This window comes from Neovison vison, chromosome 13 (assembly GCF_020171115.1).
Source record: "Neovison vison isolate M4711 chromosome 13, ASM_NN_V1, whole genome shotgun sequence".
NCBI classification, from domain to species: Eukaryota; Metazoa; Chordata; class Mammalia; order Carnivora; family Mustelidae; genus Neogale; species Neogale vison.
This window is the reverse complement of record NC_058103.1, coordinates 77,413,133-77,526,023: the sequence shown is the minus strand read 5'-3', so window position 1 is coordinate 77,526,023 and position 112,891 is coordinate 77,413,133. Positions and strand designations below refer to the sequence as shown.

The following is a 112,891-nucleotide window of genomic DNA, read 5'->3' as shown; positions in this document are numbered from 1 at the left end:
AAAACTATAATTTTCAAAACTCATCAGAGAACTGAGGTCATGGTAGGCAACCAAGAGAACTGAATTCCAAAGAATGACAGGCATCTTCTAGGAAAGACAGGAAAAAGACTTAAAAAAAATATATTTATTTATGGGGTTCGGGAGAGGGAGTATGAGAGGAGGGAGAGTCAGAGGGAGAAACAAACTCCCTGCTGAGCAGGGAGAAATGTTTTTGCCTTGGGAGAGTGTGTGGGGGCTGTAGGGAGCTCGCCACCCCCTCCACCCACCCTTGCCCCAGCTCTTTCCCTGGAAGAAAACTGGAGGCAGCCACTCTGGGATTTTCAGCTCTCAGTCGAGTGTGGCATTCTCAACATCAAAGGGGGTGATATTCCTTACTTTAAGGAAGTGAAAATTGATTCTTGGGTGTGTGTGTGTGTGTGTGTGTGAAAAACACTACTCTTTTTATATACAAAGCACAGATATACGTATAGTACATAAATAAACATTACAATTTCATGAGGGGAGGTACAATTAGGAAAAATATATCTGAAAAGACTGCATAGGGGCGCCTGGGTGGCTCAGTGGGTTAAGCCGCGGCCTTTGGCTCGGGTCATGATCTCAGGGTCCTGGGATCGAGTCCCGCGTCGGGCTCTCTGCTCAGCGGGGAGCCTGCTTCCCTCTCTCTCTGCCTGCCTCTCCATCTACTTGTGATTTCTCTCTGTCAAATAAATAAATAAAATCTTTAAAAAAAAAAAAAGGAAAAGACTGCATAGTGGAGTGATAATCAAAAAAAGAGAAACATCGATCTAGTGGAACAGAGTTAGCTACAAGCCGACCTCATAATGAAGGTAAATGTTATCACTGCTGTGTTAGCCAACCTCCAATAGGGCCCTTCGTGTTCCTCTCTTTCTGGTATTCTCCCCCTTGTGTGATCTCCCACATTGAATAGGGCTGACCTGTCTAATCAGTGGGATATTGTGAACATGACAATGTGTCAGACTTCTAAGGCTTGGTCATGAAAGACGCTTTGGTCCCCACCTTGCTCTTTTAGAATACTCTGGGGGAAGTCAGGTGCCATGCCAGGAGGACACTTAGGCTGTTTATAAAGATGTACAAGTGGCAAGGAGATGAAACCTGCCAACAGCCAGCACCAATTTGCCAGCCGTATGGGTAAGCCCTCCTGAAAGTGTGTCTTTCAACCCCAGATGTCAGATGACTGCAGCCCCAACTGACATCTTGTAACCTCACAAAACACCCAGAGACAGAGTCACTGCTAAGCTACTCCCAAGCTCCTGACTCTTGGGAACTATGAGAAGTGGTGTGTTTATTGTTCCTTCAAGTAATCAGTTATGCAGCAATATCTAACTGATTAAAATGTAGCCTAAATAAGGCACTATGCAGTGGTAGGATCTAACCACCGGTTGGGGAATATCTGAAAAGCTTGAGGGCACCAGAATAGGAATTGAATATTGTGGGAAGAATTGGAAAGGTATATATAGAAGTTCAGTAATGTGTTCTAGATCAAGAGAATACTCAAAGGCAGAGAGACATAATCACGTCATATCAACTCTCTTAAAACAATAAGGTGCTGGGATTCCAGTAATAAAGCTAAACTGTCTCTTTCTCAGAATTCCTTTCGTGAGAGTGATCCTTAGCTCTTTTCTGTACTTTCAACCCTTCAAGGGCTCTTAATGCTCTCATAACAGGTCCAGATACTTTAGTATTTAATCTCATCTTATTTTTCCAGTTTTATCTCTAGTTACTTCTAGCCTACTTCCTGTCCTCTCCAAATGGCCATCATCAGGCCTCAATTTGTAAATTCCTTCTTTCAAGAATTCTTTTATTTCCTCCACAGAGAATGCCCAATCTGGTTTAGGTGCTCACTCTATATACTCCCACTATATACTGTATATCCCCATCACAGCATTTCTCTCCCTGTACTCTAATTACCAGCTTACCAGCTTGCTTACTTACAATCCCCTCATTTCCTGCCACTAAACATTCGAGGATCCTAACCTTACCCATCTTATTCACCAGTATCCTACCTCAATGACACTTACGTAGGAATCATTCAATATTTGTTGAAGGGAAAAAAAAAAAAAAAACACCTCTCTGAGAGGCCAGATTCTAAAGATGTTACTCCAACCTTTGATTCAGGCATGCAGAGTTTTGTCACATTAAGACAAAGTGCTGTTCCTACACAGTAAAGGGTTACAAGAAGTGGAGCAGAATGTGGAAATCAGTGTTCTCATAGTCTACTGCTTAATTAATCAGTCATCCATTTACTCTTCGCGTTTGTTGAACATCTCCTGTGGAGCACACAGTGTGAGCTAGGTCACTTCCCTACCTGGCTCAGTCCTTGTGCTACTGTTTGTACTTCTTTCTTTAAAGGTTTTATTCTAAAACTGATTGACTACATTGGCCTTAGTTTCTAAGTGTCCAGTTCTCCAGTGCACATGGTATGTAGAACAACTATGAGATACCCTCTATGAAGGTGGAAATAAGAAAGACAAAAAGAAGATGAAAGTAAGAGAAATATGAAATAAAATTACTCTTATGAAATCAATTTCTTTTTTTTTTTTTAAGATTTTATTTGTTTATTTGACAGAGATCACAAGTAGACAGAGAGGCAGGCAGAGAGAGAGAGAGAGGGAAGCAGGCTCCCTGCTGAGCAGAGAGCCCGATGCAGGACTCGATCCCAGGACCCTGAGATCATGACCTGAGCCAAAGGCAGCGGCCTAACCCACTGAGCCACCCAGGCGCCCCATGAAATCAATTTCTTAAACATCAATTCCCTTAATACTATCCATATCCCTTGGAATGTCCTCATTTATCACCATGGGCATGTATCTATATCTCAGTGTGAGGACCACTAATTCTGATTACCCCTATGATGGTTAAATTTAGGGACCAACTTAACATCGACATGGAGATTAAACATGATTTCTGGGGGTGTCTGTGAAGGTGTTTCTGCATAAGGTTCGCACTTAAATTGGGTTTCTGAATAAAGCAGATTGTTCTTCAATCTACTGAGGACCCAAATAGAACAAAAAGAGAAAGAGGGAATTTGTTCTCTGCCTGCTGGATGAGCTGGGATACCAGTCTTTCCGTGTTCTTGACTGCAAGTACATCATCAGGCCTCTGGTTCTAAGAACTATACCACTGGCTTTCCTGTCCTGCAGACAGCAAATAGAGGGATTTCTCAAACCCTATAATTGCATGAGCCAATCATTCATATATATATATATATATATATATATATATATATATATATATATCTCAGTTATGCGGAATCATTCTCTGCAGAATCCCAACTAATAGGATCTGTCTTCCATCTTAATGCTTCAATCTAGTGATATAAACACAATTTTGTTGTAGAGAATGACAACAGTGTGGGCAACAAAAGATTTTCAAGGGAAAAAAAATTTTTATCCTGATAAAAGTGTATGAGAAATGAATAATTGAAATTTGAAATTAAAACACAGTACCATTTACATTAGTACCAAAAAAAAGAAACACTTAGGTGTAAATCTAACAAAATATATACAAGATTCATATGAGGAAAACTACAAAACTCTGAGGAAAGAAATCAAAGAAGCTCTAAGTAAATGGAAAGATGTTCTGTCTGTATGAATAGGAAGGAATCAATATTGTCTAGATATCAGTTCTTCTCAACTTGATCTATAAATTCAAGACAGTTTCATTCAAAAACTCAGCAAGTGATTTTGTGGATACCAACAAACTGATTCTAAAGTTTGTATAGAGAGGCAAAATACTGATAAACGCCAACACAATATTAAAGGAGAAGAACAAAGTTGAGGGCTGACATAATACTACTCCAGTTTGTGGCACCTGGATGGCTCAGTGGGTTAGGCCTCTGCCTTCAGCTCAGGTCATGATCTCAGGGTCCTGGGATGGAGAGAGGAGGAAGCAAGCTCCCCGCATTGGACTTTCTGCTCAGGGGGAGCCTGCTTCCTCTCCTCTCTCTCTCTCTCTGACTGCCTCTCTGCCTACTTGTGATCTCTGTCAAATAAATAAATAAAATCTTAAAAAAAAAATACTAACCCCCTTCAAGACTTAACTACGTAGCTATAGTAATAAAGAAAATGTCTTCTTCATTTTTGTAATTTAAATTTTTTAACAAATATATACATACAACACTTGGTGTTGCATTTGCCTTTAGAAACTTTTAGAAGCACATTTGACTGATATAAACTCAAACAGCTGCAATAGGGAAATTTGCAAAACAACCATTTTAAATATTAGTAGATTTTCTGAGGTCTTAGGGTATTTAATAATAAAGAGGCTTAATTTTAACCTAGAAAAAATATTTTTAGAATATTCTGAGTTTACTGTAAGTCGTATTATATGTGAAGTGAGCAGGGGTGCCTGGGTGGCTCAGTCAGATAAGCATCTGACTCCTGATTTCAGCTCCGGTCACGTTCTCAGGACCGGGGGATAGAGCCCTGCCTAAGATTCCCTGCTAGCAGGTAGCCTGCTTCTCTCCCTCTCTCTTTGCCCCTCCCCCTTAAAAATGAAATATTTTCATAAGATGAATTTTTTATTTTATCTTATATAATTTTTCAAATATTTCAAATACTGAAAATAAATATTTTACTTTATTTTTTAATTTTTAAAAAAGATTTTATTTATTTATTTGACAGAGATCACAAGTAGGCAGAGAAAGAGGAGGAAGCAGGCTCCCTGCCAAGCAGAGAGCCCGATTCGGAGCTCCATTCCAGGACCCTGGGATCATGACCTGAGCCGAAGGCAGAGGCTTTAACCCACTGAGCCACCCAGGCGCCCCAAATATTTTACTTTAGAGTAAAATCTTAAAAAGATGAAGCGCCTAGAAGTACCATTCATGTGACATCAGTCAGGTTTTATGACTTCTCACAATTCTTTTTTTTTTTTTTAAAGATTTTATTTATTTATTTGAGAGAGAGAGACAGTGAGAGAGAGCATGAGCGAGGAGAAGGTCAGAGAGCGAAGCAGACTCCCCATGGAGCTGGGAGCCCGATGTGGGACTCGATCCCGGGACTCTAGGATCACGCACTGAGCCGAAGGCAGTCGTCCAACCAACTGAGCCACCCAGGCGTCCCCCCACAATTCTTTAATACGTGTTTCACAAACCTTGACATCCACACAAATATAGAGATTTATATTCAGATGAGTAAAGCACATTTACAGTTAAACAATTTGAAAGCATCGGTGTCCTTACCTCCCTACGTGAATAACTAGCTAGCATTAGTTGAATGGTTTCTACCTGCCTAGTGTTGTTCTTTTTTTTTTTTTTTTTTAAGATTTTATTTATTTATTTGACAGAGAGAATTACAAGTAGGCAGAGAGGCAGGCAGAGAGAGAGAGGAGGAAGCAGGCTCCCTGCTGAGCAGAGAGCCCGATGCGGGACTCGATCCCAGGACCCTGAGATCATGACCTGAGCCGAAGGCAGCAGCTTAACCCACTGAGCCACCCAGGCGCCCCTGCCTAGTGTTGTTCTACTCACTTAACATGTATTAAGTCCTCTCAACTCTATCAGCTAAGTACTATTATTATTATTTTTTTACCATTTTTTAAAAAGATTTTATTTATTTATTTGACAGACAGAGATCACAGTAGGCAGGGAGAGAGAAGGAAGCAGGCTCCCCGCTGAGCAGAGAGCCCGATGTGGGACTCAATTTCAGGACCCTGAGATCATGACCTGAGCCAAAGGCAGAGGCTTTAATCCACTGAGCCACCCAGGTGCCCCGCTAAGTACTATTATTATCATCCTTCCTGTACAGAGGAGGAAACTGACACGTGGGGCACAGTCAGGGTTACAACCAAGACAGCCTAATTCCAGATTCTAATTCCTTAACCCTTATTCTGTATTGCCCCTTATAACAGTAAAAACAAAAACAAAAAACTGAGAAACTGGTCACTAATAGTAGAGAACAACAGATTGTATATGATTCAGTCTTTTTTTTTTTTTTAATTTTTCTTTCTTTATTTATTTGACAGAGAGAGATCACAAGTAGGCAGAGAGGCAGGCAGAGAGAGAGAGAGGAGGAAGCAGGCTCCCTGCTGAGCACAGAGCCCCATGCGGGACTCGATCCCAGGACCCTGAGATCATGACCTGAGCCGAAGGCAGCGGCTCAACCCACTGAGCCACCCAGGCGCCCCTATGATTCAGTCTTTTCACAAAATCTTTCCCTCAAACTATTTAACCAGCTAATTCAGGATCTTTGTTTTCTTTACTAGGCCCAAGTAGCTGGCTTATATGATTGTTTCCACACTAATCATGATTTGACTTCTCCCTGAATGGATTTGCCACCAATAAAAGTCCCCAGGGAACTGAGAAAGAGACGATGTATCTCATAACTGAGGAGGAACAACTTAGAACGTTGGCAACATGTAAATAATTAAAATCGATTAAAGCATCAAAACAACTAAAAAGAAAGTCAATATATGCAATGTTTATTTTATGTAAAATTTCCCTGTCACCTAAATTAGACACTTATAAATGTTTGGAAAAATCCTTTGTTTATATAAGCAAAGAGTGATTAAACCAATTCCAACAAATTTTGCTGTACTTTGGAGAGAGGATTAATGGATTTTCTTCCTGAGTCATTCTTTCAAAAGAATTAACCTGGTTTGCAAGGGGAAAGCTTATAAAATGGCAACCAAAAATACCTAGAATATTTCAAATATTAATTTCTAACCCTGATAGCTTAGTACAGTGCCTGGCATATCATTGGTAGTCAATAAATAGTTCTTGAATTACTGACAGGATGAAAATTGGGCCTCTTCAACCTTATTACATGCAAATATGCAAATTAGTTATGTAATACACAAATAAAAAACATTTTTTGATAACTTTTCTTTGGCCCTAGTTTGTCTTTTTATATATATGTGTGTGTGTATATATATATATATGTATAAAATGTATATATATACACATATATGTATATATATGTATAAAATCTTAAATATGTATGTATATTTATATATAAGATTTTAGATTTAAGATTTTATTCATTTATTCATTTAAGATTTATTTAAGATTTATTCATTTATTTAAGATTTTTAAGATTTAAGATTTTATTCATTTATTTGACAGACAGAGATCACAAGTACGCAGAGAAGCAGGCAGAGAGAGAGGAGGAAGCAGGCTCCTCACTGAGCAGAGAGAGTGTCTGATGCGGGGCTTGATCCCAGGATCCCAGGATCATGACTCGAGCTGAAGGCACAGTCTTTAACCCACTGAGCCATCCAGGCGCCCCGGCCCTAGTTTGTTTTTATTTTTATTTTTTTAAGATTTTATTTATTTATTTGACAGACAGAGATCACAAGTAGGCTGAGGGGCAGGCAGAGAGAGAGGAGGAAGCAGGCTCCCTGCTGAGCAGAGAGCCCGATGTGCCTAGTTTGTTTTTAAAGGAAAAAAAAAATTATTCCTAAGTTTTGAAACTCTGACCAAGTGACTGTATTTGGGCAGAAGCTAGAACCAATTACTAGTAGCCATAGGGAGAAATGCCCCTTTGACTCAGACAAAACCTTTGTGTTGATGAAGAATGTTATTGCTGGGACTACACGAACTTCTCTGAAGTGTATGTGAGTCTACAATGAATGGATGACTTTGGCTGAGGAGAGTTTAGAGGGGTCTGAGACTAAATGTAACCAACTATGATGAACAGTGATAATTTCCTGAAACTAATTTTGATGTTGCAGCTATCCTTAAATCATTTGATTCAACTGCTTCCTGAGAAAGTAAAAACAAACAAACAAAACTTGTGAAGTTTATGTAAAAAACTAATCTCTGAATTTCAGTCTCAGGCAGAGACTTAATCACATAAAACTGAGGGATGAATAATCAGGTTGTAGATGTTGGTGATTTTGGATTTTAGAGATCATGGGACTGTGCTGCATATATAATTTTCAGGGTCAATTTTTAAATTATTAATTGGTGGTTCTAATTATGAATTGTTAAGTTGCATAGACATATCAATGTTTCTGAGCAAGCCCAAGTAGTAAGACATATAAAAAGATAAGTCTTTAGGGGCGCCTGGGTGGCTCAGTGGGTTGAACCTCTGCTTTCAGCTCAGGTCGTGATCTTGGGGTTCTGGGATTGGGCCCCGCATTAGGGTCTCTGCTCAGCAGGGAGCCGGGTTCCCCCTCTCTCTCTGCCTGCCTCTCTGCCTGCTAGTGATCACTCTCTCTCTGTCAAATAAATAAATAAAATCTTTAAAAAAAAAGATAAGTCCATTTAAATTTGATCATCTAATTTGAAACAGCCTTTTGCTTTGATAACCTCGTTCGCTAAAAAAGGTTTTCTTTACATAGGATATTGGCAAAAATTGAAAACAAGGACGGGTGCCTGGGTGACTCGTTCAGTGGAGTGTCTGATACTTGATTTTAGCTCAGGTCAAAATCTCAGGGTCGTGAGATTGAGCCTCATGTTAAGGTTGAGCATGGAGACAGCTTGGAATTCTCTCTCTCCCTCCTCCCCAACCCCCTACCCCTACCCCTGCCTTGCATGTTTTATCTGTCTCTCAAAACTAAACAAACACATATTTTTTAAAAATTGAAAACACGGGATCTCATAAAAAGATCTTTTCTTCTGGTATTGGATATCTTTATTTGTTATATATCAACATCGCTAACACATATCTCCTAACTAATAAAGATTTATTAAGATTTTAACATTATAAGGTTATCTAAGGAAGGTCCTACAATGGAAGTTAAATGGCATTAAAATGGAATTACTGTAAGTATATATGTCCATTTACGTGTGTGAGTACGTGTATGTATATATACCTGCCTCACTATTCTTAGGAGATTTTCATCTTGTTTCATGAAAATCTCAAAGGAATAACATGCCGGTAGCTAACTTAATATACCTCAAGATCATACAAGCCATTACAGTATACATAACACCTTAAGGAAAACTGAAATACATAAAAACATAAAATAACCATAAAACCAGCTATTACTTGGATTGACTCTGTGCTTTGAAAAAGATTTAAATACAATGTATATGCTTAATATTGAACGATTACAAACATATAGCTGAAGGATAAAAATGTAAGGAGGGATACCCATGAAAGGAAATTGTACACACACCTAATTTTGCTCCCTTGCAATGCTACACAAAACAACAGTTCTCAAATGAAAAATGAAAAAAAAATTTTGTTTTAAATTTTTACTTATTTATTTGACACAGAGAGAGAGGGATCACAAGTAGGCAGAAAGGCAGTCAGAGAGAGAGGGGGAAGCAAGCTCCCCGCTGAGTAGAGAGCCCGATGCAGGTCTTGATCCCAGGACCCTGAGACCACGACTGGAGCTGAAGGCAGAGGCTTAACCCATTGAGCCACCCAGGTGCCCGAAAAATGAAAAATTTTAATAAATAATTTCATGCAGGTAGAGGGGATTTCATGTATACACAAGAGTTGAAACAAATATCCATCACCCAAATTCAATGATTAACAAGATTTTACTGCATTTGCTTTATCTTTTTTTTTCTTTTTTCTTATTTTATTAGCTGAAGTTGATTTACTTTAAAGGAAATCATAGACATCGTATCATTTTGCTCTTTATTTTGACATACACCTGTTTTAAAAAGTGGACATCATGCCATTATCACATCTAAAAAAATAAATAGTAATTATTTGGTATTGTCTTTTATCTGGTTCATAACCAAATTTTCCTAGTTGGTTCAATAACATCTTACTTATTTATTTTTAAAGAATTTTATTTATTTATTTGACAGAGAGAGATAGAGAGGGAGCACAAGCAGGGGGTGCGGGAGAGAGAGAAGCAGATTTCCCGCTGAGCAGGGAGCTCAGTGAGGGGCTTGATCCCAGGACCCTTGGGATCATGACTTGAGCTGAAGGCAGAAGCTTAACAACTGGGCTACCCAGGCACCTACCAATGTCTTATTTAGTCGGTTTGTTGAATCAGGATCCAAACAAAGGTCTACAAAAGGGATTTGGATGTCATGTCATAGAAGTTTCTTTTAATTTAGAGCAGCCCTTCCTTCCTCACTTTCCCCCTATGCTATTGATTTATTATGAGAACCAATTCAGTTGTCCTTTAGAATGTTGCATATTCTTTATTTGCAAGTTTGCTCCCTTGAGCTTTCTTTAACTCCTTTCTTCATCCTCCATATTGCCTGTGGGTGGAAGTTCATGCTCTAGATTTGATCAGATTCCAGGTTATCCTTTTTTGCAAGAACAGTTCATGGCGCTTTGTGCTTCCACTGCATCATGTTGAAAGGCCTGCAATGTCTGGTTGTCCCACTTTTAGTAATCTTAAGATTTTCCAATGATTTCAGATGCTGCCAGTTTAAACCTTCCTTCTACCTAATAGTTTCATACACTGATCATCATTGGCTAAACCAGTTATTTCTTTTGGGATGAAAATAACATGGCTATTTTCTAATCCACAAAGAGCCAGATTTCTTCCCCTACTTCATGCAGGTGAGCAAGTGTCCCTTCCTGACTGGCAGAAAAGTGTAGTTTTCATCCTTGGAGAGAGAAAAACAGGTCTCTGGCCTGCAGGATCCAGTCACGGTTGAGGGCATGCATAGGTAATACACTGAAAATGGTATATGAGTGAATGTTTACATACAGAATCATAAGACTGTCGACACTTTCTCCAACTACATGACTCCAAGAGATTGGGAGAGATTTTTTTAAGGAATCATCATCCCACAAGAAAGCACTTAAAGATACTAGCATCAGGCTTTCCCAGCAGCAGAGCCAGATCATCCTATAATGTACCTTTCATGTAAGAATCCACTTGCGGGTACCTGGGTGGCTCAATCACTTAAGCATCTGCTTTTGGCTCAGGTCATGATCCCAGGGTCCTGGGATGGAGTCCCACATTGGACTCCCTGCTTACTTGCTCTATCTTGCTCAAAAAAACAAAAACAAAAACAAAAACCAAATAAAAGTAAAAACATTCTTTAAGCCCCACTTATGTGCTCAGGGTATCCAATTGGGTTTTTAGTTTTTCACTCTTAAACATCGACAGAAAACTGAAAATATCCTATCTTCTGAAGAAAGCTTATAAGATACAACACCTAAGAATGGAACTGGAAAAAAGCACTGGTTATAGATGAGTTTCAATAACAAGCAAACAAAAGCCCTGTCATTACTATTTTCAGAGTTAATAGCATATACCGCATCAATGAAACTGCAATAGGATGCTATAAAAAATAAACTGTCAAAAACAAAACTGTCAGAGAGCATAAAAGTGCTCTTGGAAATTAAAAACATGCTAAGAGAAATGAAAAAAGTGCAATAAAAGATCAGAAGATAATGTTAAGGGTATCTTCTAGATTAACAGGGCAAAAATAAGAGGTGGAATATTTTAGAGGAAAGAGAAGACAAATAGAGGATTAGTACAGGAGGTATAACATCAAAATATCAAGGCTTCCAGAAAGAAAGAACAGAAAAAATGAAAGGGAGGAACGCCTGGGTGGCTCAGTTGGTTAAGCAGCTGCCTTTGGCTCAGGTCATGATCCCAGCGTCCTGGAATCAAGCCCCACATCGGGGCTCCTTGCTCAGCAGGGAGCCTGCTTCTCCCTCTGCCTCTGCCTGCCATTCTGTCTGCCTGTGCTTGCTCTCCCTCTCTCTCTCTGATAAATAAATAAATCTTAAAAAAATCTTAAAAGATTTTTAAAAAATCTTAAAAAAAATGAAAGGGAGATAATAATGAAATAATTTAAAAATATTTTTGAAATTGAAGGATAACGATTACTAGACTGAAAGGACTCATTGGGTGATCAGTATAATGGAAGAAAATAGACCCATACTGGGACTAAGCTATCAAGAAAATATACATATACATAATATGTATGCTCTAAGTATACCTTGGAATACATTTACACTAAAAAATGACCCTTATTTACCTGAAAATCAAATTTAAATTGGCATCCTGTATTTTTTTTTTTTTTGAAGATTTTATTTATTTATTTGACAGGCAGAGATTACAAGCAGGCAGAGAGGCAGGCAAAGAGAGAGAGGAGGAAGCAGGCTCCCTGCGGAGCAGAGAGCACGACGCTGCTAGATCCCAGGACCCTGAGATCATGACCTGAGCCAAAGGCAGAGGCTTTAGCCCACTGAGCCACCCAGGCGCCCTGGCATCCTGTATTTTATCTGAGAAGCCTACAATGACTTTGTCATTACCAGTAATGACAATTCTTCATAATTTTAATTTCTAACAGTCCACTCTGATCACCACTGCTCATCTATCCCAACTTCTGATGTTCTAAACCCAACAGTCACTCAACAATATGGGGACCTAAAATGCATTTATCCCCACACCTTTTCACTATCATTCCATCACCCCTCAAATCTTCATGTCCTTCCTTTCCCAGCTTAAGTTTCATAGTTAGTAAATTATATTCACCTGCTTCAACATACATCCTAAATTCCCTTGTTCGTCTTCAAGTTTCTTGACCTTGCTTGGCTAAATCACAGTCCTCATTACATTCGCTATTGTACCTGTGTAAACCGAACGTGGCTGGACAAACGCAAACACAGAATCATCATTTTCAACTTAAGAAAACAAACCTCATGGTGGGCTCTTGATGCAACTATTATACTCTATTTCCCCCTAGACCAGTAGCTCTCAAGGTGTGGCCCCCAGGCCAGCAGTATCAATGTCACCTGGGAAGTTGTGAGAAATGGAAATTTTTGGTTGGCTTCCACTCCAGACTTGAATTAGAAAATCTGGGACTGGAGCCTAACAATCTGGAGTTCAACCAGGCTTCCAGGTGAGTTTGAGGTACTGGGTCTCACATGTTTGCATGATAAAGAGGAGCTGTAAAGCTTGTTAAAAGGGCAGTACAATGGCAGCAGGGGTCTTAGGAATTTGTGAGAACAGCAGCAAGGCTGCAGATGCCAGGAGTATTCACTGTAACAGGTAACATTTCTTGGTTTAAAAAAAAGTCCATGCATTCAAAAAATATTTAGGAAGCGGTATTATATATCAGTATAAATTTCCAGTAAATGACACTTCTGGAATCTAGGTTTCACGGATAATTTGTCAGACTTAAATTAACTACACAATTTCCTAAAGACTATTACAATTTATAGTCTATGTGAACACGATCTTGTATACTTTTAAGTTCATTTCCAATTGTATTTCACCATTAAAAATAAAACGAATTAAAATTTTATTTTAAAATATAATTTATTGAATACCATAGTGAATTCAATACATTAAAAAACTTTTTCTTATCAGTATTGGCACATAATGAAGTTTTAAAGCACTGCTAAATTAACACTTCAAAAATTTTTCAATTTTAAATCATGTTCCATAAAAAAAAAGCCTAGTAGTTACAAAATTATTAATTTATACCAACTCACATAGCAAAATGTTAAAAAAAAATTCCACACTCAAACCATCTTCTAAGAAGTAAAAATTCAATCATATGTATTTTTAAAAAGGTTCTCATTAGAACAAAATACAACAGGTATAAAATGGGCAAAAACTTGACACAGATTTGTTCTACTATGAAATTCTGCAGGCTAACCAGTTAAACTTTAGATACCATAAAAATCCGTATTCCAAAGGAATAGAAGATTACAATATTTTTTATGTTTAATCAAAAAAACATACGATGACATAAATATTCTGTATTTTTTTTCTCTTAGTTGTCTCAATTGCAATAATGGAGGACTGTTCTAAAAATTTGATTTAAAAATAACTTTCCCGCCAATGAACACTTATAGATGTAAAGTTGTCCTCAAATATGGCAACATTAAACAAGGAAATATATAAACATGGTGTTTATGATCATATGGCCTGTACATTACTCTATGAATCATTTTGTTTACTCTGAAATTTCAGCATCCCAAACCGTGAGTACTACACAATTTCTTTCCAATTCCAAAAGGTTGAGTAATTTGATTCAGGTCACTTGAATTTACAGAGTATCTTTCTTCTAGGAAGCAAAAAGTGATTTATATTCAGTATTTTGATTTTATTTACATTATCCTAACCACCCCCCCTTTAGGATTGTCCTCTGAGGTAAAGAGAGCACTGAAAATAAAAATTTTAAACTGCAGAATTGGTTATTTGGCATCATTTAACTTTTTTCCTTATTAATGGGAAAACATACACCCTTTCATACTAGTGCATTCCACTGGTCTGAAATGCAATTCCTGTTTTTGAAATCTCATTGGCTGAGTGAGATAATCAGATCGAAATTCTAGAAACCAAGCTTACATAAAATTAGTTCAAGTATTTTTTGGTCAAATGTGGAAATGTTTGATTATACCTATGGGAGAAATGGAAAGAGCAAAGTAAAACTGGAAAGCTCATTTTGAGTGTTTACTTTAAATGTACCATTTTACAAAAACCTCTATGGTCATGAAACTAAATCTATAAATGCCAACAGTGCATGGGTTAAAATTCTCTTCCTTCAAAAGTAAATCACAGATTCTACTAAGGTACTGCTAATCTAAAAATCTATAAGCTGGAAGAAAACAGAGTGTATCAGAATACCACGGTCTTTCACCAAAAAGTTCGTATTTACCTCTGCTGACCTAAAGTGAAGTAAAAATCACCTATATTTCTATGTGAGATTATTTAGTTCTTTGTTTGATAAACTACAAAAGATTTATTGACACTTTCTAAAAAGTAATAAATTATTTTTTTTGCAGTAAGTAATAATACTATATCTCTCACTCATTTAAAGACATGTTTAGGAAAAAAACAACTCTCTTCCCCTTCAAGTTATAGGTGGTAGGAGGATGAGAGGGGAAGAAATGACACAGCCTTTTAAAGCCAAACCTCCATCTCCCTCACCTTTTGTTCATTTTGATTTCCAAAACAAAATATTTCTGCACTTTACTGTAATTTCTCAAAATATTTTCAGCTAGGTTGCTAGAAGTATTCTTTGAATACAAATAAAGTTGACACTGAGAATGGAGAAACCTGTGGAATTTCACTTTTTGTTTCTTATTTTCATTTAATCGATAACATCTTAATAGCAAACTAGAATCAAGTTTTACCTCTGATAACTTATGGTTGGATAAAGTAGACTCTATCAAAGAACTAAGATTTTCACATTTCTAGATGTAAGATTTTCTTTAATATTCTACATAAAATGTGGTTGAGGCTTTTAAATATCATTAAGTTGGGATGAGTAGATAATTTTACTAAAAAAACTGTATTTTGGCAAACATTTTATTGATATTATAAATGAAAATATAGTTGGAGCTTTAAAATGGCACTTAATCTGTTCTATCAGAGTCTGCCAAATAAATTAGGTTCTTTGGAAAAAATCCAAACTTGGTATTATGGAGGCAAAATTAACTCTTACTTGACAGATACTTACCGTCATTTTGCCATAAACCAAAGGACCCATAAGTACACTAAGAGGAAAGAGGGGCAGACTCTCAGGGAGCTTCTCTACCTATAGTTTATTTAGCAAAAGTTAATGAAACAAAATTAAACATCTAACTCCCTCAAATATTAAGTTTACTACAAACATCAAAGATCAAATCCATTTTTAAAAGGCATTAGCTTTATCTTTTAATCAGCTGAAATTGCCTTAGAATGGAAGATCACAGACTTATTCACAAACTTGTATATTACTTACAGAGAAATGCAAAATCCTGCTGCTGTTGAAATCACTCATCATTTGGGAATTTCTTAAAACAAAAGACAGTGGAAAGATACTTCAACCTCGACTTCCAGGATAATATTCAAGGTCACACTGAGATTCAGCAAAGAATGAGAAAGATATTTTTCAAGTTGGAAGTTACCAGAGTGATTAGTTGGTCTAACTTACTCATTTTGCAGATATGAAAGTTGAGATACAAGGGTTTTGAGCTAAAATAATTTACTCAGATTCTTGTATTGTCAGCAAATTGGGACTAATCCAGTCTCCTATTTGTCTCCATTTCTTTCCTCTGAAGCACACTTTGCATATTAAACCATCCTTCATCAAAATATTAAAAGATTAACATTGGTTTCTTATAGGGGATGGAGTGGGAATTAGGAAAAAAAAAAGTGGTGGTTGAGGGGGTGAGGAGAGACTGTTAGGGCTGCTGTACTCACACAAAGATCCACACATGTTAACACAGAAGTTGATAAATACTTTTTACAAATTTCAAGCCTGAACATCAACAGAACCAAATTTCAGAGATAAGGAATACCATGACAAAACTAAATGTTAGTGAAGAAATTTAAGCTACCTCTTCAAGAAAAACAGACCACTGAAAACTGCGGATTTCAGTTTCTATATCCTTTTAATGACTAGTTCTATATATTATGTTTCTTTATATCTGAAAAATATTTTAATATAATACATAGGCAGACTAAAGTAATTCAGATTTTCAAGTTTAAAAAAGACTGGGACTTAAAAAAAACTTATGCTACAAAAATACCCATTTATATGTATTCCCCAATTATATTTTTCTAACCTCTGCAGTGAAAAGGTCCAAAATTTCATCACTGAACTGCTTTCTAACATGGTCTTAGGCAGTTATTTCTACAGAGAATAAAATTTGCATAATTCTTGACAGTAAAATCTGTTCAGAAACTCTCTCTGACAGAAGTACTTTTACCTATTACTAGGAGTTGAAAGAAACATTTCAGTAAGAAAGTATAGGGTGGGTCAAGACAGTTCTTTAGAAAAATATACTGTATATAACAGATCTTCAAAATTACACAGACCATATGCTTTTATTTAATGTGAAGGCACAACTTTAACATAGTTAAAAGCAAATGTGTTTCAATTATTTGATGTAATTGTCAGTACCAGCTTTTAAAAATATATATTTGCAAGCATATCACTGAAGATTCATTAAGATTGTCAATTCAAAAGTCAATTTAAAAAGTCAAACTCTATTCGTAGAAAATCAACTGACACATTATTGCAGGTCTACATAGTATTATTGTTGAACAATCTGTTCCCCAGCAGTCACAGGGTTTTCTTCATTTGTTGCATAGTCCAGATGGTCCATCACCTAGGCATAAATAAAAAATGTCAGGAAATGCAAAATTTCAACTTGCCCTCAATATTTACTAATTTGGCCAAAGGATTCCCACTTTTTAGAAAAAACAGGGAGGGGACGCCTGGGTGGTCGAGTGGGTTAGGTGTCTGCCTGTGGCTCAGGTCATGATCCTGGGGTCTTGGGATGGAGCCCCACGTCTGACTCCTTGCTCTGTGGGGAGTCGTCTTCTCCCTCTCCAGTTCCTCCCATTCATGCTGGCTCTCTCTCAAATACATAATATATTTTTTTAAGATTTTATTTATTTATTTGACAGACAGAGATCACAAGTAGGCAGAGAGGCAGGCAGAGAGAGAGGAGGAAGCAGGCTCCCTGTGGAGCAGAGAGTCTGATGCACGGCTCCATCCCAGGACTCTGAGATCATGACCTGAGCCGAAGGCAGAGGCTTTAACCCACTGAGCCACCCAGGCGCCCCAATAAGTAAATAAATCTTAGAGAGACAAGGGAGCATTCCATGGAACTGGGCATTCCTTTTAGAGCAATGCACTGGTTTAATATCCATGTTCCTAAGGATATGGTCAGGGTGACATGAAAAGCCTAATCATTTGACTCAGGGTCAATCTGATAAACGCTTTCTCTGAATCTTCCACTTTTTCCATTTCCCAATATGAACTGCCCTTCATGGCAGTGGAAACTCTATCACCAAAGGAAGATATTCCCGATGCTCATTCTAGGATGTGATTCCAGGCCATGTTCACTGCTCACTGTTAAAAGTGAAAAAATTAAAAATGACTCCACAAGTCATTGTGAGAATACCTGCTAGTTTGGGGACAGTGTAACCTGGCTGACACCTTGAACTGACTGTAAAATAATTTCAGAATGATACATGAAATTTTGGAAATACTGTGTAACAAATATTTCTACCAAAACCAAATAAATGGAAGGAACTTAAGGTCAAATGAATTCTCTGAAAATAAAATCAAGAATACATTTGCTATAGACTACTCTAGAGGAATTAACAGTTAAACTTTTTTCAGTCACTTCAGCTCTGCTCATCCATACGCCTATATAAATTTTTTTACATTTGGGATGAAGGCAGAAGGAAGAAGAAACTGCTTACATGTTTTCATTGTGTTCTTCACATAAAATTACTTAGAAAAAAGTACCTACCTAATGTCTTTGTGAAGACTGTCAAAGATTTTTAGATGAGTGATTTTCAGTACTGTGATGCACATTTTCCCTTCTTTATCAAGAATTAGAAAAAAGACCAGCAAGATAAATGTTCCTATTTTTGTAAAGTGATTCTAAAAGCTTTAGTGTTTTTTGGAAAAGGAAGCAGACAGCAGGATCATACCCAAATGGGGTCTGTGACCTCGCCAGACAAGAATACCACAAGAGCTGAGGCTTTCAGCTGACAACTGTCTTAAGAAACGGAGACAGCTTATAAAGCCCAATCCTACCAGGACTCTATGAGTCATCTCAAGTCCCCCAAAAATCAATTCTGAGGTCCTGTATTTGCCAAACATATCCCCGAGATTAAGATAGTTACATGTTTGTACCACTTTGGTGGGGGGGAGACAAAAGCCCAGTTGAGACAGACAACACATTTATCAAACACTTTCCCTCATAAAACACATGAATGTTGTTGAAGAGTTGATTATAGTCACCATTTAAATGAGGGAGAGCAAGGAGAAGCATGGAAGATATATTTAGGTCCCTTTTCTTCTAGCGGTTTAGAAATTCTGGGTGTGAGAGGTTGGAGCTGTGGGGAAAGAGAACGGAGGCAGCCTCAGCAGAATGCATGGTGGGGAAAGCCTCTTGTCCTGGCACCTGTACCCCTTACTGAATTCACAGCTTCCACCCCCTAAATTATCACATGCCTTTTCTTTCCTAATCCTCAGGGACTTTTCTTTCCTAATCCTCAGGGACCTCAGGCACTATAATCTAATCCTTAACCATGTATGTAAATGTAGTTGTTAAAAAAACTTTCAAAGTCAACTTATTAAGAAGATCTATACTCTGTATTTTCTTTACTGACTTTTCAATAAAAGCAATATAGAAACATGAAGTGAAACCTTGGACTAGGTTTTTAAAAACGTAACAAAATTAATACAGATAATAAAATTGACTGGCAAAATTGGTATAGTTTTTTGCAACATTTGTAAATAAGCAAGCTCAGTTTGGAAAGATGTCCTCTGATACCAGGTTGGCTTGCCTGGCATTTTCTGATAGTTCTGCTTATTTATAATTGGACCAATCTCCAGAAACACTCTATTAAAATTCTCATTAAAGGGGAGTAACTGGAGAGTTGTTGATATTAAAGCAGCGTTGTTCTAAGTATCTCTGTATTCTGACTTGTCAGTTACAGCTTGTGACTTCTAAAAATAATTAGAAGCACTAGTGACATTTAACAGAGACAAACCCACTGTTTACTGGATATCAACAAACTGAACACTTATTTCCTACCCAGAGTAAAATAACCCACTGGTGGTTGTTACATAAATCTAACTCCTCTGATTTAGTATTAGAAACAAACAAAAAAATCCCCTAAAATGATGATGTCTCCTAGTTGTTCTTTATGGCAAAGTAATTAGGCTACTGCTTGACTTTTCTCTCTAGAGAAGAAACATCTTTATTTATTCTACAGTAATCAGAACTTAAGACTTTGGGTAGAATCATATGGAACTGAGTATCATAGTTCTTGAAGCAGTCAAGGAAAAAAGTTCGTAGCAAGTAATAGTGTTAGTAGCTTTAAGTTATAGAATATACAACTAGGATTTCCACATCAGTACTATTTCACTGAAATCCTATAGAAATATTACTTTTTTTGATCAGAAAAATTCATGGAAAGGGCCAAAAGACTAAAAAAAATACCAAAGTTCTTTCACAAAGTCTCTATGTTTTAGCAACAAATGGGGTAAAATTTCCCCTTTGAAAAAAGCATAAAAAGGCTATCAGGGCTAAACCATGACATTTAAAAGGTGTGTAGTGCAAAGGCCTGCTTTTTACTACCACTATTCTTGCATTCACTCCAATACCAGGCATTGGAATGAACCAAATGATTAGCAGCATAAACCAGTGTGCCATCCATCACCTTAGATTCTGGTTTTATTTTGTATTATCTGTTTTATATTTGATATATCAAATAGTAGCAAAAACTTTTGGCACTTGCAAAAAAAATGATTATATATAAAGACTGTAAAGACACAAGTCTGGTTTAATGCTTTAAAAGGGCCTCAATTTTACAAACCTTATAATAATTTTGGTAATTCTATGAGGACTGCTAAAACACAAGCTTATACACACAAAAGTGACTAAAGGTCAGTGGATTAAGGACTAAACATTAAAGTTGCTTTGCATGAAAAATTTCCATAACATTAACTGAGAATTTATAGTACATAAAATACTGTTATCAGCACTGTAGGTTCCTGATACCTAGAAGATAATAACTTACTGAGGGAGGCACACATAAATGTCTACACTACAAGGCAGATGTTAGTAAGTATTAAAAGTACAAGTCCATAAAAAATATGGGGAAAGGTGAAACTAATTTCAACTGAAGAACTCTTGGATATCTGCTTTAAGAAGGAAGATTCTGAGTTGGGAATATAAGGCATATTTTGGAACAGTCTGGCAATACTATGAACATAATGGAGGCAGAGGAGAGGAGGGAAAAGGTTATGACACGTTACCCTGAGAGATGAGATGAACAACGGCCTGAGGCCAGACTCCAGGGCTGATCTTCAGGCTGTCCTTACACTGGGTTGATACCTAGTCTCCCTCTCCTTTACCACGCTTGCTGAGGTTCCAAGTTATACTTTCAAAGCCTCAGCCTAGACTGACTTGCCTGATCTCAACCCCCTGCCCTACCAAGCCCTGTGGTAACCCACCACTATGAATTACAGATTCTCCTAACAGCCTATAGATCCAACCTCATTTTATGGATGAGGAGACAGTCTTTTTTTTTTTTTTTTAAAGATTTTTCTTATTTATTTGACAGAGAGAGATCGCAAGTAGGGAGAGAAAGAGAGAGAGGAGGAAGCAGGCTCCCTGCCAAGCAGAGAACCCAATGTGGGACTCGATCCCAGGACTCTGGAATCATGACCTGAGCCGAAGGCAGAACCTTAACCCACTGAGCCACCCAAGCGCCCAAGGAGACAGAGTCTTAACAGGCCAAGTGACTTGCCAGAATGGATTCCAAAGCCTAAAAGATACTATCTCCCACAAATGGCAACATTAAAGCTAAACTGATTTTTTGACTTTAAAGACTGGACAGAAGCACTGAGATTTTCTTTTTCGCAGTAACACGGGAATAATTTTGTGAAGGCATTCCATTCTATGACTTCTGAAAATGCTAATTTTCTTTAAAAAATTCTCTTCTGGCAGTAGTTTATAATATTCTGCAACTAACTTGCCTTAAATTTCAGCATGTGTCTGTTCTTTATGTTTTAAAAAAATCTAGTGTACAGTGGGAAAATGGCTGCATTTAACAGATTCTTCCCCCCTGAGGCTTGTGATGGCTATCAAATCTTTCTGCAAATAAGTTAAAAGAATCAGATTTAACAAAGACCTGAAGTTTTAATATTCAAACTGGGAAAATGGAAACCTAGTTAATGAACTGAAAAATAAGAAAAGCCTACAAATAAACCAAAAACCTCAATTCCTATAAATAATAATAGCAAATGCACAGTGTTTATGATGTGCCACGCACTATTCTAAGCAATTTGCATATTTTACAACAACCCTCTGAAGTAGGATGATGATTATTCCTTTTTACATTAAAGGAAACTGAGGCACCAAGAAGCTAGTAACTTGTCTAAGGTTATGTGGCTAATAATTAACAAAACAAGACTTAAACTTAGGCAGTCTGGTACCAGACTGCACACTTTTTATTATGAGGTGTTATTTTTATATTTTGAATGTCTTTACCTAATAAAATTATGAGACCACACTACAAAAGTGAGAAGTGTATAACTAACGTTGTCTTAACTTTTCAGATATTTTAAAATATATTTTCTTACCATCAATTGCTTTATTTAGTATCTTTCTCCAGTTTTCATTTCCTGCTGTTACTCAACATTATAGTCATCCTAAACTTCATTTAGTTCTTTTTTTTTTTTTTTTAAGATTTTATTTATTTATTTGTCAGAGAGAGAGGGAGAGAGAGCGAGCACAGGCAGACAGAGAGGCAGGCAGAGGCAGAGGGAGAAGCAGGCTCCCTGCCGAGCAAGGAGCCCGATGTGGGACTCGATCCCAGGACGCTGAGATCATGACCTGAGCCGAAGGCAGCTGCTTAACCAACTGAGCCACCCAGGCGTCCCAAACTTCATTTAGTTCTTAAATGTGCCATGATCTCTTCCCTCTGAACATTTCAAGACATGGTTCCCTCCATATGGAACACATGGTTCAGTCTTAAAGTTTCAACATAAATTTAACATTCTTTATGAAGCTTTGTCTAAGGGGTGCCTGGGTGGCTCAGTTAGTTAAGTGTCTGTTAAGTGTCAGGTCAGGATTCTGGGTCAGTAAGAAGTCTCCTTCTGCTTCCACCTCTGCCCCTCCCCCTCCTCCCATTCATTTCTCTCTCAAATAAATACATTTTTTTTCTAAAGTTTTTTTTTTTAAGATTTTATTTATTTATTTGACAGAGAGAGAGAGAGAGAGAGAGTAGGTAGGCAGAGTAGGCAGAGAGGCAGAGGAAAGCAGGCTCCCCGCAAAGTGGAGAGCCCGATGCGGGGCTTGATCCCAGGACCCTGAGATCATGACCTGAGCCGAAGGCAGAGGCTTAACCCACTGAGCCACCCAGGCGCCCTTCAAATAAATAAAAATCTTAAAAAAAAAAAAAAAAAAAAAAAAAAAAGCAGTCTTCCCTAAATCACCTTTGACTGTCACAAAATGACAAGCACTGGGTGTCCTATTGCTAGCTTTCATGGCACCCTACCATAACTAATACATTTATCACACTTTGTCCATGACTATCTGCATCCTCCACTCGCCTCTAACTTTCAAGAGGCCGTGACAGTAAGCCTTTTATCAACATCTTTTATCAACAGCACCTAAAATAGCACCTGGCTCACAGAACTGCTTAACTAATATTTGCTAAATGAAGAAATATAACACTATTTTAAGAAAATGATTGTGAAGAGTACTTTTTGGGATGTGACTTTCAAAGGTGTGTTGTAGAACACACTTTAATTTTTAAAAATCTAAAATAAATAAAAAATTCTACGTGGGTGTCCTTTTCATGTAAAAGTTATGAGCTATCTTACTCTAGTTAAGAGCCTTGTGGCCATAATTCTTTGTGCACAAATATAAGTTGAGACAATGACACTGTGAGGTAGACAGAGCAGGTATTATTATTTTAACCAAATTTCAAAGGAATGACAAGATTTACCCAAAAGAATTCTAGACAGTGCTTCTTCCAAACATAGGAGTCTAACTTGTTTGTGAATCATCTCTTGTTAAATAAAGATGATGCTACAGACCAACCACAAGATGGATGTGAACTTTGAACTGCTTATCTACTAAAAGAATTGCAGGCATCCACCCAAAGTACTTCTGTTTTTGTTCATGTGACCACTAACACGCATGTATGAGGGCAGATGGAGGAAGGTAGTTTGTTGTAATAGGGCAAAGCAGAGCTAACTGCCTCATGAAGGGATCGATGCCACAGCCCTGACCTTTAACAGGCAGGAGTTTCCCAACGCTCTTTAATTTCAATGGAAACAAATTTAACTGGAATATCAAGAACATTCAGGAAAAGAAAGGGTTTTAACTTCAATGAAGAAAAAGCTCAAACACCACAGATTCTGCTATCAAGATTTTCTCTGTTCCAGGGAAGTTGGTCTTGATCCATTTAAATCTGAAACGGGTACCCTATTTAATTTAGGTAGACCCATTTAGGTGCTGTAGAGAGTGCATGCTTTTTTTTTTTTTTTTAAGATTTTATTTATTTATTTGACAGAGAGATCAGAAGTAGGCAGAGAGACAGGGGAGGGCAAGCAGGCTCCCTGCCGAGCAGAGAGCCTGACATGGGGCTTGACTGATCCCAGGATCCTGGGATCATGACCCAAGCCGAAGGCAGAGGCCTCAACCCACTGAGCCACCCAGGCGCCCGAAGAGTACATGCTTTTTATCTGCAAAACCTCGGGACTCTTACTATAAAGAAATAATGTCAGTCTCTCAGACTTGATAGAGTATTATTTTTCGTGAAATCTATTTGTGTGTGGATTTGAAAACTCATGTTGAAATGCTATTCTGGTTTTCCCTGATGCCCTCCCACTGCTTCTTGGTAGCTTTGGCTTGAGTCACCAGGGTTTTGGCATCAGACCACCGTAGGGATGAGAACTGCTGAGCAGCTGGTGGACAGTGAGGTGGTAATGGTGGAAAAAACCTGGACGTCCTGACAGAGCCAAGTAAACTCTGGGGCACATAAAAGCTGTGATATATATAGGTGGGTCCCAGCTGAAGTTAGCCAGTGAATTATGTCATAGCTTGGTAACTGAGATAGAAGCACATACCTGATAGCTGCTACCTTTCCAGAACTTTTTCATTTCCTTACGTCTCCAGGCAACAACTGAGGCAGTAACAAGTGTGCAAGGAACTAAATAGAGGAGGGCAGGCTGCCCCTTTTTCATCAGCACCAGAACAACAAATGTGAGTATCATGCCAACAGCATAGGCTGTAAGAAGAACACCAATTATTAGTCATTTCTACATGTTATCTGCTGCTTTCCAACGACCACTTGCCACTTCCCAATGGCACATGGAAGAATGAGGCACAAACAAGTCAGCTTCAAGAGAATGGGAGCAGAGGGGTAGCAGGTGACTTTAGACCTACCGCTACCAAAGTGGATTCTGACTCCTTTACTGAAGTGGTGGTTTCAAATATTTCTGAGAACAATTTTGCCCTATGACTTTTCCCCTCATTTTGTTATTTTCCTAGACAGCCTTTAGCAGAGACATACCTCATTGCTTTTGAAAGTTTGGAAACTGGTTAGTGTTTCAATTATAATTACCCGAATCATTAATCGTTGACAAAGACAATAATTTAAGAAATCTCCATTATAACGGTCACCATTAAGGAAGCTGAGTTGTTTGTTGCACATTTTAGATAACTAAAATTTGTACCTGTAGGTACTAAAATTTGCTTTGGAAAATCTTCATTCTGATTATCTACTTCCTGGACTTCTTCAACAAGGGCACACAAAACATCATCTGATCTCTCCTTAATGACTCAGCGTCTCACTATGAACACAGGATCTCAGAATACTGGAGCTAACAGAGCCTTTATAGACAGCTCAGTTTACCTCCTGATTTTAAGGATGGGCAAGGCAATGGAGGACCAGGGAAGTTAAGTGAACTGCCGAAGTTATACAGAGCAATGGACAGAGCCCTCTTACCTGCCTTTGCATTGAGTGTTCTTGTATTCTATCACACTGACTGGTACTGGACTTTAATACATCCATGCCCTCTGATAATACCATTCTCAGTAGCCTTGAACTGCTTTTCTTACTTCCTTATAGTATTTTTTTTTTCTTTTTATCAGCTTTTCATTCACTTAGCTGTTCTTCCTTGCTATCAGGTTCCTATTCCTAGTAATAACCTTCTCTCCTACTAGCATACACTTTTAATTTACTGCATTTTACTCCACTGTGGAATTGAAAACTTTGCCAGAACAGTATCTAAATGGCTCTGAAGCAGGCCACTTACCTAAGAGTAAAGAACTCTGATATGGACTTTGAGATATCTGTTTGATATGTTTAGAAGTATTTTTGGCTTGCTTCCTATTCTCAATAAGAGAAATAGAGGGATAAATGACAATTATTTCTGCTGTCCCAGGTGAGATGTTATTGTGTCATATATTCATTTATATAAATATATTGTCAATCATATAGTATTTTGAGAAAATCTAATATTATATAATTTACTGACTAGTCATGTGCCAGATGCTCTAATAAGCATTTAAGATAGGAAATCTAATCATTTTCTTTCACATATAATTTTTTAAACCTCAAAACCTTATGATATAGGTAGTAAAGTATTATTCCTTTTTGATGGGAAAACGTATTAATTAACGCTGAAGAATCAGAGTCCAGGACTCCATACTTTTAGATCTCAACCTTTTCCTACAGACAGTACAACATAATGGGAAGACAACACAAAAATTTACCGATTGTGGAGGAAATGTAGTATACAGAAGAAGAACCAGTCTGAACATCAAATCTTCTACAATATGCAACCAACAGGCCTAAAAACAAAACAAAACAAACAAACAAAAAAACCCACCAAACACATTATTCTCTTAAGACAGTAACAGCAATGCAAATTCAACTATTAACTATGGCAATAATACATGCTGCCTTGTATTTAACACTCATTTTCATACCGTGAGAACATAAGGTACCTCAAATTCTGGACAAAATATTATGTAATTTTTTTTAACTTAATGCCATTGCTAAACATTTTCCCAAACCATTAAGCAGTGTTTAGAGGCATGATTTTTTTTAGCTGCTTAATATTCCGTGACATGGAGAAAATTTTTTATATTTCTGTGGTTATATCTCCTCTTTCATTTATGATTTGATCAATTTGGGCTCTCTCTCTTTTTTTTCTTGGTTAGTCTAGTTGAAGGTTTGTCATTTTTGTTTATGTCTATTTATTTATTTATTAAAGATTTTATTTATTAATTTACTTGAGAAAGAGAGGGCGCAAAAGCGCCCATGAGCATGAGCAAGGGGAGGGGCAGAAGGAGAGGCAGGCTCTAGCTGAGCAAGGAGCCCCATTCGGGACTCGATCCCGGGACTCTGGGATCATGACCTGAGCCAAAAGCAGACGCTTAACCAACTGAGCCACCTAGGCGTCCCTATTTATTATTATTTTTAAAAGATTTTATTTTTTTGACAGAGAAAGACACAGCGAGAGAGAGAACACAGGCAGGGGAAGTCGGAGAGGGAGAAGCAGGCCTCCCGCTAAGCAGGGAGCCCAATGCGGGGCTAGATCCCAGGATCCCAAGATCTGACCTGAGCCAAAGGCAGACACCTGATGACTGAGCCAACCAGGTGCCCCTTGTTCATCTTTTTAAAAAACAACTCTGGGGCACCTGGGCGGCTCAGTCGGTTAAGCATCTCCCTTCAACTCAGGTCCTGATCCCAGAGTCCTGGGATCAAGCCCCAAGTTAGCTCCCTGCTCAGCAGGGCGTCTCCTCCCTCTCTCTGCTCTTTCCCCCATCTCCTCCTGTGTTCTCTCGCTTACTCTCTCAAATAAATTTTTAAAAATCTATATATAAAATAAAATAACCAACTCTTGGTTTTATTCATCTTTTCTACTCGGTTTTATTCATCTTTTCTACTATTTTCCTGTTCTCTATTTCTGCTGAATCCTATTTCCCTCTTTCTGCTAACTTTGGGCTTAGTTTGTTCTTCCTTTTTCAGTTCCTTACATATAAAGTTAGGGTGCTTCTATGCTTTTCTTTTTTCCTGATGTATGTGCTTATCACTATAAACTCCCTCTTGGAACTCCTTTTATTGCACCCTGTAAGTGTTTGGATATTGTTTCTTTTCATTTTTGTCAAAATATTTTTAAAATTTCTATTTTAATTTTTTCTTTGATGCACTGGTTGTTCAAAACTATTTTATTTAATTTCTATGTATTTGTGAATTTTCCAGTTTTCTTCCTGTTATTGATTTCTAGTTTCATACCATTGTGGTAAGAAAATATACTTGGTATGTAATTTCGATCTTAAATTTGCTAAGATTTGTTCTGTGGCCTAACCCGTGATCTATCCTAGAAAATGAACTAAGAGAGTTGCTACACTGGACTTTGCCATGCCAACTCACAAGGCAAAGCTGTTGGCTTTTCTCTCTCTGCCTGGCTTTACTATGTAAATGAAAGGGCTTTTGCAGATGAGCCCATGCTTTTTACTCCTTCACAGGCAGTTAGTACAGAGAGACTGTAAGAAAAGTAAAGAAGGACAAACTCTCGGCTGAGAGACTTAAGAAAGACTAGTAAATACTTCTAGGCTATATTATTCCTGGGCTGGGATTAAGTTTATCCTATAGGTAGCCCAATGAGAATGATCCAACTGTCAGAGAAGATATGCTATATGCTGTATTTTTTGTATCATAATTTCCTACAAGCTGGCATTCTATTATGTTTTTTCTCTTGATCATGACCTTGCCTGGTAATCATAAACCACTTTTCCTAACATGTAACTATTATTTTAAAATAGAAGTCACAGAAAGTGCAATACATTTGGTATTATTAAATTCAACTTTTTTTTTAAAGATTTTATTTATTTATTTGACAGAGAGAGATCACAAGTAGGCAGAGAGGCAGGCACGGAGAGGAAGGGAAGCAGGCTCCCTGCTGAGCAGAGAGCCAGACGCAGGGCTCCATCCCAGGACCCTGGGATAGTGCATGACCTGAGCCGAAGGCAGAGGCCTTAACCCACTGAGCCACCCAGGCGTCCCACATTTGGCAATTTTAAACCATCAGTATATTCTTACCGAATTGTTACAAACAACTGCTTACCTGGTACAATAATGTCTCCAAAACCCAGTATTGAAACTGGCATGAGGCACACACTCATTACTGAGAAATAGGCCAGCTTTGGTACCCTGATGACTACTGGTAACTGTAATTATGGGGGGAAAAAAAAAGGCACTAATAAACCTCTTACGAATCTTTACCCATATCTCTTAGAAGGGAAGGATTGATACAAGAGTAATTGTTCTAACATTTTAAAATAGACATTTTAGAAGAACTTAAAATCAGAGAACCTAAGCTACACACATATATACTCTGAATGCACAGAAAGCTTGAAAGAAATAGATACAGTTTTGGAAAAATGAAACGCAAAACACCTGAGGGTTAACAGTATTAGTCCAGTATCCCCACATCTAACCTTTTTTTTTTTTCTTTTTTACCAAAAATAGGACTCTGGCCTTGAAACAGATTTTTTTTTTTTTAAAATCTGGATTTTTTTCCCCCAAAGAAGAGTCTTGTCTCAGAGGGTATGATTTAAAGTCCAATGAACATATCTGAAATACAATCCTTACTTTCTCATGGGGAGCTGAGGGTTGAGCAGTGGCTTCCACCAAGTTTCCATCATTCTAGGATGAAACCCAAGTCAATAGGTGTTTAATAATTTAGAATAACTAAGAAAAGGGCTATATTTTGTGAGAAATAAAGTTTTACAATACCTTAACATGCACTACATGACCAATGGATTACACAGGAAGGCAAAATTATTAACTGGACACACATATATACACTCACAGCCATTTCTATATAATTGCCATCCCTACCTTTTCATTGTTTCCAAAAGGTCCAGCTGCAAGTTCAACCATGATACTCTCGCCATTCTAAAATTCAGGAGGAAGATGAAAGAAATTGCCCAATCATTTAAAGAGAACAATCTATCAGTATTTAAGAATGATTTGATCCCCTGGCTAACGGCCTACAGAAAACTGGTGAAAAATGGGCTGTAGACAGTGTTCCTTAAAAAGTCTAATGAAAATTGGAGCCATCTAAAACAAATTTCACCAAGCACTTTGGTCCATTCTATTACAGGTCAACAATGATCACCAACTAGCAGATAAACCAAATGTAGATTATTCAACTGAAGCTTTGGGCACTGATCTATACTGAGAACTAACAGCTAGCATTTTTAATAGACTATAAATTTTAAGTGCTTGTAGTTACATTATGCCATGTACTATGTGTCAGTTTTAGCAATAACAATGAATAGAGACACAATACTAAAATCTTTTGTATTTAGATTTGTAATAAATATTGGTAACTGTATTTAAATGAAGATACCTTTGATCTAGCTACTCACCATCATAAGAATGAAGCCAAACTTGAAAAGACCTAGCTCTAAAGAACCTGAGAAGCTTCTCTACCCTCCTATCCGGTTTCAGCCCTGCCAGCTTTTTATGTCCCAATCGAAACATTAACCTCAGCTGAATTTCATCCATTGTGTCTGACTAAGGTCTTTTTATGTGGGCTGAGGAGCTCCTTAATATAGTTCTTTCCTGATAGCCAAGTCTGTTGTGAAGGGGAAACATTTGGAGGTAGCAAATGAAGACTACGAATGCCATCTATGCTTTATATTAGGATGAACATATCATCAAACAGGTAGTGGGAAGATAAATAAATGCTGAATTTAAGGAGAATTTGATCAAGTAACTATAGTATTTCCCATGTGGGTGGGAAGCATAGTAAAAATCACTTTGGTGTTTTTAAGAGGACTTCACTGATGATCTGAGCTGAGTAGAAAGGAGGAGATAATCTCCAGTTACAGAAATCTTTCCCTCATGTTGCGCTTCGGGTTACAGAAGGGTTAAGTCATAGCAGTTTGGAAAATAGACTAATATTAAATATAATTCCTTACAGCAAACTCCCATAATGTGATTTAATTTCCAGACAGAGTTCATTGTGGTTCATTTTCTAATTGCTATTTCAAACATTTAACTGAAGGCCATCACTGACATCCTCTCCTACATCTGAGTAACTACTATTTGCAATTACTATACCAATTTACAGGGGTGGATGGAAAATAAATGAAGACAGTTTTTTTTGTTTCTGTTTTTTTACAGAGACAGAGAGAGAGAAAGAGAGAGACAAAGAGCAGGAGATGGGTCAGGGAGCAGAGAGAAAGGGAAAGAGACTCCCAAGCAGGCTCCATGTCCAGTGCGGAGCTCGACACAGGGCTCAATCTCATGACCCTGAGATTATGACCCAAGCCAGAAATCAAGGACTGGAAGCTTAATTGATGGAAACACCCAGGTGCCCCTTAGTACCTGTACTCCTGTGGCTACCTCCTCTGCTTATTCATTAAAACTCTGCTAACAGGGACGCCCGGGTGGCTCAGTTGGTTAAGCAGCTGCCTTCAGCTCAGGTCATGATCCCAGCGTCCTGGGATCGAGTCCCACATCGGGCTCCTTGCTCGGCGGGGAGCCTGCTTCTCCCTCTGCCTCTGCCTGCCATTCTGTCTGCCTGTGCTCGCTCTCTCCCCCCCACCTCTGATAAATAAATAAAATCTTAAAACAAACAAACAAAAAACTCTGCTAACACCCGTTGAAAGACACATTTAAAATGTCCAATGTTGGGGCGCCTGGGTGGCTCAGTGGGTTAAGCCGCTGCCTTCAGCTCAGGTCATGATCTCAGGGTCCTCAGATCGAGTCCCGCATTGGGCTCTGTGCTCAGCGGGGAGCCTGCTTCCTCCTCTCTCTCTCTCTGCCTGCCTCTCTGCCTACTTGTGATCTCTCTCTGTCGAATAAATAAATAAAATCTTAAAAAAATAAATAAAATGTCCAATGTTTTTTTTTTTTTTTTTATTTATTTGAGAGAGAGAGACAGTGAGAGAGAGCATGAGCGAGGAGAAGGTCAGAGAGCGAAGCAGACTCCCCATGGAGCTGGGAGCCTGATGTGGGACTCGATCCCGGGACTCCAGGATCACGCCCTGAGCCGGAGGCAGTCGTCCAACCAACTGCGCCACCCAGGCGTCCCTAAAATGTCCAATGTTTAATCCTTAAAATTTTCAGTTAAAGACAAAAACCCAATCAGGTATTACATATTGAGTTACTTACTAAGTAAAGTTTATAGCCTTAATAAAAAACAAACAAACAAACAAACAAACAAAAAAACCCAAACCAGACTGAGAAGAAGGTGTTCAAGAAAATCTTTCTAATCTTTTCCACCAGATCAGTCACTGGGAACAAATACGGAAAAAAAGATGAAAAATTCTCTAGGCAGAGAACAAAGAGCCTCAAAGACATCTTTACTATTATCCTGTATCTTTAAAATTCTGCAACTTTTTATGTTGAGGGATTGTAAATATTTTTTAGCAGACAGTTAACATTTACAAAGTGACACTAGGTTAAAACTGAATGGAGGGGTGCGTGGGTAGCTTAGTCAGTTAACCATTTGACTTGATTTTGGCTCAGGTCATGATCTCTACACTGCGCTGGGCATGAAGCCTGCTTAAGATTCTTGCTCTCCCTCTCCCTTTGTCCTTTTCCTGACCTCTCTCCCACTAAAAAACAAACAACAAATAAAAAAACACTGAATGGAAAAAAATTTTTAAAGGGTTTAAATACGGTTCATACCTTAGCCCCCGTGTACTATATGGGCCATATGCTATGACTATCTGCTGACTTAGAGAATGGTTTTGTACACAGAATGTTTCACTTTCATTATGGGACCCCTCTGGAGTGACTTACAGAAACTCTTTTTTTGAACTAAATAAACGGATACAAACCGGGATGGCTTTAGATAGAAAGCTTTCATTAACTGACATTTTTTGTTATAATCTATAATATTAATTCTATGTTTTAAAAAGGTTACTTTTGCTGAACAAAGTCAGTGACTCAAATAGCTCATCATTAAGGCACAGAAAGATGCTAGTAAAATGGTCTGGTTAGCTGTAATATGGGACAGTTAACTACATTAACTCCTACTTGCATTTTAGCTCCCCAGTGGGGCACATCTTAGTGCCACATGTTTATGCCCTTATAGTAAATATTAGAAGTGCAGTTTTACAGTGATTTCTTTCACACATGGTAGGGGCTAAAGAAGAGATAAAGAACTAATGGGGAAAAAATGCAGTGATTATAACAGCAAACAAGACTCAACATAAAATGGGGAAAGCAGGAGAACTGAGCAATAAAATAAAATAAAATATTCAGGACATAGAAATAGGGACAAGTAGAAAAGCTGGGCAAATAATGAAGGACGACCACACTCACCCAACACCTCTCCCTTACTCTGGGAACAGCATCACTATTTTATGGAAGAGCTAATGGCAGGTGTGGGGGACAGGTGAACAAGGAGCTGTCAGCTGCTATTACTCGAACTTCATTGAAAAAGCCAGTCTGGGACAAAGAACAAAATGGACAGAAGTGGAAAGGGAGAGTATGTGGCCCTGGGTCTAGTTTCTTCTGAGGCCAGCTCCACCTTGGCTTCTATACACAGGTTGGATAGAAGAGCCTTTGTGGTCTAGAAAGGTTAGATCGGGTTCTGTCAGTTCCGACTGGAAGAATTCTACTGAGGGCAGAGGGAGGCTGGAATGCTAGCAATACTCCCTCACACAATGGATTAGGAACCGGAAGCACAAAGTGTGAGTGACTTGCCAGGGTAGCAGTTACAGAGCAACACTTCACGCTGTCAGACTTCCAGTGTGGAGCTCTTTCTTAGTCTCAAACTAGGGGTACAGAAATGATAGCAGCAATGATGCACTTTCCTTCTTTTTGTTGTTCATATTGTCTACAGTAACCATTGTTTTATAACAAGAAAAGTTATTTTAAAATGGATAGGAAGAAAATTTATAGTCTCATGATCAGCCAGGAGACATTTTTCATTTAGCAGAATGAATTAAAAGCTTAAAATCATCTATTAGAAGGCAACTTCATAGGGGGTGAGGAGGTAGGGATAGGGTGGTTGGGTTATGGGCACTGGGGAGGGTATGGGCTATGGGGAGTGCTGTGAAATGTGTAAGCCTGATGAATCACAGACCTATCCCCCGGGGCAAATAATACATTATATGGTACAAAAAATAATTAGGAAAAAAAAAAGGCCAACTCCAATGGTAATTTTCAAAAGAGAATTAGCACATACTCAATGGTAAACATCTGCAAAGTCAGTTATCGAAGAACAGGTTTAAGATTCTCTTCTTATAACGTGTTTCTCATGGATTTCAAAAATATCATACCTTTGTGATGAAGGGTGTTATGAAAACAAAAAACACATCATAGAGGAGGAGAAGACCTAGAAGTATCACACATGACTGTTGAAAAAAAAGAAAAAATTTAAAGGTCAAACTTCCCTGTAAATGAAGAAATTATATGGTTTTGCAAATACAAATAAACATAATGAAATTTCATTTGAACACTTTTTTTAAGGCATTTAACAATTATTACTATTTGTAGTTTTATTCTACAAATCACATTAAAAATTTTATCTTCTTTAACCCATTCTTTAAAAAAATCACTAAATTAATGTTCTCTGATGATATTTTGTAAGGATTTTTATGAATTTGGCATATTATAGAAATAATTAAAAATATTTTAGCTAGCAAACCAATAGTTTGCTACGGCTGGTGATTAGTGTTGACTGCAAAAGGACAGGACAGAGCTTTCAAAGAGATGAGAAATCTTCTATAATTGATTGGGATGGTGGCTACAGTTATTCATTTGTACAGCTTCAATAAACTGTATACTTAAGATGGGTGCATTTTGCCACATGTAAATTATACTTGAATAAAGTTGTTTTAAAAAGAAAGAATTATTGGGGTGCCTGGACGGCTCAGGGGTTAAGTGTCTGCCTTTGGCTCAGGTCATGGTTCTTAGGTCCTGGGATAGAGCCCCACATCAGGGTCCCTGCTTAGCAGGACACCTGCTTCTCCCTCTCCCACTCCCCCTGCTTGTGTTCCCTCTCTTGCTGTGTCTCTCTCTGTCAAATAAATAAATAAAAATCTTAAAAAAAAAAAAAGGGAAAAAAGAAAAAGAAAAATTATTTTAGCTTGCAAAGCAGTATACTTTACCTTGAAGTTGGGTAACTTCAGTGTTTTAATTAAATTCAGACAGAAAGCGATCCCCAAGATATCCTGTAAAATCCAAGCCCACCTAAAATCAAAAGAATACTCTACTGGTTTATGTAGTTATGCTTAGATGGGACCTTTCAAAATAAATAGATCATTAAAGTATCATTCAGTTGTTATGATTTAACTATTTGATTAAGCAGCAATTATAATGACAAAAAAACCTCTCATATACTTCATATTAATTTGCTGTACTAGTAGAATAATGACTACTACTATAACTAAGGAAAAAGTGAAAGCCTACCTCAGAACATTTATCTTTAATCTTTGAACATATACATGTATGTTTCTTTTAGAAAGGCGGCTCATAACAAAAGATATTGGTGTTCACTTATGTCCAGATAGCTGGAATCTAAAGGAAATGAGAACTATGTAACATAATCTACTAGGAACTGATACATATTATTATCAGCTGAAGCCACCTTAAATTGTAAATCCTTGCGGGGCACCTGGGTGGCTCAGTGGGTTAGGGCCTCTGCCTTCGGCTCAGGTCATGATCCCGGGGTCCGGGGATCGAGCCCCGCATTGGGCTCTCTGCTCGGCAGGGAGCCGGCTTCCTTTCCTCTCTCTCTGCCTCTCTGCCTCCCTGTGATTTCTGTCTGTCAAAATAAATAAAATCTTAAAAAAAAAAAATTGTAAATCCTTGCTTCCAAATTTTAGGCTACAAGTAATTTAGGCTTTAGTAATTTTATTAAAAAAACCATTAAAAAGTTAAGATCTTTTTCTGGTCATCCTTCCTACAAATGGACAGATATTTGTATATTATTTTTCCTCTCTTACAGAAAGGTAGCATACTCTATATATTCTTTTTTCACTTAAAAATACATCCTGGAAATCACTGCATATCAGTTTAAAGAGATCTTCTTTATCTTTTATAGCCGCATTGTACTTCATTGTGTGGATATGTCATCGTAAGTATATTTTGAAGCCTATTTCAAAATAGGCTTAGATATTTAAACCATAGTACGTATTTTCTTATCTATATGACCTTGAACCCATTAGCACAAGATCTGCTTATGAGTCTTATTTAGCTTATTTCAAGACTATGGTGTTCTGGGATAAAAGAAAAAAAAAAAAATCCAGAATAATCATAATGCATAACTACCAAGCAAGATACAAAATCATGCATCCTTACTCAAAAAGCAAATACACTGAGTACTCATACCTATCTTCATTTCTAAATACAGCCCAAACAATAGCTACTGCTATGCATAGTCCAGAGAGAAAAATAAGTCGCACTTCAATGCTCTTGCCGCGAAATATAATCCTAAAAAAATAGACAGAAATAGGTTAGTCTACTCTGCAGGTGAAATAAAATGTTCACTTAAACACGAGAAATGACAAATGTTAACCACAGTCACAAGAAAGCTACTAAAATATCGATTTAAAAGCCCTAAATTTAAGTACAACAAATAATACATCAAAAATATTCATTAATTCAACAGAACTGTCCATGATGAAAATGTCTGGTATCTGTGCTGCCCAGTACAGTAGCCAGTAGTAGCTACACGTGGTTAGTTAGCATTGGAAATGTAGCTAATGAGAGTGAGGAACTGAATTTTAAAATTAATTTAAGTTAATTTAAATTTTAATAGCTACATGTATGTTGGCTTACAGAGAGTTAAAATACCACTCCTACTTTTCCCTGTATTGTTTTAAATTACAAATACCAACATTACAGGATTCCTTGTAAGAGATACATACGTGCATCGTCCACACGGTATCTTACAAATGAGTGCAGCTAGACAGTTGTACAGACTCATTGCTGATGCTATGCAGAAGATTGCTATCATAACATACACTAGAAAAAAAGAAGACACTAAATTATATGAGAACAGAAGGAAATGTGATTAGAAAATATTTATACACGCAATAGTAATCTAGCTTTCTTACTGCATCATGATACTTTCAATGCAGTGACCATATTATTATCTGAATTGGTTATTAAGCTGAAAATATTTAGATCTTGAGTTTTATTGAAATGCGAGTGTTTAATGTGTTGTTTCGGTTCCATTACACACTGGTAGGACTGCTTAAGGGCTAAAGCTGGCTCTGCATTCTCTGTCATTCAATGATTCAAACTAACATGTCTATGAAGTAAGATATAGACACTTGTAAGAACTTAAATGTAAGGAACGGACGAATTAAGTAAACAGAAGTGTTTTAAAAAATGCACCTTAGGGGGATGCCTGGGTGGCTCAGTGGGTTAAAGCCTCTGCCTTCGGCACAGGTCATGATCCCAGGGTCCTGGGATCGAGCTCCACATCGGGCTCCCTGCTCAGCAGGAAGCCTGCTCCCCTTCCTCTCTTTCTCTGCCTGCCTCTCTGCCTACTTGTGTTCTCTGTCTGTCAAACAAATAAATAAATAAAAATCTTTAAAAAAAATGCACTTTAGGGATGAGAACTGACATCTACCTTAAACAAGTTATCTATATTTCGTATGGTGGAATTTATCTCCAATTATTTGACCTGTGGTAAAACCAAATCCATTTAAACAAACCACTCTGTTATGATATGAAACTAAAGTAGTTAATGTTCACAAATATTTTTCTATATTAGCTATACTTTTTTGAAAATTATTTAAAATTACATCTAATCTTATTCTTAAGAAGGGAGAGAAATTATTATACTATAAAACAAACTATTCATTTCCTTAACTTTCTCAAAACTTCACAATGGCAATATGAATTTTACCTGGATTTTTCAAATTCCACTAAATTTCAGAAAATTATAACTGTCCTGTAGATGAGAAAGGGAGAGTAATCTAGAGATAGTAAATCAGGGATAGCCACTTTCTTTCTTCTTCTTTTTTAAATCTATACACCTTTTATTCTATCTTTAAAATGTCACAGAAAAGTCTGAAAAATCATCCGGCATCTTGCTCTTTATGTAGGTGGACAACTTAGATCTTATTCATGAGTCTCCAGAAATTTTCCTTTTTCAGAAACACAGATACCATTCAAAAATTTTCTGATATCCTCCTTTTTAACTATTGGCCACTTTGTAATTGGTGAACTTGAACAAATTACTTTTTTAAAATTAATATATATTATTTGTTTCAGGAGTACAGGTCTGCGATTCATCAGTATTACACAATTCACAGTGCTCACCATAGCACATATCCTCTCTAGAATTTACTTTTTTAGTCTGTTGTCATTATTTGTTATTACTAGTTACATATGGTAATGTAAGCAGTAAAACAAAGACAATCAAAGACTGCCAAGTTATGTTCAGTGAGTCATCCACCAAAGGCTGCCAACCCAAGTTTTAAAACTTAGGTAGAAAGCATGTTCTTGAGACCTTAACAGAGTTTTATTTCATTCAATGTCATAGTATACTAGGAAAATGATTAGGTATGAGAAAGCATCTGGTTAATATAACCATCTTTACTTTCTTGAGCATGACTTAACATAAAATGGTAAAGGGAACCTTACCAATTTGATAAATTTCATAAATTAAAAATGGCAGCAACTTTAGCCATTAAGGAACCATTTGGAGGTACATTATGTCTTGCAATACCACATCGATTTTGTAAGAGTCATAATTAACTCCCAGGATAACCTGGGAGGTTTAATGATCTGCCTAGGATAACCTAGGAAGTTTAATGATCTGCCTCCTACATAAAAAATTACATTGAGGGGTGCCTGGGTGGCTCAGTGGGTTAAAGCCTCTGCCTTTGGCCCGGGTCTTGATCTCAGAGTCCTGGATTGAGCCCCACATCCGGGCTCTCTGCTCAGTGGGGAGCCTTCTCCTCCTCCCCCTTCTGCCTGCCTCTCTGCATAGTGATCTGTCAAATAAATAAAATCTTAAAAAAAAAAAAAATTACATTGATAAGCAAGGTCAACTTTTTAAATACCTGAAAGTTTAAGGAAATTTCTCACCACAAATGAAAGCATGCTTTAGGGTAGGGTAGAGGAATCTCTTTTTTCTATCAAAGACCACTAATTAATTGAGGGTCAGACACAAACGAGTGAAGGCTAAGTATTAAATTAGAAAAATCAGCTGCACAATGACAATGTAAATACAAATAACTATCCTAACATCTACTCCCCCAGCATGACATTGAAATATGAGTGACATTCAAATTATTCTTTTTCTAGTTGGAAATATAGGCCAGAGGTCTAGTTTTTAATGCTGCCACAGGACAGGAAATATTGGACAATAAGCTGAAACCAACCTGAGTACCTCAGTTTTCTAGTCCAGAAAATTGTGCTAATGTTCTCCAAATAAGCACTGGAGCCTGTCGTGGTTTTCACAAAGCATTTTTGCTAGTTCTTACCAGACCACTTCCTTTTTCCCTAGTCTCCTCCTCTTTGTGCTGTGCATTGCCCAGAGATGGCAAATTTCCATTCTTTCAGACCACCAACACGACTGCTCAGGGGATGGGCAAGCCCTTACAATTCCTACCCCTACCTTCTTAAAGGAAAAGTACCTGTTATTATTTAGACCACAGGCAAGTACTTGTGTGTCTTTAGATGTAGTACGATCTTGACTGTTAACACAAGTAAAACAAAATTTGAGCAATACATCTTGATTTGGACCCTGACAAAAGAACAAAGCACACTTTAGGGATAAGCAGAGGCAATAAATTAGTAATTTGAATAATCTATTTCGTGTAACTAAATACAGTCACCAAGAAGTCCTTAGTCTGCTGCTTAGATACTGGGCTCTCCAGCTTTATCTGCAGAGATGGAAATTTAGGGGCCGCAGCAGTTCTTTCAAGTCATCCATGAAGAAGTGTTCTTATCTCAAAGACACTGGATATTTTTAATCTGAATATTTTTATAATTTTTATCCTAGAGTGAGGGGGATCTAGCACTTCTGACAGTTTAGAGAGTTAACATTACTTTTCAATCATTTGTTTAAGCTTTCTGGATATAATACCTTCAATCTAATAAAATAAATGAAAAGCTTGTAGGCTGAAAGTAGCAAATACAAAGTATGACTTCTTACCCAGCCATTTGTAGAAGAAATAAAGTAAGACCATCATAACACAGCACACGACCACAAATATTACAACTGTTAGAGGACTAAAAGTTAAATATTCTTCCTTCTTTCTCCTCATTTCTCTGTCTTCAGTGTTTGTCACTGCCTTCATGCTCTCCCTGTATAAACACACACAGGAACTTCAGCAAATCTCTGCCAAGAACGGTTATTTTTAAAATCTATCTCCAATACCAACTTAAATTTGTTTCTGACTACAAAGTAATATACTTTAAAAAAACAGCATACATAACAGAAAATAACTTAATCTATAAAGTAAAAGGTCCCTATAATTCTACCCTCCAGAGATGATCTGTTATTAACCACTAACTTTTGGAAAAGCACTTTTTTCTGGAAGTGAAATTGTTGAAATAGAGAATGTTTATCATATAAATAATGTCTGCAGATGTTTATATGATCTAATTTGAAAACATATTGATGTAACGAATTTCAGATGATAACCAGTTTCTTTTTACACACTTAATACCAACTTACAGAGAGCAAAGTACTCCTAAAATTAGCTTTTCTTACATGTAAACACAAAATTCAGCACTAACTGGATGCCTGTTCTGTGCTTATCAGTGTATTATGAAGGATTCAAAAGAAGTTCAAGACATAGTTTTATCTACCTTGAGTTAAGATAGCAAAATACTGTTTTTAATTCTCTCAACAACCCTTCTTAAGTCACACAGATAATAAAAGGCCGAGACAGATGTTGAAGAGGAAAGAGTCAGTAGTGTTCTTTGTTGAGCAGTCTGTGTTCCATCATCTTACTGTCTCCTCCCAGCTACATGGAGCCTACTACATACTCTTCCACCTCCAGTCCCTTCAACTCTGACCAACTAAATTCTCCTTCCCATGGCATACACCTTGACTTTCTCATCAGGTCTGGACTTAATATAAACTTTAGGTTAAAAAAAGTTTATTTCTATCAAACTGTACATTTGCCAGACTGCTTATTTACCAACATACCACTCTCTTACTAGAAAATTGTTAAATGGGATGGTCACTATATGAAGCATCTCTGACTGTAGGGAGGCTGCCTGGGCAAAGAGCATGGAGAGGGTTTGGGGACAGTCACACTAGCACATTCCAGCAACTGCAAAGCTGGATGATAGAATATTAAACAGAAGTGTCAATGAAAGTAGTATCTGAGTGGAAAAAGGTGCCAACTTTTGGTATCTGTCATTGCAAACAGATCCATTTAAAATTATTTTTAGTATGGGGTGGCTCAGTTGGTTAAGCAACTGCCTTCGGCTCAGGTCAGGATCCTGGAGTCCCAGAATCGAGTCCACATTGGGCTCCCTGCTCGGCCGGCAGTCTGCTTCTCCCTCTGACGTCTCCCTCTCATGCGCTCTTCATTCTCACTCTCAAATAAATAAATAACATTTTTTAAAAAGAAAAACAATAAAACTATTTTTATTATAGTGAAAAATTTATAAATTCATATAGGTCAAAATGATTTATATATTCTTATTTAGTACACCAGTTCTCCAGGTAGATACCTCTAAAGGAAAAGATAAGGGCGCCTGGGTGGCTCAGCTGGTTATGCATCTGCCTTCACTCAGGTCATGATCCCTGCTCAGTGGGGAGCCTTCTTCTCCCTCTGCCTCTGCTGCTCCCCCTGCTTATACTCTCTCATGTAAATAAATAAAAACTTCTAAAAAATAAATAAAGGAAAAGATAAATCTGGCAAAGGAAGACACAGGCAATTTTTGGAAAGGAAATGTACTAGATTTATATCACATAAAAATACTATAATCATCTTTTAAAAACACTGTACCTCTAATCAGCTCAAGAGCCACATATAATGGAAAGCTAAGTTTTCTTTCTTCATTTTTTATTAACATATAATGTATTATTTGCCCCAGGGGTACAGGTCTGTGAATCATCACTCTTACACACTTCACGGCACTCACCATAGCACATACCTTCCCCAGTGTCCATAACCCTCCCACCCTCTCCCTATCCCCCTCCCCGGGGCAACCCTCAGTTTGTTTTGTGAGATTAGGAGTCTCTTATGGTTTGTCTCCCTCCCGATCCCATCTTCTTTCATTTTTTCCTTCCCTACCTCCCCAACCCCCCACTTTGCCTTTCAAATTCCTCATATATCAGGGAGATCATATAATTCTTTCTCTGATTGACTTATTTCACTCAGCATAACACCCTCTAGTTCCATCCACATTGTTGCAAATGGCAAGATTTCATTTCTTTTGATGGCTACATAGTATTCTGTTGTATATATATACCACATCTTCTTTATTCATTTATCTGTTGATGGACATCTAGGTTCTTCCCATAGTTTGGCTATTGTGGACATTGCTGCTATAAACATTCAGGTGCACGAGCCCCTTTGGATCACTACATTTGTATCTTTAGGGTAAATACCCAGTAGTGCGATTGCTGGGCCATAGGGTAGCTCTGGAAAGCTAAGCTTTCTTTCATGCTATCTTGAGTTTATGAAGCTTGAGGACCAATGATTTCATTATAGTAAAACTTTAACTTTCTACTAAGAAGTTTTCTATGGAACTAAGACATCTTTCCCTTTTGCGTAAGGTACATTTTTCATTTGGCAGGGTAATTCTGAGTTATATGAGTTCTGGTTCTGGCAAATTTTCCCTTTCCTAAGCCTTATTCTCTTTCCCTTTCTCTTTTTCTTTCTTTCTTTCTTTCTTTTTTTTTTTAAGATTTTTATTTATTTGACAGAGAAAGAGAGCACAAGCAGGGAGAGCAGTAGGCAGAGGGAGAAGCAGACTCCCCGCTGAGCAAGGAGCCCAATGCAGGACTTGATCCCAAGACCCTGGGATCATGACCTGAGCCAAAGGCAGACGCTTAACCAACTGAGACACTCAGGTGTCCCTCCTATTTACTGGGACACTCAGGTGACTCAGTTGTTAAGCAGCTGCCCTTGGCTCAAGTTGTGATCCCAGAGTCCTGGGATAGAGCCCCAAGTCCAGCTTTAGCAAGCAGTTTGCTTCTCCCTCTTCCTGTTCCCCCATGCCTCCACATGCATGCTCTCTCTCAGCCACCGCGGCACCACTCTTTCTTATATTATATATACATCCCGCCCCAACCATCTCCACACATACACTTAGTTCTATCTTTATCCTATTTTTAGAATCAGTCACTTCAATTTCAAAATCCAAAATCCTGAAAGAGAGAATTTTAAAAGCAACAAGAGGGGCTCCTGAGTGGCTCAGTGGATTATAGCCTCTGCTTTCGGCTCCGGTCATTATCCCAGGGTCCTGGGATCGAGATCCACATCAGGCTCTCTGCTTAGCGGGAAGCCTGCATCCCCCCTCACCTGCCTGCCCCTCTGCCTACTTGTGATCTCTGTCTGTCAAATAAATAAATAAAATCTTAAAAAAAAAAATAAATAAAAGCAGCAAGAGAAAACAGTTACATATAAGGGAAACTCCGTAAGGTTATCAGCTGATTTTTTTTTTTTTTAAGATTTTGTTTATTTATTTGACAGAGAGAGACACAGTGAGAGAGGGAACACAAGCAGGGGGAGTGGGAGAGGGAGAAGCAGGCTTCCTGCTGAGCAGGGAGCCTGACTCGGGGCTCGATTCCAGGACTCTGGAATCATGACCTGAGCCAAAGGCAGATGCTTAACAACTGAGCCACCCAGGCGCCCCTATCAGCTGATTTTTCAACAGAAACTCTGCAGGCCAGAAATGGGTGACATGATATATTCAGAGTACTGAAAGGAAAAACTGTGCATCCAAGAATACTCTGTCCAGCAAGGCCATCATTCAGGATAGGAGGAAAGAGAAAGAAGTTCCCAAACAAAAGCTAAAGGAATTCATCACACTAAACCTGCTCTACAAGAAATGTTAAAGGGCACTCTTTGAGTGGAAAGGAAAGACCATAGTAGAAGAAAAGTAGGAAGCACAAGAGCAATAAAAATAAGTATATATAAAAATATCTGTCAAGGGGTGCCTGGGTGGCTCAGTAGGTTAAAGCCTCTGCCTTCAGTTCAGGTCATGATCTCAGGGTCCTGGGATCGAGCCCCACATCGGGCTCTCTGCTCGGCAGGGAGCCTGCTTCCTCCTCTCTCTCTGCCTGCTTCTCTGCCTACTTCTGATCTCTGTCAAATAAATAAATAAAATCTTAAAAAAAAAATCTGTCAAGACACAAAATAAAAAGATGTAAAGTATGATACCACATACCTAAAACAGGGGAAACAGGGAGAGGAGTAAAGAATGAGTTCAAACTTAAGCAACCATCAACTCAATATAGACTGCTATATGCAGATGTTGTATACAAACCTAATGGTAACCATAAATCAAAAACCAGTGAAATATATGCAAAATATAAAGAGAAAGGAATCCAAGTGTATCTCTAAAGAAAGCCAACTAATTGTGAGAGAAGAGAGCAAGAGGAGAAACAGAGAACTAGAAAAAGAACAACAAAAATAAAACAAGTAACAAAATGACATTAAGTACATGTCTATCGATAATTACTTTGTATGTAAATGGATGAAACGCTCCAATCAAAAGACACAGGGTGAGAGAAAGGGTTAAAAAAAACAAGATCCATCTATATGCTGCCTAACAAGAGACTCATTTCAGACCTAAAGATATACATAGATTGAAAGCAAAGGGAAGAAAAACCATTTATCATGCAAATGGTATGAAAAGAGAGCCAGGGTAGCAATAAAAACGGACTTTAAAATAACAACTGTAACAAGAGACAAAGAAGGACATTCTATAGTAATAAAGGGGATTCAGTAATAAGCTGTAACAATTGTACATATTTATGAGGCCAATATGGAAGCACCCAAATACATAAAATAGTTAAAAACAAATATAAATAAGTGATAGTAATATGGTAATAGCAGGGGACTTTAACATCCCAATTACTCATAGATCATCCAAACACGAAATCAACAAGGAAACAGTGGCTTTGAATGATGCACTGAATCAGATGGATTTAACAGATATATTCAGAACATTCCATCCTAAAAGAGCAGAATACACATTCTTTTCAGGTGCACATGGAACATTCTCCTGAAGAGATCACATATTATGCCACGAGTCTCAATAAATTAAAAAAATCGTAGTCATATCACACACATCTTTTCTGACCACAAAGCTATGAAACCGTAAACCAACCACAAGAAAAAATCTGGAAAGACCACAAATAACATGGAGGTTAAAGAACACGCTACTAAACAACAAATGGGTCATCTAAGAAACCAAAGAAAAAATTAAAAATTATATGGAAACAAATGAAAATGAAAACAGAATGGTCCGAAATCATTGGGATGCATCAAAAGTTGTTCTATGAGGGCAGTTTATGCAATACAAGCTGCTTAAAGAAGCAGGAGAGATCTCAAACAACCTTAAACCTAACGAAGTTAGGAAAAGAAGACACAAACCAAAAACCAGCAGAAGGAAGGAAATAATAAAGATCAAAACAGAAATAAAGGAAACAGAAACTAAAAAACCCCCAATAGAACAGACTAAAGAAACCAGGGGCTGGTTCTTTGGAAAGACCAACAAAATTGGTAAATCTTTAGTCAGACTCATAAAAAAGAGAGCAAGAACTCAAACAAAATCACAAATGAAAGAGTAAAAGTAACAACCAACACCACAGAAATACAAAGGATTGTAAGAGAATACCATAAAAAATTACATGGCAACAAACTGGAAAACCGAGAAGAAATGGGTAAATTCCTAGAAACATAACCTCCCATAACTGAATCAGGAAGAGAAAATCTGAACAGACTGATGACCAGCAATGAAATTGAATCAGTGATCAGAAAATTCTCAACAAACAAATGTCCAGGACAGAAGGCTTCACAGGTGAACTCTACCAAATATTTAAAGAGGAGTAAATATCCATTCTTCTCAAACTATTCCAAAAAACAGAAGAGGAAGGGAAGTTTCCAAATTCAGCCTATGATACCAAAACCAGGTAAAGACTATTAAAAAAAAGAACTACAGGCCAGTATCTTTGATGAACATAAATGCAAAAATCCTCAATGAAAAATTAGGAAACCAAATCCAACAATAAATTTTAAAAAGTCATTCACCATGTGATCAAGTGGGATTTATCTCCAGGATGCAAGGGCAGTTTAATATTTGCAAATCAATCAACATGACACATCACATCAGTAAGAGAAAGGATAAGAACTATATGATCAATAGACACAGAAAAAGCATTTGACAAAGCACAACATCCATTTGTGATAGAAACTCTCAGCAAGGTAGGTTTAGAGGGAATATACCTCAACATAATCAAGGCCATAATCATACTTGATGGTGAAAAACTGAAAGCCTTTCCCCTAAGGTCAGGAACAAGACAAAGATGTCCACTTTCACTATTTTTATTCAACATAGTACTGGAAGTCCTAGCCACAGTAGTCAAGCAAGAAAAAGTAGTAAAATGTATCCATTTGGTAAAGAGGAAGTAAAACTTTCACTATTTGCAGATGACATGATACTATATATAAAAAATCCTGAAGACTCCACTGAAAAACTATTAGTAGTGATAAATGAATTCAGTTAAGGTCGCAGGATACAAAACCAATTTACAGAAATCCACTGCATTTCTATATACTAATAATGAAGTAGCAGAGGGGTGTGCCTGCATGGCTCAGTTGGTTAAGCATCCAACACTTGGTTTTGGCTCAGGTAATGATCTCAGGGTCCTGAGACTGGGCCTCTCATCAAGCTCTATACTCAGCATGGAGTCTGCTTGTCCCTTTCTCTCCCTCTCTGCTTCTCCCTATGCACTCTATCTCTCAAATAAATAAAATCTCTTAAAAAAAAAAAAAGTGAAGTAGTAGAAAGAGAAATTAAGAAAACAGTTCCATTTACAATTATACCAAAAATAATAAAATACCTGGCAATACACTTAACCAAAAGGTCAAAAACCTATACTCTGAAAACTATAAAACAGTGATAAACGAAATTGAGGACAACACAAACAAATGGGAAGATATTCCGTGCTCATGGATTAGAAGAAAAAATATTGCTAAAATGTTCATACCACCCAAAGCAATGTACAGATTCTGTGTAATTCCTATCAAAATATCACCAACATTCTTTACAGAACTAGAAAAAAAAACAATCCTAAAATTTGTATGGAATCACCCAAGACCCTGAATAGGCAAAACAATCTTGAAAAAGAACAAAATTGAAGATATCATAATCTTAGATTTGAAGATATACTATAAAACTATAGTAATCAAAACAGTATGGTGCTGGCACAAAAGAGGGCACATAGATCAAAAGAAGAGAGAGCCTAGAAATAAATCCACAATTACATGGTCAATTAACCTTTGACAAAGGAGGCAAGAATATGCAATGAGAAAAAGTCTCCTTAACAAACGGTGCCTGAAAACCTGAACAGCTCCATGGAAAAGAATGAAACAGGGCCATTTTCTCACACCCTACACAAAAATAAACTCAAAATGTTAACCTTACATCTGTCAGAAGGGTGAGATCAAAGGACAAGAAATATCGTTTGGTGAGGATGTGGAGAAAAATGAATGCTTGTGCAGTGTCGGTGGAAATGCAAATTGTTGCAACCACTGTGGAAAATAACATGAAGTTTTCTTAAAAAATTAAAAAATAGAGGGGTGCTTGGGTGGCTCGGTCGGTTAAGCATCTGCCTTTGGCTCAAGTCATAATCTCAGGGTCCTAGATGGACACAGGACCTTACCCTGCACCCCACCCCCACTCATGCTCGCTCTGTCTCTTGCCTCTGCTCTCAAATAAATAAATAAAATCTTTAAAGAAAATTAAAAACAGAATTACCATATGATCCAGAGATTATCCTTTTTTTAAAATGTTTTACTTATTTATTTGACAGAGATCGTAAGTAGGCAGAGAGGCAGAGACAGAGGAGGAAGCAGGATCCCCACAGAGCAGAGAGCTCGATGTGGGGCTAGATCCCAGGACCCTGGGATCATGACCCATGCCGAAGGCGGAGGCTTTAACCCACTGAGCCACCCAGGCGCCCTGATCCAGAAATTATCCAAAGAAAATTAAAACATTTATTTTAAAAGTGTCTATTATAGCATTATTCACACTAGCCAAGACATGGATGTAATCAACCTCAGTTTCCATGCACAGATGAATGGATAAAGAAAATGTGGTGTGTGTATATATATATACACACACACACACACACATACACACACACATACAAAATGGGATATGATATTACATATACACACACACACTAGGATAGGCTATTACTTAGCCCTAAAAATGAATGATACTGCCATCTGTAACAATATGGGTGGATCCTAGAGAGTATAATGTTAAATGAAATAAGTCAGAAAAAGACAGATACCATATAATTACACTCATACATAAAATTTTAAGAAACAAATGAACAAAGTAAAAAAAAGAAAAAAAAAACAGGCTTGTAAATACTGTGGCAAACTGGTGGTTGCCAGAGGGGAGGAAGGCATAGGGATGAGCAAAACAGATAATGGGGATTAAGAGTACATTTATCTTTTTTTTTTTTTTTTACGATTTTATTTATTTATTTGACAGACAGAGATCACAAGTATGCAGAGAGGCAGGCAGAGAAAGAGGAGGAAACAGGCTCCCTGCTCAGTGGAGAGCCCGATGTGGGGCTCGATCCCAGGACCCTGAGATCATGACCCAAGCCGAAGACAGAGGCTTTAACCCACTGAGTCACCCAGGTACCCCAAGAGTACATTCATCTTGATGAGCACTAAGTAATGCACTGAATTGTATTATACACCTAAAACAATATGTTTTTTATATATATATATATAAAAAACACAATATGTTAACTATACTGGAATTAAAGTAAAAAATCTTAAATTCCGTATTCCTGTAGGTAAAGAACTCCTTCTCTTCCAACTTGGCTATGAAGGTAACAAATTCTCTGTTTTTGTCCATCATCATGTTTTATAAGTAAAAAAGCTTATATGTACTCCTCTCCCATCTCCAGTTTTCTAAAGGAGGAGATTGCCCTGACATGTATACGAAACTTCCCTGGCTAACTCAAAGTGTGGTCTGTGGGCCAGCAAAAACACTTGGGAGCTTCTTTAAAATATGGAATCTTAGCCCCCAGCAGGAGAGTTAGCAGAAGCTAACTCTTCTCAGCGAGAAGTTAAATGACCTACAGGAGGACAAACCTGCAATCTGATCATAACAGCACTATATTCTGAGGTCAGGTATATTTTAATTATTGTTACATGATTAAACTGAGTACCAGACAATAATTTTTTAGCCACTTATCACAGAAACACTGAAGTTTAATTAAACTTACAATTCAATTAGTCCGCTCCAGTATCCTCCTAATGCCACAGTGAACACAGCAATTACAAAAATAACCACCATAGTATAGTCAAAGTTAGGCCATGATGGAGAATACATTTTTACAGTAATGTTATCTCCAAGAGTCTGAAAGGTAAAATAACAAAAAAACCAGAATTAGTTTTCTTTCTCTTCCAGTGTATGGCAGCAATATTACAATTTCATTCTGAAAGGGATAAGACAGAGTCAAGAACACTAGAATCCTTTTTGACTACATGATATATTCTCTTGTCAGAATTATGAGACTATGCTTTGGTTTATTAAATCCTCTAAGTTTGGTGTTTCACCTAGTCATATCCTGTTCAGAGATTTAAGGATAAGATAAATGAAGATAAAGAAGTCAAAACAAATAAATATCCTTTCTAAAGTCAGGGCTCAGAAACACCCTGTGCTGAGAGATGAACGCTTCTCAAACAAAGACTTGATAGGCCTTTATAGCTTCTTGTTAGCAAATGGAACATATATCATTTAAATACCAGTGGTTAAAAGTAAAGAATTGTACTATGTATAAACTTTGTCCAGTATGTAATTACTAATTTACCTGCTTCATATCTATAAAGTCTTTGCGGCTTATAAATGCAATCAGTATTTTCACATCATGAAATTCAGATTTGTTCCCTGAGGGAGGAAACTAAAAGAAAAAAAAAAACATATTATGAAAACTTATGAGCTACTAATATATTTACAGAATAAAAAACAAATTATTCCTTTAAATATAAGTATTGTATCTTGGGACGCCTGTGTGGCTCCCAAGTGGGTTAAAATGGGTTAAAGCTCCCAGTGGGTTAAAGCCTCTGCCTTCAGCTCAGGTCATGATCCCAGGGTCCTGGGATCGAGTCCCACATCGGGCTCTCTGCTCAGTGGGGAGCCTGCTTCCCTCTCTCTCTCTGCTGGCCTCTCTGCCTGTCAAATAAATAAATGAAATCTTAAATAAATAAATAAATATAAGTACTGTATCTTTTTTAAAATTCCAAAACAAAGTTTCCTATCTTCTGCCTTGATATTATATAGTAAGAGTTCTCAAATGGGAATCCTTTGAGCATAAACTTAAACTGATTTATATACTGGGATATCAAACATGTGTTTGTGCATGATTACACTGAAGTTTAATTAAACTTGCACACACTTATTCCTAACAAAGTCTTGTCCATTTTAGGAACAGAAAAGACATTACAAAGTTTTCCAACTAAATGCCTATCAAAGCCAGAATGTTTATTTTATTTATTTTTAAATTTCTATTACAATTATTTTTTTAAGTGGTCTCCACACCCAGCACGGAGCCAACACGCAGCTTGAACTCACAACCCTGAGATCAACACCTGAGCTGAGATCTAGAGTCAACTGCTTAACTGACTGAGCCACCCAGGTGCCCCAGACTATTTATTTTAAAAGAATCCTACCATCAGATTATTCAAAACTCAGCCCCTAAACTACACACCAAAAAGACAGTTCAATATTTATGAAATTTGATACTTTTCATGAGCTCAAAAGTTAGTAAAGTTTTAAAACTTACTAGGACACTGTTATTGGCAACCAACAATGCTTCAGCACCTCCTGTTTGTGCAATTCTGGCTTTTTCAAGAATATGGCAGGTTCCCCACTGTACTACAACTGCTTTGCTCTTTATTCCATCAGGTGGAATATCAGAAAGGTTGCATAGTGGTGTGGTAGTCAGATTCATCAAACTGATGGAAGTCTGGGAAGAAGAAATGTCTTTAACATAAAAAACATATTTCACAAAAATGCATTCAGTGACAAAGTATCAATATTGGTTTAATACCAAGGTTCTTTTAAATTATAAGTACTTTATGACAACCAGGCTTTGAGGTATTTTAAAATTCCCTAATTTGTTTTTCCCATAGAAAGAAAAATGCTTAAGCCAAAACAATAAAAGTTACTGTTTATTGATCATTTTATATTACAACTAGTTCACACACTAAAACATAATCACTCATTCTCACCTTTCAATGATTTTATGTTTACAAATAAATAATAACTGTGATTTACTTACTGCATTTTCTAGGGTATTTGGAAGAGCCGTCCAATGAGGGTTATATAGCATGCAGTAGTCCTTAGATGGTAAAGGTCTGCCATTTCCAGACGCATGCAGGATTGCTTCCTGAGCAGCTGTCTAGGACACGAACAATAATTTTCACACTGGTAATAATTTGCTTTGTCAATAACTAAGGATTTTAATAATGCTACTTATATATAGGTTTGACCACACTTCCTTAAGAGGGAAGGTCTTCCAATGAATTTATTTCTTCTTGTTTGAGGAAATACTGAAATCATATACATTCACCCAGAACACATTCTTTTATATGTTAAGTATTATTAACACATGAACACATTCTTTTATATGTTAAGTATTATTAACACATGTGTTAAGTAACATGTGTTAATAATGTGTTAAGTAACACGTGTTAAGTATTTTATGTGTTAAGTATTATTTTATGTGTTAAGTGTTAAGTGACTTATGTATTAAGTCACTTTCTTTTTTTTTTTTTTTAAAGATTTTATTTATTTATTTGACAGAGAGAAATCACAAGTAGATGGAGAGGCAGGCAGAGAGAGAGAGGGAAGCAGGCTCCCTGCTGAGCAGAGAGCCCAATGTGGGACTCGATCCCAGGACCCTGAGATCATGACCTGAGCCGAAGGCAGTGGCTTAACCCACTGAGCCACCCAGGCGCCCTTAAGTCACTTTCTTATGGGGACACAATTATGGTCCTTGTTGAAAGGGCCATATCCCACAAGGACTGTTGCTATGCGATAACTTCAACATTCTCTTCACACCCTGAAACTTTCCTTCCAATCTCTTTTGAGTTATTACTTCATTGTTTACGTAGCATAAAAGAAAATGCACTTGAAATCCCTCAATTTGCCTTGCATGTCCACTCTCACCACTGTTATTTAAAATAGCACTGGAAGTCCTAGCCTCAGCAATCAGACAACAAAAAAGAAATAAAAGGTATCCAAATCATCAGAGAAATCAAATCTCCACTATTCCCAGACAACATGATACTCTATGTAGAAAACCCAAAAGACTCCACCAAAAAGTTGCCAGAACGATAGAGTCACAGGATACAAAATTAATGTACAGAAATCTGTTGCCTTTTTTTTTTTTTTTAAAGATTTTATTTAGAGAAAGAGCACAAGCAGGGGGAGTAGCAGGCAGATGGAGATGGAGAGAGAGAAGCAGGCTCTCTGGTGAGCAAGGAGTCGGATGCAGGACTTCATCCAAGGACACTGGGATCATGACCTAAGCCAAAGGCAGATGCCTAACCAACTGAGCCACCCAGGTGCCCCATCTGTTGTCTTTCTATACACCAGTCATAAAGGAGCAGAAAGAGAAATCAAGGAATTGATCCAACTTAAAACTGCACCAAAATTCATAAGGTACCTAGGAATAAACCTAACCAAAGAGGTCAAAAAACTACATTCTGCAAACTATAAAACACGAATGAAAGAAATTGGAAGGCAGCTATGCTCACCACTATACCACCAACGCAAAACACGAAAGAAAGAAATTGAAGAGGACACAAGGATATGGAAAAACATTCCATGCTCATGGGTTGGAAGAATAAATATTGTTAAAATGTCCATAGCACCCAAAGCAATCTACAGAATCAGCAGTAATCCCTATCAAAATACACCATTTTTCATAGAGCTAGAACAATCCTAAAATTTGTATGGAACCACAAAAGATCCTGAATAGCCAAAGCAATCTTGAAAAAGAAAAGCAAAGCTGAATGCATTACAATTCTGGATTTTAAGCTCTATTACAAATCTACAGTCATCAATACAGTATGGTACTGGCCCAAAAATACACACAAAGATCAATGGAACAAAACAGAAAACCCAGAAATGGGCCCACAGCTATATGGTCAACTAATCTTCAACAAAGCATGGAAGACGGGCACTTAGGTAGCTCAGTGGGTTAACCATCTGCCTTTGGCTCAGGTCATGACCTCAGGGTCTTAGAATGAGCCCCATGTTGCATAGGGCTCTCTGTTCAGCAGGGAGTCTGCTTCTTCCTCTTTCTCTGCCTCTCCTCCTACTTGTGCTGTCTCTCAAATATATAAATAAAATCTTCAAAAAACAAAAACAAAAAACAAAACAGGAAAGAATATCCAATGGAAAAAAGTCTCTTCAACATATGGTATTTGGAAAACTGGAGAGCAACATGCAAAAGAATGAAACCGGACTTTCTTAAACCATACACAAAAATAAATTAAAAATTGATGAAAGACCTAAATGTGACACAAGAAACCCATCAAAATCCTTGAGGAGAACACAAGCAGCAACTTCTTTGACACTGGCTATAGCAACTTCTTACTAGATATAGCTCCAGAGGCAAGGGAAACAGAACCAAAAATGAACTATAACTTCATCAAGAGGCGCCTAGATGGTCAGTCAGTAGAGCATACAACTTTTGATCTCACGATTGTGAGTTTGAGCCCCACTGTGGATGTAGAGATTAGTTAAAAATAAAATCTTAAAAAAAAAAAAAAAAGGATTTCATCAAGATAAAAAGTTTTGGCACATTAAAGGAAAAACAAAACTAAAATGCACCCTACTGAATGGGAGAAGATATTTGCAAATGACATATCTGATAAAGGGTATCTAAAACCTATTAGAACTTATCAAACTCAACACCCCCAAAAAACAAATAATCCAATTAGGAAATGGGCAGAAGACACGAATAGACATTTTTCCAAAAAAGACATCCAGGTGGCTAACAGACACATGCAAAGATGCTCACCATCACTCACCATCAGGGAAATAAAAATAAAAACTACAATGAGGTATCATCTCATGCCAGTAGGAATGGCTAAAATAAAAAACACAGGAAATAAAAGATGTTGACGCGCATGTGGAAAAATGGGAACCCTCTTACACTGTTGGTGGGAATGCACACTAGTGTAGCCACTCTGGAAAACAGTATGGGGATTCCTCAAAAAGTTAAAAATAGAGCTACCCTACAACCCAGGAACTGCACTACTAGGTATTTATCCGAAGGACAAGAGAATACTGATTCAAAAGGGCACAGGCACCCCAATGTCTATAGCAGCATTATCAACAACAGCGAAATTATACAAAGAGCCCTAATGTCCATCAACTGATGAATGGATAAAGAAGATGTGGCACATATACAATGGAATATTACTCAGCCATCAGAAAGGATGAAATCTTGCCATTTCACTGATGTAGATGGAGCTAGACTGTATTATGCAAAGCAAAATAAGTCAATCAGAAAAAGACAAATATCACATAATTTCACTCATATGTAAAAATTTAAGAAAAAAAAAAAACTCTTAAATACAGCGAACAAACTGGCAGTTGCCAGGGGTAGGAGGATGGGTGAAATAAAGGGTACGAGTAAGAGTACACTTATCTTGCTGAGCACTGAGCAATGTACAGAAATGCTGAATAATTATATTATATATCTGAAACTAATACAACATTGTATGTTAATGACACTTAAATTAAAAAAAAATAAATGGGGCGCCTGGGTGGCTCAGCAGGTTAAGTCTCTGCCTTCAGCTCAGGTCATGATCTCAGGGTCCCGGGATTAAGCCCCCCATCGGGCTCTCTGCTCAGCTTTATGAATCTACTTTATGAAGTAGATTTTCCTCCCTCTGCCTGCCTCTCTGCCTACTTGTGATCTCCCTCTGTCAAATAAATAAGTAAAAATATATATAAAAAAAGAAATGCACAAAGAAAACTGTGTAAGGATATTCACAATACCATGTTACAGGAAAAAAAAAGTCAACAACTTTCACTAATAAGGAGCCCATTCCATTATGATATGCACAGTACAAAGCCATTAAAAAGAAAGAACTAGGGGTGCCTGGGTGGCTCAGTTGTTAAGCGTCTGCCTTCAGCTCAGGTCATGATCCCAGGGTCTTGGGATCGAGTCCTGCATCAGGCTCCCTGCTCGGCAGGAAGCCTGCTTCTTCCTCTCCCACCCACCCTGCTTGTGTTCCCTCTCTGTGTCTCTGGCTGTCAAATAAATAAATAAAATCTTAAAAAAAAAAGAAAAAAAAGAAAAAGATCCAGGAAGAGGTGTACACAGTGAGAAAAGCATGTTCCAGATAGATACTTACAGCATGATCCTATTTTTTAAGTAAGCTCTATGCCCAGTGTGGGGCCTGAACTCACCAGCTAGAGATCAAGAGTCACACGCTCCATTGACTCAGTCAGCACCCCAGTGTAACCAATTTTTATTTAAAAAAAAAAAGTGGCCTCCCACGCCAAGTTCCCTATATGTATCTGTACATTTATGTGAGCTTGAAGATGTGGAGAGAGACACACACCAGGCTATTTTAAAAAAGAGAGAGAGAAAGAGAGAAAGGCAAAGGAAATAGTGTGAAAAGACTGGAGAAACTAAAAAGGAAAAACATTCAAAAACAGAAAAGTATAAAGTCCCTCTCCTCTTATCCTGGCTCTCAGTCACATATTTACACAGGAATTTCTTTCATGTTTCCAGACACTACCCATATACATTTAATATAAATGAATATATATATGAATACATGGATACATATCTCAAATATGTATAGTTTTATACATGAGGTCAAACTATACAGTTCTGTGGCTTTTCTATACATTCCTAAATTTATGAAGTAGATTTTCCATATTGACACATACACACTACCTTATTCTATACAATATATAACATTCAGTGTTACTTTTATAATTACTAAAACTAACAGATTTTTAAAAAGCTTAAATGTTCAAGGAAGTACAAAGATACTCAAAAAGGAAACATTTATTGCTAAAAAGGGATTATAATCATCCCTACAACTGAAGAAAATTCAACACTGATAAAAGTGAAACTCACTGATATTGGAATTATGAAGGCAAAACAAAAATTTCAGTGGAAGATTAGTATTACAAAAGTAGAACCAAACACAACTGTAGAATAATTAGTATTCGATGTGAAACAACCCGACTGTAGAATAATTAGTATTCGATGTGAAACAACCCGCAAATTTCATTAGCAAACTACCATGCTTAAACAACTTCAGCATTTCCACTACATTTTTTGAAACATTTTGAAAATTTTATTTGTTTAGTTGACAGAGAGCGAGAGAGAGAGAGAGAGTGAGCGATCACAAGCTGGGAGGGCTGGAGACAGAGGGAGAGAGAGAAGGAGGCTCCGATGCGGGGCTTGATCCCAGCACCCTGGGATCATGACTGGAGTAGAAGGCAGACACTCATCTGACTGAGCCAGCCAGGCAAACCTCCACTATATTTTAAAAAATATCTTAGTAAATTTCTTACAGAGATTGTATAGCTTCAAAAATTTAGTTTATTAACAATAGATATAATGAGCTTTCGAATTAAGAGCCTGGGACAGAATGGATGCACCATTTACGCCCATGTTCCAAGTTACTTGACATGTTTTAAGCTTCAACATCCTCAGCTTGGACAGAGTTGTCATGAAGACTGAGGTAATGCAAATATTTGCACATATTAAGCTCTTAGTAAATGGTAACTATTATTATTAATTATTAATAAGACATCTAGCAACCTGCCAAGCACTTGTATTATGCACAAAATATATGAGATGATTAATGGTTGTTTAGGGTTTGGTGGGATATGTGAATACAAGGTGATAGCTAAAGAATGTGGATTTCTTTACCCACACATGCACAGCCTCCCCCATTATCAACATCTGCACCAGAGGGGTATATCTGTTACAATAAGCAAACTTACATTGGTCATTACCACCCACAGCCCATAGTTGACATTTAGGATTCACTCTTGGGTGTTGTACATTCCATACATTTTGACCTGTACCCACCATCACAGTAACCTGCAGAGTAAGGAATAGTTTGACTGCTGTAAACAACCTCTGTGTTCCACCTATTTGCTTCTTTCTGGGGTGATGTAAATGTTTTAAAATGGACTGTGTTAACAGTTGCACAGATCTGTGAATATACTAAAAGCCACTGCATTGCACATTTCAAATAGGTAAACTACATACTATGTGAATTACTCAATAAACCTGACTTCCTCCAGAGAAACACTACAGAAGAAATTACAGTTTTACTATGAAGATTAAAAACCAACCTGAAATAATCAGAAGCAGAATGTGATTAAAGTCAGAGTCTCTAATAAAAACTGTGATAATTCTTATGGTGTTAGAAATGCAAATTCTTGGGCCCTATTCCAGATCTACTGAATCAGAAATTGCCAGGCAGTTTATTTTTACAAGCCCTTCTGGAGATTCTGCTACGTGTGTTTCAGAAGCACAGTGACAGAAGCAGAGCATCTCAAGATTTATTGTGCATACAAATCATTTAGCAATCATATTAAAATGCAGATTTTGACTCAGTAGGTCTGGGTGGAGTGTGAGATTCTGCATTTTTAACTAGATCCTAGGTGATGTTGATGCTGCTGGTCTATGGACCACACTTTGAGTAGCAAGGCCTTAAGAGAACAGAGTAGTGGAAAGCATGTTACTGTGGGTCAATTAGTAGGGAAGCATAAAGAAAAAGGCTTGAAACTCAGTGACCCTTCAAGCATTACAAACACCAAATTCGGTGAGGCTTTTGGTCCACCCACATGCCAGCATTAGATCATTTGACAAAGATCCTATGATGGAAGCACAGGATATCTTCCTTCACATCTTCCAAGTTAGAGACATGCTGCACAACAACTGGATTTTCCTTTGTCATCAATTGTGGTCTGGTCTTCCATGACTTTATGCAACCTTTAAAAATTATGTTTGCATTTTCAGTCAGTAATGGAAATATTCTCATAGTAAAAAGCTTAGTATCAAGGGCTTAAACAGATTTAGAGATAATACTCTAGGCCCTTTATTTCATAGCTCTAACAGGTCCAAAACAACCAAAATGAAGTGGTCTCAGGGGCCAAGATTAGAACTGAGCTCTCCAAAACCTAGACCAGCAGTCTTTCAACTCTGCTACCATTTCAAGTTCCTTCCTGCAGTTTCATCCCTCAATAGCACAGTTCAAAGATTCTTCTTTGAATCCTTCGTTCACAGGTTTATTTTGCCTTCTACCCTTCTTTCTTCTTCAAACTGTATCTTCTAGCAGATCTCTTTCCCAAATTGAAGTCTTCACATATTTCTTTCAAAAAGAACAAATCTCTACTAAAAATGTATCTACTGTGCTCCCTCCTATCCTGTATACATGTGACCCTTTGGGTCTGCCAGAACTCTGTATCCTAGGGATGCACTAGCAAGTCCTAGTGCCCAACCAGCACCCTCTTGTTTTATACTGGTCACATGGATCTCTACATTGGTTGTTCACTCCCTCATCTGTGATACTGGTGTAGATCTCCTACCCCAAATTCCTCTAATATCCGATTAGTTCCTCCCACATCTTTTCCTTATACTCTTCTAAATACTCCCAACTCTAGGTCTCTAGAGCTTCACACAATTTCTTTTCCTAGGACAATGCCTTACTGCTCCCCCACAACTTCCCTCTTCATACCAGGTCCTACAAGTACTGACTGTGGTATCAAGTTTTCTCCACGATCATCAAATCATCCGTTTTATAGTGGTGCCTTCATATTCACATCTTACTTGATCCTCATAGACAAGATAACTTGACTAGCCCATGGTAGTAAAGTAGTACTTCCTTTTCTGCCCCAAATTTACCTCCTTAAAACTTCATGGGATGTCTGTTGCTCACAAACAGTTCCGAATTTACTTTATCTAGATCACTTGACTTCAGTCATATTCCCTATCATCTTCTTTTCAAACCAAAAATACTGGTGTCTAAATCTATCTTAATGTTACAGTGACCTATGCCTTTGCTTATTTTTCTCAACAGCTTTCGGTATGACAGGTGTCAAATGATTACCAAAAGCCTAAAAAGGAACACCTGCAATGACGTCTACTACACTCCCATGCCTGCACTCGTACTAGCTCCCCATCTTCTCAGACCAGTCGGACCGTAAACTAAAGGGACATGTACAAAAGGAGCTTGACCACGTCCATATACTTACGGGGAGTAAGCCTTGCACTGACCTTCATGTCCTTGTCTCTTGGGAGTACAGCTATGCTGTACCTGCTCGTCTTCCTGGGCATGTGAATTACCGGCCTCTGTTCCAACAGCCTCCTGATGCTGACTTACCAGCCCAATGTTAACCTGCTCTACCCCTGCCCAAGCTAATAGCACAGTTCAAGGATTCTTCTTTGAATCCTTCGTTCACAGGTTTATTTTGCCTTCTACCCTTCTTTCTTCTTCAAACAGTATCTTCTAGCAGATCTCTTTCCCAAACTGAAGTCTTCACATATTTTTTTCGAAAAGAACAAATCTCTACTAAAAATGTATCTACTGTGCTCCCTCCTATCCTGTATACATGTGACCCTTTGGGTCTGCCAAAACTCTGTATCTTGGCCCATTTTTACCTGATGAAGTAAAACGCTGAGTAACGCAATGTTAACCTCTCCCACGTGTACATATAATTCCCTTTAAAAGCCTCAACAGATTTGTTAAGCATGGTTCTTCCTTCTTCCTAGAGATTATCTCAGAGTCCAGGACCCTGGGATCATGACCTGAGCTGAAGGTAGACGCTTAATGACTGAGCCACCCTGGTGCCCCCTAAGCAACTTTCTGATCATTCATTATTATGTATTTTCTATGTCTATTTTCTAATACATTATATAATCAACAACCTGCATTGTTTCTACTCCTACCTCCAGGATTCAAGGTTGATGGCAATGATGCACTCAAAGTGACTAGACCCAGATCCATTAAGATTAAGTGTAATCTTAACCACTTAATTAGTGGCTCAGTGGGTGCTAAGGCATTGAACAGCTATTTACAGGGAATCAGGAGTCTGTAGGCCATGGGAAAAGCCGAGCCAGCATCATCCTTGCACTCAGAAAATCTGGGGATTGTAACATACAGGCAAAGAGGTATTACGGTGTGGGGAGAAGACAGTCATTTATTCAGTATTCTGCAGTCTATGAGATGCTAGGGGAGACAGCAGAGAATGAGTCTGGTAAAGTTTCCCCTTCAAGGGGCTCCTATTTTACTAGTTACTTAGATCTATCCTTCTTCTTGGTTTTCCCTAAGTAATCTTACTACTTAATGATACATCTCAACTGTTACAGAATTTGTGATTTATACCAGAATTCACAAATTCAAAAAACTACAAGGCCAGGCAACATAAATGCATAAAAAGTTGATTTAAAATTATAGTGCATAGTGATGTTTCGTAAATTCTGACCTAAAAACAATAAAATTTTTAACAGAATCTTAGTGTTTTGGAGTAAGGATCTGTATCTGGAGACTTTATGGTCTTGAGTTTTGTAAACAGACCCAACTTCAGGTGATTTTTAGCCAAAGTTATCAAATATATAATATACATAACTTCTATCTTTAAACCGTTTCGTACGAATAAATTCACAAGTTTACCCAGTTAGTCTTCCTTTTTTTTTTTTTTTTAAGATTTTATTTATTTATTTGAGAGAGAGAGAGAGAGAGAGAAAGATCACAAGTTGGCAGAGCAGCAGGCAGAGAGAGGGGGAAGCAGGCTCCCTGCTAAGCAGACAGCCTGATACGGGCTCTATCAAGCTAGGATCCTGAGCTCGATCCTAGTACCCTGAGATCATGACCTGAGCTGAGGGCAGAGGATTAACCCACTGAGCCACCTAGGCACCCCTCTAATTAGTCTTCTGACGTATTCTTGATGCACAAGAAAACATTATTGCACAACTTAGTGGAAAAATATCAAGGAATGTTTAGAAACCCTGGGTTCTAGTCCTCTTTTTCATGCCTTTCTGTATGATCTAAGGCAAGTCATAATCTTCCTGAACCTTTTCAAGATTATTTTGAGAGGAGATGTAGGTTACATTTTGGGAAAGAGATAGCACAGCCATCAGTGTCTGATAAAGCAGACAATGGGATGCAGAATCCTCAGAGGCAGGCTAGAGGAGAGAAGGTTAAAAAAAATTTTGTGAAGAATCTAAGAGTTAAGGAAGGAATGTGACAGAACCAGTATGTTTAATGCCGTGTTGTTGTAACAAAATACCACAGACTGGGTGGCTTAAACAAAAGAAATTTATTTTCTCATAGTCCGGAGCCTAGAAGTTCAAGATCAAGGTGCAAACATACTTGTCCTTAATTGATTTCTGATAAGGGATCTTTTCTTAGCTTGTAGATGGCTGCTTTCTTCACAGGGTTGGGAAAGAGAACAAGGCAACAATCCCATCATAAGGGTCCTGTGCTGACGACATCACCTAAACCTAATTATCTCCCAAAGGCCAATCTCCAAATACCGTCACACTGCGGGTTAGGGCTTCAACCTGAGTTTGAGGGCAATTCAGCCCATAGCATTTTGCCCTTGGGCCCCCAAATTCATTTTCTTCTCACACATAAAATCCACTCATTTCATCCCAACAATGCCCAAAGGCTTATTAACTCATTCCAGAATTAGGTCTAAAGTCCAAAGTTTCATCTAATATCATCTAAGTCAAATATGGGTAAAACTCAAGATACAGTTCATTCTGAGGCAAAATTCCTCTCTAGCTATGAACCTGCAGAACCAGATAAGTTATATGCTTCCAAAATATAATGGTAGGACAGACACAGGGTAGACATTTGCATTCCAAAAGGGAGGGGCGCCAGGGTGACTCCATCATCAGACTCTTGATTTCTACTCTGGTCATGATTTCAGGGTCCTGAGACTGAAGACTAAGCCCCGAGAAGGGCTCTGTGCTGGGCATGGAACCTGCTTAAGATTCTCTCTCTCTCTCTGCCCCTGTCTTCTGTCCCCTGTGCCCCACAGTTCCTCTCTCTTGGGGGGAAAAAAAAAAGCGTGTGTATGTGTGGGAAATCAGAAGGAAGAATGTGGTGACAGGACCCAAGCAAGTCTAAAACCTAGCAAAATAAATTCCATTAGATCTTAAGGATCAAGAATAATCCTTTTTGGTTCAACTTCCCACCTTCCAGGCATACTGGTAGTCAAACCCACCGAGTCCCCCAAGGCTCCAAGCAGAGGCCATATGACCTGCTGAAACTGAGGCAGTGGCCTGATCTCTGATTTTGCCTTTGGGTTCATTTCTCCTCTGTCCTGAAGGATAATCCACGTGTCCAGAGCCACAGAGCTGCACCATCCCACCTGTCAAATCCAAGAAGTCCAACAGCCTTTCTTCATTTACACTTTATTATATATGCAGTCAGGAGGAATCACACTGCTCCATCAACATTCTGCTTAGAAATCACCTCAGCTAAGTATCTAATTGCACTGCTCACAATTCTTCCTTCTACACAACACTACACTACATCACAGTCCAGCCAAGTTCTTTGCCATTTTAGAATAAGGACTGCGCTTTCTTCACTTTCTAATGACACGTTCTGACTTCACCAGAACTGTCCTTAATGTCCGTATTTCTGGCATGCACCTCAAACCTCTTCTGGCCTCTACCCAGTTACAAAGCCACTACCACATGCTTAGGTATTCGCTGTTGCAGCACTGCACTCCTGTCCAAATCTGCCTTAGTCAGTTCTGCCACAATAGAATACCAAACGGTGGGTAGCTTAAACAGAAATTTATTTTCTCACAGTTCTCGAAACTAGAAGTCTAAGATAAAGGTGCCAGCATGGTTGGTTTCTGGTAAGGGTTTTTTCTTTTTGGCTTGTGGATGGACACTTCCTCACTGGGTCATCACAGGGTATGTGTGGGGGGGACGGGTATTAGGGAAGAGAGAACAAGCTCTTTGGTGTCTTTTCTTACAAGGCATCAATCCATCACAAGGGATCTATCCTCTGACCTCTCTAAACCTACCTCCCTCATAGAGGAACCCTTTCCAAATACAATCACACTGGGGGCCAGGGTTTCAACATATGAATTTTGGGGAGACACAATTCAATCTACAACACAGCAACTCAGCATGTCCCTGACAGCTCTGGTAGCAGAACATACATTCTTTCCCCAAGAGGATGAGAGAGGAGCACAGAAGAGAGGGAATTAGAGAAGATTCTCTGAGTTGGTGTATTATACCAAAGGAATGCAGATTTCAGCAAGATATTTCTCTGCTGGGGATCCTGATTATCACTTCACTGTAATAAGTTCAAGATGTAACTATGTAACACATCAAATGCTTTGAAGTAATGAAAAAAAAATGAACAGAACTTTTGTAAAAACATTATGGGAAAGATTCAGGATTCTTCAGAGAACTTTGAAGCAATTTTAGAAAACAGACCCCGGCTAAACTTTACTCATTGTTTTTGATACAGAACTCTGTGATTGGGTCCAAATACCACCATGAAATAAAGCCCTAACAGTCACAGCTAGGGATGGGGATTGGACTGGGGAAGGAAGACTGAAATGGAATCATGGCAAGGCCAAGAGAGCACTAACTATGTGCCACATGCTCTTTTTTATTTCTAGACTTAAATGTTTAATGGGTTTAGAAAGCATCAAAACAGCCAGATGTACTACAGCTTGAGTTTAACAGGAGGTCAACTGGTGTGAGGAGGACAAGATGAGGAGGGTATGCTACATGATGCTGAAGGGCCTTTCCAATACTTAATCCTCTTCCTTTTCTAAAAGATGAGGCAGTGGTTTCTGGAGTGTGCTGCTTCTACATGAAGACAGTAGCCTTGTTCTTACATAACTAAAGGGAAAGAAAGCTGGTATCAGTGCCAGCTTCAAGAGCCCAGAAAGGACAAATGAAATGATTAAACTGCCATCATTCATTCAGATGAACACAGAGAAGACACCTAGAGCTATAAGATTAAGGAAGAGGAACAAGCAAAGGCTTCAGGGACAAAATGGTAAAAAGAAAAGAAAAAAAAAAGTCCAAAGACTCCCGACAAAGGAAGTAGGTATCCAGTAAGTAGGCTGAAAGGAGAAATAGTGCGCCTGCTGAGGAAAGGTACACCAGATTTGAGTTCCTCAGAAAAGGAAAGAGATCATTTCAGGAAGGGTCAAGAAGAAAAGAGACCCACTGAGAAACCAACAACAGAAAAATCTATAACAGTGGTTGGCCCTAAAAAAGATCTCTACAACTCAAAAAGATCTTGGCATTTTACTCATGCTCACTGAAACAGTGCCTGGCATATAACAGATGCACACTACATATTTGCAGAGGAAAAAACACTTTACTGAGTCCCACAACAGCCCTGAGAAGATCTTCCCAAGAATTAGCACAGTGAGATACAACAAAATATAAATGTGCAATATAAAAAGAATAAAATCTACACTGTGGAAGATATAGGCTAGCTATGATTTAGAACAGGGGTGACCTTTAGATTTGTGAAGCCCTTGAAATCACACTCTAATTACATTTTTTAGCAAGAGGGTTCAGTGCTTTTGATTATAATTTCATTGTGAGTTATCAGCAATTGATATATTATTAAATCAATTACTGTACTGGCAAAAGATTATTGGGACTATGATGAATAGGATATATAGAGAGATGTATCTATCTATCTATCTATCTATATATCTAGGTTACAGTTTCATGTGTATTTACATACCACCTGAATTGTTATTCTTTAGACATATGGTACATGGTAAACTACACTTCAAAGATTCAGACTAACACTGTGACTTTGTTGTTCTCTTTATATTGTACTTCCCCTTCATCCCACAAAAGCAATTTTTAGACACATTATCTCATTCATGTTCCTACTGTTGCCTAGGAAAGTTAGGAGTATACCAAAGGCACTTAATCATTTTAGATTTTGATTTTGGTTTCTTAATAAATGTCAGGCACTTTTATATTAAATATACTCACTGACACTAAACCTTTAAATAGCAATAGAGAATGCAAAACATACTTTTTCAGAGAAGTTACAAATTCTAATGGAAAGAACTAGACAGGAACACACGTATCAATTCCGTGTAGATAGAGCTCAGTTCCGTGTAGATAGATCTCACAAAAGTTTCTGACCTCAAACTCCTTTATGAAATTTCCAAGAAATAAAAACTGAAACAGAAAACTAGTGTCCTGGCCATTCGCTGAAGCTCTGGTTCCTTAATGTTGAACTTTGTAAAAAGATTTTATTTACTTGAGAGAGAGAGTGAGGGAGAGAAAGAGAGCGCACAAACTGGGGGACGGAGGGAGAAACAGGGGCCCATCCCAGGACGTTGGGATCAAGACCTGAAGGCAGGCGCTTAACCAACTGAGCCACCCAGGTGCCCTGTTGATGCTGAATTTTAAAACATTACTGCTTTTCCTAATTACGAACACACTTGTGAACACATTATTTGCTACTGTTACTTAACCGACTCCCCTCCTCATTAAACTAGGTGGAGAACTGAAAACCAGAGTATACAGTGTGATGCCTTTTAAAAAATTATTTTATTACTATTATCACCCTCCCCCCCGCCCACACACACACACACACAATGAAATCGAATGAGCCCTACGGGGAAGCAGGAACTACATTGGAAGAAGCAAACCTAAACACACACACACACACACCCCACCCCACCCCCCATATTCGAGCAATTAAACTAAAGCGCAGTCTTTGAACCGCTAAACACCCGGGGGGCGCGTATAATTTTTTTCTTCTTCCGGACGGTGAAAGAGATCAAGATGTTTTAAGAAAGGGTTGACGGTAGAACTTAGAGGTCAATTTAGAACGCCCGGAACCATGAAAAACTATGGTGAATGCTCAAGGTCAATACAGCAAGAGGGGCTCGGCAGAGAGCTTGCTCGGGGGTGGGTACTTCGAGGACTTCAAAGGCCGGGAATGGGGGGTGGGGTGGGAAGACTGGAAGGAAGAGGGCGAAGAAAGGGCGGCTGGAAGGAAATGGAGAAACGGGAAGGGGGCAGGCCGGTAGTGGGCTGGAAAAGAAGTCGCCGGGCGGGAGCCCGGGGGTGGGGAGGAGAAGGGGCAGGGAGCCCCGGCCCCGCCCCGGGGAGGCCCGAGCGCCCGGCCGTCCCCCTTACCAGCGGGAGCAGGAAGCCCCAGAGCAGGGCGGTCGCGGCCGTGAGCAGCGGCCGCTGCGGCCCCATCGGATTGCTGGGCGCTCAGCGGCGCGGCGCTTCTCGGCTGGCACAGGTTCCGGGTCCCGCCGCGGCACTGCCTCAGTGGCCGGGTCGGACGGGCGCGGACGGGGCGGGGAGGCGCGGGCCGCCGCTGCAGTTGGGGCCGCCGCTGTAGCGCCGACTTCCTCTTCCGGCTCCGCCCAGAGGACGCGGAAACCCCCGCGCGGGGCACGTGGAGGCCAGGTCGGCGCGCGTCGCCAGTCGGGCTGCTGCTCGGTGCTGTGCGGTCCCGGCGCTGGCAGGCGGCGGGCTGTGGGTCTGGGTGTGTCTTGCTCTTTCCAGCTGCCTGACCCGAACTCTCCCGAGAGTCCGGACGGTGTGGGGGCCCCGCCCAGAGCAACTTTTTCAATACCCTCTTCCTCCTAGGAGTCCCCGTGCGCCTGCTCTGCACTGCAGTACCGGTCCGGGCGTGCGGGCGGAAAATCTGCGTGCGCTGAACCCTAATTCATCTGCCCATCGGCAGGTCCCGGTCACTCACACGTATATCCCAGATACGTCCATTGGGTCCCAAACTGCTGCCACCTCTGAATCCGGACGTTTCTCTCCTCCAGACTAATGTGTTTAAGACTCCGGGAGGCCCATTATCCACATACCAGTTCTGGATATAAATCAAATCACTCCCCATCACACGTAGCACAAAATCAAAACTCTACTCTGGCTGCGAAGTGTATACATATGGTCCCAGTCTTCTTCTCTGACCCCGTCTTCACTATTTCCCACGCTTTTGTAACCCCCACATGGCCACCCTTTGGTTCTTTTGTACTGGTAGTCCTCCCTCTCGGAAGGTTTTCTTTCTCAATACCGGTTCATTGGCATTCCCTCGTCAGCTTAAATGTCACTCCCCCAGAGGGAACTTCCAGAAAAACCCATCTAAAGGAGCCATCCTGTCACTTTCTTTACCACGTGGCTTATTTACTCTGTAAAGCACTTTTCACTCTACTGTTCTCTTGCTTATTTATGTGTTCATTTATCTGTGATGTCTCCTCCCACTTAATAGCAAGGAGTGTCTTTGCTTTGTTCACTACCATATCTCTCATATCTACAATACCTGGCGTAAAGTAGGTCCTCAAATGTTTGTTGGATTGATATTTAATTCTAAACACTGAATAGGATACTATACCTGCCATCCCACAGCTGAGTTTAGCAAGGGACACAGATGTGTGAACAAACATTGTTCAGGATGAATAGCGACTCCTTCCTTTGCATAAGATGCCTGGGAGTATCAAAGGAACATATAAAAGGGGTGCCAAAAAAAATTCCAACCTAAGCTGAGTCTAGAAGGGTGAGTTAATTTTAGCCAGGCAATGGGCAGGGGAAGGGGGGAGACTTCCAGGAAGAGTGAACCATTAGTGTCAAAGCCAAAGGTGACATTGGAGGGACTGCAAAACTTGGGCTTGGCTGAAGTTATGAGTGGTGAAAGATGAAGTGAGAGAAGAGGGCAGAAGCCAGATCACAAACAGATTAGGACGTCCTGCTTAGAACTTTAGGCTTCATCCAATTGTTGGTGGAAAACCGGTTAATAATTAGAGCAGTGACAATTTCTGGTTTAGAAAGCTCTCTTGGTGGCAGGCAGGGTGACAGCTGGTTTGAAACAGGGCGAGAGTGGGAGCCAGCAAACCTGTTGGACAGCTCTGGTAACCTAACCCGGGCCAGGGATAGTGAGGGCCTGAACTGAGACAGTGATGGGAGAAATGGGGAGAAGGAGATGGTCTTGAAAGATTTGTAGTAGAATTTGGTCACTGAGAGGACAAGGGAGATGAAGGAGAGAAGGAGAGGGATGATTGCTAGGATCCTGTCCTGGGCTGTTTATTGAGATGATCACCGCAGGAGTTGGGGTTGGTTGGGCAGGCATGCAGAGGGAAATATTTTGGACATGTTTTGAAATTCTTGTAGGACATCCAAGTCAAATGTCTGCAGGTTGATAGCTAGGTAGGTTGGTCCTAAGGTTCGTGGCACAATGAGGCCAGAAAATAGGTCTCCTGCCTGTAGCTCATAGACTCTTTTTCACACTTCCTGGCTGCTGAGGGCAAGCAAGTTTCCTCTTCAGTAAAATAGCTGTGTTGGACTAGATGACTTCATCTCTAAATATTGCCTTTTGCCCATAGTGGCACTTTGCCTAGTGAATCTCCAGCGTGGCTACTGAGGCTGTCTGAAGATCTCTGGTTTTCCTGTCTACATTTATGCCCACTTTTCCTTCTCAATTGGAGAAATTTTTTTGCTTGCAGCCAAAGAAACTATTATAGGCTAGTTCCTTGTACAATCTCTCTTTGCCTGCTTTAGTTTTCTCAGCTTAAAGATATGGACAGTAATACCTGTACTGCCTGCCTTGCATGATTTTTGCAAAAATTATCTGATTTATAATGTGGGTAAAATTACTCTGAAAAATAATTTTTTTTAAGCAGCAGGAGGAGAAGGAGTGAAGGAGAAAGAAAAGACTGATAGAAGGCTGTGTTATTGCTGTCATCTGAAGTATCAGCATTGTTTGTCATAATTCCCCTGACAGATGGTATCTCTTTGGTCAAAGTCCCTATTCAGGATGAGGTGAAGGAAGCTGGGAGAGTTAATGGAAGATTAAAAGATTCTTGTGTAATGATTCGACTACTGGAAGGGCTATTAACAGTTATTTGGTGGACACCACTGTAACACATGAATTTCCCTGCAAGTATTAGGTATGATAAAGAATACCAGCACAAGTTTTAGCCAATATTTTTCTTCCACAAACAAACTATGTATAAAAATCCAATTACAGGGGTGCCTGGGTGGCTCAGTGGGTTAAGCCGCTGCCTTCGGCTCAGGTCAGGATCTCAGGGTACTGGGATTGAGTCCCACATCGGGCTCTCTGCTCAGCAGGGAGCCTGCTTCCTCCTCTCTCTCTCTCTCTCTCTCTCTCTGCCAGCCTCTCTGCCTACTTGTGATCTCTCTCTGTCAAATAAATAAATAAAATCTTAAAAAAAAAAAAGAATACCAGCACAAGTTTTAGCCAATATTTTTCTTCCACAAATAAACTATGTATAAAAATCCAATTGCAGGGGTGCCTGGGTGGCTCAGTCATTAACTATCTGCCTTTAGCTCAGGTCATGGTCCCAGGGTCCTGGGATCAAACCCTGCATAGGGCTCCCTGCCCAATGCAAGGCTGGATGTGAGGTTGGATGTGGGGCTGGATGTGGGGCTTGATCCCAGGATCCTGGGATCATGACCTGAGCTGAAGGCAGAGGCTTTAACCCATTGAGCCACCCAGGCGCCCCTCCTCCAAGTGTTTTATAGTTTGTGGTCTATGTCTTAAGGCTTTAGAGCATTTTGAGTTGATTTTTGTGCTTATCACTCTTTTAATGGGAATAACGATTATCACCTCAGTCTCAGTAATTATCTTGTCCATAGATTAAAAAGCTGCTTAGAGTTTCCTGGTATTGCTTTTCTGTAAAGACTACCTGGCTTTGGTTAAATGTTTTCCTCCTCTAATACCTGTTTATGAGGCATTTCTCCTTGAGAGAACATGTGACTTAAATGGTTCCTGGTTCACAAGAGGTGACTAGGACCAGAGAGGCGAGCCAACAGCTATGGTTTCATCACTAGATCTTCTCTTCACCTGTTCACATTTTTTATTTTTGTTATTGACAGAATCCCTTCCCATTGGAGTTATGTCAATTAGTCAAATATAGTTGCCACTTCCTACATAAGAAGCGACTTGAAATTTAACTTGAATCTTCGGGAGTGCAGAGAGCATTCAGTAGTTGAAAGTATTGAGAGAAAAAATTTCCTAAAGCTCACAGTTGGGGAGCAGCATGTGATCCAAGGTGATAGACCAAAATTCAAGCTCTGGTCACTTCTCTCAGGAAATCTTGTAAACTGGAAACAATGGAAATTCCTCTTCCTCTTCCTCCTCCTCTTCCTTCTTCTTCTTGTTCTTTTTAAAAATATTTATTTATTTGAAAGAGGGAGAGCGCACCCACAGTGAAGAGGGGCAGAGGGAGAGAGAGTCTGAAGCAGACCCTGCACTGAGCAGGGAGCCCAATGGAGCCATGGGGCTCCATTTCACGATCCTGAGATCAGGGCCCTGAGATCACGACCTGAGCTGAAACCAAGAATCGGATGCTTAACTGACTGCACCACTTGGGCTCCCCAACAAGGAACTTCTTGAATGCAACATCATGCAAAATTTAATAATAATGTCTTATAAGCTATTATTATTATTATTATTTTAAAGCTCACATTTATACCTGTGTTTTTTGCATACATTATCTAATTCATTTAAAGCAATTTTATGAGATAACTTATTACTTTCATTTTGCAGATGAGGAAGTATAGAGGTCAAACTCTCATATGAAATCTTCCACAGGGACACCTGGGTGGCTCAGTGGGTTAAAGCCTCTGCCTTCAGCTCAGGTCATGATCCCAGGGTCCTGGGATCAAGCCCTGCATTGGGCTCTCTGCTCAGCGGGGAGCCTGCTTACCCCTCTCTCTTTGCCTGCCTCTCTGCCTACTTGTGATCTGTCAAATAAATAAATAAAATCTTAAAAAAAAAAAAAAAGAAATCTTCCACAAGATATGGAGCAGGAATTTAAGTCCAATGAGATAGGATTCTGGAAAGAGAGATGTAGGGAGCATCCAGAATCTGTAAATTAGATTCCCCTCTCTATCACTATAGGTGCTCAATAAATGTTTGCTTAATTAAGAACTTTTGCCAATAATTAAGAAGCCTGTGTTGCTGTTTTGAATATTTTTAGGTTCAACTAAATTACTTCTGAAGTGTCTTCTGAAGCTTAAATAGAACTAGATTTTGAGGAACCACTGGAACTAATTTTTTTAAAAGTCGGTTCTTTTATTTTTAAAAAATTTTTAAAGATTTATTTATTTATTTATTTGAAAGAGAGAGGAGAAAAAGAGAGAGAGGTGGGAGCAGAGGGAGAGGGAGAGAGAGAATCTCAAGCAAACTCCCTGCTAAGCTTGGAGCCTGACATGGTGTTTGACCCCAAGGTCATGAACCTGAGCTGAAACCAAGAATGCTCAACTGAGTGAGCCACTGAGATGCCCCCAATTTTTTTATTTTGATTTGCTTAGAAAAATCTGAAAGTCTTCTTATTGGGAATAAGGAGGGAGAAATTTAAGTAACAGAGTCAATATTAAGATGATTCTTTTGGGCCATAAGATTATTAAACCCAGAAATACATGTATTTTAAAGTAATGTAACTTTTTGAACAGCTTGAATTTACCAAGCTAGTGCCTGATAATAGCAGATTTTTTCCTTCTTGGTTATATTTTACACTAAAAATGAATAAAGATAACTTGATGTGTATGTATGATAACAGTATAGGTAGAATACTTATGAATTCTTTGAATTAATAAATTGTTTTACAAAAATATTTCTGAAAGCAAATGTATTGTAAGCTAGAGTTATATTGTTCCTGGTGTTGGGGCATAACAAGAGGTGCTATTGTCTATATAAATCAGTGTGACTTTGAAGTAGTGGTTGATTTTTAGATGTTGCTGGGAATGGCAAAGCGTAGACCATTTCCAAGCTTCCCAGGCAGAGCAGATTGAAATCACATGTTACTAAAATCCCTTTCTGGCTTTAGATGAATTAATTGACGTCGTTTTCTAGCTTGGGCACTACAGTATTATCTCTTGGCACGTTGAGACTGCTCTAGGCTTTTAAAACCAAGTCACTTTATTACAGGAGCTTCCAGATTAATAAACTGTCACGTACAGCAAGTAAATGCAGTCAGATCTTGCCACACAAGGATATTTGCAAGCTTCTAAGGTGCCATTCATTATACAACAGAATAGTTTCCACAGGACCTTTCTGGCTCTATTTTGCTATGAATCTATGAACTATTAGCTACTCGGGGGGACAGACTCAGGACTTTCGACTAACAGTATAATTCAGGAAATTATATTGATCTCCTATTATGTGCCAGGTGAATAAGGAAAATTTACATTTGTTAACCAGTGCTCTACTTTCCCCAGTTCAATGCTGACAACAATTAATAAAAATAAATTAATATCTTGGGGCGCCTGGGTGGCTCAGTGGGTTAAAGTCTCTGCCTTCAACTCAGGTCGTGATTCCAGGGTCCTGGGATTGAGCCCCGCGTTGGGCTCTCTGCTCAGCGGGGAGCCTGCTTCCTCCTCTCTCTCTGCCTGCCTCTCTGCCTACCTGTGATCCCTGTCTGTCAAATAAATAAATAAAATCTTTTTAAAAATTAAAAAAAAATAAATTAATATCTTAAGTCAACATTTAATGAGTTGTCTGGTTTGGCAGGAATGTTACATTCACAACGATGTGTAGGCTGATCCCCAAGAATTCTTTGCCGAAAATATAAAGCATATAATTATGTCTCCTCATTAACAAATCCTTGACAGTATTAGGCTTTCGCCTTCTTTTCCATGTTTTTCATTAACCTACACCTGTCATTCCGTGTCAGGTGTACATGCTGGAGATCGCGGTGATAGGGCCACGTGACATCACCAGCCCAGTCTAGGCATTAGTGTGCGACCCAGTCAGTAACTACTGCTGGTCATTTCCAGCCACTCAGATCAGCTGACATGGGAACACCAATTTAAATGAGGCTGGTGACCCAATGTCACGAGATAGAGATTTAAAGGTCATGGGTTAAAAATTCAATAATGAAAGAGAAGAGCATAGGAAATAAAGAAGAGTGAGAAAGGTATTTTACAATTTACAAAGATAAAAGAGCACTGTATGTTCTTTAACTTAGCTTTTTCTGGAATTATACTATACTCACAGGAAAGGGCACATATTGTAAACGTTTACTGTGATGAGCTTTCACAAACTCCACATGTCTGTGTACACAGAACGTGATCAGAAACTCCTCCGAAGTCCCTATTGTATTTCCTTCTAGCTACTATTTGCTCCCAAGAGTAACTATATACTGACTTCTGTTTCCCTCCAGCATTATTAAGATGTAACTGACATATAACATTGTGTAAATTTAAGGTCTAAAAAATGGTGATTCAATATACATATATATTGTGAAATGATTGCCACAATAAGGTAAGTTAACACATACAATACCTCATATAGTTACCTTTTATGTGTGTGTGTGATGAGCACTACTACTTTACTGTCTGAGCAGCGTTCATTTATAAAAAACAGTGTTGTTAACTATGGTCACCATACTGTACATTTATTTGATCCCCAGAACTTAGACATTTTATAAATGGAAGTTTGTGCCTTTGACTCACATCTCCCCATTTCCTCCATCTCCCTGGCAACAACCATCTACAGTTTCTGTGAGTTCAGCTTTTTTAGATTCTGTATATAAATGAATTCATATAGTATTTGTCTTTCTCTGACTTATAAGTGAACTTAGCACGATGTCCTCAAGTTTCATCCATGTTCTCCATGCTAAGATCTCCTCCTTTTTTATGGTTGAAAAATATTTCGTGTGTATAGGTTATATACACACACACACATTTTCTTTATCCATTCATTTATTGACAGGTACTTAGGTTGTCTTCATGTCTTGGCTATTGTGAACAGTGCTGCACTGGACATGGCGTGCTGATAGCTCTTCAAGTTAGTGATTCACTTCCCTCAGTTATATGCCCGGAAGTGGGATTGTTGTTTTCTACAGTGGCTGCACCAATTTATATTCTTCATAGTGGCCTTTTAGGCCTTTCATCATCTGGTCTTCCACCCTTCCCCACCCTCACCCATTGCCACTAAGATCTCTGCTCCTCTACTCTTTCCCTCCCTCGCTTGCAACATTCCTGACTCAGGGTCTTTGTGCTTACTCTTCTCTGCATAGACCATTCTTCTCTTAGCTACCTGCATGGGTTACTCCCTCCTCTCTTTAAAATTAATGCTCAAAAATATTATGTCCTCAGTGAGACCTTTCCTGACCACTTTATGAAGAACTGCAATGCTCACCACACCCCCAACACACACTCCTTCTCTTTGCCCAATTTTGTCTTTTTAGTGTTTATCCCTTTCTGACATACTTCTAACATAATTCACTTACTTCTCTTGTCTATCTTCTCAATTAGAATGTGAGATCCATGAAGGCAAGGATTTTCACTTGTTTGGTTCACTTCTGTAGACGGTGATGTGCTCAAAATTTCTAACAACCAGCCTTTGGGGGATGAGGAATGCCTTGATTTGTAGCATTTGCCAATTTTTGTGGTATAAATTTTCCTACTATAACAAACTTCAAGCAAGAAGTTATCAAACATGGAGCTGGGAAGATCTGTACAATCAGCCACAATTCAGTACAGCTCCAGCACACCATCAGCTGGAGCTCACGCTCCTAAAACACTTCACATTTCCCAGTAGCCTTCCCACACTTTGCTCTTGATAACAATCACCTGGGGCTCATAAAATGTAGCCAGGCTAAAACCTAGAAAATCCTCTCTGCTGGGCATTCTGACTAAGAGGATCTGGGATGGCAACAGAGAATTTATATTTTTAAACTAATATACTAAGTGCTTCTTACATCAACTTAGTCCAGTTCATATCCATATTTCAACTCAGGTTAGTCCATCCAAACCTGAAGAGCAGACTTGGGTCAAAGGAGATGGAGAAACCAGCCTATTATCCAAACAAAGGTAGATAGACTCAGGTGGGGAACCCCTGAGGTCCGTTAGTACAACTGAGAGAACTTAATAAGGGCAATTGCAGTTTTTACAGAGTTAAAATGTAAAGGTATCAAATAGTAACTTGCTAGATCCCTTGATGAATTATTATTATTATTATTATTGTTTAGAGAGAGGGAGTATGAGTGCATGTGTGCATGCCTGTTGCAGGAGGGGATGTGAGAGAGGAACAAATGGAGAGAGATAGAATCCCAAGCAGGCTCCGTGCTGGGCATGGATTCCATCTCACAACCCTGAGGTCATGACCTGAGCCAAAATCAAGAGTCAGGCTCTTGATCAACTGAGCCACCCAACTGCCCCTTCTTGCTGAATTTAAAGGTAATGTCCTAACTGCTTACTTTACACTGGTTTAACTTCTAGACTTGAGTTGGTTGCACTAGCCACAGTTAACTATTTGAATTTAAATCAATGAAATTTCACATCAGTGAAATGAAAATTGAAACCACAATGAGATCTTACCTTACACTTGTCAGAATGGCTAAAATTGAAACCATAAGAAATAACAAGTGTTGGTGAGGATGTGGACAGAAAGGAATCCTTGCATATTGTCAGTGGGAATGTAAATTGGTGCAGCCACTGTGGAAAACAGAATGGAGATTCCTCAAAAAATTATATGTAGAAATATCCTATGATCCAAAAATTCTACTACAGGGTATTTACCAAAGAAAATAAAAACACTAAATAAAAAAGATATATGCACCCTTATTATTACAGAAACATTATTTATAATAGCCAAGGTATGGAAGCAACCTAAGAGTCCATCAATAAGGAAGATGTGGTATATGTATGATAGAATATTATACAGCTACAAAAAGGATGAGACTGTGCCATTTGTGACAACATGGATGGACCCAGAGGATACTATGTTAAGTGAAATAAGTCAGACTGAGAAAGACAAATACCATATGATTTTACTTATATGTGGAATTTTTAAAAATCCAAATGAATAAACAAAAAGCAGAATCAGAACTGTAAATAGAGGGGCACCTGGATGGCTCGGTGGGTTAAGCCTCTGCCTTCTGATCAGGTCATGATCTCAGGGTCCTGGACTCAAGCCCTGCATCAGGATCTCTGCTCAGCAGGAAGGCTGCTTCCCTTCCTCTCTTTCTCTGCCTGCCTCTCTGCCTACTTGTGATGTCTGTCTGTCAAATAAATAAATAAAATCTTTAGAAAAAAAAAACTGTAAATAAGAGAACAAAACTGATGGTTGCTGGAGAGGAGCGTCATGGTGGGATGGGCAAAATGGATGAAGGTGGGTGGGAAATACAGGTTTCCAGTTGTGGAATGAATAAGACACGGGAATAAAAGGCATAGCATAAGGAATATAGTAAAAATTATTGTAGTAGTGTTATATGGTGACACATAGTATCTATCCTTGTGATAAGCATAGCATAATGGGTAAAATTATCAAATCACTGTGTTGCACACTTGAAATTAATGTAACTTAAAATTAACTCAAATTTTATTTGAGTGTCTACACTCAAATAAAATTTAAAAAACTAATTAAAATTAAATAAAATTGAAGTATTAAAATAAAATTAAAAATTCAGTTTTGGGGGCACCTGGGTGATTTAGTCTGTTAAGCATCTGCCTTCAACTCAGGTCATGATTCTGGGGTTCTGGGATCGAGCCCCATGTTGGGCTCCCACCTCAGTGGGGAGCCTGCTTCTCCCTTTCCCTCAGCCCCTCTCCCCCAACTCACGTGCTCGTTCTCTTTCTCAAATAAATACACAAAATCTTTGAAAAAAATTCATTTCTTCAGTTGTAATCGTTACATTTCAATTGTTCAATACCCATGTAAGGCTAATAGCTACCATGTTGGGCAGCACAGGTATAGAATATTCCCATCATTGCAGAAGTTTCTATTGGACAGTGCTGCTTTAAGTAGCAAATCTTGCTGGGGGATGGTGCGATTACCCTAGCAGCCCTTTTGGCAAGAACACCTTAGTACAGGCATTCTGGAGCCATTTGATTTCTGCTCAGATTGTAAGTTTCTATTTCAGGACCTTATTTCAGAAAGTAGCTTTACATAAAACCTGTAATCTTCTCCAGAGACATCCTTCAGTTCATTTATATATTCATAAAAAGTGAGTGGTCACTGGCTATTACCTTGCTTGTATAACCTGTTGTTGTGAAAAGCAAGGATGGGGTTGATGCAAATTACTGGTCAAAAATGGCTCAAATTACAGCCTAGAGACTTTATTTATTTATTTATTTTGTGGTTGTTTTCAGTACTACGGATTCACATTAAATAGTGATTAAATCTGAGATATAAACTGATCAGAGTCAAGAAATGCAAAAACAATCCCTACTCTTTTCTGTGAGAAAGGATGACTTGTAGAGTTAACTCAGGGTTCTTCACCCCACGCTTCCCCGCTTCCCTGGTACTCCCACTCTGTATGTAGTGTGGCACCCTCAAAACTTGATCTGACCAGCGACATTTCTCTAGCTGGTTCTGTGTGGTAGAGGGAAAGCAATCTCTCTGAAATCATAAAAATGGCAGTTATACTCTGAGTTTCCAAGCTGGGTTACTTGGAGCAGAATGATTTGTGAGCCTTCTTTATATCCTGTGAGAGATGGGATCTTTAGGGGAACATGTGTCCCCTTGGCTTGGATAAGCATAGATCCTTGGACTGAGGAGGCTCTGCTGGCCCCTGCGGTTCCTTGTGTATTTCTCAGGGTCAAGGCTGGGTCTTATGGCCAGGGCTATCCTCACATGCAGTATTTTTTTTCCTCTTCCCTCAATTGAACAAAAAGTGCAGAGTTCTACACACTGGCTTTCCCCTCCCTCCATACTTGCCCTTTGGGAAGAATCTGAAGAGTTTATTTATTAATTATTAATATATTATATTTTTTATTATTTTATTATTTAAAATATTTTATTTATTTATTTGTCAGAGAGGGAGGACACAAGCAGGCAGAGCGGCAGGCAGAGGCAGAGAGAAAAGCAGGCTCCCCAGTGAACAAGGAGCCCGATGTGGGACTCAATCTCAGGACCGTGGGATCATGACCTGAGTTGCACGCAGTGGCTTAACCAACTGAGCCACCCAGGCGTCCCTACATATTTATTTTTAAAAAAGATTTCATTTATTTATTTGACAGAGAGAGAGCACGCAAGAAGGGGGAGTGGAAGAGGTAGATGCAGGCTCCCAGCTGAGCAGGGATGTGGGACTTGATCCCGGAACCCCCAAGATCATGACCTGAGCTGAAGGCAGTCGCTTAACCAACTGAGCCACTCAGGCACGCCTATATCATATACTTATATAAATAAACATATTTTATATATTTTCCATTAATATTAATGTTTTATATTTATAGTTATATTATAAATATATTTATATTTTATATTAATTATTAAAATATAAATGACTTAGTGATTACTTTTCCCAGGAGTAATTTTATGGAAATTGAGACAATCCCCTTATTGGTATAAGTCAAAGGAATAGAGATCTAATTGTAGAAATTCAGGTACTGGCTAAGCATCTTTCTAGTGCCTCTTGAGGTAACACCATGTTTATAGTCAGAGTACACCTATATACAGTTTGGCTGGGACAGTCTTGATTTATACCTAATACTCTTGCATATTTACTGTCTTCCCTTTCACTCTCAAAATATCTGGATGATAAATTAAATGGTCACCTTGTTAATAGCCCTTTCTTTACCTAAAGTCTGGAGATTAGGTATAAGGCATAATCTTTTCAAACTTACTTCCTAGAGTTAGCTTCCCCTAATAATTTCTATTCAAATTTCATTCTCAACTTAGAAAGCACTAAAGACAAATGATGGTGCCTGGCATATTCTTTTTCTCAGCAGTTGGTTAACATAATCAATTTTGGTCTTTGAATAAAGTCTTAAAGATGCGCCTCTTTCCCAGGCTACTCCTTTAATAGTTTAATGGTTTCAAATATTTCCCTTTATGTTTGTCTAGGAAAACATACTTCCTCTAACCCTTTATTGCATTATTTCCTCATACTGGCATTTTGATCAGATTGATTCCATTTTTTATTTCTAGAACTACAGTGACTTTGGTCACAGATTTTTGTCCAAAGGGCATGCAATGAGAATGTTATGATCTTGCCTTTGGGCTCTATATCTTATCTGAGATAAGAGCCTGGAGTATCTGGCTTCTGTAAAGCTCATTCCCAGCTAGACTAGCCTAAAGGCAAACTGGAACACCAGTTAGTAGCAGTGAGCTATGCCTGCACGCATATAAATGGCATTTTAAGAAGAAGAAAGCATAAAGCCACAAAGTCAAGATGTTATTTTAGAGAGGGACTGGAGCTGTAAGAAGCAAACCATGCAAGCACTTACATTTTTAGCTATTCTAAGTTCTCTGTTGGTTGTTTTGAAAGTATATGTACATCCATTTGGATTTTTGTATTAAGGAGATATTTTAACAGTTCTCTTTGCTTGTGCAACAGTTTCTCTTAAATATATTGGTATACATCTTACAACTTACTTTTGTAAAAAGCTGGGCCAAAAAGGATTTGTCGTGACATTTTGCTTAGCACCTTAGATTACAGAATATCCAAATTCAGGCACAACCAAGGAATTTTTGTAATTTTGCTCCTGTAACCCTTTGGGTTCCAATTGGTTGGAAATTAACCTATTTAATTTCTTCTGGAAGAAAGGGTTAAATCCTAGCATCAAGGTTAATTTAAAACAACAGTTGGCCTCCTGTGCAAACGTTCTCATCCACTTGAGGACACACTCATTTTTTTTTTCCCATTCCAAATGCCAGTTTACAATTCAGTGAGCTAGTTTTCTATTTATAGCGTCTTTGCCTTAAATGTTATCCCTTAAATACCAGGAGTTATTTCTAAATCATGAAAATATATCTATCCTTATACCCCCCCCAAAAAATCTATATAGGCCAGGAAAATTACCTATAGCAGTAAAAGCAGTGACAATTAGAAAATAATGTATTAGTGCAAATGAGAAGATATTAACAGTCTGCCCTTTTCCATTAACTAAAGAACTTAGACAAAGAAATGGTAACTGAGTAAAAATAAAAATGAATAGTATATCCCCCTAAAGGGAAGGAAAGATATATTCTAGTTAGAATATATCTAACTAGACAGAAAGATGATACTCTATTTTACTAATTAAAATCTCCTAGGGGTGCCTGAGTGGAGCAGTCAGTTAAGCTCCTGACTCTTGGTTTCAGCTCAGGTTGTGATCTCATGGTCATGAGATTGAGTCCCTTGTTGGGTTCAACGCTCAGCATGGAGTGTGCTCGAGATTCTGTCTCCCTTCCTCTCTGCCCTTCTCACTCGTGCTCACTCACACACTCTCTAAAATTAAAAAAAGAAAAAAATCTTAAAACAAAAGCAAAAAGCCTCCCAGATTTATGGTTGTAGTTAGAGACATAATGGTTGTAGACTAGGAAGGTGAATTACTCAGGGAAGTGGACTTGACTGGGTCTTCAGGCCTGGTCTGGGTTCTGGCACAGCTTTGCAGGCCCTGAGACTTTCTTTTGCCAGGACATCTATAGGAAGTTACAAGAAAACTAATGAATAAACAAAATCTCTATGGATTGATTTTTAGATGAAAATTTCTATCTATATATGGATACTATATAGATAACTGTATATCTGTGTATGTGTTTGCCTGAATGTGCTGATCTATTTGTTGGGATTTTAAGGTTGAGTTAATGTCAGTCTTCAGTTATTGGCATGTTATTATTATTGGTCCCTCCAAGACTGCGCTGTCCTATTTATATCCATCCATCCATTCATCCCTCCATTCCTTTTGATCATCATACTCTACACCCATAGGCACCTTAATATATTTTATGTGTAACTTTTTATTTGAATGTATTATGCAAATTGTGTATTACTTTATGTGCTTGTAATTTTAGTTCACATTACATTCTATTTGTCATCATCACTGTGTTTTAAAGACCTGTTTTTATTGTTATGTGTTATGTATAGTCTGTAGCATCTGTTCTCTTTTTCAGTAATGGCAACTCATGTTGCCTCCGACTCCCCAGCACGATAAACAACATTGCAGTGAACACCCTCTTCCATGTTCCCTGAGAGACCGGTCTAACTGACGGATACTGATATCTCATTGTCTTTTTGAAATTTGGTTTAAAAAGTTTCTCCCAGATGGGGAGCCAGTTTTCCCAACATTTCCTAAACAGTATGTTCCTTGTATAGTGATTTGTGGTTCCACTTTCATTGCTTCAGTTTCAGTTTGGCCTTGGGTACGTCTCTGAGCTCTTCTCTTTGTCCAAATGCTTATTTTCAGCAAGAGCCACGTATTCTCAGAGAAACAATAACTTGTGTAGACTCACCAGGGAACCACTCCCTCTTCCTGGTGTCTGACTACCTGGCAGATCAAATAATAAATCAGAAATTTTCCTCATGAGCATGGAGGCAAGATAAATCATTTTAAGGGATATTTTAATATGTATGTCTATTTCAGCTGAAAATCTCCGACCCATAGAAGAACAGTTGTCTGCTGAGCAAAATCTTTATAACTACATAGTGCTTATTTGGTTCTTCACTTCTAGATTCCAAACAGATCTATTCCACCACCCCCCTTTTTTTTAAATTTTGCATTCATTCTTCAGGCTGGCATGGTAGAAGTCATCAGAACTGAGCATGTTTAGAACAGTCACATTCCAGGCCTGCCTTCTGAGAGGGCGCCAAGTCCCCTCCGCTACACTTAATTAAGCAGATGGAAGGTAGTATAGCTTTGGACACAGATAGGTTTGAATCCTGGTTATACTTTTTCCTAGCCAAGGCAGACCCTTTATAATGCCTACCTTTCTCCAACTTCCCCACTTCCACCCACACACACCCTCATGTCTTCCTTGCTACATTTTTTTTCTAGCTGGCAACATGTCCAGTTTCGGGGAACGAATTGTGTCTGTAGCCACATGCAGGTGTGACATTTGGTGCAGTGGTGGCCATCCTGTGACCATGAAAAAATAGCCTCAGATTTAAAAAAAAAAATTCACCTTATTGGGGCGCCTGGGTGGCTCAGTGGGTTAAGCCGCTGCCTTCGGCTCAGGTCATGGTCTCGGGGTCCTGGGATCGAGTCCCGCATCGGGCTCTCTGCTCAGCAGGGAGCCTGCTTCCCTCTCTCTCTCTCTGCCTGCCTCTCCGTCTGCTTGTGATTTCTCTCTGTCAAATAAATAAATAAAATCTTTAAAAAAAAAATTCACCTTATTTATGACGGCACTTCAGAAAGATGGAAAGAGTTTGTGTGCTGAAGGATGTTGAGGAGCTGCTGAATCAGTCCTCGAACCGCCTACCTCCAAACCTCTCATTAAGGAAACAGCAAATGTTCTTGTGGTTAAGCACTTGCTACACGAATATGGTCTGCTGGGTGGCACTGGCATCACTTGGTTGCTTCTTAAAAATGAAGAATCCCACTCCCACCCCAAACTACTGAACTGGAATTGTTAAACAAGATCCCCAATAATTCTTATGCACATTAAAATTTAAGAAGCACTGGTATAAGCCACATATCACAAATTTTTATTTCTTGTAGCTAAGTTCATCCTAATGAACACATTGTGACATTGACCAAGTTATGTCAGGCATCTAAACCTCAGTTTCCTTATCTGTGAAATAGGAGTGATAAAACTAGTACTTGCCTTGTGAAAACGCTGCCGTGAGTAGTGAGGACATGAAATGGGCTCTGCAGTGTCTGGCAGATGTTTCGCCCTCAGTGTGCCCTACCTTTACTGGAGTCTGTGAACATCCTTAGTGTAGGGAGTGAAGACTGAGTGCAGGTGCAGTGCTCTGCCCTTCCAGGATGGAACTGGGTGTTTCCAGGACCTCTGCAGGGTGAGGCTTTTATTGTCTTTGTTGTGGCCACGAGTATAGGACAGACTCTTCCTTCTAGCAGCTGTTTTCCCGAAAATTGGTGATTGACAATTTGCACCTAGACAGCAGGGTTTGATTTTATTTTTTAACTTCCTTAAACTCAGTAATAGAAGGTATTGTTTAGAAACAACCGGGTCTATTTGGCTGGAGAGTAAAGATACAGGCTAGCTAATGAAAGCAAGGCATATGGAAGGAAGGAAGGAAGGAAAAAAGTGAGATTAAAGAAGAAGGACACTTTAAAAGCTTGTGTCTGTGGTGTCTGTGTAGTAGGACGGCTGGCTGGGACTTTTGTAAACTTGCATATTGAGCCATCAGATGTTAGTGCGAGGTCCTGGTAGGCTTTATTTAGAACAATAAAATAATGTGTGTATGCAAACATGCACTAAAATGCAGTGTATTTTATCTTATAAAAGTATAAGGGCCTTAACCATTAATGTATTTGTGATATTCTATGATTAAAACACAGTTATCACAAAAAAAATCAAGAAAATACTAAATGGCCAAAGAAAAACAAAATACCCTGACAACCTCTAAACTGTGCTATCTTGGAACTCCTCTGTGAGGCCCCATGGATTTATCTAGGCTGGAGAAAAAGGTCGGGAAGATACTTGGTAAAAGGTAGGTGTGCATCCAGCTGAAGGTAAAGACCCTGGTGCTCAAAAGGGCAAACGGGCCCAGTGAAATGCAGGCAAAATAGACATAGTTGAACTAAATACTTGGTTTGCCAACTAGAGCACCAAGGTAGAACAGTTTCCCATTGTGACTTGGGGAAACAGGGTATGGAGAAGGTAGGTGTGAGACTCAAGATTCCAAATGGGCAGGAAGCTGGCATATTCTGCTTACAGTGGTTAATCACGGGATGGTTTCTGGAGAAGGGTTTACAGCTCTTGCGCAGGACCCAGCAAAAACAAAGCAAAAGCGAAGCGAGATCTATTCCTGGAATATTAAGCTACAAACTCTAAAAGCAGGACTAAGCATCACAGAAAGTGGTGGAACACAGGCTCAGGAAGCAGTGCCCATTACCAGAACAGGGCAGCTCATGTGCATGAAGAAATACAACCCCTTTGTTCTTTCCTGGGCAGCACCGTCCAGGTCCCAGGTTAGATCTGTGTCAAGGAGGAAGTGGTGGGAAACACAGGAGCCCAGTGATTGGCACTACAAGAGGACTGCTGGTATAGGTCCTTACAGATGCGGGGTGAGGACTGAAGTGCACCAAGGTGCCTAAGTGCTTCTTATCCCAGCCCTTGGATGAGTGAATATAAGAATCCAATTTCAAAGTGGCGGAGGGGTGGGAGGTTGGGGTACCAGGTGGTGGGTATTATAGAGGGCACAACTTGCATGGAGCACTGGGTGTGGTGAAAAAATAATGAATACTGTTTTTCTGAAAATAAATAAATTGGAAAAAAAAAAAAAAAAGAATCCAATTTCAGGGCACCTGGGTGGCTCAGTGGGTTAAGCTGCTGCCTTTGGCTCAGGTCATGATCTCAGGGTCCTGGAATCGAGCCCCACATCGGGCTCTCTGCTCGGCAGGGAGCCTGCTTCCTCCTCTCTCTCTCTGCCTGCCTCTCTGCCTACTTGTAATCTCTCTCTGTCAAATAAATAAATAAAATCTTTAAAAAAAAAAAAGAATCCAATTTCAATGGCTAAACACAATAGTTTCTTATTCATGTCACAGTCCAACATGAATTGTTTGGGATCAGGTGAGTGGAAGCTTACACAGTCATTCAGGGACTCAAACTCCAAGGATTTCCCATCTATGGCTCCAGCATCTTCTTGGGCTTGGAATTCTCCACTGATTCCTCTGCATCCAAATGAAGGGACTGAAAGAGTGAGGGAGAACCTCAAGACAGGTATTTTATGGGCTAGGCTTGGAAGCAGGTACATCATTTCTGTTTACCTTTCATTGGTGAGAATTAATCGTGAAGCTCTTTCTAGTTGCAAGGGAACTGATAAATATTTTCCAGAAGTGTGCTATAGCAGAGAACACAAATAGTGATGAAAAGATAACTTGTCTGCCTTAAGAGAAGGAGGCAGAGGATGCAGCAGGAATGAGATGTCTTAAGCAAGTAGGTTAAATTTTTTCTTTTCTTCTTTTCTCTTTCAATTTTTAAAAAAGATTTTATTTATTTATTTGACAGAGATCACAAGTAGGCAGAGAGGCAGGCAGAGAGAGAGAGGGAAGCAGGCTCCCTGCCGAGTGGACAGCCCGATGCAGGTCTCCATCCCAGGACCCTGGGATCATGACCTGAGCCAAAGACAGAGGCTTTAACCCACTGAGCCACCCAGGCACCCCGTCTTTCAATTTTTAAAAAAGATGTTATTTATATTTATTTGAGAGAGAGAGAGCATATAGTGTGGGGGGAGGAAAAAAGGGAGAAGGAGAAGCAGGCTCCCCACTGAGCAGGGAGGCCATCTCAGGGCTTCTCAATCCCAGGACCCGGAGATCATGGCCTGAGCTGAAGGCAAATGCTTAACCCACTGAGCCACCCAGGTGTCCCTTATTTTATTTTTAAAAATATTTTATTCATTGGGGGTGTCTGGGTGGCTCAGTTGGTTAAACATCTGCCTTCAGCTCAGGTCATGATCCCAGGGTCCTGGGATTGAGTCTTGCTTCGGGCTCCCTGCTCATCAGGGAGTCTGCTTCTCCCTCTGCCTGCCACTCCTCCGCTTGTGCTCGAGCTCTCTCTCTCTCTGACAAATAAATAAATAAAATCTTTAAAAAGTACTTTAATCATTCATTTTTAGAGTAAGCTCTACACTCAAAGTGGGGCTTGAACTAAAAAACAAAAAACAACAACAACAAAAAACCATACTGGAAGATGGTAAAGTGTTATAATAGAGGAGGTATGGGAACCCAGAGGAAAATACACCCGAATTTAGCTGGGGTGATAGTGGCCTGAGAACACAGCCAGTATTTGTTGATTTTTTTTCCTAGGTGCCAAAACCAGTGAGGACACTCGAGCAGACAGAGATTAAATTACTTTCCTAAAGTTGCTTAGCTTATAAGAGATTGGAACCTACGTTTGAACCTGAGCCTAGCAAATTCTGAAACCCACACTCTTCCCTCTCTATGGCAGATGCATTGACAGGAGAAGATATTGGGACTAGATCTCAGAGTATAAATAGGAGTTGGAATGATGAATAAGGTGCAAAGACCTTTTTAGGCATTGCAAACAGAGTGTGCAAAAGCATGAACAGTAAAAGAACATGTTGCGCTGAGGAAACTGTTGTGAATTAGGACAGACTAAATTAAGTTATAACAAGCAACTCCCAAATCTCAGTGGCTTAACACAGCAGAAATTGCCTTCTCACTGATACATTGTTCCAAGCAGGGAGGCAGTGGGTTTTCCTTCACATAGTCAGTTAGGGACCCCTGAGGCCACTCAAGTCAGAGTGGAAAAGAAGAAAAAGGAGAGAATCAGGCATCAGTCAGCCTTTTTCTGCCTCAGCCCAGAAGGGACACACATCAAGTCCCCACACAGCACACCGACCAGAGCTAGTCACAGGGCTCTAACCAATGGCTATGGACTAGGCAGAGTATGGGAGAAAGTGTTGTGGTGTTACCGTCTGCGGCATTTTGTATTTCTGCACAAAATAATTTTTTAGTTTATTTGCTTAAATGAAGGTTAATGTAACAAAGTAAAAAATTCTGATTCCTGATCTAAACCTTGGAGACTGTTCTGATTTTAACTTATCTCAAGTAAATTCTCATTGGAGGATTTCTGGAGAGAAGAGGTCAGTTCTAGGCCAAATCAACCTTGTAATAATCTCTCTGAGCCTGTAGAGAGGACCAAACTTTCAGACCAAACCTTAAGGAGGTCTGGAACTGAATCACTGTGCTCTGTGAAACATAGGTTAACTTAGACCAGATAAAATAATAAATTTGGGTATTTTATATAATTTCACTGAAAGTTTTTTTTTAAAGATTTTATTTATTTATTTGACAGAGATCACAAGTAGGCAGAGAGGCAGAGAGAGAGAGGAGGAAGCAGGCTTCCTGCTGAGCAGAGGGCCCAATGCAGGGCTCAATCCCAGGATCCTGGGATCATGACCGGAGCTGAAGGCAGAGGCTTTAACCCACTGAGCCACACAGGCACCCCTGAAAGTTCTTTTCATAAAATACTGTGTGGTAAATCAGCTTTAAAATAAAAATAGAAATGGTCTTTGATTTTCATGTGTTTATAAATCTCTCAATAGACTATTTAATGGTAAATGATTAGAAAAAATGCAAGTAATTCCATGATCAGAGTTCCTTAGTAATATGATGAAGTTGTATATTTGATAAAGTGTTCTACATTCCAAAATTTTGTATATAACTTTTAGTGTTAGAAGGGTGGAGGGTTAGCAAGAGGTTGAAGAGATTAATAAATAGACTATTTGTATTGAAATCTCCCTTTTCTAGTCTTGTGATTAATCCCTCAGGAGTTTTTTTGGTGGTGTGTTTTCCTTATTCCAAGTTTGTGTGGAAGTTTATAACCTTAATCTTACTTTAAAAACAACAAAGCCACAATACAATTCCTAGGTACTCACCAATGATCAGTGCTATAATACTCTTGTTTCACAAACAGCAAAGCAAATCTCTGAAAAGTTAAGTAATTTAGCCAAGGCATCAAGCTGGAATTTAAACTAAGGCTCACTGATTTCAGGGCCCATAGCTTTTTCCAGGCTTACTTATTCAGTGGACAAAAGTGAGAGCCAGCAGCACAATAATTGACAAGAGGGTGAATGAAAGTTATTCTTTACCTTCTAGTGTGTATTTAAATCTGGGCCATCAAGCAAAAGCTTCAAAGAAACATTCTGTATTTTCCTGATCTGCTCATGCAAGAAATGTTCTTGCTGCATACCCTTGGGGATTCTTTTTTTTTTTTAAATTAGTTCCCTGAACCACTGCAATAGTGGGTGGGCTGGACATATTAACAAGTCCTAACATGAAATCAGCTGTGACAGGCCTTTCTGTGCCCTGTCATCAGCCTCCCAAGTGCGAGAGACGTGGCTCAATCTGTGCTTCAAGTGTGTGTTGCCACCAACTAGAGAAAAAATAAAGTACTGGGAACAGACTGCCAATTATTTAAAGACAAAACCACCTTAATTTCTTTTTAATAACATAATTATCCCATTAGACTGTTTGTAATGGGAAGTTCAATCTGGTAATGGTGACCAGAATTTTATTTTAAAGAGACTTCTTTTTTTAGCGCCGTTTTAGGTTTACAGCAAAATTGAGTGGAAAGTAGAGAGCGTTTCCATATACTCCCTAGCCCCCGTCCATGCACAGCCTCTCCCATTATCGACAACCCCCATCAAAGTGTACATTTGTCATGATTGGTGGACCTAACAGGCAAATCGTTATCACTCAAAGAATAGAATTTTTTTGGCTTGCAAGATCTAGTCGTCTGACTCCAAATGACCCAACCACACAGCCAATGCATTCGTTGTGAATATTCAGACTAAGTATTATCAAATGTAGCCTTTAGTTAGAGATATGTATTTCTAGAATGATATGCAGAGAGTTTCCAAAGATTTTATTTATTTATTATTAAAATTTTTTTTTTATTTTTTATTTATTTAATTTATTTGATAGAGATTAGAAGTAGGCAGAGAGGCAGGCAGAGAGAGGGAGAAGGAGGCTCCCTGCTGAGCAGAGAGCCCAATGCGGGACTCGATCCCAGGATGCTGGGATCATGACCTGAGCTGAAGGCAGAGGCTTTAACCCATTGAGCCACCCAGGCGCACTCCAAAGATTTTAATAGGGTATTCCTCCCCCCGCCCCCACCAATGGAAACAGCCTTATACTTTTTGAGGAGTATTTTTTTTTTCTCCTTGGTTCTTTCTTTTTTTTTAAAATAGTTTGCATTTTAAAGATTTTATGTATTTATTTGACAGAGAGAAATCACAAGTAGATGGAAAGGCAGGCAGAGAGAGAGAGGGAAGCAGGCTCCCCACTGAGCAGAGAGCCTGATGTGGGACTCGATCCCAGGACCCTGAGATCATGACCTGAGCCGAAGGCAGCAGCTTAACCCACTGAGCCACCCAGGCGCCCCTCCTTGGTTATTTCTTATTGAAGTTTAAAAATCCACAGGAGCAAGAAAGGATAGATTGGCAGAGTGCACAAAAAACAAGGTCTGTGTGCAGACTGATTCTAGTCCTGACTAGTTCTGAGCCTTCTCATTGTCATAAAGTAATCAGAGTAGGAGAAAACACCCTCCTTTCTCCTCCAACATAAGTTGGAAAAGCAGAATTTTGAAATTCTGTTTGGAACCAGCAGAAAATATGTTGAAAGCAATAACATGAATTGTTAATAATTATTGATTAAATAGCATTTATACTATGTACTAGACACTTTGCATATTGGCACATATGCTAAGCCCTTTCCATAATTTGTTTCACTGAATACTCACAAGCATCCTGTGAGATAGATATTATTACTATTCCCATTTTACAAGTGGATAGAGGCTAAGTGTCATGCAGAAGGTCACATCACACAGGTAAATTGCAGTGCTGAGATTTAATCTTGAGTGTTTTAGGGTAAGAGAACTAGTTTAACAATCCCAAAATCACAGTGATGTAACACAGTAAAATTTGTTTCTTTCTGGGCCAAATGCAGCATTGATGGACCTCATCAGGTGGCTTTCTTAGGCAACTCACCTGTAAGCAGTGACTCATGAACCCAGGCCCCTTCTGTTTTGTGGCTTGAGCATGTTGTAGCTTCAAGACCTTCTTATCATCAACCAGCCTGATGGAGTGATGGAAAGAGCATGGAAAACTGAATAGGATGTTTCATGGCTACACCTGGAAGAAGCGATATCATTTTTGCCCATATTCCATAGATGGGTCTCAGTCACATGATTTCACCTAGCTGCAAGGGAACCTGCAAAATTTGGTTTAGCTCTGTGTTCCAGAAGAGGCAATCTGCATATTGGTGAACCCCAAAAAAAATCTCTCCACAGCAGGTTTGCCTGATGCAGGACTCATAACCACTAGACTCTGCTGTAACTTTACTCTCCTTCCCTAATCTTTGACCAGAGAGAAAGTATCAAGTCTGTTACTTAATATCACATGATACAAACCCATTTGGGAGTTTAAGTAGCAATAAGAAATAGTATAGTGCAGCCACTGTGAGTCCAGGAACTAACTCTAAACTTGATGACCTACTTATGAACTAGGAGACCTTGAAAAAATTTCTCAATCTCTGCTTTACTTCATCTATACATTGAGAATAATAATACTTTCCTTTGTCTGTCTCACAGATTCCTGTGAGGGCCAAAGGAAATATTTTATTTTATTTAAATTTTATTTATTTATTTGACAGAGAGAGAGAGATTGAGATCACAAGTAGGCAGAGAGGCAGGCTCCCCAATGAGCAGAGAGCCCGATGCGGGGCTCAATCTCAGGACCCTGAGATCATGACCTGAGCCAAAGCAGAGGCTTAACCCACTGAGCCACCCAGGTGCCCCCAAAGGAACTATTTAATGTAAGACATTTTGTAGAAAGTAAAATAAGTTACGAATGTCAGAGGTGGTTGTTGTTGTTACTATTATTACTTCTTAAGTATCAATATGATTGGTATAGATAATAATACTAGAGAAGAAGAAATCACTGTGAGTTGGGCTGGTTAGGGAATATTTTGTGGGAGAGGTGGACTTTGAATCTTACCTGGAAGAATGAATAGTGTTTCCACAATAAGAGAAGTAGAGAGAGGGCATTCAAAGCAGGGAGTAATGGACCATCAGTCAAGTAGAAGCTGAAAGAAGCAGTGTGCTTGTGAAGCACTGAGAAAACTGCTTTTCCTTGAGGTGGGCAGGGCAAGTGTTCAGGCTGTTGTCACCTCTGCCTTCTGTCAGCTCCTGTTGAGACATTTCTCTGTGGGCCACTCACATCTCTGCATATCTTGCAGATGAGGCACTGGTTAAATTTTGTTTCAGACTAACTTTTCGAGGATATTTGATAGTGTTAGTGTGTCTCTCTGGAGCAAAGGACAAACATGCTGACTGCCCATTATAAAAGATTGCCACCTCCAACCCAGCATCATGACTGTTTTCAGACCCCTCACGAAGCCCAACATTGTAAAAAAGAAGACCAAAAAGTTCATCTGGCACCATCAGACTTATATGTCAAATTAAGCATAACTGGCAGAATCCCAGAGGCATTGACAACAGGGTATAGAAAAGATTTGAGTGCCAGATCTTGATGCCCAACATTGGTTATGGCAACAACAAGAAAATGAAGTATATGCTGGCCAGTGGTTTCCACAAGTTTCTGGTCTACAACATCAAAAAGCTAGATGTGCTGCTGATATGCAACAAATCTTATTGTGCTGAGATTTCTTCCAGTGTTTTCTCTAAGAACCCCAAAGCCCTCGTGGAATGGGAAGCCTAGGTGGCTGTGAGTCACCAACTCCAATGCCAGGCTGCACAGTGAAGAAAATGAATAGAGAGCTCTGTTTTATTTCTTTTGTTTTATTTGTTTTAAATAAATCCATAAAGACTCCGCAAAGGAAAACAAAGATTCAGTTTCTATCAGCTCAGTTTTTCATGTTAACAAGTGTTCACTGGCCATATTCATTGCCTGGTAGAAACTAAGTTTGGGGGGAACTGGCTTTAAAAAATGCAGATACTGGGGCACCTGGATGGCTCAGTTGTTAAGCGTCTGCCTTCTGCTCAGATCATGACCCCAAGGTCCTGGGATCGAGCCTTGCATCTGGCTCCCTGCTTTGGTGGGAAGCCTGATTTGCCCTCTCCCATTCCCCCTGCCTGCTTGTGTTCCCTCTCTTGCTGTCTCTCTGTCAAATAAAGAAATAAAATCTTTTTTAAAAAAATGCAGATACTGTAGCTACTACTATCACTGTGAGTAATAAACTATTTTTGTCTCTGACCCAGGAGTCTCTTATCTTCTTCCATCCATGAAACGGCGACAGGCTAACTTGTTAACTTGCAAGTAGGGCAAAACTCAGACCCTCTGCAGTTCTTAATAGAGCCTCTCTCTAGCGCGATTTCACTGAACAATACTACATAACAAGCAGGATGCTAGGTGCTAGGAATACAAAACCAAAAGTCACCGTTCTTGCCAACAAGGAGCCTCCAGTGTCCAGGCTGGGAGCTTATTGAGCTTGGTATTACTAGAATTTCAGCATAGCTAAATCATTAAGCTAGTGAACATGAAGGAAGGTCAAACTCAGACTAACAAAACTGTAGCCACAGTTATGATTACAGTCCAACGAAAGGGTAGAGACTTTGGTTTTTACGGTCTGAGAATAGGCATATCTTCTACAAATTGCAGAGGTGAGAAACGCAGAAGTACATGGAGACTTTAAAAAGGCTTTAAAATAGCACCCTTCAGTTGCTGGAGGGGAGGGTGGGGGGAGGGATAACTGGGTGATGGGCAGTAAGGAGAGCACTCGATATATTGAGCACTGGGTGTTAATAGTCAACTGATGAATCACCAAATTCTACCTCTGCAGCTAATAATACACTCTGTGTTCCTAAATTGAATTTAAATAAAGAATTTTAAAAAACCAATATCCTTCAGTCCTCAGGCTGCTAAGAAAGGAGATAACTTATAAACAACTTGTTCTTTCTATAACCTTTCCCTGAAAAAAGTGTCCTGAAGGGTGACAATTGGATTATCATTTTCTGGCCCAGAGATCAATGAGTGTGTCTGCTGCTGGTGGTGTTGGTAAGTGGGATTTCTAACTCTGGGATTGCATCTAGGATGGGAGAGGAGGCAGGTACTCTGTTATGTGTGTGTATGGCCAATGTATGAAGGGCAGAAAAGTCACATACAGATGGAAAAGGATCTAGAACCTTAAATTCGTAGTCTATGAAACAGAATTGGTTTCACACTCAGGACCCAAGTAACTCTGAATTTTTAATAGATAAGGGCTCTGCCAGAAAATGGGATGAGAACTTACAACAATAAGGAAGTGAGGAAACTCAGCAGGCAAGGTACCCAGAGGAGTCCAGGCCTAGCAGATGGTGCTAACAGTGCTAAAACAATTTAGTAAACCAACAGGGTATTCTAGGCTTTTCTGACAAATTACATACAAATAAGTACTGTATGTGTTTGGCAAAAACTGAGTATCCAACACTGACACTTACTCTGTGACGGCATACATAAAATCAGGTACTTTACTCATGTGGCAGACATGAGTCTGGTTTTTGTGCTGGGAGCAAGAATCCATTCATTCAACATCTGTGCTGGCAGTATTCTAGGTGCTAGTGATAAAGCAGTGAATAAGGCAGACAAATCCCTATCCTATTTTATTCTAAATGAAGTTAAATCTAGCTCTAAGTCACCCTGGTCAAGGGAGATGAGAAATCTAGGGTTTGCCATGTTTATTTTTGAGAGGGGGTATTCATTAGGGGTGTCTTACCTCTTCCAGGTGCTACATACTCTGGAATATTATGAGACATGCCTTCTGGTCTTCAGACTATGTTAGGGGTATTTGTCATCCGAATTCTTGTGGTCCCAGGCCACCCCTAAAAGTTATAGGGCCTAGAACAAGAGTATAGATAGAGGTTCACATAGCATGTATTAAATATTTTAAAGTTATAAATCAACCTGAAAAACTGTTAAGTAAAATAGATTCTATAATTCTACCTTGATAAATATAATTTTGAAACAAGTTAGAAGGTCTGGTTTGAATTAAAATTGGGGACTTCTTGTGATGTAGAAAAGGTGGCTCCTGGCCCTAGCTGTGGCTTGCTCTCTTTCGCTTCCTACCCCCGCTATGTCCTGCACAATGAAGGAACCTGTGTGTGTATGTGTGTGTATTGTTCAGCCTGCATATATGAACTCTGTTTGCCAATCCCTACCTCTGCCAAAAGGTCACATTTTAACTGTCTCTCGAGTGAGGGTATACATACAGGTCCATGGCTGCCATTTGGAAGATGGACCCTGGAAAGATGCTAGTGCAGAACTTGGACATAGTTCAGGGTAAGTGGGCCTGGGAATTCTGGGGTATGTGGAACATGGTCTAAAAGAGTGAGGTGGGGGCTCTGCATGTACATGTCCCTTGAAGACCTCCAGCCCCATAAGGAGGGATGCAGCCCATGGAAGGCAAAAATGGGGCCCTCAAAAGTGTTGGAGGCAGGATGGGAGCTTGTCTCATCCAGATCCACAAGTGATACTATCTTGTGGGTGAGTGATTCCACTACTTTAAGCAAGGCTTGAGCCAGGAATCTACAATGGGGAGACTTGAAGTCTCAGTCTACAACTGGGAGATTTGCCCCCTGAGATGCAGCACACTGCCAAGTCAGCCAGCACCATCAGAGGCCCTGGATCCAAATACTGTGTGGGAGTAGGACACATGTCCCTGAGTCTCTTGAACCCATAAACATATCCCCCTAAACACAGGGAGCTGTTCCCCAAATCATTTTCTCTCTAATGTTTGTCCACTTCTTTTTCTTCTAACACTTGGTGTCTCCTAGCTCCTGGAACATCTCTAAGGCTGTATCATCTCTAAGACTGAGTTGTGTTCTGAGTGTCAGGCAAATTTTAATTTTGGCCTGGCAATATTAAAGCCATTAGGCACTCCCTGAGGCAGACTTGGCTACTTTCCCTTGGTTGGGGAAGACAAAAACACCTACTGCCCCCAGAGCAAGATACAGATTAACATCTCAAACAGCTGCCCAACCAAATATAGGTGATATTCATGGAGATATTGTGGGTTCGGTTCTAGATGACTACAATAAAGCAAATACTGTAATGAAGCAACTCAAATGAAGTTTTTGGTTCCCCAGTGCATATAAAGTTATGTTTACACTATTCTGTAGTCTATTAAGTCTGAAATAGCATTATGTCTAAAAAACAATGTACTTCCCCTAGTTCTTTATTGCTAAAAAATGTAACCATCATCTGAGATTTTGGTGAGTTATAAACTTTTGCGGTGAGGGTCTTGTCTCGATATTGATGGTTGCTGACTGTACAAAGTGGTGGTTGCTGAAGGCTCTGGTAATTTCTTAAAATAGGACAATAAGGAAGTTGCTAAATCCACTGACTATTCCCTTCACCAACAATTTCTCTGCAGCATGTGATGCTGTTTGATAGCCCTTCACTGATGGTGAAACATCTTTCAAAATTGGATTCCATCCTCTCAAATCCTGCTGCTGCATTATCAACTAATTTATGTAATATTCTAAATCTTCTTTTGTCATTTCCACAATCTTCACAGCACCTCCATTAGATTATATCATAAAAAACCGCTTTCTTTGCTCATCTGTATGAAGTAACTCATCCTCCATTAAAGTTTCATCATGAGATTGCAGTAATTCAGCCATGTCTTCAGGACCCACTTCTAATTCTATTTCTCTTGCCATTTCTACCACACCTGCAGTTACTTCCTCCACTGAAGTCTTGAACTCCTCGGGGTCATCCATGAAGTCTGCATTCAACTTCTTCCAAACTCCCATTAATGTCAATATTTTGACCTATTACCATGAATCACTAACGTTCTTATGGGCATTTAGAATAGTGAGCACCTTCCAGAAGGTTTTTCAATTTATTTTGCCCAGGTCTATCAGTGGAATTATTATCTACGGCAGCTATAGACTTATGAAATGTATTTCTTAAATAATAAGGTGTTGAAAGTTGAAATTATTCCTTGATCCTTGGGCTGTAGAATGGATATCATGTTAGCAGGCACAAAAACAACACTAATTGTTCATCTCAGTCAGAACTCAGGTGACCACATTAATTGTCAGTTAGTGGTAATATTTTTGGAAAGAATCTTTTTTTCTGAGTAGTTAGGTCTCAGTGGTGGACTTAAAGTATTTAGTGAACCATGTTGTGAACAGATGTGCTGTCATCCAGGCTTTGTTGTTGCACTGACAGAGCACAGGAAGAGTAGATTTAACCTAATTCTTTTTTTTTTTTTTTAAAGATTTTATTTATTTATTTTGACAGACAGAGTTCACAAGCAGGCAGAGAGGCAGGCGGAGAGAGAGGAAGGGAAGCAGGTTCCCTGTTGAGCAGAGGATCCCAGGACCCTGGGATCATGACCCGAGCCGAAGGCAGAGGCTTTAACCCACTGAGCCACCCAGGCGCCCCGATCTATCCTAATTCTTAAGGGCTCTAGGATTTTTGGAATGGTCAATGGAGCATTGACTTCAGCTTAAAGTCACCAGCTGCATTAGTTCCTAATAAGAGAGTCACTTGTCCTTTGAAACTTTGAGGCCCAGCATGGATTTCCCTCCAGCCAGGAAAGCCCTCCCTGACATCTTCTTCCAATAGAAGGCTGTCTACACGGAATATCTTTTTAGTACAGCCGCCTTCATTAATGATCTTAGCTAGATCTTGTAGATAACTTGCTGCAGCTTCTACATCAGCACTTGTTGCTTCACTTTGCAGATTTATGTTATGCAACAGCTTCTTTCTTTTAAACCTCATGACCCAACATCTGGTAGCTTCAAAATTTCCCTCATCTCTCCCAGCCTTCATAGAATTAAAGAGAGTTAGGATCTTGCTCTGGATTAGGCTTTGGTTCAAGGGAATGTTATGGCTGGTTTGTTCTTCTATTCAGACCACTAAAACTTTCTCCATACCAGCAATAAGGCGGTTTGACCTCCTCATCATTTATGTGTTCACTAGAGTAGCACTTGTAAATTCCTTCAAGAACTCTTCCTTTGCATCCACAACTTGGTTGTTTGGCACAAGAGGCCTAGCTTTCAGCCTGTCTGGGCTTCTGATGCTCCTTTTTCATTAAGTTTAATCATTTCCAGCTTTTGATTCAAAGTGAGAGATGGGAGACTCTTCCTTTCACTTAACACTGAGAGGCCAAAGAACCCCTACATGGTTATTTATTGGCTTGATTTTAATATTGTTGTCTCAGGGAATAAGGAAGCCCAACGAGAGGGAGAGAGATGGATGTATGTCAGTTCGGTGAACAGTCAGAATACACACAGCATTTATCAATTAAGTTTGCTGTCCTCTACAGGTGCAGTTCATGGTGCCTGAAGAAAATTCCAGTAATAACATTAAAGATCACCGATAACAGATTAGCACAACAAATACAATAATAATGAAAACACTTGAAAATATTGTGAGACTAATCAAAATATTAAACAGAAATATAAAGTGAACAAGTGCTTTTGGAAAAATGGCTCAAATAGACTTGCTTGATAGAAGGTTGCCACAAATCTTCAATTTGTAAAAAACACAGTTACTGCAAGACAAAGAAGGCAAAGTGCAATAAAATGAGGTATGCCAATATGTATTATCTTATTCATTTCTTTACAACAGGCTTACTGGGAAAATGATACCAAAGTTTGGGAAGATTAAAATACTTGCCGAAGGCGATAAAAGAGAGAGAAGAATAAGAATCCAGAGTTCTCTCACTTCAAGGGCCTCTTGTTCTTTCCCTATCTACACTACCATCTGCTATACCTAAGAACCTTAAAGAAATTTAGAAAAAATTTATGAAAATTTATGAAACTGTCAGCCAAAAGAGTATAATCTGTGTACCTGTTCCATTCATTAGAAGAGATCCCAAGATTTGTGTTTTGAGATTCCAGAGCATTACAGAAGATGCAATGAGAGAGGAATTAGGGCCCGTTAAAGGACACATTTCTATTATATGATCTTGCAGCATTTTACCAAGATATGAGCTGTATGCTGGACAGCACCAGGGAATTAATCAACTCATTTTGCATTACTGTTTTTAGTTCCAAAAAGTCACTAAAATGTTCAGCAAAAAAAGCCAGACATTGTCAAACATAAAGTTAAATAAACATAATTTGTAAATAAAGTAGAATTGATTGCAAAAATGTTGCTTGGTCAGTTCTTATTATTTGCCATCTACTTGTTTCCTTATTCCTATTGTCCTGCTCAGGGCAGCTGTGTTCTCCTAAAGGGCAGGGCAGAATGACTCCCAGGTCTTGTTTTGTTGGTGGTTTTATAATGCTCATTGTGAGTTTCAAGAAGAATCACCCAGGGCAAAGAACAAGAGTTCACTATACTATAAACTTCTAAGTCATGGAACACAAAACTTTTCTCCCCACTATTTTTATGTTAAAATTCAGACACCACCAAATCCAGATCCTAGTTGCCTTGCTGACACACTGAAAAAGTGAATAGGGGACTCTTAATCTCACCAAACAAACTGAGGGTTGGTGGGGGGAGGGAGTTGGGGGATGAAGGGGGGGTGTTTGGGTTATGGACATTGGGGAGGGTGGTTGGGTTATGGACAGTGCTATGGTAAATGTTGTGAAGTGTGTAAACCTGGTGATTCACAGACCTATACCCCTGAGGCTAATAATACATTATGTGTTAATAAAAAATTTAAAACAAAAAGTGAATAGGGGAAATAAACTAGGGAAGAGGGGAAAGGCACCAAGCAATTTCATGAGGTCCTGGCCTTTGTCTGATCCTATGGGGAGCTCTGCAGCTTACACCTCAGGGTTTATCCAGCCTTCAGTAAAAAAAAGTTGGGCTTTCATATTTAGTATATGTGCTGCCGAAGCGAGCACGGGCTTTCATATTTAGGCATCGATCAATGGCTATGTTTCCCCTGGGGGAATTCTTAATTTCTCCCAATACTGGCAAAGCAGTTTCATTAGAAGCAAAGCAAACAGAAGCTGGGAGATGGCCCGCAGAATTGATCAAAAAGGATCAGAGGGCTCTGAGTGTTAGACAGAGTGCGTCAGCTTTGCCAGAGATGATCTATAGTTTGTAACTCTTTCACTGTAGGTTTGACTCTTCTGATGAACAGACAAAAGGTTTACAACATCCAGTGGTGATGGAGGAAGAGGGTCTTGGTGATTTGAATTGTTAGAATAGCCTATGAAATTTAAAGAACGCCCGACTCAAGATTCTAGGGGAGTCAGACTGGTAGGAATATGGTCGTGGGTCCTTACGTAGAATAAAAAACCTTCAGGCAATTGGTTGCTAAAAATATACACTATTTCGCCGGGACTATAGGGAAGGCAAAAACGCTTATCTGACTCAGTCCTTATCTTGAGATGCTTACACTGTAGTTGGTTAGATGAAATCCACACGTGTGAAACAAGTATGAGCAACACTATATAATTAGAGACTGTTGGATTCCGGGAAAAGAGAAATAGACTCCCTTTGGCTATACTTTTTCAGAGACTCATAGTATGAGTGATGAATAAGATCAGATCAAGCCCTTGCATGCAGTCATTCAAACAATCTGGGTGTGCCAGATGACAAGCTTGTTGGGGTTGAGGGCTGACAGAACAGATCAGAAGATAGTGTGATAAGTACAATGATAAAGGGTGCACTTTGGGGGATTATTAGGTGGTTTTAGTATTTTTTAGTAGAAAGCTCAATTACTATATTTCATTAAATCTCAGATGCCATGAATTATAAAATTTGCCATTGTTTTATTCAGCATTGAGAAGGAAGAAACACTTCAGTAAAGCAATGCAGTACCTTCAATTGTAAGACATAACCCAAATCGCAGAGGTGTTGCAATGTGAAATAAATGTTCATTTTAGAATTGATGAAATGGGGCTGCAAGAAATATGATTTGGCTTAATCCTTTCCTCTGGCTGTCTTTTGCTTTTACAGGACAGACAGAGGAGTACCCACTTGTTCCCTTCTACAGTACTGAGTCCTGTCAGTCTCTGCACTTCCTAAGGGAAGAGGAAAAATGGTAACAGAAAGGACTTGGGTTTCTATCTCTTACTCTAAAAGAACTAGCTCAATAGAGTAATGGAGGCCAATAATCATATTTGAAGTGGCAGATAATATTGATCAGATGTTTAGTATAAATTCAGCACTGGACTATTTCTTTATAGTTATTACTTAATTTAATTCTTACTTAATCCATTGGATAAAGGTATTAGTGTACCTATTTTACTGATAGGTAAACAGAGATTGAAAGAAGGCAAATAATTTGCATGAGGTCACACATGCTAAGTATGTCAGCTGAGACTGGGATACAGGTCTGTTTACTTCCCAAGGTTATGTTTTTAACCACTATGTCAGTAGGTGATTTGATAAGACCTGATTTCCTACAAAGGAAGAAAAGATATTTCATTGCAGTCAGCATTTACTTGTAACATCTTTTCTTAGGATCTTTCAGAAAGCAAAACATGGTCATACCAACTAAAGAGAAGACCGAATGACCCACCTTAAATTATGACTCTTTTTTTTCTGATGTCACTCTTGCATAACCAGTCTTTACACAGTCCTTGCGAATTATACTGCTGGATAATGAATTTTAAATTGCATGTCTAAGTAGACTAAGAACTCTATAGTTAGTGGGTTATATTTAAGTGACCACAGAATAGATAAGGTGCACAATTAAAGAGCACATTTCTTCCAAACCCCTAATTTGTGTTAGGATATTCAATTACCATTCTCTATGTGCAGGCATGAATTTTGATCTAGTAGCAATGAGGTCAGGCCCAGAAGTCTGCAGGTTCAGAATTACTTATCAGCAAGTAGTACTTAACCCACATTTGACACAACTGTTTACGTTCACAGACAATTTTAGGTATCTGAATTTAGAAGAGGTTGACTAAACCTTGATAAACCTGAAGTAATAGAATTTTGGGATAGAAATGTCAGTTTGCTAGCATCTTAATGGGGTTAGTCTAATCACCTTATGAACTAGACAAGCGATTCTTAAACTGTTGGGTCTCAGGACCACCCTGCCTTAAAAAAATTTTATTTATTTATTTATTTATCTATTTATTTGACAGAGAATGAGAGAGCACAAGCAGGGGGAGATACAGAGGGACAGGGAAAGGGAGAAGCAGGGATCATTACCTGAGCCAAAGGCAGACACTTAACGGACTGAGTGACCCCAGGCGCCCCTCAGGACCTCTTTATACTCTTTTTTAAAAAAGATTTTATTTATTCATTTGACAGAGAGAGACACAGCAAGAGAGGGAACACAAGCAGGGGAAGTGGGAGAGGGCGAAGCAGGCTTCCCGTTGAACAGGGAGCCCAATGCAGGGCTCCATCCCAGGACCCTGGGATCACGACCTGAGCCAAAGGCAGACGACTAACACTTGAGCCATCCAGGTGCCCCAGGACATATTAATACTCTTAAAAAATATCGAGCACTGGGTGGCTCTGTGGGTTAATGCCTCTGCTTTTGGCTCAGGTCATTATCCTCTTAAAAAATATCGAGCACTGGGTGGCTCTGTAGGTTAATGCCTCTGCTTTTGGCTCAGGTCATTATCCCAGAGTTCTGGAATCGAGCCCAGCATTGCATCGGGCTCTCTGCTCAGCGGGGAGTCTTCTTCCCTTCCTCTCTCTGCCTACTTGTGATGTCTGTCAAATAAATAAATAAAATCTTTTTAAAAAAAATTGAGGACCCCAAAGAACTTTTGTTTATGTTGGTTTTATCTATCACTGTTTTCCATATTAGCAATTCAAGCAGAGAAATTTTTTTTTAAAGATTTTATTTATTTATTTGACAGACAGAGATTACAAGTAGGCGGAGAAGCAGACAGAGCGAGAGAGGAGGAAACAGGCTCCCTGCTGAGCAGAGAGCCCAATGTGGGGCTCGATCCCAGGACCCTGAGATCATGACCTGAGCCGAAGGCAAAGGCTTTAACCCACTGAGTCACCCAGGCGCCCCTCAAGCAGAGAAATTTTAAAAGTATTTATTAATTCATTTGAAATAATGATAATAACTCCATTAATATAAATAACATATTTTATGAAATAACTGTATTTTCCAAAGCAAAAAAAAAAAAATTTATGAGAAGAGTGGCATTGCTTCACATTAAAAAAAAATCTCTTTAATACCTGGCATAAAAGAAGACAGCTGAATTCTCATATTTGCTTCTGCAGTCTTTTGTGATAATATGTATCATATGACCTCTGCAGAACTTTAATATTCACTCGTAGGAAAATGAAGGTAAAAAAGGCAAAACATCTTAGTATTATTATGAAAACAGTTTTGACTTCATGAACTTCCTGTAAAGATACTGAAGACCTTTAAGAGTCCCCAGACCACACTTTGAGGACTACTGAACTGGAGAAATGGGTTATTCATAATTCAAAGCTACAAATAAAGAGCTAAAATTATATCAGATAAGATACTTTCTAATGACCAATATTCTTTAGAGTTTGTGTCAACATTTTTTTATTGTGGTAAAATATATATGACATAAAACTGACCATTTTTAAGTGTACAGCTCTGTGGTATTAAATGTATTCACGTTGTATGAACCATCATCACCACCCATATCCAGAACTTTTTCATCTTCCCAAACTGAAATTTATACTCATTAAACAATAACTCCCCTTCCCTCTTTGCCCAAGTCTTAGGCAACCACCTTCTATTTTCTGTCTTTATAAATTTGACTATTTGTAGGTATCCCATAGGTGGTATGTTATACCTATTTGTCTCTTTGTAACTGGCTTCTTTAAGGTTGATCCATGCTATAGCATGTGTCACAATTTCATTCCTTTTAAGTGAATAATATTCCATTGTATGTGTATACCATATTTTAAAAATCCATTTATCTTTTTACAGATGTTTGGGTTGCTTCCACCTTTGGCCTACTGTGAATAATGTTGCTATGAAAAAGGAATATACAAATATCTCTTCACATCTCTGCTTGCAGTTTTTTTGGATATCTACCCAGAAGGGCAATTGCTAAACTTTCTGTTTAGTATTTTGAGGAACTGCCATATAGTTTTCTTTTTTCAACATCTTTACCACTGATTTCTTGCTAAAAGTATTTTGTTTAAAATTTTTTGAGTATAATTGACACTGAAACTTTTTTTTTTTAAAGATTTTATTTATTCATTTGACAGAGAGAAATCACAAGTAGAAGGAGAGGCAGGCAGAGAGAGAGAGAGAGGGAAGCAGGCTCCCCGCTGAGCAGAGAGCCCAATGCGGGACTCGATCCGAGGACCCTGAGATCATGACCTGAGCGGCTTAACCCACTGAGCCACCCAGGCGCCCCTGACGCTGAAACTTTTAAAATACATTATTCACAATACTGAAAAAATTTTTTTTTGTTTTCCTTGGAATTTTTTTTGTTTTTTTTTAAAAGAATTTATTTATTTATTTATTTGGCAGACAGAGATCACAAGCAGGCAGAGAGGCAGGCAGAGAGAGAGGAGGAAGCAGGCTCCCCGCTGAGCAGAGAGCCTGATGCAGGCCTTGATTCCAGGACCCTGTGATCATGATCTGAGCCTAAGGCAAAGGCTTTAACCCACAGAGCCACCCAGGCACCCCTTTCCTTGGAATTTTTTCAATAACTGACAAAAAATTCAATGAATAGCTCATGGATTTGATATATGATAAAAAGAATTATGAGTTCTCTGAATAATAGCTTTCTCATATCCCTAGCTTTCAGAAGTTCTTAAACCAAAGTAGAACATACAAGTTATATTCTACTAGAAAAAGAATAAAGTTAAGAGAGAAGAAATAATATCTGTCGGGCACTGAGTATGTTCCAGGCATTATTCTAAGTATTGGGGATATAGCAGTGAACATAGTGGAATCATTGCCCTTAAAGATGAGCTATAACTTATCATAAAATTTCTGAAATGGTAATCTTCAGATGAGGGCTTTCTGGTCTGTCAGAAAAATCAACATTCCCTTACTGTCCCAGGGTTTATTCTCACCAGTGGTGCAACATTGGACAGCCTTGAGACACAGCTCTAGTAGACTGTATCCCTGTCCACTCAAGAATTTACGGAGAGATATCCATGAAATGCTAAATACCTGTATCTACCAACACCCAGAACTCCAAGGGCCAGAAAAGAAGTTTCTAGAGTTTCTTTCTAGAAAGAATAGAGGAACAGGAAAGGATAAAGAAAAAAGAAAGCTTGTCACAGGGAAGGAGTAGGCAGTGGTTCTAGATATATTTGTGTTCCCTCTACTTTGAAGCTCTAAACTTGGTGGTCCTTAGAAGTGAATCTGGGCTGTGACATACCCTCAAAGGTCTGGGCAGATGGAAGGAGCTCCATGGATAAGTAGCAAAGGGATTCACAGCAGAAATGGTCTTTATCAGGTAATTGTGGTAGAAGGTGTTAAAATTATCCAGACATTTCTTCCTCCCAGCTCCACCCCATTCTTCTTCTCTTACTAGCCTTCCTTTCCTCTCAAATTGTCAATCGCTAATATGCAGTTGCATATTTGAGGGAGGTGAGTTTTTTTGTTGCAAATATTCTGCAGTAATTACCTATGTCAAAATATCCTAGTTCAAAACAGATTGCCACAGGAGAACTTTAAATTAAAAAAAAAAAGATCCATTTACATTTGTTTCTTTTATGTACAAAGTCAGCATAGTTTATATGAATTCTGGGAAGGTGAAAAATTGTCAAATATGAAAACTATGATTTCTGATGTGGTAGTCATCTGAACAGGTAAGAAAACAGATCCCAACACTCGATTCTATGCTATGAAAGTTATCATTAAAAAACAGTGAAGCACTTCTTTAACTGTGACAGTTTATACACTCCAGTGAAATTCAGTTTTGAACCTGAACACAGGGTTCAACATTGGAATGACACAAGGCTTAAAAATACACGTAAAAATCCATAAAATACAAACAAACAAACAAATAAATAAATAAAATTTTAAAAATTCATAAAATAAGCCTTTGATTACTTATTTTTTCTCCTGGACAGTAGATTAATGTTACATAGAAGAGGGGCATCTGGGTGGCTCAGTGGGTTAAAACCTCTGCCTTCAGCTCAGGTCGTGGTCTCCAGAGTCCTGGGATCGAGCCCCGCATCTGGCTCTCTGCTCAGCAGGGAGCTTGCTTCCCCCTCTCTCTCTCTGCCTGCCTCTCTGCATACTTGTGATATCTGTCTGTCAAATAAATAAATAGGATCTTTTAAAAAAATGTTACATAGAAGAAGAAGGTAACACTGATAGTAATAAACATTGCAAATCACACTGCAGGAAAAACAAAGAATAGTATTATATTAGAATGAATGTAAAGAACACCACAAAAAAAAATTTGAAATATATTCTACAGTATCAGTAAGATTCATGACTGACAATATAGAATGCGAGACCTTCATAAGTTACTGTTAGAGACTATGCATTTCTCCTTTTTTTTTTTTTTTTTTTGGTCTCTCTTGATAAGAGGATGATTCTAAGGTTCTGATATGGTCTGTTTTGGTTGTTCAAGATCAGTCTATAACTGACGGCAATTCTACTGGCTATTATATCCCCCAGCATGGTAGGAGAAGCCATTCTCACAAAAGAGTGAAAACGTAGTCCAAGCAATTTAGTGTTAGAATCAATTGTGCCTTAAAAAACAAAACCAAAAAAACATGTGAGTTGGGTCCAGGTCTACATTCATTATTTCAGTATTTATTGGGTACTTTGTATGGGCCAGGCACTGTGCTAGGCACTGGGTATACAGTGGTCAACAAGATAAACCGTCCTTAGCTGTTCCAATTTTATTAATTCTGTAATGATATTGGTCTGGCCTTTGTGCCAGTTACTAAATACTGTCTCTCACCTCCCCACCTACCCTTCTATACTCTCGTTTTGTGAGGCCAGGGCTGGGACCATGGAAACCACATTTCTGCTTTGTCAGTTTCTCTCTGTTAGGTGCTTCTTATAGGAAGTATCGGAGAGAGAATTAAAGTCTGAAAGAGGAGAAGGGATTTCCTCCTCCTTCCCTGTTGGTTTCTTGTCCTTTTTCTTTTCTGTTTTTTTTTTTTCTTCTTCTTCTTAAGATTTTATTGATTTATTTGTGGTAGGGAGGAAGTGGGCGAAGCAGACTCTCTGCTGAGCAGGGAGCCCAATTTGGGGCTCAATCCTAGGACCCCGGGATCATGACCTGAGCCAAAGGCAGACACTTAAATGATGAACCACCCCGGCACCCCTCTTGCTCTTTTTCATGGTACCCTTGCTTCATTTATCCACCCTGGTGTGTCACTTTGCTCTAGGAAGAGCCTAGCCAGTTACACAGTACCATTTATCGTCAGAGTTTGTTTAACATTGTGGAACCAGCCTCATCACAGCCCCTCAGAGACCCCAGGGCCAGATGGCCAGTACCCCTTCTTAGAGTTCTGGGTCCCAGTTCTATGGAGCCCCTCTGAGAGCTAAGAGATCCCAATACCAGCTAGGTAACACTCCCTTCTCAGAGGTCTGGTATTAAGTTCCTTGGGGCCCCTTCTCAAAGCTTCTAAGTTTTAATTATTCTAACTTCTTCCCTCTATTCCCCAGCTCTGGGGTGGAAACTCCTTCTTGCAATGTATGCGTATCTACGTATCTGTATCTATATTTTGTTCTAATATATATCTTACATATAATCTCTGTGTTCTCCTTTTCTTTTTTAACATTTCAGTAATTAGTTAATAATTCTTTAACTCCTTTGGTTAGAATAACTAATGGTTTCTGACTCGTAATTGAATGCTGACTGATACTGTCTTAATTTGTTTTACAAATTCTCGTTTACAGATCTCATTTTGTTTGTTATTTCATTTTATAATAAGTTCTTATCTTATCATAAACATGCCAGCACAGAGAACTCTTGCACTTTTTCTGTTCTTTATGTTTTCCAGACCGCATTTGGCATGCCACGATCCTCTGCTTATTACTGTTTCCTTTGCTGAGCACACTCGGTTTGTGTTTTCTTTTAGCTTGATCATGCTTGATATTTTTCATAAATTTTCTTTTCATCTTGCTCTTCCATAACATGGACAGTTCTTTTCTAGACATGTTTTACTCTGATATGGTACGAGTAAATCTCTCTTAGCATTCTCTCTTCTATCTAATAAGAGTTTGTCTTTTCCTCTAATTATAGTTTGAGGATTCATATCAGGAACAGATTTATTAAGGCCCGTGAGATGGGAAATGAATGCCCTATATTTTCTGGTTATAGAATCTCAGTAATTGTTACATAATGAAGTCTCTCTCTGCTAGGCTATGACCTTTCCTAATTTCAGAAGTCTCTCTACAAATATGAATCATGCTGAACAGAGTATGATCATACTTTTATTTTAAAATGAACAATTAAGGGCAACTTGTATTAGGTATATAACTAAGTAATGTTCCATAAGAAACTTTTAATTTTATCTTTTAGTTTACAAAAATAATGTAACTTCAAGATTAAAGGAAAAAAGTGTATCATACGACCTTACTAACCTTACTACTCCTAATAGGATCAGGACTATGATACTGGACCCTGGTCAGAGGTCTATGGTATAGACTTTTGTAAAAGCACTACCCAACAAAGACCCCCAGTATTGCATAGTGAATATCCAAAACAATCAGATAGTCTTTCTGAGGGCATTTGAATTTGAGAACTCACAGATATAGTGCAGTAGTAGTGGGAATAGCAGAAATAGAGTTAAATAGCATCCAAGTCTCCTTAAAAGCAGAGTACCAGAGTATTGAGAGGTTAATGGTGTGCTGATGAAGGCAATATAACTAAATGTTTTATATTTTAAGACCTTCCAGTTTTGTAACTGTGTGCTGTTCCTATAAGCCATGTTGTTAACTCTCAGTAAACCACCGTTAGGGCACCTGGGTGGCTCAGTGGGTTAAGTCTTTGCCTTCCGCTCAGGTCGTGATCTCAGGGTCCTGGGATGGAGTCTTGCATCGGGCACTCTGCTTGGCGGGGTGCCTGCTTCCTCCTCTCTCTCTCTGTCTGCCTCTCTGCCTGCTTGTGATCTCTCTCTGTCAAATAAATAAATGAAATCTAAAAAAACAAAAACAAAAACCCACCATTACTTAACATGGCTTGAAACTTAAGAGTATAACTCATAACTTGTTTCTGATTGTTTATTATTATATACAGTTTTATGCACATAGTTATAAACTTCTATTAAATTATTTCCATAGCATACTCTCAGAAGTGTTCTTAATGATTTCAAAAAATAAACATTATGCTTTTTGCTACCTATGTTGCCATATTACTTTCCAAAAGAGGTGTAGGAATTTATAAACAAGATTTGAATATAGACTTTATTAGTCTCATGTGTTAATTTCTTTGTGCTATTTTATAGGTATACAATTGTACACCAAAGCCTTCTACAGAGTATAGCACCTGGCATGTTGTAAGCACTCAATAATATTAGTTAATATTATTTGGAAAAAACCCCACATTTAAAAAAAAAAACCTTCTTAGTTTGTATTTCTTTGATTTATACATATCGTCAAGAAATTTTTTTAAAGATTTTTATTTGTTTATTTGACAGACAGAGATCACAAGTAGACAGAGAGTAAGGCAGAGAGAGAGAGAGGGAAGCAGGCTCCCTGCTGAGCAGAGAGCCAGATGCGGGACTCGATCCCAGGACCCTGAGATCATGACCTGAGCCGAAGGCAGCGGCTTAACCCACTGAGCCACCCAGGCGCCCCTCGTCAAGAAATTTTTTAAAAAGGATTTTATTCATTTCTTTGACAGAGAGAGACACAGTGAGAGAGGGAACACAAGCAGAGAGAGTGGGAGAGGGAGAAGCAGGCTTCCCGCCGAGCAGGGAGCCTGTTGCAGAGACTGATCCCAGGACTTCGGGATCATGACCTGAGCTGAAGGCAGACACCCAATGACCGAGCCACCCAGGCACTCCAAGAAAATTTCTGATCAACTTTATGCAGACTGTACGTCCACGTGCTTCATGGACAAGCAGACACAACATCAAAGCTGCAAGTTAATGAAATTTGAGTCAGCTATGTGTAAATCTTAGATTGAATTCTATTATTTGTGCACTTGAAAACAACGACCTGATTAAACATAAACCACAGTATGAGATTGACAGGCTTCTGCTTGGACTAGACATGATCTCATCAGTGCTTCAACAAAAGACTACTCTTCATTGCATTAATTTTGATGTGAGGATTAGCTTTTATTCTCTTCTATTTTGGTCTTAACTAACAACTAATCAGAATGAAATGATTGATCTCAGAAATTTTTTGCTCCTTAGACACATTTTGCACTTGAACACATCTATACTTGCAAAAAAAAAAAAATGCTTTGAATGCTTCTACTATCATACAGCTGTCACATTTAATAAGATGTCTTCAGATTTTATGGTGGCTCTGTAAAGAAAAAGTCTTCCAATTTTGTTTTGATGGCTTTGATGGCTAAGGCAGACAGAGAGAAAGTCCCAGTTAATATTTGTTCTTGGATCTACTCTATGGTTTCTCAAGATTATCTATACCACAGTGGAAAAGGTAATGTGGAAAGATTTAGCCAAGATGGTGAACTGAATAGAATCTTTTTTGCCCTACTTCCTACACAGAAATGCTGGATTAAAAAACATATTAATTTGGGCGCCTGGGTGGCTCAGTGGGTTAAGCCACTGCCTTCGGCTCAGGTCATGATCTCAGGGTCCTGGGATCGAGTCCCACATCGGGCTCTCTGCTCAGCAGGGAGCCCGCTTCCTCCTCTCTCTCCCTCTGCCTGCCTCTCTGCCTACTTGTGATCTCTCTCTGTCAAATAAATAAATAAAATCTTTAAAAAAAAAACATATTAATTTGAGGAATCTATATAACCAAGCTCAAAAGCAAGGGAAGAAAGCTCCTCCAGAAACCTACATAGTAGGGAAAAGGAGCTGAAGCCTTGCCATTCTAAAGAAGAAACAAACTGACCTTTGCCTTTGGGTTGGACAAATCTAGGTATGGGACCCGAGGTGCTGGGCCTGCAGGGAGCTGTGATATTATTACGCTGTCCAAGAGTGGGGATCAGGAAAGCCCAATGGCTGAGAGTCATTGCAAATGTGAGCCAATTTGTCATGGATAGAAATAGGATGACATGCAAGTGAAGGAGACCTCAGGGATACTCAGAGTGGGAGTTATGCTAAACGAGGACTGTCTCAAGCCAAGAAACAAATATAAAAATGTGGAAACAAAAGCGAAGATGAACTTTTGGGACTTCATCAAAATCAAAAGCTTCTGCACAGCCAAGGAAACACTCAAGAAAACAAAGAGGCAACCCACGGAATGCGAGAAGGTATTTGCAAATGACAGTACAGACAAAAGGTTGATATCCAGGATCTATAATGAACTCCTCAAACTCAACACACACAAAACAGACAATCGTATCAAAAAATGGGCAGAAGATATGGACAGACACTTCTCCAATGAAGACATACAAATGGCTATCAGACACATGAAAAAATGTTCATCATCACTAGCCCTAAGGGAGATTCAAATTAAAACTACATTGAGATATCACCTTACACCAGTTAGAATGGCCAAAATTAGCAAGACAGGAAACAACATGTGTTGGTGAGGATGTGGAGAAAGGGGAACCCTCTTACACTGTTGGTGGGAATGCAAGTTGGTGCACCCTCTTTGGAGAACAGTGTGGAGATTCCTCAAGAAATTAAAAATAGAACTTCCCTATGACCCTGCCATTGCACTCCTGGGTATTTACCCCAAAGATACAGATGTAGTGAAAAGAAGGGCCATCTGTACCCCAATGTTTATAGCAGCAATAGCCACGGTCGCCAAACTGTGGAAAGAACCAAGATGCCCTTCAATGGACGCATGGATAAGGAAGATGTGGTCCATATACACTATAGGGTATTATGCCTCCATCAGAAAGGACGAATACCCAACTTTTGTAGCAACATGGATGGGACTGGAAGAGATTATGCTGAGTGAAATAAGTCAAGCAGAGAGAGTCAATTATCATATGGTTTCACTTATTTGTGGAGCATAACAAATAGCATGGAGGACATGGGGAGATAGAGAGGAGAAGGGAGTTGGGGGAAATTGGAAGGGGAGGTGAACCATGAGAGACTATGGACTCTGAAAACAATCTGAGGGGTTTGAAGTGGCAGGGGGGTGGGAGGTTGGGGTACCAGGTGGTGGGTATTATAAAGGGCACGGATTGCATGGAGCACTGGGTGTGGTGCAAAAATAATGAATATTGTTATGCTGAAAATAAAAAAATTTTAAAAAATGTGTGAAACCCATAGAGCTCAGAAATAAGTAACAATGAAACCATCTCATACAAAGCTTCCAATACCCTGCTGCTTATGGGACACCATATATTTCTATCTAAAGAGAAACTCTCAGACAAAAAATATAAAATCCATAAAGAATACATTTATGTTTGAGTTACATTTTTAAAAATTAACACCTAATTATCGCCTAGTTAAATGGGAGAATATCATCGAAAAAGTCTTTTAAAACTAACAGAAGATTGGTGGGTATTATAGAGGGCACAGCTTGCATGGAGCACTGGGTGTGGTGAAAAAATAATGAATATTGTTTTTCTGAAAATAAATAAATTGGAAAAAAAAAACAACAAAAAAAAACTAACAGAAGATTGACTAGAGAGGAAAACCAATTGGATTTCTTATTGGCAAATATAAATGCCAGAAAACAGAATAGTATCTTCAATGTGATGAGGCTTCATTATGGCTGTGTGAATGTATACTTTTGTTTTGAGTGATTATCAAAATAAAAGTCTATACCATGAATATCATTGAAGAGTAAGGCAAAAGACTTTTTCAGATACACAAATACTAAGACGATTTATTATCCATAGATACTTGATGAAAAAAAAAATCAGAAAACGTATTTTAGCAAGAAGAATGAATCCAGAAGAGTGCCTGGGTGGCTCAGTTGGTTAAGCGACTGCTTTCAGCTCAGGTCATGATCCTGGAGTTCCAGGATCCAGTCCAGCATTGGTCTCCCTGCTCAGCAGGGAGTCGGCTTCTCCCTCTTCAGACACTCCTCCCTCTCAGGCTCTCTCTCTTTCTCTCTAATTCTCTTTCTCAAAAAAATAAATAAAATCTTGAAAAAAAAAAAAAAAAGAATGAATCCAGAAGGAAGAGTGGACCTGGAGAAGCATCACTGAACTTGGGGGAAAAAAAATCACAGCTCATTTTTTTTTTTTTAAAGACTTTATTTATTTATTTGACAGACAGAGATTACAAGTAGGCAGAGAGGCAGGCAGAGAGAGGAGAAAGCAGGCTCGCTGCTGAGCAGAGAGCCCGATGTGGGGCTCGATCCCAGGACCCTGGGATCATGACCTGAGCCGAAGACAGAGGCTTTAATCCACTGAGCCACCCAGGCGCCCCAAGAGCTCAATTTTTAAAAATGTGTAACTTTTAATTTTGCTTTGGGAAACGCATTTCTATTCAATGTCAGGTATAATATTGATAGACAAATTCTTGTCTCTGCACATTTTTTCTGTAGACACTGAAGTTATAACTGTTATGAGACAGATCAAAAACATTTGGTTTTCTTAACATAATGCCCAGACTTGTACCACAAGTATCATAAACCCTTCAAAATGAAAATTATACATTCACACAATCATAATTAAGACTATAGCTGGGGGCCGAGTAAAAAGAAGAGTCAGCTTTTAATTTGGACTTCACTGTTATAAATTCCAGTAAGCGCTAATACCTAAAGTGAGATGGAATTCCCAGTATTAATCAAGAATAAATGACCTCAATCCCTAAACATCCTAAACTTGATCTGATATGAGTCTATCCTCACTACCTTTGGCATTTTTGTAACCTTTCAGCCTCTCTCTTGAATTAAAGGGTTTAAAGAAGACTATAATCTTATTACTGTAAACCTGTATTTCTGTGGTTGTAATGGGCATATTAGCAGTTCTGAGGTTGACCTCAACCTTTCAATACCTTATCATTTGATATCTCATTTTGAACATGTTATTTTCGACTTGCTTCTGCCATTAGCATTTTTCTTTGTATGAGGTCAGGTGAGTTACTTCAAGGTGAAAACAGTTGCTCAAATAAATTTTGCCATTTCATGCTAAGCACAAAGCATTTACTCACATAGTTCAGTGAATTTTAGTTGACTTAAGAAACATAGTGTCCTATTTGCCTGATGCTGCAGTTTTTAACCATGACATCTCCCAGGTTGTTGATGAGGAAGTATGAGTGTAAGACATGGTACCAACTGTGTCAAATATACAATCTGTTTGGGAGATGAGACATGGGAAACAGGATGGAGCCAGTTTATAGGTGTTTCTACTGACAGATTTGAGTAGCTTGGTTTTTGATCTGACAGGGAATGGAGACATGTTCACTTTCCAGAGTAAGCAAGTAATGTGCCCCAAATGATGTTTCAGAATGATATAAGTGGAAATCCAACCATTATCTTATAAGCTTCATAATTACAACCAAGTCTTTATGATCCATATCAAGCTTATTTGTTTATTGTGACAATTAACTTCAGCAGATATTTAGACTAAAAACTGGAATTAGCCTGTCATTCAGCATGCTTGTGGCCTGCCTTCCCCACCATCTGTTAACATGCTCTTTGGAATGCAAATTTTAACACCTGCCTATACAAAACATAATTAGAAAGATAACACTGCTGTCAAAATCATAAAATCCAACATAATTATTTCCTCTACCGTCATCCTTTTTGGCTGAACTCTGCATATTTTTGGCCTTATAAACCACTCTCTTTAATGGCTTCTTTATGATACAACACCATATTATGTTTCTTTTTAAATTATACAAATAATACAAAGAAAATATCATTGTGATCAGATTGTGGGGTAGGAGTTCTTAAACAAGAGACACAAAGTGCAATTCACAAAGAACATCAGGGCTATGTATGACTACATATGTTATCCACTATAGAACTCCAGGGGGCCATTTACATAGTAAAGATCCTGATGTGAATGCCTCCCCCAGAGTGTGTAATTTGGTGGTGGTCCAGCGAAAAAAGGATGGATTTCATGAAAGACAGTAAATGAACTTGAGATGGAAGACAGAGTAAGAGAAGATATTTCAACATCTA

The 112,891-nt window shown here is 38.9% G+C and overlaps 1 protein-coding gene across 2 annotated transcripts; it reads right to left on the bottom strand.

The window, feature by feature from the left end:
• Nucleotides 1-16,640: 16,640 nt before the first annotated feature.
• SPPL2A (signal peptide peptidase like 2A) lies at nucleotides 16,641-65,894 on the bottom strand. 2 transcript variants are annotated; one of them, XM_044231783.1, is made up of 16 exons: nucleotides 65,711-65,894; nucleotides 50,831-50,950; nucleotides 50,333-50,515; nucleotides 49,361-49,450; nucleotides 48,773-48,906; nucleotides 39,479-39,630; nucleotides 36,231-36,327; nucleotides 35,692-35,793; nucleotides 34,470-34,551; nucleotides 33,639-33,713; nucleotides 29,233-29,289; nucleotides 28,984-29,037; nucleotides 28,457-28,559; nucleotides 26,097-26,174; nucleotides 24,446-24,606; nucleotides 16,641-16,943 (listed from the first exon to the last, which is right to left on the bottom strand). In XM_044231783.1, exons 1-16 carry the CDS (start codon nucleotides 65,774-65,776, stop codon nucleotides 16,869-16,871), a joined length of 1,629 nt encoding a protein of 542 aa, XP_044087718.1. In that variant the 5' UTR covers nucleotides 65,777-65,894; the 3' UTR covers nucleotides 16,641-16,868. The 2 variants fall into 2 exon arrangements, with proteins under 2 accessions (XP_044087718.1, XP_044087719.1); XM_044231784.1 differs by lacking the exon at nucleotides 28,984-29,037.
• Nucleotides 65,895-112,891: the final 46,997 nt, after the last annotated feature.

Bases quoted from the DNA above. Each gene is read 5' to 3' on its own strand.
- SPPL2A (XM_044231783.1), bottom strand. From the start codon at position 65,776: ATGGGGCCGCAGCGGCCGCTGCTCACGGCCGCGACCGCCCTGCTCTGG. The intron at 50,516-50,830 runs GTAAGTAAATCA...TCTTCTTCCCAG, and splicing joins CAAATACCCTAGAAAATGCA to ACTTCCATCAGTTTGATGAA. The intron at 49,451-50,332 runs GTAAGTTTTAAA...TTTTTCTTTTAG, and splicing joins TTGCCAATAACAGTGTCCTA to TTTCCTCCCTCAGGGAACAA.